A 121896-nucleotide genomic window follows, 5' to 3' on the forward strand; every position below is an offset into this window, starting at 1 on the left:
GATGTTGTGAAGCCTAGTGGTGGTTGTGGCCACCGAAGGAGGAGTCTTGGCTGATTTGCAGTGGATATAGGGTTGTGTACTGAATTGAAATGAATTTGCAGGAGTTGATTGTGGGGGTGTGATTGTAACAAATGAAATAGTAACAGGTACCCATGGGTCCACCCTTACCCACGTAGAGTAGGGTACAAGTCCAATATTTTTTACCCATACCCATATAGAATCAATCCTTTTGAGCACGTTCCCATTGGACCCGTATCCACCCAGCCCATCTGTTTTGTCAGGTATACTCACATGACATGCCAGACTCAACAAGAAGATTTTTATTACGAACAAGAAAATTGAAAATTTTGATAAAAGGGTACCCAAGACGAAGATGCCAATTATTAAGAGATTTCTTTACACTATCACAAGCTTGCTTTGACACTTATGCATTCACTTTTATGGCGTTATGGAAAGACCATTTGTACACATTATTCTTTCTCTGTCCGCGATGAAGTGTGTCGCCGTGGTTAGATCCTTCACAACAAAAGAACCAAGAAAAAATTCAATAAGTGTATTATTTGACTTACAAAATTGTGAAACTAAAATGAGGTTTTTGTTCATTGAAGGAAAAAAACCACGTTAGATAAAGAAAATGACTTCAAAAGTGTGGGTAACTTAGAAGAACCTTTATGTGTAATTTCAAGGCCAGTGTCGTCACCAAGAGTTTGTCATATGGACTCTCATAAGGTTGGTGCCAGGACAGGTTTTTTGTTGAAAGTTATGATTTCCTAAATTTCAGGTGCTATTCACTGTGACTGAAGGAGAGCCAGAGCGAAATTCCACTCGTTTGAGAAAGAGTTCATGTTCCTTAAGCTTATCAAGAAGCTATTCAAATGAAATTGGACTCTCTATAGTCCAAATTCCAGCTGATATCTCCTGGAATCCATTCCCAAGTCCATTAAAAGCAAAAATAGTTAGATCTTCGTCATTCAACTGAGCACCAATGAAGGGCAATTCATTAGCAATGCTTTTGTGGCTTGGAGATTTTCAGTTTCTAGTTTAGTTCCACAAGAGATAATTGTGAGTCTCTCCTTTGTAATCATAACTCTTGATCTTGAGTTGTTAGCATAAAGTTTATGAAGCTTACTCCATGCGTTACAAGAGGTTTTTATAGATGCTACAAGTCAACTATTGGCTTAGAGAGTGAGGCCAAAATTGCATGAAGAACAAGTTTTTTCTTGTCGATTCCAGAAAGCAAACTTCGGGTTTCGAATTGATTGCCCTTCTTTGTCAACCTCTTGTGGTGGAGATGGTACAAAGCCATCAAGAAATCCCATGAGATCATAGCCCTATAACAAGGCATCGAATTGAGCTTTCTAAGAAAGAAAGTTGTTTTGTACCAACTTTAAAAGAAGTTGAACAACAAACATTGATTGGGAGGAAACTATCTAATGCAAGCGTTGTTGACGTTGTAACTTGTGCTCTGGTGGGGATTTAACGTATCTGGTTTATCCTTGATCTCGATATTTCTAAGTGAATCCGCTTTTTAACATAGTGCATTATGCAACAAGCATCTGAAGGAATGGATAGGCCCTTTTATTTATTTATTTATTAACTCATTTGCTTTGTTTCTTCCTAATTCCATATATGAACTATGTTTGAATTTCTAGCATTTGTTCAAATAACGAATACTATTTAATTCAAAACCCTCTTTAAAAAGATAATAAAATCTCTACAAGTTTCTCTCTCTCTCTCTCTCTCTCTTTTTTTTTTTTTTTTTTTTTTAATAATAATTCAGAACTCAAGTTCAGGCTTTTGTAGCTTGTAATTTTTATTTTTATTTTTGTCATTTGTCATATTATTTGTAGTAATGTTCTGGAACTCGGACCGGACAGCCTCCTTGGTTCACAGTAAAGATAAATCTGGATTTATCAATTGACCCGTTTTGGACCGCTATTAGACCGGTTTAATAGTGTTAAACTGGCGGTCCAACCTTTTTCCCATAGCCTTTTGCTGTGGGTTGAGAATCTTGTAAGTCTGTTGTAGAAACTGTTCAATCTCTAGCACCCTGGTTTTACTTTTATAAACAAAAGGAGTTTGAAGTCTAAAAGCCCCACCACTTGTAATTCTCATTACAAACCAATTGGCTGATGTAATTAACATTTTCTCACTCAAACCATTTTACATGCCTTTGTTACAAGCAGCCCCATAGCTTCATGTCTCTCTCTTTTAATTTCTTTCTTCTTCATTTCTAATTAAGATAGCTACCTTAAATTATTACAGGAATTTGTTTCATGACAGTAGCTTAAATCATAACTTCATTGAAAAAAGCCCTTGTTTGTGTGTGATAAATAAATTACAAATTAACCTCACATATATTTAAGCTTTTATAAATTAAAGATTATGATAGAATCTAACATCAACTCAACAAATTAAAGATCAAGAGACACATAATTCATAGCATTGATGGCATTCTTTGAATAATATAAATTGCATGCATGGGACCATATTGGCTTATTTTGATGGTTGATTGAAAGCAATATAGCTAGCCCTTAAATAAATTTAACGTAGATACAACAAATAAAACTAACCATTAAAAAATATTAATAATTAAGATTTTTTTCTTCTTTCCTTTTCAAAAATTTTATATATGCTTATCTTGTTTTATAAGTTTTAAAATCTACATTCTTGTTGGGTTAATGCTATACATCCCCTAAAACTTAGAAAACATACAGCCAGCCACCACTTTTTTTAGAAACTACAATGTACACTGCCTACTGTTAGTTCAAGGTGATAACTTTAACACCAGTCAGGGTAAATTAGAACTTCAGCTGCAAAATATTTTTAGAATGAATTTTCTGAAAAAAAAAAAGTAAAATTCTAAAATTACGTAATTAAAAATAAAAATAATATACAAAGAATTAAAAAAATATATAGACAATTTAGAAAAAGTTAACAATGATAATATATATATAAACTTTAGAAATTTAAGAAATTTTTAAATTTTTTAAAATATTTAAAAATTATAATAATAAGGAAAAATAAAACTTAAAATTTAAAAAGCTCAAAAAAAACATTTTTTTATTAAGAAAAAGAAGACTTCCAACATCCAAGATGCCGGTGAGGCCAATCGTTGCTAGTGGCGGACCCAAGATTTTTGTTGAAGGGGAGCCTCCGCAGTCTAGTCATTGTTTGTCAATCAATTAGTGAAAACTTTTAAAAAACCATCAAACATTAAGTAAAGGAAAAAAATACAATATCAAGAAGTTGAAAGGAAATGATGCAATAACACAATACTTTTTAACTTGAATAAATCTGTGAAAAGCAAAACTTTGAGCAAATCAACATCCAATTCACAAGGAAACACAAGAAATTTTTGACGTAGAAAAACCTCTTTAATGTGAAGAGGACAAAAAACCACAAGAATCTAACGATCAACTTAAATCCAATATAATCAAAAGAGTTTACAGCAACCATATTCTATCAAAAATATTTCACACAAATTTAGATCTCAATCACAATTCTAACACAAGTAAAATACATAAAGGTTTACAAAGAGAATGATTAAAATCATCAGAGAAGCAGTCAAATTTCAAGCTGTATAACTCCAAATCCAACCTTTAAAATCAAAACTCAACCGTCTAGATTAAAAATTTAACAAAACTTTGTCTCATTTACCCATCAGCCAAACAAACTACAAATAATATACTTTGAAAAAAATAGAATTTAGAGCAATATTACTAAACAAAAAGGAGGTAAAAGACTACAAAAGTTTGTCTCATTTTCTCATTAATCTAACAGACTAAAAACACCTTAATAAATTAAAATAAAAAAATCGTAGTATTCAAAGCAAAATACGAAACAAAAAGACTATAAAAAAAATGAACAAAACTTAGCCTCATTTTCTCATCAACCTAACAGACTAAAAACAGCTTAATAAAATAAAATAAAAACTTTAGAATTCAGAGCAAATTACAAAACATAAAGACAGTAAAAAAAATAATGAACAAAACTTTACCATATTTTCTCATCAACGAAACATAAAACAAAAGTTAAACAAAAAAAAACTAAGAATTCAGAGCACAAAAATAAAATAAAAAAACCTAACACATCAAAAAAAATAGTTGAAAAATTAAGCTCATTTTCACGAACCAAATAGGCAAGAAATAATTGAAAAGAGCAAATATCTTAGAATTTAGAGGTTGAAGTTGAAGAGAAGAGCGAGTGTGAGTTTGTTTTCAGAGGTTAGGTTTTTTCTACACTAGTTTGGCTTTTTCCAATTTTTTTTTTTTAAAAAACTTGAGAAGTCTACCCTCAAAGAGGCTGGGTTCGCCCCTGATCGTTGCACGTTGCTGGCTTGGCGATTCTTGATCTGGTCACGCATGGCCAGATTGGTCTTGTGAGTGGCTTGGCAGGACATCGACATGGCTAGGCATGGCCAGATCAATGCCATGTTGTGGCCTGGCCTGGCTCCATGCCAGGCTAGATCAGTGTCGCACCAGACACGATCAGCATGATTATTCCTGGATCTAGCCTTGCCAGGCTAGGATCAAGCTGACATTGACTAATGCTTGGCCATTGGTGGCACTTTCAATTTTTTTATTTGTTTTTAAAAAAATTAAAATGAGTTTAAAGATTTTGTATTTTGTATTTTTTTTTTTAGTTTTTTAAAGATTTTTTGTTACTTTTTTAACTTTTGTTTGTCTTTTTTAAAGTTATGTATAAATTATGTACAATAATTTCAATATTTATTTTTGAAATAAAGTTAAGTGTAAAAGAATTCATTTAAGATAAATTTATGGGCAAAATTCGTAATTATAGTAGTCAAATAGAGTCTTACATCCATTTTAACTATTTAAACTAACAGCAGGGGGTTTACATGTTAGTTTCTAAAAAAAAGTGGTGACTAGTGTAGTTTTTGAAGTTTCGAGGGGTGTATATGGTATCAACCCTATTCTTGATTGTATATATGGTTATCTTGCTTCATATTGGTATTAATTTTTGGTTTAATTAATTTTGTTAATTAAATTTAAAAGGGGTTAATGATGTGGAAATGTTTGATTGAATTATTATATTATTGAATCTTTTTGTGTTATTTATTTATTATTGATGTTTCAATAATTTATGTAAAATTATTAAATGTTTGTTGATGTGTGGGCTGTCTTTATTTTAAGTATATCTATGTAAAATATTTTTTTACACCAATTCTAAATGTTTGTTAACCTTATAGGTCACTACTATCTTGTGGATGTTGAATATGCCAATTGTCCATGATTTCTTGCTCCTTACTATGGCCAATGGTATCACTTAAATGATTGGAGGGAATGATATCAACCAAATATTCCACAAAAGTTTTTTAACATGAAGCATTCATACACTAGGAATGTAACTGAGAGATGATTTGGTATCATTAAGAATAGATAAGGGGTTCTTTGAAGTCTTTTATTCTATCCTATTACGACTCAAAATAGAATTATCATGGCATGCTATTTGCTTCACAATTTCATTAGGAAGGATAATAGGGATTGGGATATGATCTATTTATATGAGGAACAGAGGCCTCCAAGAACAAGAGATAGAGAGATTAATTGACAAAAAATTTCATTGATAACTACAATTTAGATTTAGGCTATTATATGGCCGTACACTTGACTCCAAATGACTCCCAAAATGACTCTAAAATTCAAATCTAATAAGAATTTCTATCATAATTATAAAAGGATAATAAGATAATTCTAATTCTATCCTAATAAGATAATAGCATAATCATAAAAGATAATTATGAAAAACTTAACATATTTATAAAAGATAATAATAAAATACTTAACATAATTATCCTAATTCTAAAATAATCCTAACATTGCCTTCCGCTTCGACTCAACCTTGTCCTCAAGGTCGCAAGGTACGACACCATCAACATCAGTTATCCCAGTACATCCTCGTGCTCATCATCATTCTCCTCCGTCAACAAGAGGAAGAACTTGGCCTTGCAGCAATGCCTGGGTTGAAAGTGTTCATCGCAATTATAGCACAAACCTTTGTTGCGCCTTTCTTGCATCTATGCCGCCATGAGTCACTTAATAAGCAAGGAACTTGATTGGCTTGGAGTCAACAAAAGGGCCTGCTGCGTTGAAGGAACATTAGGAGTTGATTTACTAGGATTGCAAGATAGGGGGCCGATAGATTGCAAGTATAGGTGTAAATCCTGCAACTTGTCCTCTTGCAAGTGGGCAAGACTCATGGCGTGGTTGAGGGTGTGAGGCCAGAAGGACTGCACCTCCCTTTGTATTTCTAGTATGAGCCTTGATACAAAGCAGCTTAGAAAGAACGTACCTAGAAGGCTATAAACTTGATTAGAGAGTTCCTCAAATTTTGTTTGATAAGCGACTATAGAACCTGTTTGAGTAAGTTTCGCCAATTGCCCTTGGTAATCCACAAATTCCGAAGGCCCAAAACGAACATCTAAATCATGTAGGAAAGAATGCCAGGAATGGATCTGCCCATTAGAATGCATCCAGTGATACCAGGATAGAGCTAGACCATCCATGTGGAAGGAAGAGATAGTCAACCGTTGCTCGGTAGGCATATTATGATAATCAAAGCATTGCTCGACTTTAAATCTCCAACCACGCAGATCTGTGCCATCAAAACGAGGGAGTTCTAAACGGAAAGACATGGGAAAAATACTTTTGGAAGTTGATCCACATCGCCCAATCAAATCTGAAGATGATTCACCGAAATGTTGGTTTTGCTGGCAGGTTTGATCGAACTTGTTGTTTAGAGTCGAAATCTGTAAAGTAATAGCTTGAAAACCACTTGTCAAAACTTCCAATTTCTCTGTTAAAGAAGTGAGAGTCTCTACCTGGGCAGATTGTAGGGCTGTAATTTTAGCAAACTGCTCATCCAAAAGATGCAAGCGAATGCCTTCAACCATAACTAGGGAACGAGAGCACCAATGATAGGGTTTGGAATATGATCTGTTTATACGAGGAACATAGACCTCCAAGAATAAGAGATAGAGAGATTAATTGACAAAATTCTTCATTGATAACCACAATTTAGATTTGGGCTATTATATATCCTTACACTTGACTCTAAATGACTCCCAAAAGGACTCTAATTGCCTAATTCAAATCTAATAAGATATTTTATCATAATTATAAAAGGATAATAAAATAATCCTAGTTCTGTCCTAATAAGATAATAGCATAATTATAAAAGATAATTATAAAAGACTTAACATATTTATAAAAATAATAATAAAATACTTAACATAATTGTCCTAATTCTAAAATAATCCTAACAAAGGAGATGTCATACGAGCTTGAGACATCATTACTTAAGTCATTCAAATAGGGTTGAATCACTTGGTCATTTATATATTAGTATAGAATCGTCAAATGAATAGACTACATGTAGAGCAAATTTAGCACAACAGATGTTTAATGAATGGAGGGCAAGTTGACAAAAAATGTGAAGATAGTTTAGAAAGCATTAGGATTTTGGTTTCTATCTCATGTTTTACTAGTTATTGTATTGTATTTCTTTGTTGGTGGATGTTATATATTGATGTTAGTTAATCTATTGTTTGGAACATTTGTTGGATGTTATTCTTTTTTTTTTTTTTTTTTTTTTTCCTTTTAAGTTAAAGAATGCAATAAAATTTTGATGTCATATATTTTTCTTATGGATATACATGCTAACCTTCGGTAATCATATTCGTTATGAAATATTATGTTTTGTATTGATTATTTCTTTTAAACTTTATGATAGAATCACAAGGACAAGGATATAGAATAAAAGGTTCTGGGGTTTGGAGGAAGATACAAAGCTAATAAAGATCCTTTTGGACATGTGTAATAAAGGGAAATACCATATGCATGTTGATGGCAATTTCAAACCTTACTACTTGAAATATGTTGAAAGAACAATAGAAGTGAAACTATCTGGATGTGACTTAAAGGCTAGACCACATATTGAGTCAAGAATGAAAACTTTGAAGACACTTTTAAATTGCTCATGAAATGTTAATTTGGCCAAATTGTATTGGTTTTAGTTGGGACTCAAGAAGGAAAATGGTGAGCGCTAAGAGAGCAGGAAGGCGTGTTTACTTCCAAGTATATTATGTTTATATAATGTTTATATCAACTATTAACCCTCAGTCGTATTGACCACAAAGAGTCAAAGCAAGTAAGGATGCAGTGCAGCTTCTTTAGAATATGTTGTCGTTTCTGTTTTCTAACTAACTATAGTTAAGTCAGTTTAGTAGTAGCGTAAGAGTAAAGCAGCATATTCATATATATACTTTGTACTATGTTTTCTCTTCAGTTAATGAAAAACAGATTCAATCTTAGTTCACTAAACTCCTCTGTTACTCGATCCTCTCTTTTCTTGTTTTTATTTTTCCTCACTTGGTATCAGAGCTACTGACTTGCGTCAATGGCGAATTCCTCCAGCTCACTCAACAACTATGATGAGATGATGAAGTAATCTTCCAATCGCACTACGTCAGCTTCAGCCATTAGCTTATAAGTAATAAATCCAAAGCTCACTCAGAACAGTTATCGCTTTTGGAGCTCCCAAGTTCTGTCTACCGTAGGTTCACATGAACTCGAAGATCATCTTCTCGGTAGAGTTTCTTGCCCTTCACCTTTATTAATTTCTGATTCTTCTATTGAACAAGAGTTAGGTCAAATTGGTAATACCATAAGAGCTAGTAGTGTTTCAATTGATGAAAAATTGAATACTGCCTACATAATGTGGAAAAGAACTAACAAGTTCTTAGTTAATTGGCTTTTAGCATCAATCTCATAAAGTATGTTTGGATTTGTGTCGAAATGTAGAACCTCTATTGAGATATGGTTTGCCTTAGAAAATGAATTCATTACTAATTCTAAAGCTAGAGCTTTGCACCTCAAAAACCTGCTTCAGACAACACAAAAAGGCAACCTAAGTGTAGGCGATTATATTAAGAAGGTGAAGGAGATAGCAAAAAGTTTATCAGACAGTGGTTTAATAATAGTTGATGAGGATCTTTTACAATATGTCCTGGGTGGACTTGGTCTTGAATTTGATGCAGTAGTAGTAAACCTAACTTCCAGGATTGAGTCAAAATTTGACTCTGTTACATTTTAGGAAGCCCAATTTTTACTTCAAAAGTATGAAATTCGACTAGAGAAATTCAATTCAATTCAGTTGACTTGTATAACTGTTAAGCTCACCTTGCCTCAGCTGGTAATCCTAACAACAACACCAGTATCCCTCTCAAAACTGATACTATAAGTCACCAACCTGATAAAGTTTCTGTGTACAATGGTATGCCTTCCCTAATATCTCTAAGTAATCCCAACTATCCCCAACTTCCTGTTATACCTACATCTCATCCTCAAACCTGCAATCCACATGTGTATAACAATCGGCCTTCTGGAGTTGGAGGAACCTTTTATGGCCGAGAAAGGGGTAGAGGTACTGGAAGAGGAAGACTCATCTGTCAATTGTGTAACAAAGTAGGACACTCAGCAGGCCAATGCTATCACAGATATAATTCTGCTTACACTAGCATGGTGCAACCCTTTGTTGGAAATTTGTCACAGCAACCTGTCTCTTACTATGAGGAATCATCTTATCAACCACACAATGCACATTCTTATAGTGGTTCCTCCTTTAACATTGTTGGCTCTCAATTTGGTACTACTGGTTCACATTTTCCATAGTTTGGCCCTGTTGGTTCACAAATTGGTGCCCCTAGTTCACAACCTAGTTCTACAGGAACTACTTATCACCAACTAGATGGTTCTTCATAGTCACAAACCTCACAGTTTGGTATGCAAGGTTCTTGCACTATGAATAATGCTGCTTTTGGAGTTCCTAGTCAACAGTTTCATAGTCAGAATCAAGCTCACTTTGCAGCTATTGGTTCTCATGGTTTTGTTGGTACAGCTCCTGTTGTATCTGCCCGTAATCATCACTGCAACACCTCTACACAACACTCTCCACCATCAAATCCACAGCTTGCTCTTGCTACATCATTAACCCCAACTGATCAATTGTGGTATATGGACTCCAGAGCTATGGATCATGTCACTGCAGACCTGCATCATTTGAATATCAGTAAGAACTATAGTGGAGGTGATCAACTTCAGGTTGGCAATGGTGAGTATCTAAAAATATCCCATACTAGTCATACTTTTCTGCCTAGCAACTTACATACTAAATGTTTGCATCTTAAAAACATCTTATGTGTTCCTAAAATCACAAAGAATTTGCCTAGCATCTCTAAATTCACCAAAGATAACAATGTTATAGTGGAATTTGATGCTCACTGTTGTGTTGTCAAGGACAAATCCACCGGAGCAATACTACTGCAAGGGGACCTTAAGGATGGCTTGTGTCAACTAAATTATTTCTCTATTCTGCCCTCATTCATACGTCACATGCCTCTCACTAGTCAACAATCCTTTCAACTTGCTTGTGTTAACTCTGTTAATCACTATGAACCTCTCTTGTCTGATGTGAATACTAGGTTCAATTCTTGTAATAAGACAAATTGCTCAAGTAATATTTTGTCTGATGTTAACCCTGTTGTGTCTGATGTTAATCCTGATGTTCTTCTTAGTCCAGATGTCTTTGTTAGTTCTAATGTCAGTCAATGCACTTCCCTTGCTGATAATAAATTAATTGTTGATAACACCTCAAAATGTATTTCTTCTTGTATTGATAATAAAAATGATTTCTTTTCTGATTTTAGTAACATTAATGCTTACACCGAAACTATTTTTTCTGCTCCTGCTGATGACTACTTACATACATCTAATCACTCACATACCACTGATTTGCATTGTTTAACTACTAATTTACATGCCACTAATATTATGATTTGGCACAAACGATTGGGGCATCCACACTCCAAAATGCAACATCAAATTTTAACAGCTTTGCAAAACAAATTTCCCTCAGAACTAAACACTTCTCTGAACTCCAAATTCACCTTTTGTGATGTTTGCCAATTAGGCAAGTTACATCAAAACAATTTTCCAATCTCTCATTCACATGCCACTTCTCCCTTAGAATTAATACACAGTGATGTTTGGGGTTTTGCCCCTTGTACTTCTACTGAAGGGTTTAAATACTATGTCCAATTCTTAGATGATTATAGTCGATTTACATGGTTGTTTCCTCTCAAAACCAAGGCTGAAGTAAGGTCTGTTTTTATGAAGTTTCATCACCTTGCTGAAAGGCAATTTGGATGCAAGATTAAGTGCTTGCAATTTGATCAAGGTGGTGAATACAAAGCTCTTCTCCCATACTTAGTTGAGCAAGGAATTTAGATTAGGTATTCTTGTTCTTATGTGCATCAACAAAATGGTAAGAGTGAGAGAAAACATAGGCACATTGTAGAATCAGGACTTACCTTACTTGCTCATGCCTCTATGCCTTTGTCATATTGGTGGCTTGCCTTTGAAATAGCCATTTATCTAATAAACAGAATGCCTACTGCTATACTTCAAAATATCTCTCCATATTAAACTTTATTTCATCAAGTTCCTGTCTATGAAAGCTTAAAAGTTTTTGGTTGTTCTTGTTTTCCTTATATTAGGAGTTTTAATAAACATGAATTTGATTTCCATACAACAAAGTGTACCTTTGTTGGATACAGCTTAATACATAAAGGATACAAGTGCTTAAAACCTGATGGACAACTTGTAATCACACCTAATATTTAGTTTAATGAGTCTGAGTTTCCCTTTGCCACCAGTGATTCAGTCTTTTCTTCTCAATCTCAGTCCTCTGCTATTTCACCTCAGCCATGTGTTCTTGACATTCCTTGGCCCTACTTCTATTTTGTCTTTTCCCTTTGTACCTGCTCAACCAACTGCCACTAAACCTTCAACTCAGCCAACTGCCACTAAACCTTCACCTCAACCTACTGCCACTAAACCTTCAGCTCAACCTACTGCCACTAAATCTTCAATTGTCCTAATTCCACTACAGTGTCTTGCTCCCTAGACAACTCCAATTCTGAAAATGCAACAGTTGGTAAGGATCCTTATAACTTTGTTTCTTCTCATACTACTTACTGTGATAATTATTCTACTGACTCTAATGATCAAAATACTTCTACCAATATGCTTAAACCTCTTTCTACAAACACATTTCCATCAGCTATTCCAAACACCTCTCCATCACCAGTGAGTAACTCACCAAATGGCACATCAAACACTTCTCAATCACTTACTATCTCACTACCTAGCTCCACTCACTACAAAGTCGTCTCCCTTAACCTATCCACTTGTTGTTGATCTTACCTCCTCACAATTCCCTGATGGTTCAGCTAATTCTAGTCTTAACAGAACATGTGTTCCCATGTATCTTACCCTATTTCAGCACCAGTTAATACTCATCCTATGGTCACCAGAGCTAAGTCTTCTGCTCAGTTACAATCTACCACTCATGTCCAGAATGCTATGCACATAGCATACTTAGTTAATGAGTCTAAAATTGTTGAACCATAACCAACTTCAGTGCCTGTAGCACTTAGCAGCAACAATTGGAAGGCAGCAACGCAATGTGAATATTATGCTCTTGTTCACAACAATACTTGGCCATCATCACCCGATATGAATGTAGTTGGGAATAAATGGGTTTTTCGAATCAAATATAATGCTGATAGTTCTTTTCAGAAGTATAAGGAAAGATTAGTTGCTAAGGGATTCCAACAAACCCCTGGACTTGATTACTTTGAGACTTTTAGTCCAGTAATTAAACCTTCCACCATTAGAATTTTCTTGACACTTGTAGTTACAAAAGGGTGGGATGTATAACAAATCGATGTCAACAATGCATTCTTGAATGGTGTGTTGACTGAAAATGTGTACATGAAACAACCTCTCGGATTTGAGGATCAGTCTTTTCAAATGTTGTTTACAAACTTAATAAGGCACTTTATGGCCTTAAGCAAACTCCAAGAGCCTGGTTTGACAAATTGAAAACAGCTCTTTAGCTCAAAGGATTTAGAAATTCAGTTTCAGATTCAAGCTTATTTACTTTCCAACAGAATTCAGGTTCTACTTATATTCTGTATACGTCGATGACATACTGATAAACTGGTTCGGATGGAGAGTTTATCACCAAACTGATGGGAGATCTTAATATGATTTTGCCTTAAAAACCCTTGGGTCACTTAAGTACTTCCTCGGGTTTGAAGCAACAAGAACAAAGGCTGGTCTTCATCTCAAGCAGTCCAAGTGTGTTTCAGATCTTCTTATCAAGACTAAAATGATGGAAGCACATCCTTGCCCTACACCCATGACTGTTGGAGTTAAATTAAGTTCTGATGACAGTGAATTTTTTCAAAATCCTAGCCTATATAGAAGTATTGTAAGAGCGCTTCAATATTTGACACTTACCAGGTCAGACATCAGCTTTACTGTGAACAAATTGAGTCAATTTTTACAGGCTCCCACTAAACTCCAATGGCAAAAGCTTGTTAAGTACATTAAAGGTACTATAAACTATGGTCTGTTGTTCAAACTAGCAAATGCATTACATATAGAATGTTGTGCGAATGCTGATTAGGGTGGAATTCTTGAGGATAGAAGGTCCACAAGTGGGTATTGTGTCTACCTAGGACCAAACTTGATACAATGGAGTTCCAGGAAACAAAAAGTTGTTGCACTTTCTTCTACCGAAACTGAGTATAGGGCCTTAGTTCATACTGCAACTAAAATAGCCTGGTTGGAGAGTATGTTTAATGAACTAGGACTGATTTTTCACACTGTTCCAGTTATTTGGTGTGACAATGTTAGTGTTGGAGCTCTTGCATCTAATCCTGTGTTTCATGTCAGAACTAGACACATTGAGATTGATGCTCACTACATTAGAGAGCAAGCATTAGCAAATAAGCTAGCAATTTAGTATGTCCCATCCAAGTTACAAATAGCTGATGTTCTTACCAAAGCATTATCAGCTGCTCAGTTTAATGAACTAAGAGCAAAACTGAATGTCACTCAATCTGATGAAAATTGCACCTGATGAAAGCTGCACCTAATCACTGTTGTCTGCTTGTTCCTCGGTTATGGCAAGAGTGTACTGAAGCTTGACTGATCACAAGAACTAAGATTTAATAATCTGTGAACTGTTGTGCATGGTGTGCTAAATTTTGTTTTGTTTTGTTTTGTTTTTTTTTCTTTTTTTTTTTTTTTTTTTTTTTTTTTTTTTTTTTTTTTNGCAACTTTTTGGATGTACAAGTTACTATAAGAAATCCTAAAGCAACAAAGTATCTTGAAAGTAAAAAGCTATAAACACTTTTTACAATTATAAAGTATGATGGAGATGAGATTAAATATATGTATGAATTATAAATCGAACAGCCTCGAAGAAATAGGGACAACACATGAAAGCCAGACGCAACCACAATCTTCAGTTTTTTTCTTTTATCTTTTTGGTGCTTCACTTTTCTAGTGATTTGCTTAATTTATATAATTAAAAAAAAAAAACTAACTTTTTTTTTTTATTTGATCATCGAGAGTGTTTAGATCAGTTTGCCAGCACCTCAACTATTTTTCTGGGGCCTTGGAACCAGTAACAGATCCAGAAATTTCTGTTAGGGTGGACCAAAATAAAAACTAATTGCATATAATATTCATATTTTGTTTTTTCTGGTCGAAATTGTCACAAAAAGAAAAAAAATTATATATTAATATTTTTTTTTTCAAAAAAAGCTTGGAATTATGTGACGGGTAAGAGTCCTAGTGGTCACCCTCATTAATGTCTGGGAGAACTCGAACTCAAGAGTTTGTTAAACTTATTTTGCTATTTTACCATCAAACCATCCAATGGTGGTTAGAGAAAAAAAAAAGTACCTATTAAAGAAAGGAATTAATAAGATACATATACTAATTATTAATTAAAAGTCTATTAAACCCCCCTGATATAATTTGAGGTAGGCCTGACTCCTCATCCAATAAGGTCTTGTTGAATGGGAGGATTACCCCCTCTTATAAACCAATAGGCTTGAGCGTGCCTAGTCGGTGTGGGACTCCAACACTCCCCCTCACGGTCAAGCCCATATGTTGGGTCATGCCTATTGATAGAGGTAGTTGCTAGCTCTAACTCCCCACCTGCTGGTCAAGCGCTCAGCTCAACTGAACTTGGGCTCTGATACCATATGAGAGTTAGGGATTTGAGAGCAAAAACAGAGAGAAAAGAGGGATTAGAACTTTTCTTAATATTTCGATAGAGTTAACAGTGTTACAAGTCAGCTTTAATAGCTGATTATTTCAACATAAAAACGACGACACTTTAACCTTTCTAAAACGTCACCGTTTGTCTAACATTAAAAAGAATAAATAATACAACCTATAACAGGGAAACCCCTCCTAAACCGGCCCTTGGACATGCCGAAGAACTATAGCAAGCAAAAGAAAACAAAACAACAAAGGATATACAATCCCTAATCATCAACTAGCACAGCTTAAAAAAGAAAGGACCTTGGGATCAGCACAAACAGACCCTGTACATGGGCGGCAATTGACAATAATGATTTCTTCTAAACCCAACCTTACAAATTTTTTCTTACAATCTCGACGTGACAGCTCGCAATTAGTCAACTCGTAATTGATTTTTTCTTACAATCTCGACGTGACAGCTCGCAATTAGTCAACTCGTAATTGAGTAGACAAGACCTATAACGAGCAGGTGAAACTTATTTGTTAGCTAACAATTATAGGCTGTCATGTCGGAGATTATGAAATAAAGTTTGTGAGATTATGTTGTAATATAGTATCGCCTGGCAATTAAAAACTCTTTTGGTATACATGGCGATAAAATTGGTCAAAAAGAAAGAAAATAACTGATCTCCAAATTCATGGTTAATATTCTATTTTTCCGTTTTAAGTTTTATCTCTTCTACATTTTAAGAACTCCAACTGAAATGGTAATTAAATAAGAGTATAACATATTTTATCACTCCCCGATCACCATCCACCCTAGGGTTTTCGCAATTTGAAGGTCGTTTGAGTTTTTTTGGAGTTGTTGGATGAAATTGAGTGTGCATGTGGAGTGTGTGATTGTTGTGGATTGATTGTAACCTCTTCCCAGCCATTTTCTTATCGTTGGTGACCAAATTTTATGGAGTTTGAAATACACCTACCACCTGTTTATTTTTTTGCCCTAACCAGTGCCCAGTCAGTCACCCCCTTGTGCACAAATTTTTGTTTGATTAGATCAGCAACTGTTTGAAGATTGCATGGGTTGTTTGGTTGATTATTGACCTTTGCCCACGATCAGTTCTCTGACCCGATGCTTCAAACAGCGATGCGACACTGTTCCGATAGTTGAATCGCAAGCTAATCCAGTCCAAATGGTATAACCGAGTTTGAGGGGTGCCCGGCCTAGAGAAGGCATCGATTCCCTATCTGATCGATCGAAACGGTTGGGTCAAGCTGGGTTTTAAACATTGGTCCAAACCCCTAGAAATATTATCTTATATTAAGTCATTACTTTAAAATGTTAACAATTTTTGTAAGCAAAAAATGATAATTACTACTTAAACTCGTGATCTAACTTAAAACAGATCATGGTGCTTGCAATACTTATTATTTCTTACTACCTATTTTAGAGATCCAATGTATAATTTGTGTAGTTGACACAGCCAAAGCTAGCAGAATTTATCAATTATTTAACTATTTTCTTTATTATTGAGAGAATAACATATACTATCTCTAAGGCTTGTGAATTTATTACGTGAATGACACTTTTCGCGCTTTTTATTGAGTGGACCTTTAAAATTGTATCACATATACACCATTTTCCTTTCTCCGTTATGTTGTCGTTGGTGTTAGTGGGATAAAATTGTAACTCTAGCCTTATAAGAAAGTGTTTTGAAATTTTTTAAAGAAACGTAGTTATGTAACATGTTTAAAGTGCATTTGCATTAATTTATTTAGAAAGAGTAGATTGATAAATTCATAAACATTTTTTTTCTCCTAAAAATTGAATAAGAGGGGTAATAGGATAATTGCTCTCATAAACCTAACGGCAATGTAACCGAGTTAGGGTAAAGGGGTATCAATGATAAAGTTTTCAAACTTTGGACATAAGCTATAAGCTAAAACACCTAAATTTCATAATTTAATATTCACTGTATATATTTTTGCCTAATAATTTTTATCTGTGATTGCAAAAACAATACGACCTTATTTTTTTTTAATTATTATTATGAGTACAAGGATTTTGGAAGGAAAAAAAGTGGAGTTCTACTATAATGTCCATAACACACATTAAATTTCTCCATGATAGTTTAACTAATGTAACATTATCCAATAACATAGCACTTCTTTAAGAAAGTAACAAAAAAACAAAGGTGTTAATAGGTTGTGTGTTAGGATCCCGCATCAGGATCTCGTACCCACAGAAGTGTGGTATTTAAAAGCCTAGAGACTCTCTCACCAGGCTAGTCTTTTGGATTAGACTCCCCCTTGGGCTTAAATTCTGACATTGTCAATGATAGGATAGTGTTTCTCTTTTATAGGAAGAATGAGAATTGAGAGGTTAAGGGAAGATAACTCTTATTGATTATTGCCGGTTAAATCCTAATTATTTTAGCCTTTATATAGGCTTACAAATAAGAGAACTTTTATTGATTATTTTCTGCCAAACTAATTGTTTTAGGCTTTATATAACCTTACATATTATATTCTAATTGTAGAAGGACTTTAATTGTTTAATTCTAAAGATATTCTAATTAGATAATAGCATAATTATAAAATGACTCAACATAATTATCCTAATTCTATCCAAATTAAAAAAAAAAAAAAATCCTACCAGTGTGGGATATTCTACATTACTTTCCTTGAGTGACGACTTTACAGCTAGTTTTCTACTACACTTTCTTCTCATAAATAGATCCGGGTGAACCAAGCTCAGTAGCAGAGAATATGAGACTGAGTGAGCTGAAAAAGAAAAAGAAAATCATGAATAGAAGTTGTCTGATGCTTCTTACCAAGTCTGCTGATCCTTTCATTATTCTGTTTCTCCTTTGTCAAATTGCAGAGCCAGCAACGGACAGTTCTGCAGGGCCAGCAATACCGCCTTCTGCAGGGCCAGCAATACCGCCTTCTGCAGGGCCAGCAATACTGCCTTCTGCTGAATGTATTATCTAATCTCTCTTCCTTAATAAATATTTTCAGTAAATTAACATTTATTAATTCAGTTTATGTCAAAATATTTGGCAGCTGAGGCTCTTTACACAATCATGTTCAACTTAGCTTTAAGTACGCCAACACTTGTTTCAGAATCCTATTGTGACGAGGAGCACGATCTTGGTTATGGCAAAGTCATCAATTGCACCAATATCAGCAATACTTGGCACATCACTCAAATGTAAGTTCTAAAGAGCATATCATTGCAATGTAAGCTCTATGATACAATACAGTCAAATTGATCCAGGATCCTTATCATAACTAAGGTTTTCATGTTTAATTCATTCATACTTGTGGAACAGAATTTTGAGGAGTGTACCTTTAGATGGATATATTAGTGCTGTTGTGAAAAATCTTAACTACCTGGAGATGCTGTAAGTATAATTGCTTTTAATCATTTCTTTTCCCCTGACTGTACTCCCAAGTAGCTGGGCTCTCTCACATTTGCCACAGAAAGAGAGTAATTCCCTCTCTGGGCAATAAGAGGTGCCAGCCCGGAATCATAGAAATAACCTTTGGCTGAATCTTTGGTTATTTTTACGTCCAAACTCAACAGTGATCTATCCAACAACAATCTTTACGGTTCCATTCCTCCCGAACTGGGGAGTTTATCTCATCTTACTCACCTGTAAGTTCTTTGCTGTACTACAAGTTCAATGATAATTTTTTCATTTGAGTGAGATAGGGTGAACTCTATGTTACAAACATCGCTATAATAAGCCAGTGGGTTTGTATAATGATCAGAAACCTCGCAAACAATAAGTTGACTGGGTCAATACCTCGGAATTTGGGGAATTTGACGAACCTAGCCATTCTGTAAGTCTTGTTATAGAAATGGAAATTAAGGCTTTTAGATCCGATTAATTTTCTTCTAGTGAATTTATTATTATGGATTCTATATACTACAAACTTTGCTATGATGAATGGATTTGTGTAATGATCAGATACCTCTACGGCAATCAGTTGGCTGGACTTATACCTACGGATTTGGAGAATTTGAAGAAGCTAGAAACACTGTGAGTGTCGTTATAGAAATAAAAATTAAGGTTTACAGTTCCAATTAATTTTCTCCAAGTGGAATTATTATGAATTCTGTGTTACAAATTAACTTCACAATAATGAGCCTTTGAATTCGTATAATAATCAATAATCAGGGACCTCTCATATAATCAGTTGACTGGACCTATACCTGAGCGTCTGGGGAATTTAAAGATGCTAAAAACACTGTAAGTTTTGTCGCAAAATGATCGTACAATAAAGTTTTTAGTTCCAGTCATTCTCCCAGTGGGTTTATTATGAATTCTATGTTACATTACTATAATGAGCCTTAATTTGAATTCGTATGATAATCAGAGACTTCTCAAAAAATCAACTGACTGGAGCTATTCCTAGCCATTTGGGGAGATTGGAGAAGCTAGAAACACTGTAAGTCTTGACATTGAAATAAAAGTTTCCTAGTTCCATTTAGTTTTCTTATATAAAGATAGAGATATGGTTCTATCCATTCCTTTGTCTTCTAATAATTCTGCTTTGCCGTCACAGCTACCTGTTTAAGAACTTTCTCAATGACAGCATCCCACGATCTTTCGGTAGTCTTTCATCTCTGGAATACATGTAAGCATCTTCAGAACCAAAGTACTTTCCTTATTTACTTCATTGGATTTGCGTAATCTCATGTTTATGGGTTTATTATGCAGGGACTTATCGTTTAATAGGCTATCAGGCTCAATTCCTGGTGAACTTGGCAAACTTGGCAAACTCGAGACTTTGTATGAAATCTTCTTTCGGTCTCTCTCTACTGCACGTCATAAACAAATGATTCTCACAATCATTAACCCCATTATTTCTCCATTTTATTCATAGATATTTGAAGGAGAATGAACTAAACGGTGCACTTCCAAAAGAACTTCGAAATTTAAGCCGTCTTGGGACTCTGTAAGTATATCTAGGTGGACGTACAAGACCAAAAGGAAGGACAGGAATGATTTTTTAGTATAAGATTTTTTTTTCTTTTTCTTTTTTTTTTTTTTTTTTTTTTTTTTTTTTTTTTTATAAGATTTTTTTTTCTTTTTCTTTTTTTTTTTTTTTTTTTTTTGTGTTCCTGGAACAATGAATTTGGGTCTTGACCTTTTGGGAGTGATTATAATGTTGTTGCAGCTCTTTGTCATCCAACTATTTCACTGGGAATTTGCCCGACGATTATCAAAATATTACGACCATGAAATATTTGTAAGTGAGCCATCCTTTACATTGTCTTTGTTCTTTTCATCTTTGCAATAATTTTCTTCCTGGGCAACTTGTAGCTAATTAATTTCTTTTGCAGTTACGTCGCCGGGAACTATTTGACGGGTTCGTTTCCCAAATTCGTTATTAAATGGGTCAATCTCTCTTCCCTGTAAGCCTTTTTGACTGTATTATATATCTAAATGTTAATCAATATTTCAGTCATTCTAAATTTTGACCCTAATGATATAAATTGAGAAATTATAGCCATAATGAATCCGGATCTCGATCATTAAAACTTTTCAATTAGGATACAAAAATTTTACATAAGGATTTAAAAGTTGAAAAAAAACATAATTAAATTTAATTATCAATTAGGAAACCATCTTGCATAATGGATGCTGGTAGGCTGCATTGGTGCTCTTTGGCGACACAGTGCACCTCGTCAGGGCTGATCATCGATGTAGCCTGCACCGGTGTAAGCCTTCTGACATTCCAGCGCAGGCTTGCTGGTTGGCCCGATGCATTGTCGGCATTGAGAAAGGCCATGGGTTGGCCATATGACAATGGGTCAATGGCCAAACTCAATGCCATGCTATGAGTCGGAGTTATAACATGGTTCGATAGAACGGCGTGACTATATAGTTTTACAATAGTATGTCTTTTAGGACGATTAATTATAGAGGAACAGTCAGCTTATTGCATTATGGATATTCTCCGTTGCTCACAGAGATCTTGGAGGAAACAATTTTGAAGACAAACTGCCTCCAGAAATTTTTACAATGACTAATCTTCAAACTTTGTAAGAAAAATTCAATCTCGTGTTTTTTCTTGTTGCAGAAATGAACTCTTAGTTATTGTGATACTTTCTGGCATGTCTTTGTTGTACCAGGAGGGTTACTGATCTGAACCACATCGGTTTTCAGTTACCAATGTCAATTAATTTGACAAACATGGGTACTCTGTAAGTAGTCCAATTCAATTGTTACACACCATATATCTATTCCTGTAAATTGTATGAATTTTTTTTTTTTTTAGATCCTTAATTTGTATATATTAAGTTATCTGACAGATCCAATTGATTTGACCAATTTTCTAAGGGTACTGCGGAACTGCAATATTATCGGTCAAATCCCATCATTTATATTTGATGAGAATACATATATGAGCCGACTGTACGTCTCTTTCCCGATAAAATCCAAAGTTTTTGTTTAGATTTCTTCTATCGTTCTAATATAACTATGTTCCTTAAGTCACTGATAATTTATTCGAGTACCTTCAATGACTAATTATTCCAAGATATTATTTATGTGCATTGTAGTGACTTGAGCTTCAACAATTTTACTGGTGTGATCCCAAATTCTATTCTGAATCTGAAATCAAGTAGTAGCATGTATGTGATAACTTTTCTTTATCACCATCAATCTATCTCTCTGTTCTCCTTCATCACTAGATTCACTGACGTTAATTGGCATCTTTGGTTTCAGGTTTCTCTCCGGAGATGTGATCAATCAGGCAATTCTCCGCTGGATTAATAACACAGTAAAATCTAAGGGGTATATATATATATATATATTTATATATATAAGAGAAGTTAATAACACTTATTGCATCAGGTTGCATGAACTTTAATTTCACCGTAGATCATATTTCATATAGTACAGACAGCTGTATATGGTTACACAGTGTTGATGAATCCTCTTGTCACCCGTATATATAAGTTTTAAGCGTTTTAAATATCTTACTTGACTAAAAGTTTAAATTATTTAGTAAAAGTCTAGCATTAATATTTGGCAACTTAATACATTGAACTTGACCGCCAGAAACCTTTAGATTATAGGTAAATAAAAGCTGCAAGTCTCAATAATATTAATTAAGCTTCAAGACACCCTTTCTAGTTAAATTATCACTCCACCTAAAATCTTAAGCTAATAAGTGTTGGAAGCAAGATGCGCACAAAGCTCACAAGGAAAGAGGAAATAGAAGAGGAATCAACAAATCAAACTTCTTATTCCCCTTCTTCAAACATAGCTTGAGTACATGGCTATATAAACCACTCAAAAGAAAACTCAAGAGTCTAAATTTAAGAACATATAATGCCATTCACGTCCACTTTACATTTTACAAACCAAAAGATGAAAAAGAAAGAGAAAACTATTAAAGTATTGAAAGGAGAAGAAGACGAAAAATAAAAATAAAAACTAAAACTGGAGAAGCAGACCCAAGAAAAAGTGGAGGAGAAACAGACTGAAGACCCAATACCCAACAAAAAGTGGGGGAAAAGTAGGGATTTTTTTTTTTTTTTTAGTTTTTTTCAAAACTAATTTTAGTTAACCGGTTTGACATTGCCCATAAATCGTTATCCAAACCGGAAAATCGGTTTTGGTCATTTTTGAAAATCGAAACCTAACCAGTTAATCTGAAAACTGATTTTGAGTTCGGTTTTCCCGGATTGGTTCGGTATTTTTTTTTTTTTTAACCCTAATGGAAACCTTAGTAATACGATTCCCTTTTTTTGTCTCTAAGCCAAAGAAAACGATCTTCCATGGTTATTTTGCAACCATTCTCTATAAGTTGCCCAATACTCAAAATATTACTTTTCATTTCTAGAATGTAATAAACATTAGGAAGAATCTTATGGCTCCCATTCTTTGCCTCAAACAAAATTGTACCTTTACCTTTAATCTTCACCTTTGATTCATCACCAAAGCGCACATGTCCCATCATTTTGGTGTCAAGTTCCGCGAATTTGTTTCTATCGCCCATCATGTGGTTGCTAGCTCCATTGTCTAGGTGCCACAAACTCTTGCCATGACCGGATACTTCTTTAAGTGTAAGGAGTAATGCAGGCGCCGGCTCCTCCACATCTTCATTGTGCATAATGAGCTTTGTCTCCTCTTCTACTTCCTTGGTTGGACACTCCCAAAATAATGCCCATATTTTCACAAGAATAACATTCAATTTGACTTGTGTCATTCTTTACTTCATTGTATCTTTCATAGTTGCCTCTTCCTCTTCCACGTCCTCTTGAATAATTTTGATTTCTTCCCTCTTGAGAAGAATTTTGCTCATCTTTTCCTCTTCCATGACTACGTCCTCCCACGACCTCTTCTACCATTTTTATAAGCTTCTCCTTTGGCTTTCAATGAAAGCTTTGGTTGCAACGCATGCTCCACATGCTCTTGCTTGCCTTGGTTCATTCTTTCTTCATGGGCCCGTAAGGATCCATTTAATTCGTCGATGGACATGAACTCCAAATACTTAAGACTCTTCAATGGCTACCACCACATGGTTTGAATTTGGAATTAAGAGAGCGAAGAATCTTCTCAACAACACAAATCTTTCTCCAAGCCTCTTCTTTTGATTCACCACTGTCAAGACTCTTGTGAAGTAATCAAATGGATTCACTCTCTTTTATCAAAAGAGATTCAAACTCGGCCCTTCTTCACTTTTTCAATTCCCATGACGATTTCAAAGAGTATCCCATGCTTGCTTGGAATGGTTTCGTTGGCACATATTATCGTCTAGGCCTTGATGAACAACAGTAACACACATTAATCCTTCTTCCTTTCTTTCTCCAGGCATCATTTTGAGCTTGATTCAACTCCTCCTCATTTGAGGTTTTACATAACCTTTCTCAACAATCTCCCATACTCCTTGGAACCAAGGATAGCCTTCATTCAAATTGCATGCCCAATTCTCATAATTGTGCTTGACAGTTGTGGTATGGAAGAAAAGAGTGGGTGCTTTAGAAGACATTCTCTTGAATCAAGGCTTTGATGCCACTTTGTTGGAAGCAACATGGGCACAAAGCTCACAAGGAAAGAGGAAATAGAAGAGGAATTCACAAATCAAACTTCTTATTTCCCTTCTTCAAACATAGCTTCAGTACATGGCTATATATACTACTCAAAGAAAACTCAAGAGTCTAAATTTAAGAACATATAATGCTATTCACATCCATAGGACGTTAAAACCACAAAAGACATATTTTGGTTTTCTCAGATTCTCGATTTTCACCTAATAGTCAGTAGTAATTAGTCATAACTGTTCAAATAAAGATCCAATTGATGAGTGGTTTAAGCTTTGAAATTCGACTGATAAGACTTTAATTTGACATATTATACACTGAATTTGGATGTAGACTCTTAAAATTCTGGTTGAAATAATGTTCTGCAATAAAGTCAAGTTTAATTTTCAACAATAAGACGGTATTCAATAAATATTAATATTTAGTCTAATATTGTCATGTCTATGAGCAAACATAAAAGTACATTTCTGCTTATAGTGGAGTGCATGTCTGTGACCATATATACTTGTTACACTTATACAAAAGTAAAGAGAAATTTCCACTCTTTTGTGAATTATTGTTATTCTCTTGCAGGGGTATTTCATACAATAATTTTACAACTGAAGAAGCAGCAGTAAAGAAGTATGTGAAAGGAAATAGAAATACAGAATCAAATCTCTGCTATTCTTTTCTTCTACTTTTTACTTTTTTCTTCTTCTCCTTAAAATTATTTTGCTTTTCAATATAACTTAATTATAAAGATCACTCTTCTGTGAAATTCCTGATTATTCTGTCCAGGGGTATTTCACCAATAATTTGACTGTTGAAGCAGAAAAGAAGAATTGAAGGAAATAGAAACACAATCAATCTCCACTGTTTCTTTTTTTTTTTTTTTTTTTTATCTTTCTTTCTCCTTTCTTTCTTTTTATCCTGAAAATTCTTTTGTATATCAACTATCACTTATAAAATTTCACTTTATATTTCTGGACTTGTTTGCATGTTGCTGCTGCTCACGTTGAACCAATTATAGGTATACTATTCTTCGTTATTAAAGTAAAGATATACATGTGTATCTGCTAAACTATCTACCAAGTATTGTAATATTTTATTCTCATATCAATAGAGGAATATATCATAAAATCTGTAAATTGTTATCTTGCAGGAATCTTTCAAATTAATATTTAAGGAAATTCCATCGTTCTCCCATTCTTTTGAGCTTTAAATTTTACTTCTGGATGTCCTCTCTTTTTTATTTTGCATGGACCTGTCTTCAGTGTGCTGCTGCAACCATGAACCGAAAACAGGTAAGTCCATATCTTCAATTCTGCAATTAATATAACCCTGATTTCTCACCAATTGAATTGTGTTCTTAGGGAATCCTCAAGCCGATCATGGATATCGTTGTGGTACAAGAAATCCAAGTGTACGTTTATTCTTCAGCAAGCACACAATTTGACCTTGATATGACAACAATAATTTTAATTATACTTACATTCTGTTTCTTTCAGACCATTCATTGTTTATAAATGCTGGTGGAGAGCGAAAAAACTTTGAACAAATGTCTTTGATGAAATATTCAACACTGTAACTACTTTGTATGAAAATTCAGAAAAGCCCTGGGCTTATAGTTGTTTGGGAGAGTTCAAACGTCAAGCGATTCCACAAATTACATACAGAACGTTACATGTGGAACTTCTGTTCCTGATTATATGTTAAAGCTCGTCTTTGCCCTCAATCTCTAACATATTAGGTTTCTGCTTACACAATGGCCATTATAATGTGAAACTTCACTTCGCTGAAATTGTATTTGCAAAAGATGAAGTATAGCAGTTTAGGGAAGCGAGTTTTTGATATATATATTCAGTAATGCTTTAATTCATTAGGCCAATTTTCAGTTTTGCCATCTACTAAGGAATTCTCCTTACAGGGGAAGCAATTAGGAAGAAATTTCAACATAAAAAAAATACTGGGAATACTCCAAATATGGAGTGGATTGAAATTTCAAAGATATTTATGTTCATGATAATCTACTGGAGATCCTTTTATTCTGGGCCGGAAAGGGATCTAATTATGAATCGGCTTTATCTGAATGGACCTCTCATATCAGCTATTTCTGCCACTCGAAGTACAAATTTTCACACTTGCCCTTCTGCTTAATTTTGTTCAAATTCCCATTTTTATGACTATGCTGACAGTATGGTTCTTGTTGCAATCTACTATTGTATTCAGACATCAAACCATTACCGATAGCATGGATTGCGGTTGCTTCTGTATTAACTGGACTTCTTCTATTGGTTCTTGTATTGGCTTTTATGTGGAGAATGGGATATCTGGGAGACAGAGAGTTGCGTGGTAATGTGCAATAAATTCAAAAGACTAATTTAAATTCTTTTGTTAAGATAATTTTAGTTATGATTTTATTTTTTGAATCTGTGTAGTGACAAAGGTGGAACTCCGAGGCAAGTCTTACACTATTAAACAAGTGAAAGATGCAACTCGAAATTTCAGCCCTACGAATAAGATTGGCAATGGGCGTTTTGGGATGATATACAAGGTTATACTTTAATTATGTTGGGATGAATGTTTAGTATGTAAATAATTTATACATTTGGGCACTTTAGAGCATCTCCAAAAGATTCTTTCTAGAGAGTTTATTCATAAAAGCATGAGTACAATAGACTTTTTATCCTTTAAATATAAATTAAAGAGTGAATTTGACTTTTCACATCTAAAAAGTCAAATTTTATTCTCTATCCTTATTTTATTTAATAAACTACAAGTTTTTATGTATTTTATTATTAATTTTCTCTTATATTAAGTATCTCTCTTATTTATTAAGTCTAATTTAAAGAGCCTATTAGATTTGAATATAAATTTTGTTCTTTATATTTAGAAATTAATGAAGATGCTCTTTATTTATGTGAAATGTATTCTTTATTAGAGATGCTCTTATTTATTACTAGTCTTTGTTTTGTATAAGGCTCAACTGCCAAATCAGACGGTAGCTGTGAAGAAGCTTTCTTTTCAATCAGACATTGATCAAATAGGAACTGAAGTCTATGCCTTGAAACAGTTAAAGCATGACAATCTTGTCGAATTGTTGGATGTTTATTCCAAAAAGGATCTACACTTGCTGATTTATGAATATATGGAAAAAGGCTCACTTACAGAAGTATTGTTTGGTAAGTTTTCTTTTAGTCATAAGTTCAATTAATTTAGAAACTTTCTACTTTTGATTTCATTTTCTTTAATCATGTTGGCACATACAATTTTATTTTTGTCTTCCTGTCACTTTGAGGTTAAGAGTAGGTCAAAATAGTATATTATTATCCTTCTTTAAATTAACAACATTAATGTTGTTAATTTAAGCAGATGAGTCGAATTTTAAAGAGACACTTGATTGGCCAAAGAGAGTTAACATATGCCTTGGAATAGCAAGGGGTCTGAAGTATCTGCATCAAAGATCATGCAAGAGGTAAAGTTGTTCACAGAAATGTTAAAGCAAGTAATATTCTACTTGATGGAAATCTTAACCCTAAGGTTTCAGACTTTGGACTGGCAAAACTTTATGACGAGGAAAATCCATATCAGTTCATCAAAGAAATAGGAACAGTGTAAGAATCATCTGTCATTACTTTTGAATCAAACGAACAAGTTATTTTTGCTATTTGTATGATTCCTTGTTATTGTTTCAGAGTAAATATGGCACCTGAGTATGCAATGCGAAAAGCCATAACAGACAAAGCTGATATTTATAGTTATGAAGTACTTCTGCTTGAAATAGTTAGTGGAAAGAGTAATTCAAAGAGCGAAAAAAACCAAGGGAACGATTATCTTTTAAATAAGGTGAGGGAAATAGAACAAATTTTACACAAAGCCAAGCAGTTGAGTTTTCAGATTCCATTGTACATTTAAGGGCTTACACTGTTGCAATTATGCAGGCTTGCGTTTTACATTCAGAGAAAATGCTTTTGAACTTGGTGGATACAAATCTGTCTGGAGAATATGATAAAAAGCAAGCTCTTAAAATGCTGGATTTGGCTATACAGTGCATTAATCTGTCACCTACTCTGAGGCCTACAATGCTCGAAATTGTGAGTGAGCTTGAGCAAATTTCTAATGTCAACGCTCTCCCTCAGCTTGATTTTTGAGCAGTTTGGTTTTATCAAAATCGTTTATGGAATAGGCTTCCTACCTTTGTCCTTGTCTCTTTTTTTGAGGTTCATGTCACCATTTCTTTTTATTTTCTTCTGGTTCCTCTGTTTTCTGATTGTTGTCATATTACTCTGTTAAAGAAGTTTCACAGAAGTCATACCATTATGTGGAACCTCAAATTAATGTGATAATAGTGAGTGTGATTGTCAATAATAGTTTTTCTGAAGGAAAAGACATATTTCTCGGAAGAAGGTCCACAAAGTTTCTGTTTTTAAGTTCCTTTGCATGCCATTCAAAGCTGAAGAGCAATTTGTCACATCCAATCACAAATGTTAATACAAGATCTAACAATTTGTCACCCTATGATTCATTTTTCAATCCCAGAAGAAATGCTGAAGGGCTAAAAACCCCTAGTTGCCTGTCGTAAGTGCGTATTAACTTAACTATCATCAAAACACACTGACAGCAATTTCACCCCATAATTTCTTGGCTCTTTCAAAGTAATTAGTCCATTTGATTGGACTGGAATTAAAAATTCTTCATGAAGTGATATCCAAAATTTCACGAATAAAATTGATGGAACCGATTTTTGGATGATCTGTCGTATTTTCTTCTCTTCTCTAAAAGAAAGCTTCAAACTTGATGCACAAGGAAAGTCATATTTTTATTCTTTATGTATCTTTTTCTCTGAACACAAATTCAATTTAAAAACCCAGTCAGTCCCGCCATTAAAGTTATAGAATCGTCAAACTTACTTCCTTTCTATTGTCAGTCAGGTTCTTTGCTTCCTATTAGAATCTGTCCCTTTTGTGCCTTTAAATTTTTAATTTTCGTTGTTAAGTCTTTACAACTTAGTGCAGGAAGAAAAGTAATGGTCTCACGTTAGCTAGAGAATCAGATTCAAACCTGTTTCTTGCAAACGTTTACAACCATACTCTGTTCTTCTCCGTGTTAACATTTCTATCTTCTCTTTGCAAGAAACAAGACCGTAAACTTTTTTCTGTTTTGGGAGCTCTTCCGTTCTTTCTATCACGTACGTTCTTGAAAACTTAAGGTATGTGCTATTTTGAAATCCCTTTCAAATTTATAGCTAAGTTCTTTGTTTGTTTGTCCATTAAATGTTACCCAAAAAACAGTTCAAAAGTTTATTTAAGCCATTAATCCATACACCTCAAATAAATTAGACTTCTATTGATGAATACTAAAAATTAAAACAGCAAAACTTAATGATTCAGATTTGAACATGAATTCACAAATAAGATTCGAACGGAAGTTATGGCGACAGATGCTATGATTAAGACGCTGACAGATAAGGTGTTCAGGCCTTTAATTAATCGAGCTCAGTTTGCACTTGATTTTAAAGATCAGTTTGAAATAATGAAGACAAAGCTTGAGCTTATGACAGCCTTCCTCTCCTCCACTGACAACCTCAACAGTCAACTCTCATCAGCAGGAAGTTGTTCAAAGAATATTGCCTAATATAACTACGCCACGTTATACATAAATTGAACATCAAATGGTCTTATAACAAAGTCTCATATATGAAAATAAATCTATGGCCTAATTAGTTTTTTCTTTGAACTTGTCTGGACCAAATTGATAGAAAGAAAACTGTTAGATTTCTAGGGTTTACTTAATCCTAAATTAGCAGTGAATCGTTTATCAACTCAGCAATCAGAGATATAACAAATGAAGATAAAGAATCAATCAAGCATAATCAAGACACATAAATTATAGTGGTTCGGCTTTGCAGCCTACATCCACTCTCCAAGGCTCACAATAGGGCATTCCATTATCAATCAACATAGTACAGAGAAAAGATTAGATCAGAACATGAAAGATTACAATAAGGAAAGAACACACCCAAATCCGAAAACCCTAGGTTTTCTTCAATCTGAAATTTGCCTCTTCCTTCAGCATCAGCATGTGTTAAATACACATGCTCCCTTCCTAGATCGCCATCTATTTGTCTTTGATTCCTCCATAACCGTAAGATGAAATCGATTTTGGAACTTTCCCTTAGGTTAAGAGCTATCGAACCGAAACAAAAAGGAGAGATGAAGTCTGCGTAAAAGTGTGATAGTCTAACAAATAACTCATTAGGTTTGGCCAAAAACGACGTCGCTCTATGTGTTTGACTTTTAACAAAGAAAGCTAACTTCCACCGTGGCTAATGAGAAGCCACATCATCACAATTCTCCACCTTGGCTTCTTGATTTGTTACCCCATGTGGCCTTGGAATTCATAAGTTCACTCTAGAACTTGAAGAAGGCTCATACAGAGCCTGTGTTTTTCAAATGAAACAGGTTTTGTGAACATATCAGCAGGGTTTCGTGAACCATCAATTTTTTCAATCTCGATTTCCCCTCTTTCGATCATTTCCCTAATGAAATGAAGGCAAACATCTATGTGTTTAGTTCTTTCATGGTATACTTGGTTTTTGCAAAGGTGAATTGCACTCTGGCTGTCACTATTAATCTTCACTGTCTGTTGCTCAATACCCAGCTCATTAATCAATCCTTTCAACCAGGTAGCTTCCTTTGCTGCCTCGATTAATGCTACATATTCTGACTCTGTTGAAGACAAAGTAACTATATGTTGCAACTTGGATTTCCAACTGACAATATTTCCCTATAGTGTGAACACAAATCTAGATGTAGACTTCCTTCTGTCTATATCTCCTACATAATCTGCATCACCAAAACCCTCAACACAATCATCATAACTCCATTTTTTTCTCAAAAACAATGCCTACTGTTAGACCAGTCGTCATGGTCACAAAATTAAACCTAAATACCGTAGTTAGTGGTAAGCAGGATCGAATCCACAGGGAGCAAGACTAACAACCTAATGTATTTTAAGTAGCAGAAATGAAATTGGCAATTGATTAAAGAAACTAAATAGACTAAATGCAAATAATGAAATAGTGCAATTAAAACTAATAAAAACTTTATAATAAAAATGTTGCCGTTACGGTTTTGGTTCGACACAAGACCGACTCACACAATTCTTCTCCACCCTCTACGATCCCCTAAACCTACAAGGCAAGGTAAATCAATGAAATGGTTTCCCGACACTCTAGGTATAATCTATCCTGTCTCACCCGATCACTCAAGTTCGATTGGTTAAAGACTATCATTGAACGTCGATAAACGCTACAAGGCAATACCACTAGTTGGTACGCGATTAACAAATACAATTTGTCAACACGTAATATCCAATCAACCAACTTCACAATAAACGCAACAATAGTAGAAATTAAATTAAATCCGAACACAACTCAATTACAATCGATGCGAAGTAATGAAAAGCAATATTCATCATTTAATTATTTCAAACCAACGTTTATCATTCAGCAAGTTCTATGAAAACATTAAATCATAATGGACAACAATATTCATCACAAGTTATGCTCAAATCATATTAAAGTATCGAAATCAAACATGAAACGAAAACAAATATAATCTAAAGCACAATACTACCAAATGTCCTATAATCGGGCTCATCCAACTAGTCGAGAGCTGATGAGGAGAGTCGTGGAGTTAATCTTGATCTCGCCTATGCCATAACAGACAACCAGGAACTTAGCCGCTCATGGTGGTGATGACGGAGGCTGAAACGGTGGAAACGAAGCTGACCATGGCGGAGAGGAGGTAACCGACAGTGATATGATATGAAGAAGCGGCGAAAATGACCAACGGATAGCCTGGAATACGAACAGCCGCACTTCGCCGGAAAACGTTAATTTTTCGACGGGCCTTCCGAAAAACGGTGGCGGAAATGGGATCCAAAGGTACCGATGGAAAGCTCTGGTGATGGGGAGTTCAGATCAGGTTCTGGGGAGGTGAGAAGTCGCCGAAAATGAGCAAGATCTGGCCTGGAAGATGAAGAGGCGCGGCGGCAAAATCACGGATTCCGGCGATTTTTGCGACGGCTGAAGCTAGGGAAGTGTAGATCCGGTCGTGGGGAAGGGAGATCGACCCTTGGGGAGCTGAGACGTCGCCGAAAAACGACCAAAACTGGCCGGGAAGACGAACAGTCGCGGTGGTGGAAGATGAAACGCCGCGGCTGGTTCCGTGATTCGTGGTGGTGGTCCGGGACGATGGGATGACGACGATCTGTGCACGAGGAAGCCGAAGAGTCGCCGGAGGTCGCTGGAAATGGAAGACGAAGGGTCGCCGAAAAAGATGATGAACAGCCCCCCTCGAAAACGCGAACTGCATTTTTCTTTTATAGAACAAATTGTAAAATATCAGTTTGGTCCCTACACAATTGAAAAGTAACAAAATCAGCCCCTTAAAACATGACATTTTACCCCCTAAACAACATAAATGAGACAAAATCACCCTTAATCCATAAACCACAACCTAATATCAACTCATATACTTTCCAAAATCATTCCAAACACGTTAAATTCATAAGAAAAATATTAGGAAGCGATTTTCGTGAATAAATTCATGAATTCTTTAATTATCTCAATATACTTCAATTTAATCATACATGGGGTATTTTTATCACCAAAATAGAGTCACTTTCATGACTCTAACACCTACTGATCTGGTTCCCTATAAATACCTCATAATCCATTTAAGAGCCATCCAGTGAGTCTTTCCTGGATTGCTCATAAATCTGCTTACCAGACTTACAGCGAAGCCTAATTCTGGTCTTAAACATACCATCTGGTACAGTAAACTTCCTGATGCACTTGCATAAGGAATTTCTGCCATTTCCAACTTCTCTTTTTTAGTCTGTGGACTCTGCTCATGTGAAAGTTTCAAGTGAGGACCAAAAGGAGTCTAAACAGATTTAACATCTTGCATATTGAATTTCTTCAGGATTTTCTCAGTATAGTCCTGCTGTACTAACTTCAAACTTCCAGAAGTTCTATTTCTCATAATAGAAACACCAAGAATTTTCTGAGCCTAACCCAACTCTTTCATTTCAAACTTGGTGTTCAGTAACCTCTTCAGTCAACACAGCTCAGATTTATCATGGCATGCCACAAGCATATCATCTACATACAATAGTAAAAAAATATGATTCAATTCAGAGATTCTTTTAAAATAAAAACACCTATCAAAATTACATCTGTTAAACCCTATTTCTATCATAAAAGAATCAAATTTCTTATACCACTATCGTGGTGACTGTTTCAAACCATATAATGATTTTTTTAATAAACAAACTTTACCTATAGCACTGTTGTATCCTTCAGGTTGCTCCATTAAGATGCTTTCTTCCAAATCCCCATGCAAGAAAGATGTCTTCACATCGAGCTGTTCTAATTCCAGGTTGAATTGAACTACAAGAGAGATCAGTACCTTGATGGATGTATGTTTGACCACTGGAGAAAAGATTTCATTATAGTCAACCCCCTCCACTTGTGTGAACCCCTTTGCAACTAACCTAGCCTTGTACCTAGGTGCATCCTGAGCTGTTAAACCTGGTTTTCTTTTGAAAATCCATTTGCATTTTACCACTCTACAATCTTCTGGTTTATCAACCAAGATCCATGTATTATTCTTCATTAGAGAATCAAATTCTTCTTCAATGGCTTTCTTCCATTCCAACTTTTCAGATCCTGAAACTGCTTCTTGGAATGTCTTAGGTTCATCATTCATCTCTCGCTCCACTTGAAGTGCATATGCAACCATGTCTGCATATCCTAGTCTGTTGGGAGGTCTGATTGTTCTCCTAATTCTATCTCTTGATAATTGATAGTCTGTCAAGTTTGATGTATCTACTCTTGGAGTATTCTGACCTACTTCATGATCAGCAATTGGTTCATCCTCATGAGTATTTAATTCCTCAACTCCACCTTAATTCAAACTTGAACTGAAACTGGAGTCCTTCACTTCTAGTTCTAAGTGTCCTACTCCTGGATAGAAATTCTCAGATTCATTAGGTTTACCTCCTAAACCAGGTAGGATATTTTCTCTGAAGATGACATCTCTACTCACAATACATTTCTTAGATTCTAAATTCCAAAACTTATAGCCTTTAACCCCATCTGGATATCCTAAGAAATTGCATTTAATGGCTCTTGGTTTTAATTTTTCATCCTTTATATGAACATAAGCTAGGCACCCAAACACTCTAAGGTTTTTCAGGTTTACAGGGTGACCAGTCCATCTTTCAAGTGGAACCCTAAAACCTATAGCTGAAGAGGGTGTTCTATTTATTAAGTAGACCACAGTGTGGGTTGCTTCTGCCCAGAACTTAACTGGAAGTTTAGAGCATGATAGAATGCTTCTTACCTTTTCTAGAATAGTCCTATTCATCCTTTCACAGAGACTATTCTATTGTGGAGTGTGTCTCACTGTCTTATGTCTAACTATCCCATTGACTCTACAGTAGTTATTGAACTCCTCATTGACGAATTCCAAACCATTATCAGTTCTCAACTTCTTCAGTTTCTTTCCACTTTGATTTTCAACCATGGTTTTCCATTCCCTAAATCTAGGAAAAGCCTCATCCTTGGTTTTAAGGAAATAAATCCAAACGTACCTAGAGTAGTCATCTACAAAACTCATAAAGTATCTATATCCTCCAAGTGAATAATGCCTAGATGGTCCCCATATATCAGAATGTACATACTCAAGTGGTGAGCTTGAGTAGTGTTGTCCAGTCCCAAATTTTACTCTGCTCATTTTTCCAAATACACAATGTTCACAAAAATTCAGGTTCCCTGTTTTATCCCCACATAGTAGGTTTTGTTTACTAAGTTCTCCTAAACCTTTTTCATTGACATGGGCAAGTCTTTGGTGTCACAAGGTAGTTTTATCTAGCTCCTCAGTGGACCCAATATTAGCCACTCCACTATCAGTCCTACCTTTCAACACATACAAACCATTCCTTTTTTCAGCCTTCATAACAACCAAAGACCCTTTCAAAACACTGAGACTCCCATTAGCAGCCTTATAACTTAGACCTATAGAGTCTAAAGTTCCAAGAGAGATTAGATTTCTCTTGAGGTCAGGGATATACCTAATATCAGTAAGGGTCTTAGTTAATCCACTATGGAGATTCAGCTTAACAGGTTCTATTCCCTTAATATGACTGATAGCATTATTTCCCATCATCACTTTCCCACCATCTAAGGGTTGAAATGAGCTAAACCACTCTCTATTAGGTGTCATATGATAGGTACAACCAGTGTCTAAAATCCACTCATCACTAGTCTTGCCTTCTGAAATAACTAGAACCTTTGAACTCTCATAACCCTCTGATACTACCCCTGCACTACCTCCATCATCCTCTTTCTCATATTTCTTTTTTCTTTCTCTCAGGGCAGTCTCTCCTAAGATGGCCCTCCTTATGGCAGAAGAAACACTTCCATTTCCCAGTTTTAGATTTGGACCTATGTCTATTCTGCCCTCCTTTTTTTCCAGTTCTTCTTCTCAGATCTTCCTCTAACTATAAGACCCTCACCATCACTCATATTTCTTTCCCTGATCCTATTTTCAATGTCCTTAGCTGAGATAGCTTCTACAACTTCTTCTAACTTCAGAGTCTGCCTACCATATTTCAAAGTCTCTACAAAGTTCGAGTAGGTTTTGGGTAATGAGTTCAACAGGATCACAGCTTGATCCTCATCACCAATTTCAATTGAAATACTCTCTAAATCTTGTATAATCTTAAGAAAATCATTCTTATTATCTTTTAGTGATTTTTGTTCATCCATCTTAAACCCAAATAAGCTCTGTTTTAGAAATAACCGATTAAGAACAGTCTTTGACTGATAAAGTGAGTCTAACCTATTTCATATCAATGCAACAGTCTTTTCATTCTTGACTTCTCGAAGCACTTTATCACCCAAGCCAAGGATCAGTGAGCTTTTGGCCTTGTTCAGCATGTCTTGCTTTTCTGTAGTGGTTAATGTATCATGTAACTCTTCTTCTCCCTTCAAAGCTAACGTCAAGCTCTCTTTAACCAATACAGCTTCCATCTTCATTTTCCATAATCCAAAATCGTTTTCACCTGTAAACTTTTCAAGCTCAAACTTAGTCGACATGTTTTTCTCACAGATCCGAAAAACACACAGCAATAGAAAAGTAATCAGTTTAAGAAAACCTAAAAAAACTGAATTTAGGCACGATTAAACCAGTGAAACCCTAACTGGACCTTCAATCAGGCTCTGATACAAATTTGTTAGATTTCTAGGGTTTACTTAATCCTAAATTAGCAGTGAATCGTTTATCAACTCAGCAATCAGAGATATAACAAATGAAGATAAAGAATCAATCAAGCATAATCAAGACACATAAATTATAGTGGTTCGGCTTTGCAGCCTACATCCACTCTCCAAGGCTCACAATAGGGCATTCCATTATCAATCAACATAGTAAAGAGAAAAGATTAGATCAGAACATGAAAGATTACAATAAGGAAAGAATACACCCAGATCTGAAAACCCTAGGTTTTCTTCAATCTAAAATCTGCCTCTTCCTTCAACATCAGCATGTGTTAAATACACATGCTCCCTTCCTAGATCGTCATCCACCTGTCTTTGATTCCTCTATAACCGTAAGATGAAATCGATTCTAGAACTTTCCCTTAGGTTAAGAGTTGTCGAACCGAAACAGAAAGGAGAGAGATGAAGTCTGCGTAAAAGTGTGATAGTCTGACAAATAACTCATTAGGTTTGGCCAAAAACAACATCGCTCCATGTGTTTGACTTTTAACAAAGAAAGTTGACTTCCACTGTGGCTAATAAGAAGCCACATCATCACAAAAACAAATGGAAAGACCAAGGAAATCCACTCTCTAATCCATTAAAATATCACCAAACATGCTCCAAATCATGTAGAGGGAGTGTTGACCTTAGGTGAAAGATTCCTAAGAGTATTGGACAGAATTTGATACTTGGAGTCTTAGGTGCATCTGCAATGTTCAAAAGTTCAGAAAGTGCTTTAATAAACTCTGTTTGGGTTTAAGTGTAAAATGTAAAAAGCTTAGCAAAGTGCACCATTTTGTATTATAATATTTGTATGTATATAAAACACATTGTTTTAGCTTGTATCCCAAACTATAAAAAGCTGTAACTGTTCTTACTCATTTCAGTTAATGAATTTACACACTTTTACTACATTTTTCTTTCTTCTACACATTCTAGAACTCTATTCTTTCTTGAACTCTCCCAAACTTTTTTCATGGTATCAGAGCTGAGACAAACGTCCATGGCTAATTTGAATCCTGAGACACTTAATTCTTCTAAATCTGAAATCCAACAAGCTCCGCAAACGATATCATCTCAAATGCTTACTCATCTTTACGTACCAACTCTTAATGTGAAATTGGTAGAGAAGAATTACACATACTGGCGCTCACAAGTTCTACCATCACTTGCTGCTTACGAGCTAGATGGCTTCATCACTAGTGAGTCCACTTGCCCTCCCACATTTTAATTTGAGAAATCGACAGATTCTAAGCAATTAATGAAGAAGCCAAACCCTAGATATTTTAGCTGGAAAAGAATTGACCAATTCCTTGTGAGCTGATTAAATTCATTAATTTCAGAGTCCATGTTTAGGCAAGTAGCAAAATGTACAAGTGCTTATGAAATATGTGTTGGTTGTAAAAATATAAAATGCCAGAAACGATATCGTTTTAATATGTGCTAAAGCACTACCGTTTTGTGATGAACAATTGTATAAAAATGGAAGTATCTTCCCTAACTGTATTTAATTTCTGTTAAGAAGACAATTTCATTTTTGCTCCTTTTAATTACTCTCTCATTTTCTCACATGGTATCAGAGTCCTGACTCACGTCAATGGAAAACACATTCAATTCTTCATCAATGTTTAATGGCGTTGAAGAATTGCTTCGAAACTCAGCTAATCGCACATCTTTAGCTCTAGTTTCCAGTCTACAGGTTATAAACCCAAAATTAACCAGTAACAATTATCGTTTCTGGAGTTCACAAGCACTCTTTGGCGTTGGTTCCCATGAACTTGAAGACTACTTGCTCGGTAAGGTTCCTTGTCCTTCACCAGTTATTAGTTGCAACACTATATTAGATGACAACTTAGGTGAAATGTCTGAAGGAGTTAAGGCAAGTAAAGATTCATTCGATGAAAAGATTAATCCTGCTTACATTTTGTGGAAGAAAACATACAAATTTCTTGTAAAGTAGCTCTTAGCATCGATCTCTGAGAGCATGTTTAGCTATGTTTCTAAATTTCGATTTGCGAATGAAATCTGGGTAGCTTTAGAAAATGAATTCATTACAGACTCAAAAGCTAGAGCCCTTCATCTTAAAAACTTACTACAGACCACACAAAAAGGTAATCTTAGTATCGGAGAATATATCAAGAAGATGAAAGAAATTGCTGAAAGTTTGTCCACAAGTGGCTCCATTGTGTCAGATGAAGACCTTTTGCAATTTGTTTTGGATGGGTTAGGACTATAGTTTGACGCAGTTGTTGTGAATCTCACCGCTCGGCTTAAATCTAAGATAGACAAAGTCATATTACAAAAGGCGCAATTTCTTCTACAGAAAGATGAGATTCGGTTAGATAGATTTAACTCTACAGACCTATGCAACAGTTTTGCACTTATAGCCTCAATCGGTAACTCTACTGGTTCTTATGATGAATTTCACAGTGTTAATGTCTTGGCAAATCAACCTATTGGAAGTCAACACATGACCAAATCTATTGAGCCTTCTGTTCACAATAGTGTACCTTCGTTGATATCTCTTAGGAGCCCTCATTATCCTCAAACCTACACTATTCCAACTTCATCCTCATATATACCATATGACAACAATGCAATTAACACTTGATCTCCTAGTTCTGTGGTGTATGGTCATGGCAGAGGAAGAGGCAATAGAAGAAACAGACTGATCTATCAAGTCTGCAATAAAACAGGTCATTCTGTCGTTTAGTGTTATCATAGGTTCAATGCAACCTATACTAGTTCCTTTTCACCTTCAAGCAATGCTCTATCACATTATAATGGCTCTCCTCATACTGGTGGATAGAACAGATCTTTCTTTACAAGCGCTTCATATTCAATTGGTGCTAGTCCTTAGAACTTTTCAGTTTATTAGTCACACTTCCATTCTCCAAATGGAAGCAATGTCCCTTCTTTCTCAAATTTTGGTATATCTGGTCCGCAGATGCCTGGCACTACTAATCCAGCTTAATTTACTGGTTTTAGTGTTCCCAGTCAACAAACAGCAAGATCAGATGCTCAAGCTCATTTTGCAGCTACTGGCTCAACTTTTATTCATCATTTTTCCTCCCTATTTCATCATAGTCAACACACTCAACATGCTTCTCCTACTGCTCTTACTACAACAGTGACTCTAATTGATCCAGCTTGGTACATGGACTCAAGGGCCACTGATCATGTCACATCTCACTTGGGAAATCTAAATGCCAACAAGCAATATTAAGGTACCAATCATCTCCAAGTTGGCAATGGTGAGTGTCTCAATATTTCTCATATAGTTTACTCATTTTTACCAAGTCAATTACATACAAAGTGTTTACATTTGAAAAATATACTATTTGTGCCCCAAATTACAAAGAATTTGCTTAGCGTATCAGGTTTACCAAAGATAATGATGTAATTGTAGAGTTTGATGCCAATTCTTATGTTGTTAAGGACAAGCTAACCAAGGGAGTTCTGCTGCAAGGGGGACTTAAAGGAGGGTTGTATCAACTACACATCCCATCCACACTCACTTCGAATCCCCGTAGACCCTTATTTGCTTTTTTGTTTCAGTCTCCTGGTCTCACCAATCTTTTGTCTCAACCTAATAATTTTGTGATGAATATTTAGAGTGTGTCCAATTTTGTTCAAGAAGCAAACTGTCCTGCTATTTGTCAGCCTCTGGTTTCTAGTGTCCAGTTTAATGCCTCTACAATGAATGATAAGAATGAGTCTAGCTCTGTTTCAAAAGCTAAGTGTTCAATTGCTTGTAAGCCTTTGGCTTCTAATGTCTCAAACAATAAATTTCAATCTTTTACTGTAAACTCTGGTGACAGCACAGTTCCATCAATTGTCTCTTCATGTAATGAGCTTAACACTAAGAAAATTTCCAATAACTTGCTTATTGAAAATTCTAATGTGATACTTGCTCCTCACTGCCAAAATGTTGTTATAGACAGCTCCACTACTACTAATTTTAATGCTTCCAGTTTTAATATAGCTGCTACTTGTTCCACTTCTCAATCTCATATTGATGTTGTTAATAATTCGTTGATTCTACCATTGCAATCTTTGCTCGCAATTTTGATAACACTACTACTACTTCTGGAGATAATGCTATGTGCCTAACTACTAGTAAAGAATATCATGATTACATATTATGGCATAAGCGGCTAGGTCATCTTCATCCTAGATACAAAAAATAATTTCTGGATTTTCAAAACAGCAAACGTCTTCAGAATTTAAGCTGAGTACTCCACTTTTTTGTGACTCTTGCAAGCTAGTAAAATTACGTCATACCAGTTTTCCTTTGTATTTTGGGTTGTCCGTTGGTCATTTTCGCTCCTTCTTCACATCATCGCGCTGTCGGTTACCCCCTCTCCGCCATGACCAGTTTTGTTTCTACCGCTCCAGGCTCCGTCGACACCACCATTAGCGGCTGAGTTCCCGGTTGTCTGTTATGGCATAGGCGAGATCGAGATTGACTCCACTGCTCTCCTCATCAGCTCTCGACTAGTTGGATGAGCCCGATTGTAGGACATTTGGTAGTATTGTGTTTCGAATTATAATTGTTTTCGTTTCATGTTTGATTTCGATACTTTAATATAGTTTGAGGATAATTTGTGATGAATATAGTTGTCCATGGTGATTTAATGTTTTTATAGAACTCACTGAATGATAGACGTTGGTTTGAGATAATTAAATGATGAATATTGCTTTTCATTGCTTCGCATTGATTGTAATTGAGTTGTGTTCGGATTTAATGTCATTTCTACTGTTGTTGCATTTATTGTGAAATGGGTTGATTGGATGATACGTGTTGACAAATTGTGTTTGTTAATCACGTACCAACTAGTGGTATTGTCTTGTAGTGTTTGTGGCCATCAATGAAGTCTTTAACCAATCGAACTTGAGTGATCAGGTGAGACAGGATAGATTATACCTAGAGTGTCGGCAAGCCATTTCATTGATTTACCTTGCCTTGCAGGTTTGGGGGATCGTAGAGGGTGGAAGAGAATTGTGTGAGTTGGTCTCGTGTCGAACCAAAACCGTAGCGGCAACATTTTTATTATAAAGTCTTCATTAGTTTTAAGTTCAAGCTTTTATTATTTGCATTTAGTTTGTTTAGTTTAATTAATCAAATTGCCAATTTCATTTCCGCCACTCAAATATACATTAGGCTGTTAGTCTTTCTCTCTATGGATTTGACCCTGCTTACCGCTAACTACGGTATTTAGGTTTAATTTTGTGGCTGTGACGACTGGCTCGACAGTAGAAATATATTATTCCTATTCATATTATAAATTGGCTTTACTACTCTACGTTGGAATTTCTGCCTCTGTAGGTTACTTACAGGAAATAAGCTCAATGGAAAGATCCCTGACTGGATTAATGTCACGATAACACGTATGGGGTACGTTTCTATACTATTTAGGACATATGATGACATACTATTTATTTACTTCAACTTAGATAATCTTTCCCATTTTTGGGACGTTAATTATCAATTGGGTTAATTGTAACATTCATCCCTTCATAAATTGATAATTAGATGCTAAGTTTGAGGTATTGTATATACTAGCCCAAGTCTTTGACGCCATGAAAATAAATTAAATGGGTGAAAGTGAAAATATATCCAACATATGCTCAACGTCCCAAAAATGGGAAAGATTATCTAAAGACCAAAGTATAAATTTTAGGGCCAAAAAAGTTATTTCATGTTAGTATATTACAAAAGGTTTAACAATGTTAGCTTCAGGGTGGTTTAGTATAATACTTTTAAATTGAATATCTAACACACTTTCCGAAACTTCATTGGTGGTTATTACGACTAACCCATTATTAATTACAGCTTTGTTACTTAAATAATTGTGGTTACAAATGGTTGCTTAATATTCATAATTCATATAGATGCATGCATTGAATGATGTTATGTTTCCTAAGTATATATCAAAGTTTGCAATACTAATTGTAATAGTTAAGTGCATTTATATTCAGGAAAACAAGTAGGATTTGATTTGATTTTTTTATTTTTTAATGTGGAGAGTAAACTAACAGTCTAAGAAAAGTAAAAGCCAAGTCAAGGAGGTAAATATACCTTCTGATAGACAACATGCCAATGAGGTTTTGTTATGTTTCGAGAGAACTTCCCTGGAAAGTGCTTAGCTTCTTTGAAAACCTTCATAGTAACGGGTAGGACAGCTCATGAAGATGATAAAAGATAAGGGCTGGTTGATGTAAATCCTTTGACCCCTAAGTTAGTGGAATTGAGATCGTCTATGATATCGTTGTAGTATTCTTGATGTGGTAACTATAAATCATATCTAATATAAAGATAAATGAGATAAAGAAAATTCTAAAGCCACATAAATTTATTGGTTTGTGATACGGGTGATGTGATACATAAATTTATAGTATTTTAAAATTTCTCCTTGTAAAAAAAAAATAGATAGGTGTTAGAGTCATGAAAGTGACTCTATTTTGGTGATAAAAATACCCCATTTGTGATTAAATTGAAGTATATTGAGACAATTAAAGAATTTATGATTTATTCACGAAAATCTACATGCTTCAAGCTACAAGTTATGCTAAAGTGTGCAAGAAAAATACTAGTAAGCTAACACTTTCATAGAACACAAATAAGAACATTGGCTTTCTCCCATTGTTTAAAAATAACATATAACAAAAACAACTCAAGGCCCAAAATCAGGTGAAGGAAACCTGAAGATATTAAAGGTTTTGCTGCATTGCCATAGAACTTCAGAAGGCAAAACTGTATTTTCAACCCACACCTTAATTCAAGAGGTTTCAGAAATTTGGGAAAACTTTTATACATTCAGAAGACCTTGGTATGGAGTTCCATCTTTTCTTTTGCTACTATTTATGTTTTTACTCTCACCTTAATTTCTTATCTTTTATTACCAAATAATTTCCATTGTTGTTAGAAAACTCCGAGTTGAGCAACTCCAAGTGCCATTAAGAATCTTGCTTGTAAATGTTACAGCAGGAGACAATGAAACACTGTGCAAATCAGAGTCATCAGACAACTTCATCAGCAGACAGAATGCCTCAAAGGCAGCCACACAAAAAATTTAAACCTTATTTAGCAACAAAATCACAACAGTCTTTCCCTTCTTGTGAAAATTAATGTATTAATCATTTTCATTTATTATGCAACATTCATGTTATAGCACTAATATAGCAAATGATCCAGGAAGGCAAAATGGAAAACGTAACGAAATATCATTCTCAATTAAAACAAACAGAATTGCATGATAGTAAACTGTAAAGAAACTTATTTACTCTTAAACTCAGATTTGTACAAAAAGATTTTATTCAATTTTGGGATTCCCCATTTCTTCATTTTTATTTACAGGGCACCCTTCTGTGTAAAGACTATGTTATCCTTATGAAACATATGCTTAATTGACTACATTTTACAAGGATAAAAAATGGGAATTCAATCTCAAGTGTCCCATTTCATCTTTCATAGAAAGAAACTATTTACAAGGTTGCATATGCAAATGCAGAAGGAAAAAAGAGCTTCATTGGGAAGAGGGAGAAGAGGAAGTAGTACTACTTGTTAGAAACAGCAAACATATCACTTCGCTAGTCCTTTAGGGACATCTGGAAATGGTGAGAAGCAAGATATTATTGATGCTGAGGTGGGGTCAGGCAATTCCTCCAATGAACTTGCTCTTTATCTGGAGGATTCTGTGTGCATCTACTGTTCTGCTCTCAGTTTTCACCGCATTGACATTAATGTGCCAACTCTTTTCTCCCTCTCAGCTTTCCTAGCACTTGGGGTCCTCTTCAGTTTTCCTAATTCCTCCATTATGACTTTCTCAACTTTGACAATTGAGTTCAAAAGTTTCTTCTGAGGTGTGAGAGACTCTAACTCTCCACCAGCCTGATTTGCGATGATTTGAAGCAAAATCTTAGGAGGAGTGGGGGACAATGCTTCTTATTGAAAGTTGGATTTGGTGACAGCACTGAAGTATTGTGCTCTAGCTGAGCACCTGACAGTGGCTCAGGGGAATCAACTACTCTTTGGTCCTGAGACATTGGACTTTCCATCTGTAGACCTTCAGCTGCTCCAAAGCGAGCTCCTCTCCTTTCAATCGCCTGATGAAAGCCAGAGTTAGAAATCTCTATATACGTCCAATGTCTCAGCACTGAAGTATTGTGCTCTAGCTGAGCACCTAGCAGTGGCTCAGGGGAATCAGCTACTCTTTGGTCCTGAGACATTGGACTTTCCATCTGTAGACCTTCCGCTGCTCCCAAGCGAGCTCATCTCCTTTCAATCGCCTGATGAAAGCCAGAGTTAGAAATCTCTATATATGGCCTTAGAAAGCCCCAAATGGAAAGGGGAATTATAACAATGGACTGCCAAAAGGATTTTACTTTGACTCAAGTTAAGGCCAATGATATCTTTGACTCGAGCATTTCTGAATAAACACAATGGCTCTATGGCACTTCAAGTAGGTTGTCAGCAGGGTGTCATTTGTTGAATGCTTAAATTAAACAATGCAGAACACCAAACAGGAATGCATTAATGCACAGGACACCGTGAAGATTCTCATGGCCAAAAAACAATACAGAAACAATATAAAAACGTTTACTAGAAGGGAACGCTCTGACACTGTTGATACAAAAATCTGCACTAACCAGCAAGATTCGATCGACCTTGTCAAGGTCGGAACTAATATGTGCATGATTACGGGTAATCAGCGATGAGTGAATGATAATGCCAGAAAGTAAATGACAGAGAACTTTTAAAGTGGTTCGGCAAAATTAACTGCCTACGTCCATTGTGTTTTGTGTATATGTTGTGAGAACTTACAATGTAATTTTAATCCAAAATTTGTATCCCCCTCCTCATCGTTTTAGGAAGTTTATATACAAGATTTACATAAAGGAAAGAGCGAAATTAAGGGGATTACAAAGGATTTGAATCCCAATTTTGATATCCTTATGATTGAGCGCTATGATCGTGCAACGATAACTATTGATCTAATCATTCCCGCAATAGCTGGGATCTGAAGTAATTTAAGGATTGATTGATTAATTCCTAGGATTTTCTGTGACTAGCTTGTGTTGGGTCGAGCTATCAACGAGCTTATGCTGGGTCGATCAATCATAGTTGCCGAGATCATTCTAGGCCAAGCTATATCCTCGCATTAACCCGAGCTTGACGGAACACACACAACATCTACCCCCTAGTGTTCGATGCTCGTTTCGAGCTTCAAAGACTATCGCTCGATCTGACGCCAAGCTCGGCTTCAACAGTGAGTCTTTGAGTGCATGCTCGATCGAGCTTCCACGATCGACCTTACGTCTGGTCGACATTCTTCACACTTGGACATTATTGAAAGAAAACCATGAAGAGGTGATAGAAAATGTAGATTGAAAGCATGAAAGGTTTGGATTAATAGGATTTAAAATTTTTTCAAACAAAGCTTGAAAACATTATACCTTCTCCTTTGCTTAAGGTTGATGAAGCCAAGATTCAAAAGGATGAATCCTCCACACTTTAACACCAACTTGAGAGAGTGGCCAAACCCTAAGAGAGAGAGAGAGAGAGAGAGATTGTTTTTCTTTTGAGTGAACCAAATGAAAAACTTAACCTAAAATGCAACCATTTGCATTTATATATAAATGGGCCATTTTGTAATTAGTTGTTTTTCACTTCTATGCCCCAATAAAATCTTATTTTAAAAGGAGACCAAGTATTTATTATTTTACCCTTTGAATAATCAATATTATTTAAGGGCCCATGTAAACTAAACTAGTTTACATTAACAACCCCCAAGTTTACTCTTTTGCCCTTTAACTATTAAAATGTTATTTTAGTTCATCTCATTTATCTTAACACTTTAAGATATAATAATTAAATACAATTAATTATTGCTTAACCATTTTAATCCTTAAAATGTCACAAATAATTTTCTATGTAACTATTATCATAGAAATCATGTCATTACCCTCGAAAGGTGCTAGCCCTCTTCGGATAATCATCTCTCTCTGTCTCTGTCTCTGTCTCTGTCTCTGTCTCTGTCTCTGTCTCTGTCTCTTATTCTTCTCTAACTTCTCAGGGCTATCGGTGTGACCATGTAGGTCTACCGTGGATTAGTCGTGAGCTGTTCTGGATGAATTCGAAAACCTATTCGGAGGCCCAACGACTATGGTAAACATCTAGCAATGTGCCATAGTCCCTAAACCACGATGAATAAATACTTCATTGAACCCATTTCAAATCATATGTACCATGCAGGTAAAGTCCCTCCATTGATATATCTTGATCGAGTACAGATTCATGGAACATCAAAATCCTAAACTCGATCTTCTATCGAATCGTCGATCAATATGTCCAGAACTCGTCATCACGAACTTGCTTTCGTATGACTAATAATAGACTCTGGCCAGAGATTCTGATTTTTGACATCTATTGATGTTCGTCTAGGAACTCGAATTCGAATAGAGTCAGCGATACTCATGATCCTATATTTCCGAGTCAATGGATCCCTTCTTGACCATTGTTCGTTTCCACATATGAACAACGCATGATCAAATAGGCTTTATCGTATGAAACATGACTAGTCTCATACTTATACACCGTATGAACTATACACATCCGTATCGGATCTGACCATAATGTCTCAAGTCAAAGGACTACATCGTGCACTAATATAACCAAACGATAAATCATTAACTACATGCTTTTCTAAGTGATTTGTCATTATTCGGTCACGTTTGAAAAATAATTCACCAACCGCTAATCCATACCAATGCCCCAGTGACATGACAATCATCGTCATCCGTACTTATATCAATTCATGATATATTTCGGAAGCATCCAGTATGCCTACTATGCAATATAGTTGCCCAAATTATATTGCTTCTGTAGGGAACCCTTTTGATAATTCATTTACCGATTAAATGCATCATCTGGACAATTCATATACATACTTTACTTTAAATGATGACTGAATAAAGAAAGCAATTTATATATATGAATTGAAGAACTTTTTCTTCTATTATTTATCATATATTGATACAAGACAAAATGCTCTAAAACCGACAACACAAATGGTTTCTAGGGCATACACTAATATATACTAACAAACTCCCACTTACACAAAAGCCATTCGATGTTGTATTTCATACCCATCTTCTCAAGATGATGGTCCAATTGCTTTAGTGTCATTGCTTTAGTCAGTGGATCAGTTACATTTTCTGCTGAAGGTGTCTTCAGAATTATAATCTCTCCAGCTCCAACGAATTCTCTCAAAATGTGATACTTGCGCTGAATGTGTTTGGATTTTTGGTGTGCCCTTGGTTCCTTTGCCTGTGCAATAGCTCTAGTATTGTCACAGAACATGCTTATCGGGTAAGCCATGTTTTGAAACCATACCAAGTTCAATTACAAACTTTTGCATCCAAACAGCCTCTTTTGCTACTTCTGAAGCAGCAATGTATTTAGCTTTTGTAGTGGAGTCTGCTGTGGTTGTCTGTTTAGAACTTTTCCAACTAACAATACCTCCATTACATATAAAAATGTACTATGATGTAGACTTTCTATCATCAATATCTGACTAGAAATCAAAATCTGAGTATCCTTGAATGTTTAACTTAGAACTAGATCCTTAGTTCTTCTCAAGTACTTAAGGATCGATTTTACAACCGACCAATGTTTCTCTCCTAGATTTGACTGATATCTGCTCGTAACACTTACAACATAAGTTATATCAGGTCTTATACATAGCATTGCATACATTAAGCTGCATACAACAGATGCGTAAGGTACATTAACCACCCGCTGCAGCTCTTCATCGATCTTTGGACCCATCTCTTTGGAAAGATGAAGACAGTGAGTGAAGGGTAAGAGACCTCTCTTAGAGTTCTCCATGCTAAATCTTTTTAGCATTTTCTCTATGTACAATTTCTAAGATAATCCAATTACCTTTTTCGTTATATCTCTATAGACACGAGTGCCAAGGACATAAGTCGATTCTCCTAAGTCTTTCATCGAGAAGGTTTTAGACAACCAAACTTTAACCTTTGTCATCATGCCTATGTCATTTCCTATCAAAAGTATGTCATCTACATATAATATGAGAAACGTGATGGCATGATCTTTAACCCTTTTGTATACATAGGGTTCATCCGGATTCTTGACAAAACCAAATGATTTGATTATGTCATCAAATCGAATGATCCAGCTTCTTAAAGCTTGGTTCAATCTATAAATAGATCGATGCAATTTGTATACCTTATGATTTTCAATAGAGGATAGAAAACCTATCGGTTGTTCCATATAGATGTTTTCCTCAATAAACCCATTAAGGAAAACTGTTTTGACATCCATCTGCCAAATTTCATAATCATGGTATGTTGCGATGACTAGCATTATATGGATGGATTTAATCATAGTTACAGGTGAGAAGGTTTCCTCATAATCCAATCCTTGTTTCTGAGTATAACCTTTCGCCACCAATCGAGATTTAAAGATCTCTACCTCTTCATCCTTGCCAACATTTCTCTTGTAGACCCATTTGCAACCTATAGAAACTATTCCCTCTGATGGATCCACAAATGACCATACTTGATTGGCATGCATTGATTCTATCTCAGAATCCATTGCTTCTAGCCATTTTCCTGAATCTCTATTCAGTATTGCTTTTTCGTAGCTTCTAGGATTATCACCATGATCATTTACTCCCACTAAGTAAGATTCAGAATCTTGCTCATGTAGGAACTTATATCTGCTTTGGAGGTTTGATATTCTAGAAGACTTTCGCACTAGAACAATAGTATCTGATACTGAAGTTCGCTGAATAGACGTTCCAACTTTAGAATATTTCTTCCAACACCGCCTTCCTCCAAGAACTTGTTCTCGAGAAAGCGCGTATTGCTACTGATCCAAACTCTTTGATCACTTGAGAAGTAAAAGTAATATCCTAAACTATATTTAGGATATCTAATGAACCGATCCTTCTCGGATTTAACATTTAGCTTATCAGATTTAACTAATTTAACATAAACTGGACAACCTCAAATTTTCATATAATTCAAACTTGGACGTTTTCCATACCATATCTCATACGGTGTTTTCTGGACAGTTTTAGACGAGATCCTATTAAGGATGTGCACAGCGGTCTGGAGAGCGTACCCCCGTAGAGACATTGGCAAGTCTGTAAAACTTACCATCGATCGTACCATATCCAATAGGGTACGATTTCTCCTTCCAGACACTCCATTAAGCTGGGGTGTATGTGGAAGAGTCAATTGTGAGATGATCCCATTTTCTTTTAAGAGCTCCTGAAATTATGTACTCAAGTATTCACTTCCACGACCTGATCGTAGTATTTTAATACTCTTTCCAGTTTGATTTTCTACTTCATTCTTGAATTCTCTGAATTTTTCAAAAGGATTCAGATTTGTATTTTATTAAATACAAATACCCATATCGTGATATATCATCTGTAAAGGTAATGAAGCATTCAAATCCTCTCTTAACTAATGGTCCACACACATCTGTATGTATGAGTCATAATAATTCTTTAGCTCGCTCTCCTTTACTCTTAAAGGGAGACTTGGTCATCTTTCCTTGGAGACATGATTCACAAGCTGGATATGGTCTCGGCTCCAACTCGTGCCCCATTTGCCATCCTCAAAATGATCTCACCCTTTGTCACCTCAGAACTATTCTGAAGTACCTAAAAAGACATATAAACATGAGATGTTGCTACTGAATTTAATATCTAGGACTGACTATATTAATTCATATTCAATCATAAGATATTGGTTCGTACCTGCTTTTCCTTTTCTTAAACTATTCAGTTATTGAGGACAGTTCCTTTTCCAATGTCCATCTTCTCCACAGTGGAAACATTTTCCCTTTGCATTAGCCTTCGCCCCTGGCTTCTTGAAGCTTTTATTCTTGGGTCCAACTTTTGGACTTTTCTTTTGTTGATTTTTGGGTCTTTTCTCATGTCCTTTCCCTTTCACATTCTGCCTCTGAGAAATTCTTGAAGCTCATTTAGCAATTTAAAGAGGTTTTGCTATATCCTATTAAGATTATAGTTAGTTATAAACAATTTATAACTTGAAGGAATGGATTGTAAAATCAAATTCACTTTGAAGCGGTCTGGCATGACTACCCTATATCCATCCAGTCAACCTAATCCATTGATCATCTTGATAGTATGATCATCTGATACCCCTTCCCTCAACTTCATGCTAAAGAGGGATGCACAAAACTCATACTCAACCACTCTTGGATTTTCGTTGTACAACTCTTGTAGTACAACGAAAATCCAAGAGTTCTCTATTCATTGAGGCTAGCATGTAATTTCTAGCCCTCCTACTATCCTCTCTCCATCCAATATCAAGTGGAAGAGATGCTTCCAGGACATAAGCAATCCTTTCGAAATCTAGAACGATTCTGAGATTTTTTAAACAATCCTTAAGGTTGGGTCTAGTAAACATGTTATTATCCACTATCTTTAGGAGAACATTGTTGGCCATTTTTTATTATATACCACAAAGATGAAACTGCGAAGAAAAATAATTTTATTAGTGTCTTGTAATCTTTTAACCTTTTATTGCATAATCAAATTAGCTCTTACTATTTTATTCGAGTCCTACACTCCCTTAAATAGGATGCAAAAATTTTCGTTGGATTAAATTTCTTAGTGGGGAATCAATTCTATTATGTGAGGTTAATTGAATTTAATTAACCAAAAAATTTTCTTATTAATAGGATTCGAAAATTTTCGTTGGATTAAATTTCTTAGTGGGGAATCAATTCTATTATGTGAGGTTAATTGAATTTTATTAACCAAGAAATTTAATCCAACGAAAATTTTCAGATCCTATTTAAGGGAGTGTAGGACTCGAATAAAATAGTGGAAGCTAATTTGATTATGCAATAAAAGGTTTAAAATATTACAAGACACTAATAAAATTATTTGTCTTTGCAGTTTCATCTTTGTGATAAATAATAAAAAATGACCAACAATGTTCTCCTAAAGATACTGGATAATAACATGTTAACCGGACCCAACCTCAAGGATTGGTTAAGAAATCTCAAAATCGTTCTAGATTTCGAAAGGATTGCTTATGTCCTAGAAGCACCTCTTCCACTTAATATTGGACCGGATGCTTCACAAGCTGAGCTTGATGCTTTTGAAAAGTGGAGAGAGGATAGTAGGAGGGCTAGAAACTACATGCTAGCCTTAATGAATAGAGAACTTCAAACAAAGCATGAAAAGGTTTTGAATGCTTATGATATCCTTACAGCTTTACAAGAGTTGTACAGCGAAAATCCAAGAGTGGTTGAGTATGAGTTATGTGCATCCCTCTTTAGCATGAAGTTGAGGGAAAGGAGAACCTTCATATGATCATACTATCAAGATGGTCAATGGATTCGGTTGACTGGATGGATAATGGGGTGGTCATGCCAGACCGCCTCAAAGTGAATTTGATTCTACAATCCTTTCCTTCAAGTTATAAACCGTTTGTAACTAACTATAATCTCAATAGGATTGAGCGAAACCAATTTGAATTGCTAAATGAGCTTCAAGAATTTCATAGGCAGAATGTGAAAGGAAAAAGACATGAGGATGTCTTTGCCGCCTCCACCAACAGGGCCAATAAAAGACCCAAAAATCAACAAAAGAAAGATCCAAAAGTTTGACCCAAGAATAAAAGCTTCAAGAAGCCAGCAGTGAAGGCAAAGAAGGCCAATGCAAAGGGAAAATGTTTCCACTGTAGAGAAGATGAACACTGGAAGAGGAACTATCCTCAATACCTGAACAGTCTAAGGAAAGGAAAAGCAGGTACGAACCAATGTCTTATGATTGAATATGAATAAAGTGTTAATTCAGATAGTCAGTCCTAGATATTAGATTCAGCAACAACATCTCATGTTTGTATGTCTTTGCAGGTACTTCAGAATAGTTCTGAGGTGACAAAGGGTAAGATCATTTTGAGGATGGCAAATGGGGCACGAGTTGAAACCGAGGCCATGTGGACTTGCCCAATAAGACTACCTTCAGGGCATGTTTTGAATTTATTTAAAGTATTGTATTTTGAAAAAGCCACTATAAACATCATTTCTATTTCTGCTTTGTGTAAAGCAAGTTACTATGTATTGTTTAATAAAAATAAATGTTCGACACATTTTGGAAATGTTTTAGTTGGTAAACCTGTGAATACAAATGGTTTGTATGTCTTAAAACTAAATGACTATGCTTCAATTAATACCATTTCTAATAAAAGAACTCGATCTGAATCAAATCCTAAAATTCTATAGCATCATATAATAGAGAGAAGATTAGTACAGCTTGGAGAAAGTGAGATCATAAACTCATTAGGTTCTGAACCATATCCAACTTGTGAATCATGTCTCCAAAGAAAGATGACCAAGTCTCCCTTTAAGAGTAAAGGAGAGCGAGCTAAAGAACTATTAGGACTCATACATACAGATGTGTGTGGACCATTTAGTACTTTAGCCAGGGAAGGATTTAAATATTTCATTACCTTTACATATGATATGTCACAATATGGATATTTGTATTTAATGAAATACAAATCTGAATCCTTTGAAAAATTCAAAGAATTCAAGAATGAAGTAGAAAATCAAACTGGAAAGAGTATTAAAATATTACGATCAGATCGTGGGGGTGACTACTTGAGTATAGAATTTCAGGAGTTCTTAAAAGAAAATGGGATCATCTCACAATTGACTCCTCCCTATACACCCCAACTTAATGGAGTGTCTGAAAGGAGAAATCGTACCCTATTGAATATGGTACGATCGATGGTAAGTTTTTCAGACTTGTCAATGTCTCTATAGGGGTACGCTCTCCAGACCGCTATGCATATCCTTAATAGGGTCTCGTCTAAAACTGTCCATAAAACACTGTATGAGATATGATATGGAAAACATTCAAGTCTGAATTATATGAAGATTTGAGGTTGTCCAGCTTATGTTAAATTAGTTAAATCTGATAAGCTGAATGTTAAATCCGAGAAGGGTCGGTTCGTTGGATATCCTAAAAATAGTTTAGGATATTACTTTTACTTCTCAAGTGATCAAAGAGTTTGGATCAGTAGAAATACGCACTTCCTCGAGAATAAGTTCTTGGAGGAAGGCGATGTGGGAAGAAATATTGAACTCAAGAAAGAGTTCAAAGAGCCAAAAACCGAGATTACTAAAGCTAGAACGTCCACTCAGTGAACCTCAGTATCAGATATTATGGTTCCAGTGCAAAAGTCTTCTAGAAAATCAAAACCTCCAAAAAGATATGGGTACCTACATAGACCTGGCAAAACGGGTGGGTGGGCCGGGTACAGTCCGGGTCTAAACGAGTACGGGTCTTAAACGGGTCGATTTAAACGGGTTCAATACTTTAGACCCGCACCCTACCCTACATGGGTACGGGTGGACCTGCGGGTGCCCGTTTCTAGTGAAGTTCCTCTTGACCCTTCTTCTCAAAGTACTTTAAGACCCTTCCAACGAATCTCAACAGCAAATCTTTGTTCTTTTTTCTTCTTTCTTCTCTGCAATCTCATGCGCCAGATCCCACCCCTCCATCCTCTATACCACCATTTTCACCTCGTACATCTTCGTCACAACTCACAAGAGGCGGCCATGGCTGCCACCTCATCATCTTTATCACCATTTTTCAAACCAAACCCAAACCCAAAAGCAAATACCCAAAAAAGAACAATCTCAAAATCTTCAAATCCTTGAAAAAACAAAAAGGAAAGAAAACTTGTTTCCAAAATTACACAATGTTTTTCATTCTTTCCCATAACTCAACCACACAAAACAAACCCAAAAAAGAAAAATTCTTAAAAGCTCTGAAATCTTGAGAAACACAAAGAGAAAACAATTTGAAGAAATGGAAATGTGCTACTCTACAACGTATCTTGATGAACCAGAAGTGAGAAAGGCTGGGTGAATGGAGATTGTGAATGATTTTGAAAGGAAAGAGGCGGACTACGAATGAACAAGAATGAACAAGAGAAGAGAAGTTTGTGAATAGATTTAGCCAACTCTACCTGCCAAAAAGTTTGATGGGATATGCCAAAAAGTTTGATGGGATAGAAGAGAAGTTAAGTTTGGAGAGAGAGAGAGAAGGCAAACAAAAGGTGTTGTAACTGGTAGGCGTCTGCTCACATGCTACCAAAAGAGAAAAACTTTTTATCTTTAAATTAAAAACGGGCACCCGCGGGTGTACCCAGCCTACCTGTTTATAAAACGGGTAAGGCCGGGTACGGGTCTTAAAAAACGAAATTAATAATACAGACCCATACCTTATATAATTTACCCGGGTATAGGGTCGACCCGCGGGTCCCAACCTGTTTTGCCAGGTCTATACCTACATGAGCAAGATTTTGAATCTTCTAAAATATCAAAACCTCCAAAAAGTATTTTGTTACGTTTATTGACGATTATTCTTGTTGCACTTAGTTATTTTTAATGAAAAGTCGTTCCAAATTATTTTCTATCTTTGAATCTTTTTGTACCAAAATTATAGCACAATTTAATACTGTTATTCGTGTGTTTCAGAGTGATAATGCTCGTGAATATTTTTCTGCTCCTTTTACCAAACTCATGTCATCTCAGGGAATTCTCCATCAATCCTCTTGTGTTTATACTCCACAGCAAAATAGAGTTGCTGAGCGTAAGAATAGACATTTGATTTAAACTGCCCGAATCCTACTTTTACACAATCAGGTTCCTTTTCGGTTTTGGGCAGACGCTATGTTAACTACTTGTTTCTTGATTAATAGGATGCATTCTACTATCCTGCAAAACCAAGTCCCTCATTCTGTTTTGTTCCCTGATCAACCGTTACACTCTCTTCCTCCACGTATCTTTGGTTGCACATGTTTTGTCCATATCCTTTCCTCAAGTACCAACAAACTGTCTACCAAATCTACCAAGTGTATTTTCCTAGGATATTCAAGACTTCAAAAAGGTTATAAGTGTTATTCTCTTTCCACTTGCCAATACTTTATATCCGATGATGTTTAACTTTTTTTAGTCTTCTTCTTTCTTTTCTACATCAGACAGTGATTCTATCTCCACTGTCCTTCCTATACCTTACATTGAGTCTACTTATGATCATCCTGCATAGTATGTTACTATTCCTCCAAGTCCTACCCCTATGGGCAAGTCTCCTCCTCTAGGTGATGCTATTGTTTCGGGTACGACTACCGACACTATTCTTGATGATGTTCCTAAAGCTCCTGTTCCTGATCCTCCTGCGTTAGATTCCTTTCCCTACCCCTTGAAGACTAATTTCCCATTGCAATTCATAAAGGTATACGGTCCACTCGCAACCCTCATCTGATTTATAATTTTCTTAGTTATCATTGCTTATCTCCATCATATTATGCTTTTGTGTCAACCATTTCTTTTATCTTTGTTCCTTCTAATGTTCGTGAGGCACTAACTAATCTCTATTCCTTCTAATGTTCGTGAGGCACTAACTAATCCCATTTGGCGTCAAGCTATGGTTGAAGAGATGACGACTTTACATCATAATAATACTTGGGGAATAGTTCCTTTCCTCCTGTGGCTAGGATGTCTTATGTCCGCTTGTTTTTATCAATGGCTGCTCTCCGCCACTAGCCTCTGTACCAATTAGACATTAAGAATGCATTTCTTCATAGTGAGCTTAAGAAAGAAATCTATATGGAGCAACTGCCTGGCTTTTTTGCTCATGGGGAGTCTGCCTTGGTATGTAAACTTTGTTGCTCTTTGTATGGTTTAAAACAGTCCCCTTATGCCTGGTTTGAAAGATTTAGTAATGTCATTCAAAAGTTTGGGATGATTCGATGTGAGTCTGATCACTCTGTTTTCTATAAACATAATTTATCAGGGCAATGCATATATCTGATTGTCAATGTCGATGATATTGTTATTATAGGAAGTGATCAAGATGTCATAAACAGTTGAAGACACTTGATCCACCACTTTCAAACCAAAGATTTGGGATTACTTAGATACTTCCTTGGTATCGAAGTGGCTTAATCTAGCTTAGATATTGTTATTTCTCAAAGGAAATATGCACTGGATATTCTAGAAGAAACAGGGATGTCAGACTATAGACCGATAGATTCTCCTATGGATCCTAATTCAAAGCTCTCACCTGGAAACAAGGAGCCTCTTGTAGATACTGGGAAATATCAAAGACTGCTTGGTAAACTTAACTATCTCACTATTACACAACCTGATATTTCCTTATCCGTCAGTGTTGTTAGTTAGTTTCTAGAGTCTCTTTGTGACAGTCATTGGGATGTAATATTCAGATTTTAAGATATATCAATGGCACACCAAGTAAAGGACTATTATATGAAAATAGGAGCCATACATAGATTGTCGGATATTCTAATGCTGACTCGGCAGGTTCTCTATCTGATAGACGTTCCACTTTAAGTTTTTATATTCTTGTGGGACGAAACCTTGTATCTTGGAAAAGTAAGAAGCAAGATGTCGTTGCCAAATCGAGTGCAGAAGCTGAATACTGTGCTGCAGCTCTAGCAACTTCTGAGCTCATTTGGTTAAAGTAATTAATCCAAGAATTGAAGTTTACAGAAGTAGTAAAGATGAAGTTACTTTGTGAAAATCAAGCTGCTCTCCATATTGCCTTCAACCTTGTGTTTCACGAGAAGACTAAGGATATAGAAATTGACTGTCATTTTATCAAAGAGAAAATTTTATCTGATTATATCACCATTAGTCATGTCAGCTTAAATGATCAGCTAGCAAATATCCTTACTAAATCACTTAGAGGTCCTTGTATTGACTTTATTTGTAACAACTTTGGTGCATATAATTTATATGCCCCAACTTGAAGGGGAGTGTTGAGTTGTACAAATCAAATGTTTTAGGAATAGGATCATACGTTTTAGGAATAGGATCTTCAGAATAGGAATTTAGATTATTTCATTTCCTTATATGGACTGTTGAATGTGTATATATTGTTGTATTTTGTTCACAATCTACATGAAGAAAATTCTTCTGATTTTCACAATTCTCAACTTATCATTCGGGAGACCGAGTTTGTTCTAGCCTCCTAAGTGTATTGCTCGCGAGCTCGTCTCGAGCTTTCTGTTATATCCGGTCCTCTGTAGATCATAGTCACGAAGACCTCGTTGGGTTTTGGCGAAGCCTGTTGAGTCGGGGTCTGTATCTGGCCTGAGACCTAGTTACTTTGCTCGTTAGGATTCTCTCGAGCTGATTCTGCCTTAACAAATTCTTTCAAATGACCTTTTCCTATCAGGTCCTCGATGACATCTTTCAAAGCTTAGCAGTCATTTGTATTGTGCCCGACATCCCTGTAATACTGGTAATATTTTTTGTTGATCTCTTCTTCTTGGAGCCCCCCTCATTCTTTCCGGAGCGGGCAGCCTCTTCACCTCTCGAGAAACCTCATAGATGTGGGCGATATCTTGAGTAAAGGGGGTATACTCTATATACCATGGGAAAGGTTGCCCATCTCCACAGTTATCTACTCTTTGTTTCTTTGGGAATCTGTTGCGATCCCTATCGTTGTGATCTTGGCCTCTACGCTTATCCGAGGGGCGATCTTCTCTCCTATCCAGAGCCCCCCGCGTCAAGCTCCTGGCTAGTGCAACTAACAAGCTTTCTACTTGTTGGTATTTTGCAACCATCTAGTATAATTTGGCTACGCTCACATAGTCTTCGCTCTGAAGCTCTTTCCATAGCTCCATGTTAGGCCTAATCCTTGCGATCAGGAGAGTCTAAATGGATTCTTCGAGAGCCTTAACTAACTTTGTCTACTTGTTTTGGAACCTCATTAAATACGAGGTTAGCGATTCATCTCGCTCTTGGCGAATATTGCTCAAATAGTTGAACAGCATTGCGAACTGTCTCCTTGCCTAAAACTGCTGTAGATATGGTGTGAAGAACTATTGCCAGGAATTGATGGAGTTCGCTTTGAGCCGTTTGTACCACCCTTGGCATCTCCGACTAATGTGACTGCGAAACACCAACATTTCACTAAGTCACTGACCTGGTGGAGCTCCATCAGGTTAATAAAGTTATCAAGGTGACCTCTGGGGTCCCCCCTCCCGTTGAACTTGCTTTCTGATGCTTTGAATCCTTGTAGGAGCGTGGCCTGGTGAGCTTCTTCCATAAAGGGGAACTTACTATTTCTTCCGCTAGGTTGTTCTAGCGAGCTTTTAGATCATTGAGCATCATTTGCATGCGATCCAAGTCTTCATTTTGGTTCCCTTGATTGGCTCTATTAAGTTGTACCTCGAGCAAATGGGTTCGCAAGTCTATCACTTGCAAAACTACTCCGATACGCGCATTGATACATGAGGTTGAGTCATGATGGTTGGGTTGATAGGTGCTATCATGCTCGTATGTGCATTGCTCGTAACATCGGTCATAACTGGGATGTCAGTCATTGGCAGATTGACGCACATGGCTCACTTTGCAAGCCTGCGAAGATCGATCCTATCTTGGGCTTGGGTTAAAACCGGCACGCTAACGCTGGAGATACCGCCGAGCTTCTCAGTGGTGTCCGTCGCCTTTGCTTTCCCTCAACAACTGCTTCCTTAGTCACCTCTTGGGATTTGTTTACCCGCGGGACTCTCGCTCATGCATGAAAAGCTGTCTGCAAGGTTAGTGGTGTTGGTCGCCACCTGGCAGCGACGAAACAGACAGTCAACCTACAGAATTCATACCTCCTAGGGTAACGTTGGTGAAACACAACTTGTCGGGATTATGGGTGATTGGTTGTTGGTTCTTCAGCTCAACCACGTTCACCTGTGCAACCATTGTTCTGATCATCTCCATCAACTGGCCGTTCTCGGGATTTGATGTCTCTGCCCCTAATTGTTTGCGGCATGTTGAGCTAGCGGCACAGGTGGTCAACGTCTAGCATTCTCCTGTTGCACCTCCTGGTAGGCGGTTTCCACGTTCTTGTGATTTTCGGTGGTAGTTCTTGATCTGATGAACACCATTTTGATCTGGGATAGGTAAATCGTGGTGAACGTTTGCCAAGATCTTTGAAATAGTGGCAGAGGTTCATGCCCTCCTTTTAGCGCCAAAATGTTGATACAAAAATATGGATCAACTAGTGAGATTCGATCGATCTTGTTGGGATCGAAATTGATGTGTGCGTGATTATAGGTAATCAGCGATGAGTGAATGATAATGCCAAGTTAACTGCCTACGTCCACTGTGTTTTGTGTAAATGTTGTGAGAGCTTACAATGTAGTTTTAATCCAGAATTCGTATCCCCCTCCTCATTGTTTTAAGAGGTTTATATACAAGATTTACATAAAAGAAAGAGCAAAATTAAGAGGATTACAAAAGATTTAAATCACAATTCCGATATCCTTGCGATTGAGCGCTATGATCGCGTAACAATAATTGTTGATCCAATCATTTCCACAATATCCAGGACCTAAAGTAATCTGGGGATTTATTGATTAATTCTTGGGATTGTCCGCAACTAGCTTATGCTAGGTCGAGCTACGGCTCGACAAGCTTATGTTGGGTTGATCAATCATAGTTGTCAAAATCATTCTAGGCCAAGCTATATCCTCACGTTGGCCCGAGCTTGAAGGAAAAACCACACACAATAGACGCCATCCAAAGAATTAACCGAGCAACATCCATGCAACTCAAATTTAGAAATGAAAATATAAAAGCAAAGTTCGCATTATTGTCCTGCTAGTGATAATAATGAATAAGCACAAGCAATCAACTACACTGTGAGAAGAAATGAATCGACAATCATCAATTTTGCCCAGACCTGGCAAATGGGTGGGTACGGGTAAAAAATTTTCACGGGTTTGAAAATGCATAACTCGTACCTGTCGTGCAGGTACAAGTCAACCCGCAAAAAACAAAATCATATGAAAGAGGACAATCTCTAGGTTTTATATTTGCGTGAAAGGTCTATCATTAAGTCAAAGAGCCTATAATAATTAAGTACTTGTTCAGGGGAAAGGTGGCATGATATTTTTTAGTCTTCTGAAGCGATTTTTATGGCATGGAATTTAGGGAAGAAGATGGCAGAGATTAGTGCTATTGCTAAAGCTGCTGCTGTGAGAGGGATGAAGTAGGAGGAAAACTCATTTATGACCACGAAAGCCTTGCATTAAAATAGTAATATTATTAACCCCTCTCCAAGAAATAATTATTACTAAAATTTATGACCTCGTGCCAAGAGTTGATGAAGCCTCTTGAATATTTATCATTTATTTATTTTTTAATAAATGATAAACATTCAAGTTAAACTGAGAGCTGAAGAAAGAGAGAGAGAGATTGAAAGTTACACCGTGACCGCGAGAGAGCAGACGAGTTGAGCGTGAGAGAGATGAAGAGCTACATGAGAGAGATTAAGAGCTGAGCATGAGGGAGATGGAGAGCTGCGAGAGAGAGATTGAGAGTTGAGCTTGAGAGAGTTGGAGAGCTGCAGGAGAGAGATGGAGAGCTGCAGGAGAGAGAGATGGAGAGCTGTGTGAGAGTCTTAAAGAGATTGAGGGCTGGTGGTGCTGGGCGCCGCTGGCTGCGGGTGTGAGAAATGGTTTTGGGTTTAAGTTCAAGTACGAGTCCCCGTGGGTATTACTCGACCCACCCGTAATTTTCACGAACGAGTTGGGTACCGGTAATTTTGAAACGGGTAATATTTAGAGATACCCATACCTGCTCGTTAGATGCGGGTACTGTTTACCCGCGAGCACGGGCCCTCTTTGTCTAGTTGTGCCTAATGAATTTTAATATCTACGGAATTTATGACACAAGGGCTCCGTTTGGTTCAAGATTGGGAATACTACTCTTGATATTCCCAAAAAAGTTAAACAGTAAAATATCCAAAATCTCTCATTTTTGGGAATACTATTTTCAATATTATTTAATTTTTTTTAAACCCTCTAAATTTGTTAATTTAATTAAATACCCCTAAATATTTTTTTTAAAATTACAAAAACACCCCAACAATCCACATTTACCAGATTCTGGCCACCACTACCAGAAAATGGCCGGAATCTGGTAGGATGGCGCACTACCGGTTGAATCTGGCCGGTAGTGCGCCGATCTAGCCTTTTCCGACCAGATCTAAGGCCAAAGATCTGGCCGTTGACGGCCAGATCTTTGGCCGTAACACTCGGTCACGACGGCCAACAAACGGTCGTCGTTGACCATCAACGACGACCGTTTGTTGGTCGTCGTTGAGAGCAAATACGGCCAGATCTGGTAGGAGACGGCCAGATCTGGCCTTTTCCAACCAGATCCACGGTGGATCTGGCCGGAAAAGGCCATAGCGACGCATGACCGGCAAGATCCAACCGGTCATGCGCCCATACTGCGACTCCGGCCACCTCTGGTGGTGGTCGCCGGCTGGGGGTGTTTGAGGGTGGGTTAGGGGTATTTTTGTTAACTTTTAATGTTTTATTATAGGGGGTATTTTATAAAAAAATAAACGTAAAGGGTATTTTATTAATTTATAAATTCTACATCGTCATACCTGCTAAATTCAACTTTTTTTTAACTTTTTTCAAAAAAAAATTCCCAAAACCCCCAAATTTTGAACCAAACGAAGCCAAGAACTCAACATGTCATTTAATTCACTACCAAAAACACATGATTTAGAGAATGAATCTCTTTCAAACAAGTATAACACGTGATTAAAAAGATAAATATCTTTAACACAAAGAAAACACATGTTGAAAATAATACAAAACTGTCTAAATAGCAATTATTTAAGAATAATACTTTGGGTACTAACGAATAGATACTAATCTGTGTACTAACTAAAGCATAGTACGGGTACTATACGCATAGTACGGATACTATGCTTTAGTTAGTACACAGATTAGTACCCATCCGTTAGTACCCATAGCATCACTCATTATTTAATCAACAACTCTGCGACAAATCAAGGGTAGATAAGCGATAAAAATCTTCCCCTAGATTTACCAGCATCATAAACCCAAATAATTATTGAATGAAAACGAAAAGATTAACGTATCCCATTAATACCCAAAACACACAAATCGAATCAGATGCAAACAAAAGCGAATGGAAAAAGAAAAACCGTAATTTATGGAATATTACCAAAATACGTCATAAGAAAAGTTATCAAATGTCAAAAAACTTGAACACTAAAAGTCAAGATTCAGTTCAAATCACAGCAACATAACCACCAAGATTAACAAACATACCAACTAAGACTCTAGGAAATGAAATTAAACGAGAAGAAAGATAACAAGAAAGTTACCCTCACAACAGCAGTAACGTCCCTTAGAGGCCTCCTCGGGTACCAAGCAGGTAAACACAGAAGATCCTCTCCGAGCACTTCCTATCGGCGTATTCTCTCTTCCCATTGGTCCACCTGTCGCCGACGTACATCCGTACAAATTTCTTCTTCCACGGCCGAACTCGCTTCTCGGGGTCCCCAACCCACCACCTCTTCCTCCACCTATCGATTGTCCACGCGCCGCCGCCGTATTAGCCTCTCGAGTGACTGAAGATTCCAAAAGATTTGAACTCTGTTCTGGTTCATCTCTTAGGATTCCGAGAGTTCCAGACCTTCTCTGACTCTGAGTGTAGAGGGTCGCAAAATCAACTACCGTCACTAGTCTTCCATGTGACTCCGCCATTTTTTTGCTTGTTGATTTCTTTTGAAAAGATTTATTTATTTATTTATTTTTAAAAATCAAATTAGGATTCCAAACATTATTCTTGCAACAGAAATTACCTTGAAGGGGACAAATGAAAGAGATAGAAGGGAGAACAAAATAAAGAAGAGAATTTGCGTGTGATGAAGATTGAGGAGAAGTGAGCGGTATTTAAAAATTTTAAAACTTTCAGCACGTGCGAGCGAGGATGTTTTGAATTTCAAATTTTGTGCTCGGTAATGACTTTGTTACCCCTTTATTTGTTTTTCATTGTTTATACGTTTATGTGTTGGTTTAAAATTTTAATACAAGATTATTATTCAATTAGGAAAACAATCTAATGCTTCGGGGACTTGAGTAATTAAATTTCTGGACAGAATCGATGCAGTAGAAGCAATACCTATGATATAACTTTCTGAGAAAATGCCAGATTTTACTTCAGTAATAAATTATAGTCAACTTGGCTTTTGAGGCCCGAAAAAGATGTCAAAAATGTTAAAAACAACTGGGAATGGTTTTCTGTTGGGTCAAATTCAATTTGCGTTATAAAGAACCCAACCTCATTCCAGACTCCACACCTGATGTAATTGACCATTTCAGTTCTTTGAATTTGTGCAGCTCATTCAACAGAAATAACTATCCATAAGTTGTCGATTAAAGACTTGCACATCTAGCTTAATACTGACAAGTACAAGTAGTGAAATGGATCATGAGTTACTACTGCATGTCCATTGACCATATCGATAGGTGACATATGGCCGTCCCTGCCGATTGTGTTCACAAGACAAGAATCTCATCGCCATCCAGACCATATTTGGCCAACATCAACTCCTGCTTTCAAACAGTGAAAGGCCATTATAATACTCATACCTTTCTGACAGTTGAATCACTTCCCAAATCTTTTATTACCGAATAATACACAACTTTAGGACGCAAACATCCAAAAGACAATTGTACACAACTTCATCCAGTTTTAGATACTGTACCTGTTGTTCCTCTCCCTTTTTTTTTTTTTTTTTCCCTCTCGCATTGAATACTTGTCCAATTTCTGAAAACTCAGGGTCAACAGCTCCATATTCAGTGCCACGAAGAATTCTGCTTGCAAGTGTTTCAGCAATAGACAATGAAACACTAAGAGCTAATCAGAGTATAAGACAACATTATAAGAAGATTCCTCAAGGACAACATTTTTAGGAGATTCCTCAAAGACAGCAACAAGTATAATTTAACACCGGAGATGGAATCACATACCAAGTCACAGAATCATTAATGGTATTTCTCTTCACCTTAAGGATTCAGGAAGCTAAAATGGAAAACATAAAGAAATAGCATTCCCAATGAAAACAAACTAAAGGTGAATGATTGTAAACTGTAGAGTGAACTATTAAACTCTAAACTCAAATTCGTTATTCGTATAGAGGTAAGCAGCAAATCTGTGACAGTACCTACAAGTGTAACAGTACACAATTATTAACATCCTTCAAGCTACAAGTTATGCTAAAGTGTGCAAGAAAATTACTTGTAAGCCAACACTTTCATAGGACACAAATAAGAACATTGACTTTCTCCCACTGTTTTATGATAACATATAACAAAAGCAACTCAGGACCCAAAATCAGGTGCAGGAAACCTGAAGATGTTAAAGGTTTTGCTGCATTGCCATAGAACTTCAGAAGGCAAAACTGTATTTTCAACCCACACCTTAATTCAAGAGGTTTCAGCGATTTGGGAAAACTTTTATACATTCAGAAGACCTTGGTATGGAGTTTCATCTTTTCTTTTGCTACTATTTATGTGTTTACTCTCACCTTATTTCTTATCTTTTACTACTGAATAATTTACATTGTCGTTAGAAAACTCTGAGTTGAGCAACTCCAAGTGCCATGAAGAATTTTGCTTGTAAATGTTCCAGCAGGAGACAATGAAACATTATGAGCAAATCAGATTACTTCATCAGTAAGACAGAATGCCTCAAAGGCAGCTACACAAAAAATTTAAACTCCCAAAGATGCAACACCTTATTTAGAAACAAAATCACAACAGTCTTTCCCTTCTTGTGGGAATTAATGTATTTATCATTTTCATTTATTATGCAACATTCATATTATAGCAAATGATCCAGGATGGCAAAATGGAAAACGTAAAGAAATATCATTCTCAATTAAAACAAACAGAATTGCATGACTGTAAGCTGTACAAGGAATTAATTTATTCTAAACTCAGATTTGTAGCTTCTCTTTGCTAGGAAGCAAAGGAAACACATTTGTGACCGAATCAACAGTTATTGACAAGAATACATTATTTGAGCTATCATACAACAAGAGCATCTAATAACATTAAAAAAAAAAAAAAAAATTCTAATCTCACAAATTCAATGAGCTTTATCAGTAATTATAAATGTGAAGGAGTTGGAATGGAATTACGCTCTACATGAATTCAGAAGGGGAATTGGCATCCGGCTTTCCATTATCGCCCAATCCTCCAGGGTGCTGCAAATTCTGCAAAACCTGAGGCGGCAATGCCCCCAACCCACCACCCAATCCATCATTTGCTGACCCGTAAAACTGACAAACTAGCCTAGCCATTATCCCCAAAATCTGCAACTGATTCTGGCAGGCGTCGGCGTGCATTTGCATCATGGACTTTTCATGTTCAATCTGCAAACTCAACATTCTCTCCCTCCATTCCATCTCCTCCTCCTCCCTCTTCTCCTCCATTCTCATTCTCCTCCTCCTCTCTTCATCCAATTCCATCTCTATCCTCACTCTTCTCTCATATTCCCTCCTTGCCCACTTCAACTCCCTCTCCTCCAACTCTGTTTCTCTACTTTCCACTTCCTCTTCTCTCTCATTCTGCCACGTGTCCTTCTTCCACTCCATTTCTCTTCTCTTTTCCTCCCTCTCTATCACACCCTTGTCTCTCACAAACTCTCTTTCTCTTCTCTTCTCTTCCCTTCTCACCACAACATCCCTCAAGTCCAAACCTTGTGCCCCAAGCAAACCGAAACCCTTACTTCCTCCAAAACCCTTCTTCCTTTTCCTGTTCTTGACCATACCCACTTCACAAATTTCTCTTTCCATCCCATATTCACTCTCACTCTCAATTCTCTCCTCACCCGCACCACTTTCTTCATCTTCATCCTCCTCCTCCAAATCCTCACTATCAATCTCAACAAACCCCAAATCACAACAATCCTCAAACAAATCACCACCATTAGATTCACTCACCCTCTTCCCCTTAACTTCAAGCTCCACATCACCAAAAACCTCCTTATACTTCATGAAATTCTCCCAGTGATTCTCACCATCTTTCCAATTAAACTCATCATCAGAAATTCTGATCTTTTGTTTGACACCCAGGTACTGATGCCGCATATTCTGGACTTTGATGGAGACGTCTCGCCAGGACCACTTGAAGGGGAAGGTGATTGGGTCTTGAATATGGTGAGTAGAATTAACGTGGTCCGCAATGGGGCGAAACTTCTTCTCTCGGGTCTTGAGTTTGGAAAGTGTACCGGTGTTGAGGAGATCGGAGTACTTTGACAAAAGGGTCTGTTCTTCTAGCTCCGACCATTTCTTTCGCTTCATTTTTGGGGTTATGGGATGGGTTTTAGTTGCAGAAGAGAGAGGATTGAAGAAAAGTGAAGAGAGTGAAAAAGTGAAGCGATTTTGGTGGTGGGTTTGTCTGAATTGTTTCAAGTAGAAGACGGTGTTGAAGACTTTTTTACTAGTTCACTGTTGTCAAATTATTATTATTAAAATTTTAAAAAATAAATAAATTGATTTAATGATATTTTAGATATTTGTTTCTTGGTAAATTTCTCATAGGTTAATGAATAATTAATAACTTAGTTTAGGACTAGTTTGCTTACAACTGAGTTATACAACCAGATAAAAAATAAAGGATAAAGTAGTTATTTTATATGAATTTTATACAAATTTTATTTGGTTGTATGACTTATTTGCATAACTTAATTGTAAGCAAAATATTATTGTTGAAAATAATCTTGAACATAATTTTGGAATGTGTTTAATAAAAGTTATTTTCATAATTGCCCTGATTTTTAAAATCTATGATTGTGTGTTTGGTAAATTAGATTTTAAAATTATTGTGTACGTATAATAACCAAAATGGACATTTTATTTCTTAAAATATTTTTATAATTCTAATTTGTATTTTGTTAAGTATATAATAAAAAATTAAAAATATAATTAAAGTTTATGTTAAATAAGTTATTAATTAATTAATAATTAAAAACAAATAAAAAAAATTGGGATCTAGTTGACGGTGATCAATCGTTGGTCAAAGCCGATCAGCCACCATTGACTGGTGGTTAACATCCGTCAACGGTGAAGCATTAATGTCACAACCAGTCCTATTGGGACCAATAAGAGCCGATCTATTCGAATGTGGCGGAATCACTGGATTCTAACAAATCGACATGCGTCATCAGAATTCACTGGAATATGCCCGCCGTCGTCCATTACAGCAGCCACCGCCAACCAACTCTTTTGTCGCTTCAATTTTATTTATATCATAAGAGATTAAATTTTTATTTAAATTCTTTATAAATAAAACTATAATATAAGAGTATATATGTCATTTAAACATACAAAATCAACTTTGAAATAATCAGATTTTGAAAAACTACCTTTTAAAATCCTTTTATAAATCTGATTATTTTATAATCAGCTTTAAACTTAATCAGTTTTAAAAGTTGTTTATCAAATAATTTTATTGTTGTAACTTAAAATATAATTAATTATTTCTTTAGCTCAATAATCTCAAACACACAATTAATACGTGGAAAATGATAATAAAAGTAAGTAATAAATAAGAATTAAATGTATGGTTCTTGTTCATCATTTATACACAGTAATTTTAGCATATAAGATTGTATTCCTAATTTAGAATATGAGATAAAAATTAGTTTATTAATTTATGAAAAAATTCCACAAAACCCAACTAAGAAATTTATGTATTCCCAATCTTAATGAATATATTAGTAATAAATAATGAATGTAGTGTTACTAAAGTTCTTAACAATTAATTAAATTACCAACCATAAAAGTATTTTTGAGCTAATACATTATTTTGCACATAAACATAGAGCTAATGTGATAATAACAAATTTCAAAGACAATTACATGAGTTGGTTGATGTAAATTAACAAATTATTTTTAGAAACCACGTTAATATATTGGATAATGTAATATGTTATGTTATTTTTTCTATAATCCATATAATTAACATTTAACAACTAGATTTAAAGTTGAGACCTAACTTTATATATGTTGATGCCAAATTTTGCACCAAATTGGAAGTTACAACCTTGCCCTTAGATCATATCGATCTTCCACGTTTTGCCCTCGAATTAGTGTCTTTGAGATCGTCCTTGGCTGGATCGCCCTTCCTTGTCCCAGTAGAAAACAACAGAGTTCTTGCAAGCCTGCAGGGTTAGAAAAGGAATGGGAAGCTAATTTAGTCTCTAGTCAAGTTTCACTTGGAATGGTCTAGTATGAGGCTTTTCTGTATGAATAGTTATGTATCGTTTAATACTATTAGCCTCCCTTTACTTATTGAAGTAGATAATGTTTCAAGAAAGTACCTTCCTTATTTTAGTAGGATTATGAATAGGTAGGGTGCGTTTGGTTTATTATTTTGGATAAAATTTTTGAAATAATTTTGGGTAGTTGGATAGGAGAATATTACGAAGTAAAATTTAAAAATTTATAAAAAAAACCCCAAGGTTTACTAATTTAATTAAACACCCCAATATGTAAAATGACAAAAATACCCCCACTACCCGTAGTGCTAGATTCCGGCCACCATCGCTGGAATTTGGCCAGAAAATTTTGTTACGACACAGACCGGTCGGATCTGTGTCGTAACGCGTCGCTATGGCATTTTTCGGCCAGATCCACCACGGATTTGGCCGGAAAATGTCAAATCTACGCCCAAATGTGGTCGTCGAGGGTCGCAAAGGTCCATCTTTGGCCGTCAGTGATGGCCAAAGATATGGCCGTCATTTTCGGTCAATGATGGCCAAGTTTTGGCCGTCTTTGGTCGTCGTTGAATGCCAGATCGGTGAATAACCGATCAGTTCTGGGCTTGGTTTAAACCGTTGTGACAGATTCCGGCTACCACCGACGGTGGTTGCCGGAATCTGGCAAGTATGGGTGGGTGGGAATGTTTTTGCTAATTTTTAAACTTTTTTCTGGGGGGTATTTAGTGAAATTAATAAACTTAAGGGGTCTAAAAGAATATAAAAAATTCACTAATATTTCTGGAATAATGTGTCAAACAATATTTGGAGAATAGGATTGAGAATATGGGTATAAATACTGAACCAATCGCACCCAAATAGAGATTGTGAGAGTTTTAGGAGAATGTAAGATCTATTTCCTTCTTAGATCTTATCTTGTCTATATTCACTTCCTAATTTGAACAAACTTCCTTATTCCCTTAGATTCCCCATTTAATAATAATTATACTTTCAATATTAGAAAATATCTCTTGAATTATTTACTTGGAGTGCAAGTAATATGTTATAAAGAAATTATATTTTTGCCATTGGGGAAATTCAGGCACTATAGAGACTGTGAAACCCTATATGACAAATACTCCTAGAGGGGGTAAATAGGAATCTATAAACATAATTGCGCAATAAAAACTTTCAACAACACCAGTAACTAACCGTGAGTTTAACTAATCAATGACCAATAAATAAACTCTACAAGCAATGAATGACAATGTTAATGATCAATAACGATAATCAATGTTTAGCAATAAATGAGAGAGAGTAATAATATGCAAGGAATAATAAATGAGTTGAGAGAGAAGAATTGCTTAGAGATTTATAGTGATTCGGAGATATATTCACAAGTCTCATACATCCATTTCTTCAAGACAATTAGAGGTGGGTAAGGCCTGAGCCCAATTGGAAAAAACGGTACTAGGACAATGAAAATTCTTAGGGCCCAGACCGGTCTTAGGATTGGCCATGGGCTTGGAAAATTTCTTTTACCTGCTTAATTTTTTTATATATTTGGGTTAAATTGAAAATTATGTAAGGGGGTTTATGTAATTTTTCAAGGGTGATTCATAAATTTTGTAATTAATTAGTAAATAAATATAAATTAATGGTTATAATGGTTTTGATTTAAAGAGATAATTTAATTTTAGCTTTGAAAATTTAATTTGAACTTAAACAATTAAATAAAGATAAATAGATGTTTAATTGGTTATAAATTTATATGGTTTTAATTTAAAGAGATAATTTAATTTTAACATAAATAGAATATTCACACTCTAAAATGTGCAAATTTAATTTAAACTTAAATAAATTTATTTTTATTAAATTATTAATTTACATCGTCCAAATCTGTGTTTTTGAAGAGGTCGAGTAGTTCGGGATCTTCAAGGTATTGCTATAGTCTTCTGTCTGCATGAGTCTAATCCCGTAAACATGTTATGACTTCAACCATCTCATTGGTTAAAAAGTATCTTCTGTCTTCAACAATGCAACCACTAATTGAGAATATTGATTCGGATGCAATTATCAAAACTGGCACAGATAAAATGTCACATGCCATTTGGGCTACAATGGGGAATTGTCTTGCATTTTGGTTCCACCATTGAAGTAAATCCATCACGTGTTTCTCATTCTTGGTCATTTAGGACATGTCCATTGTAGATACCGTTGCAACTCATTTGTTCTATGTCTATATGAGCTGGAGCTACTACTTTCACCACCACCACTACTAAGTTCCATATACGTCTACATGTTCGATCCCTCTTGATAAATGTCTTCATTAGGTTCCTGCTGGTCATCTCTGCTAGTCATTCCACTGTACCTATTCTGATATAAAGAAAAAATGTTTTCCATTTTTTTGTTAAATTCTATAATATAAAAACTATAGTCATGTCCTAAATGTTGGCCTATCTTAGTGACCATACAATTAAATATGTTTAATTTAAACCTAGGATCTACAATAAGACCTAATCCATATAAAAACGGAATATCTAACCAATATTTTCGGTATTTTGTTTCCATGTCTGAAACAATATCCATTAAGCCTGAATTATATCTATGTTTAACAAAAGTTTTAGAAATTTGAAGTAAAATATCTAATGTTAAATTAATAGTAGGATAATAAACACCACTTAATATATTAGTGGAATCGTAAAAAACTTTAAGAAATGAATGAAAAATACTGCAAACCGTCCAATCATCATCATTGATGACTTCATCCGGATAGTTCTTCTGATTGACGAACTCTATAATTTGTGTTAGGGTTGGCATAACTCTTTGCAACATCAAGTACATGGAGTTCCGATGGACAGACATGTCGCAACATAACTTCTTTAGTCGAACTGGTGGATCCTCTTGAGGACAATTTTTTAAGCACTCATTCCATCTTGTATTGCTACCAGTGATAAATTCAGATAGTCGTGTGTACCCTTTCAATCCTCTCACGTATAACTTCTAAACTCGCTTTAACAATCAAATTGATGATGTGTCAAGCATATCTCTGGTGAAAAAAATTTGTCTTTCACTAAGCGGATCCAATCTCTTTTCAAATAAAGAAATTGTCGCAGTGTTAACAGCTGCATTATCAAGCGTTAGAGTCACAACTCTCTTAGTTAATAAATAATCTTGTAAAACTTCAATAATTGTAAAATAAATAGTCTTAACACTATGTTTAGCATATAATGATTTAGAATCTATCATTTTTTGTTGTAAATGCCAACTATGATATAGGTAATGCATTGTGACACTAAAAAAATTTGTTTTTGATCTAGTAACCCATGTGTTTGAAGTAAGTGTAATAGATATATTCCAAAAATTTTGAAATTCTTTTTTAAGTTGATATCTTATTTTAGTATAAGGTTTTTGTATGCCCTTTCTACTTGTATCTTTGCTAATTGGGCTATATTGTGGACAAAAAACAGTTTTAATCATAAAATTAAATTTTATAGAAAAAAATGTTAATTGACCGTTGAGGCAACGGTCCAATTTTTTTCTATAAAATTTTATTTAAATCCCTATATTTATTGTCAATTTCATATAAAATAGGGGGTTATGAATATTTGCCAATGGTTTAAATGAAATTGGGGAGGGGGGTTTGGGCCTGGGCCTAGGATCGGTCCCTCCTCATTGGGCCAGTCTGGGTTTTGGCTTGGGCCTTATAGGACCGGTCTTGGGTTCGAGCCAAAATTCCCATCTCTAAAGGCAACCTTCTTGAAGTTTCACTAGAATTAGATTTCACCTAATACACTAGTTTGACAGGATTTTGCGTCTAGATTTATAGGATTTCACCCACAATATATTTGAATAAAAGTTTGTGAAGGATTGCCTCTTAAACGAGGCTTAAACACACAAGAAGAACAATACTCTCAAATGTTCTCAATATGTGTACAAGAGAGTGATAATTGATTTGGATTTTTAGCTTAAGGGATTATGTGAGAATGTTTTCAATAAGACTTTTGTTTCTCTGATATTATCTCTATCTTTCCTTGCAATAAAATGCTCTATTTATTGCTTGTCTCTTCCCTTTGAAGTAACGAGTCATTGCTACATTTAATGCAACTCTGAAAATATGCAGAACCCAGGAGAACGGTTGTTCCACCATCGCGAACGATCGTTCCTTTCATAACGGTTACTTTCGTACAATTTTAGGGTTTCTGGAATAATCGTTCCACCATCACGAACGTGTGTGCTACCATCACAAACAGTCGTTCCATTAGCTCCTTAAAAATCCACAAAAATTTCAGAAGTATGCACGACTTCCTAGAACGATGATGTATTGCCAAGAATGATCTTTGAGTGGGAATGATTGTATGACATGCTTGTTTCGCTTGAAATACTTAAATTTCAACTTGATCTTCATGGCTTGTCCTTCGAGATTTATCAAAGGCCCGAAATCATTTGAATTTGAATATTTTGACTTTTGACTTGAATGGAACGGGCGTGCAGCTTGGTCGTGTCGTTGTGAGTGAATTGACATGATTTTGGACAAAAACATGCATGATCATATGAAACGTGGTTGTGCTAAGAAGAACGTGCTTTTGGGCAATTTTATGAAGCTAGGAATGGTCGTTCCTTTGTCCTGCACAGTCGTACCAACTGGGAAAACTGCTTTTTGATTTTGGTTATGACTTCTTGTTGTTGACATTTGGAATATGAATGCACGCCATATTTAGAGGATTTGATGGATTTGATATAGTTTGATGTGCTAGAATTATACTGTTGCCTTCTATACAATGATTTGTATTTATTTCTAATTTGCTTTCCTTACATTTACAATACAGAATTCTTCTTCCCATTGTCTTGTTCTTTTTCTTTTCTTTCGACATACTCGGCAACTAAGTTGCTTCTTTTGCCTCTCCATATTTTCCCTTCGCATACTTCGGTCTTACTGCCTCTTCTTGCCACTCCAATTCTAGGTTCTTACACTTGTCATACTATTGCATGTTTGTTAAAAACTAATCAACTCTTCAATTAGTTTTGACACATCAAAACATATGAGGGCTCAACAAAATCCCCTGGTTTTCAAAGTCACAGAGTTGTCTCTGTAAACAAACACTGCTGCTCAAATTCTTTGTCTTACAAGGTTACACATGTTCTAGCGCTACTGCCTTACTTGAGGACCTGGTCTCTCTGCACTTTACTTTTATTGCAAAGTTGAACGATGGCTCTAGAGAGCCTGTTATATTTTCTATCTTTGATGGCCACTTCTAAGGCTAGCTTAAACTATTGCTTTGGTGCGTTGGATTTGTAATTTTGCTTCCATGATCATGCTCTTTAGTTATTATAACCAAGGTTTGGGTTAGACAAAACTTCAAAATGACAGTGTTAATGACACTAACTTGCAAGGTTTATCGATCCTCGAGCCTCAGGCTACTACCTATTGGCTCTGGCGCTCTGCCACTTGGCTGTGTCGTATTTTCAACGCTGGTGGATGATACCTTGGTGTTATTGTTCAATAGATGACGTTTGTATTTAGCAAAGGGGTGCACAGTAACGACACATGCTTCACTTTTACTGGCCATGTTTAAGTTAAAATTGGGTGAGAATGTGCAATTTACGAAACTACTGGTGGGAAAAGTGTCGTTTTGAAATTTGATAGGTGGGAAAGTGTTGTTTTGTAAAACCTTCGGTTAGAAAATGTCGTTCTCCCTGTTATAAATATGTCATGTTGTAATGTCTATATAATTATTTAGATGTACTTAAGATAATATAAAGTTTAATAAAAACTTGAAAAAAAATTCTCAGATTCGATGATGTAATTGCAATGAAAAACAAGTAACTTGTAGAATAATTGAAAATAACTTTTATATTAGGATTAATTTCGTTTATTAAATACTGATATGAAATTATTAAAATCTCTTCCAAAATAAATAAAAAATCGATTAAAGTATTAAAATTCATAATAATTATTAGATTTTTTTTGGATGGTTGATACTTCAAAATTTTCCACTGACAAACGAAATTAATTCTTGCGTTGGAGAAGGTTTTTTTTTTTTTTTTTTTTAACTATTTATAAAGCCACATTAACTAACAAATCAATATGAAATTCCAAATATTCTTTTTATCACTGCCAAAGAGTTGTCGAGTAACAGGTTGTATCTATTCTATTATTATGTGGAATATTTTAAAAATTTATTATTATTAATATTTCTAATTTTTTTAATTTACATGTGGCCTTAGTCCTTACTTGAATTTTAAGTTTATGTAATGGCCAATTCATAATTTTCATATCACAGTTGCAAACAACGTGAAATCGCACAGAATTATAACTGGTCAAGACTCCAACTCAGAATCGACATCCACGTAAATCAAAACCCCAAATTACCCTCACTGCCTCCGCAAATGACGGCAAATCCTGTTGCGGCATTATGGTCATTCCATGAAAACTCACCGTCACGCTAATGTGCAACTATAAATACCATTCACCAAACACAAAGCGTTGAAATGCTGTCTACGCAACAGTTTTTAATCAGTAGCCGTCCTCGTTTGGGCATTTTCCCAGAAAATCACGCTTTCTGGTAAATTTTAAATATTTTCCCGAGAATCTTTCTTCATTATTGTCGATTTTTTTTTGCTTTAATTTGATGAAGTCTGATTGGATTTGAAGGAGGCGAAGCTTGAGAAAGTTAGGAATGGCGCCTCCGATTCTCTCACTGGCTTTGCCTTCTGAGACTGGTCGAGTTTTGAGCATTCAGTCGCACACTGTTCAGGTAGCTCATTTTGTCTTCTGTTTCTTTCTTTTTTTCTTTTTTTTTTTAATTTTTTTAATTGCGTGAAAGAACTTGATTATAATAATAATTGTGCTGGAGTTCATTGCATGCCGTGTGAAATTACTGTATTATCGTGTACTCTGCAAGATGTATACATATCAGATTGAGAAAAGCTGTGACTCATGTTTCTGGTCCTTGGGTGATAATGTGAAGCAAAAATAATTAATAATTAATTTCTATTATGAAAGGAGGTGGTTTAAAGAAGATAAGAGCTACCTATTCTTGGATCTTTTAATAAGTTAAAAGTTGATTTCTATTATGAAACTGCTAGATATGTCCTTTGATGCTTTGTGCTATGTACAACTCAGATTACTACATTTGCCATCAGTCATGACAGAGGGTTATAAAAAAGTGAGAGTATGAGGGAATATGAAAAAATGTTGCCTCCTTGTTTTGATTGTAAATTTTTTTCCCGGTACTTAATTTTAGGTAAGGTAAGCCATCGGCTTTTTTTTTTTTCTCTATGACGGGAAAGGAGCTGAGTATGCTAGCTGTATTTCATGTTTGGAGGAGTTGGAGTTATGCCATTAGGAGTAATACATAATTGATAGCTAAATGAGTGTTAATAATTGTATCTTCTCTTTGTCGTGGTTATATGTTTCTTTAAATCTGCCATTTTGGGTGACAAAAGCTGTCCCCTGTTTTGCTTACATGTTGAAGTAATAAACATGTCTGCGTGTATATAGAGTGAAAATTGTTGATAGGTGTCTATCTCTATCATTCTACTGTATGCTGCTAACACTTGGCAGAGTTCTTGGTTTCATCTGTGTTGCTTATTACCATCTTAACGTTGCTGCTATTCTTTTTTGTTCCCCAGGGATATGTTGGAAATAAATCAGCTGTATTTCCTCTCCAACTATTAGGCTACGATGTGGATCCTATCAATTCTGTACAATTTTCAAACCACACAGGCAAGCTGCTTACACTTCTACTCAAAAATCTCAGAACTATGAGGCTTGACATATGGTGCGATGTCATCTGTCAAACTATATAAGTTTAGGGAAAAAGCCATTGCCTACTTTAGTCTAAGTTATGGTTTAATCAATGTTATCCAGGATATCCAACCTTCAAAGGCCAAGTTTTAAATGGACAGCAACTATGGGAATTAATAGAAGGCCTCGAGGCAAATGATTTATTATACTACACTCATTTATTAACAGGTATGTCAAATTTAGTTGCCTAATTTCATACATAAGTTGATCTTTTGACCTAGCGGAATTACCTTTTAGTGCTATTATGGCTACTTGTGTTTCGGGAATGTTTATATACCATATTGGAAATCTTATGTTTCTTTTCAACTGGTTTACTTGCAGGTTATATTGGTTCGGTATCCTTTTTAAACACTGTATTGAAAGTTGTTGAGAAGCTTCGTTCTGTAAATCCAAAAGTTACTTATGGTAGGTTTTGAATGTCATGAATTTATTACACTTCTTTTCAAACATTATTTAAATGTCTAGATCTCTTTGATGATATTACACCTTACCTTTTTTTTTTTTTTTTCTCTGTCTGTGAGTCTGTGGTTACTGAATTTAAGGTTTGTTATTGTCCAATTTGTGTTTTGGTTTTTTCTCAATTCACTTACTAGTTGTATAGATCAAAGTGAGCATATTTCCTTTGCAAAGTTATTAAAATTATGTGCAACTTGAATCTCTCATGGGTACTGGAAATATGATGAAACTATATCTTTTATTTTGGCAATAGATAGAGTGAGAGGCCATTCCCATTCTTCTGGAAATAAATGAAATTGACACCCTTTTCTAATTTTAACTACGAGTGTTGTGATATTTTCGTTTGCTGTTGTATTTGTATCAGATTTTAAAAAAAATCAGTTCACTAGTTTACTGTCACAATTTCAAGTTGGTGTAGCTAAGCTCCTAAGGCTGCCTCTTAGCGTTCATGCTTCATTCTTTGTTCACAGGATTTGTCTATCTAGTTGTCTCTAGGTCATAATAGACTTGCTGCTCGCCTCTTATGTCATGTTCTAGCTAGGTGCAGTGGAATACACATATTGCAGTTTTGTATAATTTTGCCGATGTACCTTGTTTATCCAAAGAGAAATTAAATAAATGCATGTTTGCTAAAATATTGTATTTCTTGTCTAGTTTGTGATCCAGTGATGGGTGATGAAGGGAAGCTTTATGTACCTCCTGAGCTGGTATTAGTATACCGTGAGAAGGTAAGCAATCCAATTATTGCAGACATTGTGTTTATGTGCATTTCATTATTTTTCTTCTGTGAATTACTTAGTTGTAATAGTTGTTTGATTCTCATTAATGCTCGAGTTTATGATAATAAATATGCAGAACTTTTTGTATTTGAGTGCGATCATTTAGATTGGAGAGCTTGTTTAAGCAATAATTGTTGCATGGTCTTGAATGTTTTCCAAATTCTACATGCCTTGTGCAGTGATTAGATTTGGTTAAAAATACTGATAGTATTATCACATTGTGGTGGCATTCCATGTGGTTAGGTTGTTCCAGTGGCTTCAATGTTGACTCCTAACCAGTTTGAAGCAGAACAGTTGACTGGGTTGAGGTACTTGCTGGTACTTGTGAGTGATATTTGTGAAGCTTACCATGTTCATTTTTTGTTCCAATGTTGGATTATTCTGGCTATATTTAATTCAGCATCATCTTTGAATTATTTATGAAATGGAGACTACAAAATATAGAAGGAATTTGTCTATAACAAAATACTGGACACAAATTAGAACATTGAAATTCACATACTGACACCTGAGAAGCTATCAGAGTTGCTACCTTAGCCCTGACGGAGCTTTTGCCCCAAAAAAAAAAAAAAAAAAAAATGATTAAGAAGAATAAAGTGATAAACCCAAGAGGATACCTTCTCTGTTCATGTTGGTTTATATAATTCACTTAACTTAAATATTTGACTTGATATCAAGAGTGGATCTTTCTCTACTTGGTTACTAATGTGCCTCGATTTACAAATGAGCGATAATGATGACACATTTTTGGCTAAATGTGAAGCTAGTTGCTGCACTGTTATTTCTTCTGTCCCTCTGTTTCTCTCTTTTTCTTCCCCCACCCCACTACCATAGGATTTCTTTCCTTTTGTTGCTTGTGTGCATATGGATGTGTGACTCATGTATTTCAAGCACTTTCCAACTTTACTTATCCTCCAATTCTATATCATTTTGGAGTTTATTAGTACCATCAAAATAGGACTTTTACTAGTTACAATTTCTCATAAAGAATAGTGGAATCAGTTATGGTATATTGAATCTTCATTGAAATCTGATTTCTGTCAATTGATAAGTTTTACTTGAGTCTGTAACTACCACAATTTCATGTATAATTCTTCTTATGCTTATTCTATTTTACTGTATATTGGATGCTCACTTCATTCTTTCACATTCTGAGAAGATTTGCTTTCCACAGAATTGTTTCCGAAGCAGATGGCAGGGAAGCCTGTAAGATTCTTCATGCTGCTGGACCTCCAAAGGTTTTTTTTTTTTTTTTAATAGTTTTTCCCTAATACTTACTTTGATTCTACAACCTTTTCTCTCTCTTGATTTTTTAGCTTCTTTAGTTCCTGTTTTATTTTGCCTGTTTAATTTGTTTTTATTATCCTCGGGAGGTGGAATATGAAGTTAATAATGTCTTTCATTAATAAACTAATCTTTTGGTTCTTTTACCTTGATAGAAGGGGAAAATTATTCATCTAGGGAAATTTCAACTATATGATGTAAGTCTGAGTTCACAAAAATCTTAATAGATGAACCGAACTAATGCTGCTAAAGGGTTGGTGGTAGGATCTGCTCTTATTAGAAAGAAGGAAACTCTGTTTTTGCGCTCAAGCAATGATATGTACAGACTAATCCTCATGAAAGTGATTGACCAATCAACAATCATGATCTCAGGCATGAATGAAAAGTGTAGCTGAAGTTTACAGATAAGATATTACAATTTGTTGGAAATGTAATGGGAAAAAATGGTGTGACAGTTGATCAGTCTACTTGTGCTAAAAATTCATTCTTGATCCTATTGGTTCAAGTTTGACGACTCATTGGCTACAGCTTTTATGTTCGTGGGCAATTTATTTATGTAATCATGAACAATCAACTTCCTCAATTTCCAAAATTCATGAAAGTTATACAATATGATATGAGTTGGATATAATGGATTGTTTCACTGGATAGCTCCGATCTGTAATTACCCGGGTTCTTGTTTGTTGGAACCTTGGTAGGAGCTCCCCTTTTTTAAAGTCTCTTTTCCTCTGCTTCTCTTTCCAGGCAATAAGAAATTTGTTTGTTGTCTTACACACTTGATTGACACCGAGCATTTGTTTGTTTCCTATCCGGGAAAAAAGAGCATCTTGCTCAAAAATTCAATCAGTCATCTGTTTTCCAGCTCATGTACACTCGTGTTTTACTTTTTCCAAAAAGTTGTCTGTGAACTGCCTGTCGGTGTAAATTTAAGTCTCTTACTTTTTTCCTTCTTGTAACATAGTGTCTTTTAAATTTATCAGGTTGTGATTACAAGCATTAATATAGATGGCAATCTTCTTCTCATTGGCAGCCATCAGAAGGAAAAGGTAGGCTGTCTTTATGTTTTGCTGCTTAAAATTTTGATTTTACTTTTGGGTTCAGTGGGGTTCCTCATAATACCATGAGTTTTGTGAACAGGTCCTTATTACCACATTTGGTGTGATCATATGTTATATGGATATACACTAAAATTTAAGCTTTTCTGAAAGTGTGTAAAATTTCAACCCATGGCATTTGGAAATGCACATAACTTATATACTCATACTTATCTTTGACAGGGCCAGTCTTCTGAGCAATTCAAGATTCTGATACCCAAAATTGCTGCTTATTTCACAGTATGTAAATTTTTGTTATGAATAACTTTCGAAGGTATATACAGCTTATTGATTTGCTGCTGTAGAAAAATATCCACCTGGAATTCTTGAATGATATCATGAATGAGTAGGGTTGCATTACATGCTTTTGAATCTTTGTCACTGGTGTTAGTATGTTATTTTGTAAACTTAATCAGATGCAATAGCTGTTATCGAGCTCTGATTGGTCTAACCTGGAGTTATGTACAACCTTAATGCAACTAATCCAAATTTCTGTTATCTTTCCTTTCCCTCAACTACATAGATGTGTGCAACAATTGTCCTCAACAATGTGGTTAACAAGCGGCAAGTGGATGTCTAGGTCCTCAAGAAATGAAGGATATGGTTTAAAAACTTGTTAAAAATACAATGGTAAACATATATATAATGGGAAAGGTCAATTGAATTGGAAGACTACTGGGAGCTATCCAAAAAAATTTGTGCAACCAAGCAGGCATTTGATTTGAATGGGTTAACTTGCTTAAAAAGAGATTTTGAACCTGTAATAAATAAGATGTATTGATTGCAGATAATGCTGTTGGTCCTTTAGAAACAGCTTCAGGTGCTTTGTTGTTGTATTAAACATGTTCAAGACTTCTTTATTAATGTCAAATTCTCTGTGAAACTGATTGTATGAGAAAATGGGATGCACTTTTCTGTATCAATCAGTAAAAATGAAAAGGAAGAATGATAGGATTGTTTTCTTGATTTTATAGATGACTTAAGTTTTGTATCAGTAATTGGAAATAGAGGTTTTTCTTTAGGTACAGTAATAATTGACCATAAACCCTTGTTCTTCATTTTATTTGATATTTTTCAATTTTGTTGTCATTGCTTTGCCTTCTGTATAATGCTTACATTGCTTTATATTTGCTTATGCTTGTAGGGGACAGGAGATCTAGTGACTGCACTCCTACTTGGATGGAGTAATGTAATGCCTCTTTAATGTTTGAAGTTTAGTTCAGTCTCTGGCAAGCCAATCAATGATGTCTATTTTTTTTATTATATATTCACTTTGTGCTCTCCAGAAATATCCTGATAACCTCGACAAGGCAGCAGAGCTTGCAGTATCAACTTTGCAGGTATTACTTTTGCTTATGCTGCAATAGTATCTTTTAGACTTGGACTATATGGATCTTTGACATCGTTATCTGAAATATCAGACTCATTTATGGAATTATATGAGAAGAGTATATACAATGGTAGCTAGAAATATACTTGATATTCTATTTGCAGCCTCAGGGGTTTGAGTTAAGTGGCTATCATGAAAAGCATGCTGCAGAGCGCTAAGCTACTATTAACCCAAAGTTTAGAGGTTTGGTGGTGAAAGCTTACTTCTGAACCAAGAGGTCAAGGTTTGAAATCCCCTTGGGGTGTATTGGGAATATTATATTCCATAAGCTTCTTTGTTACTTAGCCGTAGGATCTGAAGTGGTTCCCAGTTTAGAATCCAATGAGCATGTAGGGAAAGTCGAAGGGATTTTGGGTATCAAAGAAAGAAAAAATTTGCATGTTAATTTTAATGAATCCTGAAGTGTAGCTGTGTTTTGGAATATTTAAGCTACACTATCCCTTTCAAGGAAGTCTACACCCTGGACTGGCCATTGGAAAAAATTGGAAGGTGAGAATGATTGAAACGATGGTACTGGTAGAAGATCAACTTCAAGCAGAGAAGGTTTGAGGAGACAAGAATGAGTACTGCTCTGATTGAAACGATGGTACTGGTAGAAGACAACTTCAAGCAGAGAAGGTTTGAGGAGACAAGAATGAGTACTGCTCATCTTTTAAATTAGTGAAAATATAGAGGTCAACCCATTGTCTATATTTGAATGAGTACTGCTCATCTTTTAAATTGGTGAAAATCACTGGAAGAATAATTTTCAAACCCCACAGTGCTTCAGGGCTGAGATAACGTCATGTCTGCCAACTTAAGGATATGAAGGTTGTTGAGGAAAGTTGTAAATAGTGGTTATGTTTACAGTATAATTTTTTGGTTGTTTGGTGATGAATATGGGACAAAGTCCTTTTCATCTTTCCCTCGCGGTACTTATTTGCTATCGGTCTTTTATTCGTATTTAGCCTCGGACTAAATTTACCGTCCGATTTGTGCTGCATTCCCAAACAACCCTACTTGCAGACAGTGCATCGTGGTGCAACAGGGTCCAGGCGCAACGGGGCTCTCACCCTATTCGGCGCCCCTTTCTAGGGGACTTAGGCCTGGTCCATCGCTGAGGACGTGTCCAAACTACAATTCGGACGTGTCCAAACTACAATTCGGACGCAGAGTAATTCTAGCTTGGGATGGATCTATTGTTTTTTCTTAATGAAGACAATGTAGAGAATTCATGCATTTCATTCATAATGGGCTTATAGAATCATTGCATAATATATAAGTCCGACTCTGTTATCATACTGTCTCAGGGCTGATTGCATTTGCATATTCGGCTCTTTTACTCTTTTAACTGATTGTAAAACCTTTTCCAATACCTACAGGCACTTCTGCAAAGGACAGTGAATGACTATTTGAGCACGGGATTTGATCCCCAAACAAGTAGTTTGGAGATCCGATTAATTCAAAGCCAGGACGACATTCGCAATCCACAAGTGAAATTCAAAGCTGAAAAATACAACTGAAGGGTGATATTTATTTAAAAAACAGTGATAATAACTATAGATGTCCTTCTATAATTTAATCTTAACACGGTTAATCAAACATAAATGCTGTTATATTTTGTTGTTTTCACATAAATTATTGATATTTTATGAATAATTATGATAATGTAGCACCAAAGTGAAGTAACACATTGGCTTCACTGGGACCACAGGATAAAATGAATTTCCGTTTTGAAACTAGTCAGTAGTTGTACGTAAGACCATTCTTTTTTCCTCAATTGTCATTCTGAATAGGGTTGCCAGATATAACTATGCTTCTCAGTTCTCCCTCGCTTTAGTGAGGTTTTTAATTCAAGGATTATTAAGATCAGCTCTAATCAGGAAAAATATGTGCTCGATTTTGTAACGTTTTCTGAAACTATTTGTTAAAAAAAAAAAAAAAGACTACTTTGAACTGTCTTTGAACTTTGAAGATCTGTAGCGTTGTCGAGAATTTATCAAGTAAAAGACTAAATTATTTATTGTTGAAATGATAAGGGCCGGTTTAATATGGAATTCAAATACAATTAGTTTGTTTTTGAAGACAAGGGATACAACAAACTTTATAAAAATGTGTTTGGTATTAATAAGTCAAGTTATTTTCAAAAACAGTTTCTAAATACAATTTCAAGAAGTAGTGTAAAATTAAAAAAACAATTAAAGTTGTTTTTTAAATTTTATATCAGACATATTTTCAAATATTAAAAGTATTGAGATATAACTTAAAAATTTGAATTATACTTTAGTTTTGACAATTAATTATTATTATCATTTTCTTCGCCACATTTAAGGAGTATGTAACATGTGTGTAAATATTTATTCAAATGAAACATGTTTAATGATGTTAAACCTAGAGCTGGGCATTTGGGACCGGGCCCAAAAGCCCAGCTCCAAAAACCGATCCTAGGAACGGTCCTTAGGAGGAGGGCCCGGGCCCTCCACTGGGCCCTCCTCTAAGCCCGGGCCCAAAAAAATTTGTATATTTTCAATGTGGTCCCCTGCCAAATTACATAAAGCCCTCTGTTAATTTTAAATAGATATAAATTACGAGGGTTCAAATGAAAATTTACAAAATTTATTAAAAAAAAAATCTTCCAGGTCTAAAAAATTTATAAATTTTACCCCTAAAAAATATAAAAACCCCCTATAAAATTTTGTTTTACCCCCAAAATATAAAAAAAAAATTAAAGGGGGAAAATGAAATTATCTAAGGCCCATGGGACTGGTCCTAGGACCGGTCCTGGGCCCATGGGACCAGTCCCGACCAGGCCTAAGGCCTGGTCCGGGTCTTGGTTTTTCTCATGGGCCTGGCACCGGTCCTAGGCCCATGAGTGACTGGTCCCATTTGGGACCAGTCCCAAATGGGCCCAGGCCTGGGCCCGCAAGGGACCGATCCCTTGCCCAGCTCTAGTTAAACCTTCTTAACATATCATCTTTTTTTTTTTTTTTTGGTGAGTAAATATTTATTAGAAAAGAGAGAATTTATAAAATGCTATATAAAAATTGGTCAACCTACCATAGGACAAGCCTTAAGATGGGCACAAAAAGAATCAAGTAGTCACTAAGTCTACTAACTAATTGCTAATTTAAGCAACTAATCACAAAAGCTAAACAAAACAACTCAAAACAAAAACAAGGAATGCACACCTCAGCCGAGGCTGTCCAACAACTTTCACTCCTCGTTTTGCAATTTTTATAAGCAAAAGATGAAGAATAAGAGGAGACCGACTAACTCTAAATCAAACACAACTCAATACCAAAAGAAAGGCAACCACCCAACCTCAAGACGGTTCCACGGGGGAACACAAAGCATCGAAAAGGAGCAAGCTACACAAAGCCAAGGGTCAAAACAATCCTACCTCAGGACATACCCTGGATTAGAAACAATGCTAGCAAAAAATATATAAAGGAAAAGACATGAAAATACAAAGAACTCAACCCAAAACTTCTCATCTTCATTCATTCAAGGATTATGGCTGAACCGGGGAAGCGTCACTCAACAAGAGCGGGATCAAAGGAAGAGGACTTGAAAACAGTCCTAGGAAGACCCCAAGAGTCCGCCAATCTTCTGTTACTAAAGGAAGCCTTGAAGTTTTTAAGATCCATAGATCACAATCACATTGACTTCTTATTACAACTTTAAATTAAAATATATTATTATTTGTATTCCACATGATAAAATTATTTTTTTTCAAGTGTTTGTGTTTGTGTTTGAGTTTTTTTTTTTTTTTTTGTTTTTTAATTTTTATAAAATAGTGAAGGCAAGTTTCAAATGTGGTTAAATTTCATTTGTCACATAACACATAATTTAAAAGCCATGGGGAGTAGATTAAGTATCCAAAATTTAGGGAGGTCTTGTAAATCAGATAAATACCTTAAACAGTAGTGGACTAAAGAGGGCTCTGGATTCAACCTCCACATAATCAACTTCCAGCGAACTCTAAAAAGAAAACAAAACAGAACGAAGCTCTTTATCTCCCAAGTGCAAGGCCATGGACCCGGAAGCCGCATTAGAGCTGGTAAAAAACGGAGTAACGCTTCTCCTTCTTGATGTTCCTCAGTACACGCTTGTCGGCATTGATACCCAGGTTTTTTTCTTTTTACTTCCCACTTCCCACTTTCAACTATTTCTCTTTCTCTTTTCTTTCCTAGTTAAGTAAACCCAAATATCACCTTAAATTATTTTGCAGGTGTTCTCTGTGGGGCCTGCTTTCAAGGGCATCAAAATGATTCCTCCTGGAGTTCATTTCGTCTTCTATAGTTCATCCACCAGGTTATTTATTATTTGTATTGCTATTAAGAATCTTGAAAATCTGGATAGTAAGGATAGAATGAGGTTACACTGTTCTCTCTCTCTCTTTTTTTTTTTTTTTTTTTGTTTTACAAATCATGTTATGTATTTTACTTCAACTTTTCATAGTTCATTTATAAGTTATTAACAAATAGAATTTGGAAGAATAATAAAAGTACAAACTAGGTGGTAATAAATGAATGGAAGATTGAACATAAAAATCAACGCAATAAATACTTGATCAATGAGGATGAATGTCATTGCCATAGAAGATCAATGCAATATTAATTTTTTTGCGTAGCATTACTCATTGTGAAATGATATAATGTATTTTGGCTAATCTTGGCATGACCGATTAAACGGTAAATTGATATTTTTTTGGCATGAGTTTGGCAACATGCTGCGAGAGGCCTTTTGTAATGTTTGAGTTGCTTTGGCCAGAATTCATGTAATGTGCTTATCTAGGGAATTTGATAACTGAGCTTAAATGGTTGCTGTTTGCTTATACTGTTTGGAGATTAAAACTCGTCTTTTATGTAGTTCGTGTACGGCTTTATGGCAGTTTTATCTGAATGTTGGTATCATATGTTTTATTTTCATGCAGAGATGGGAAGGAGTTCTCACCAATTATTGGTTTCTTTGTTGATGCTGGCCCCTCAGAGGTGTGGTTTCAAAATGGTTTCTTCAACTGATTCTTCAGATGAAAATATTCTTAACTCACATATACATAAAAATTCATTATAGTCTGATGATATTATCCATTTGTTATCTTTGGGTGGAGTTCACGCCAGAATGAACTTTTTTATTTCCTCCATATTGTTGCTTATTTAAGAGCTTAAAGAGATGCGACTTGATTTAATATTCCATTAAATGATTACAACAGGTGATTGTTCGTAAGTGGGAACAACAAGAGGAACGCTTGGTCAAAGTTTTGGAAGACGAGGTTCGTACCTCAAATTGTTCAGATGATGCATGCTTATTATATTTGAAATGAGTTGAGCCAAGTATTTTCCACAAGAAAAAACTTATATAAGAGATGCTGTAATCTTGGGATCTAAAGTTTGAGTCCTTTTTAGCTCTCTTCTGCTTGTGGTAACTCCCTATAGATATTTGGTTGACCATTCCTATCGCTAGAGACCACTGTGGATTGAATTTCTTAACTTCAAGCCCTGGAAAACTGTATACGCTTTTGTCTTTCTTGATGCGGTGGCACAGAGCTTTACTGTGCTGTGGCCAAGGGGCGAACCTTCAATTGTTAAAAAATCCCTAATGTATTCTATTTTCGAATCAGTAACTTTTGCAACAGCTTTTCAAGAAATTTCATTATTTTTCCCCGTTTATTTTTGTTTATTTTTGCTTTTTCTAAGTGCCTTTTTCAGTTTTGTTTACCAAAGGTTTGGAGTTTATAAGGAAGAAAGAGGTGTAGGGGTCTCAGAAAATATTCTAGTTTAGTAGAGTGACTACAAATAGTTAATTTTTTCGTGGGAGAAATTGCTAAGCTAAGTTGAAATAGGTTTATTCATTGACCCAATGTTTTATAGGTATGCAAGTCTTGAGAGCTACATCCAAGAGTAGGGAAGCATTTCATGCTTACTTCTTTGGATTTGACTGCAGACCTGGGTCAGTCTGTTGATGGACCTGAACCAACCTGGATTAGACTATTAATTCCAAATGTATTTCTCACTCTAGGCTCTGTAATTATTTATCTTGGAATTTTCTGCTCTTGTAGTAGTCCTGTATTTACTTGCATCTTTAGAGTTAGAGATTGAAATCTTAATTTTTTTAATATGTAAATTTAATTTCCTTCTGATTATTGAAACCCTTTTGTAGGAGAAATTTATTCGACCTAAGACTAGCTTGTCAGTTTATATGTCTATTCAAGATATTCTTATCAAAATTTGAAGCCCTAAACTCTAGAGGAATATTTTTGTTTATTAAATACTTATTTGATTTTCTTGATTTGTGTTATAATGTGATATGTTTCTCTCTCTCTCTCTCTCTCTCTTCATATTTTTATCTGTTAACTTTTAGGAAGAGAGATATGTCCAAGCAGTTCGAAGTTTGGAGTTCGACAGGCAGCTTGGTCCTTACAATCTCAGTCAGTATGGAGATTGGAAACGATTATCTAACTACATTACAAAGAGCACTATTGAGCGGCTTGGTATGTTCTATTTAGCTACTTTCATATTCACAATTTAGTTGACAAAGCTATCAGGATTTTCCAGTATTGTTATGTCTGAAGACTTTATGCTTGAACAGTTAGATTTATTCAGTGTCTACTTCATGGTTTTTTTCTATATCAGCTTCTGAACATGCTTCCAACTTCTTTTTTCTGTTGATTCTGGTTTCAGATATTTTATGGGATGCAAATTGTCTTGTGAAACTTTAACAAACTCTAAAAGTTGACATATGTAAACTAAAAAATCTTTGATGCTACATCTGTCAACCTTTCCGGTTAAGTTTTTCTCCATATAGTAAGTAGAATTTAATCTGGAAGGTAACTCTTAATCTCACATGGATCCTTGATAGATGAATGGATGCTGTATCTTATTTTAGCCTGTTTTGGTGGGAAATAAAGATAATGAAAGTATACGAGTTGTCTACTTTGTTTTGGTGATTTTACTTTTCTTTTTTCCTTGTTCTTCTTCTTGGTACTGCTTGATGCTAAATTAAATACTCTATTTTGACTCATTTCCTGGTCCTGTATATAGTAATTACAGAACCGTTTCTTCTTCATTGATCAAGAAGAAAGAACACTCTTTTTGCAGATGGTACTTCTTATGGCTATTTAATCTGAGACACATTAATGGCCTTTAATACTTTCATTGGTTTTTGTTAGGTTCCCTAAAGTTCTACCTATGTTTATCAATATTTCATTGTGTCTATTGAAGTGCCTTATGTAGGGGTTGCATATCACTCACTTCAGCACTTTGAATGTTTGAGATTGCATCTAGTATATATAACAAATGCTCTTTGAAAATGACATATGCTAGGCAACACCAACCATCCAAAGTGCTTTATTGTAATGATCTTAGATGTAAGAAATTATATAAAAAATGCAGTGTCATTGATCTTAACCCGTATATATGTATGTATAATTCAAATAATAATTTTTTGTACATGTTTGAATGCCAATCATGTTTTTGCACCTTTAGTTATGATCTTTTTGTGGTGGTAAGGATCCATATCATCTAATGCCTATTGGTAGCTATAAAGCATTGATTAAACAAGCTCCTCTAGAACTAAGACTTAATTAGTTTGTGTTTCTTCATAGAATAAATGCAGAAATGCCTCTGCTGATAGTTTTATTATGCTTAAAGTTTACTCTTTTTGGTTCATGTAATTTACAGAACCCATTGGAGGAGAAATAACAGTCACATCTGAGTCTGGAATGGTGAAAAACACTCCAAAAACATCAATGGAGAAAGCTCTGGATGAGCAGTTAAGGGCAAGTAAGTTCTCGACTACTGATGACAATTCTCAGAAGAAAGGATGTTACTACACATCAATTCCTCGAGTGATTAAGCTCAGAGGAATGCAAGGGGAAGAACTTACATCTTTGAATCTTGACAAGGCAAGTATCTACATATATATGAATTTTGAAGCATACCGTACGTTGAGAATACTTTTTAATTTTATCTTATTGTTGATTGTTGGATATATATCTATCCAGACACAATTATTAGAGAGCTTACTTATAAAAGAATATGGAGGTTCAGAGGACTCACTTCTTGGGGAGCTGCAGTTTGCTTTTATATCATTTCTGGTATGCACAGGAATAAAATGACATCTTCCCATGTTTAATTTTGTCAGATATTTATTACACCTATTAATCATGCAGATGGGGCAGTCACTTGAAGCCTTTCTGCAGTGGAAGTCTTTGGTTAGCCTTTTATTTGGTTGCACTGAAGCTGTAAGTAGTGTTTGTGCCTTTGGATGTTTGTGTCTTTCTTTCTTTCTTCAAGAAGCTAGTAAGGTTTTGCATGAAAAAATTGTTCATTTCATATGCTTATATATTTATTTGGAATTTCATTGTTGACACTACTTAAAAAATTCTAATTTCTCCTTTTTCTAACTTTATATGGCCATTTTGGAGCTTGATTTAGTTGTTTACAATTTTTTAAAGATATGTTTGCCTCTAAACATTTCTTCTTCTTCTTTTTTTAATATTTATTTATTTATTTATTTTTTTTTTGCAGCCTTTTCATACCAGGAGCCAGCTATTTATAAAGGTAATGTACTGAGTTGTATTAATTACTTGAATGTTTCTTGCAACTTGAATAAGTATGCAAATTGTGGTCATTTGGGTGAAATATTTGTGGAAACTTTAAAGGCAACTAGATCAATCTTTGTTATCTTGACTTCTTCAATCTGAAGGTCTTTTTTAAGTCACAGGCTCAAGTGTTCTTTGATGAGAAGTTGTTCCACTTGTTCAGTAAACAAATGACATCATTGTTGTACCAATTTATTGTTCCTTTTGCTTTTTTATTTCTCGTTTTTTACCCTTTCCTCCAAGTCCAAGAGCAAGCTTCAGTATTTACTCTTTCTACATGTTTAAACTGGCTATATTTTATTCCATTGATAAATTTGGTATATAAACCTCCAGACTTTAATTAATTGAGCTGTTTTTCCTTATGTATTTAACTGTAATTTGGTGTTCATGATTGTTCTTATGGTTATTTAACATGTGATGTACTTATCATAGTTCATTAAAGTCGTATACTATCAACTGAAATATGGACTTCAGAAAGACCGTAGTGGTACAGAGACAGGAACATCAGCACTATTAGATGATTCATGGTTATCTGCTGATAGTTTTCTGCACCATCTTTGCAAGGTAACGATCTTGGATTTTATATTCTGCTGTTTGTTCACCAGTAACCTTTACCATTGATTTAGTAGTTATTCATTGGGTCACTTAGCTTCTTATTCTTCCATTCAGTGAACTTGTTATTTTAATATGTTTTGTTTTCTTAAGCTTGCAAATGAATCTTTTGTATATGGATGTCATATTGATTTTTATTTGAATGAAACTGCAGGATTTCTTCTCGTTGGTACTAGAAGCTTCTGTTGTTGATGGAGATCTTCTATCATGGGTAAGTGCTCTTAGCTTGGCATCCCTGTCAAGATTTATTCTGCCGAAGAAGAAAATAGAGCCTCAGGTGTCCTCTCATACTGCTGTAGCATATTTTCTGAGATCTTGAGAACTCAGATTAATGTGCCTTTCAACATAACTATGGGTGACTGAAAATAAGAAGATTTTATTTTATTTTTTAATGTTGGGTCTTTTATATTTCGTATGTGAAGTTTATGAATTTATAATTTACTTGTCAAATATTTGAGTTGATTACTTGCAGTTTACTGACCTCCGATTATATTGAGGGGAAATCTAAATTCAGTCTTTCCGCCTGTGTAGACGAGGAAATTCAAAGAGCTGCTTGAGAACAGTCTAGGGTGGGAGTTTCAGCAGAGCAGTGCAGTTGATGGAATATACTTTGAGGAAAATGATGAGGTCAATGTCTCATTTTGTAAAATTTTGGCAGATTTCTTATCTTTCTCTGACTCTTATCACACACGCACACATAAACATACAGAGAGAGCCTTACTCATTTTTTGAACATGTGCAGTATGCTCCTGTTGTTGAGATGTTGGATGACTCAAGTTATAATGAAGCTGCTTCAGTTTAGACATCAGCGACAGCATACACTCTTTCCTTATTGCGATGAGAGAAACAGTTGTCGGTGGAAGCGCTTCCAGCTTCTCATTCTCCCTACTCTTAACATCTCATAGGTGATAGCTAGACAGTTGACATGACTTGATGTTGATGATATTTCCTCCTGTAAGTCGGCATGTTAATTTGCCAATGGTAGAGGGAATAGTCCCAAAATGTGAATGTAAATTAATCAGGCTAGCTGAATGTGTCAGTGGTGGATAGGGATAGTCTCAGAGCTTTCACGTTTAAGTAACAAGATAAGCTAAAATCTCTCTCTTGCTGAGGGAGATTGTTGTACAATTTGTTTGTAAATCAATCTTGTGATAATCTTGTTAATGCCACCCTTTCTATGTATATTTTTGTTCCTTTATAAGTTAAGCCACACAATTCTATATGATTTTGACAATAATATTCCCAGCTTTAGTTTTTTTTCCTTGTGAACAGTGCTTTAAAAGCCTGACATATTGAATTGGGTTACAAATTCTGTTATTAATTGAAAAGCTTAGAAATTAAGACATCAATTTGTGAACAATTGAAGGGTGAAATGTTAGGTTTTTTTAAGAGAAATGGTCAGTGAGTACAATTGTGGCAACGACATCGATTTCCGATGAGTGAATCACTCAGAAATCGTAAAACAATGTCAGTGGAAAAAGTCCATTGTTGTCAGTAACTGGGGAGGTGAACGGGAGAGAGGTGAGACGGATTTTGGTTAGGGGGAGCATTTTCATGGTGATGGGAAGTGTTGTTGTTGGAAACAGGTCTTATTTGTTGATGCCGATAGTAACGTTTGGGGTGTTTTTGCAATACTTTAAACCTATAGGGATTTACAAAACTTTTAGGAGTATTTTTCGTTAAATTTCAAATATTTAGACACGGATTTAGGCATGGCAATGTTCCCCAAGATTTCGGGGACCCATCCTGCCTCGCCCCATATGGGGTGGGGAAGCCCCGGTTTTTTTGGGGATAGGGGCGGAGGTGAGGGGTGTTTTAATCCCCGTCCTCGAGGATGGGGCGGGGATGGGTGATGCTTTTCCCCGCCCCGCCCCGCCCCGTATATAATATATAAAATTAAAAAAATATATATATATATATATTTACTTTTCACTAATACCCCTATATTTCACCTAATTACACAATTATCGTACCTATATAAACCTATATTTTCTTAATTTCTCTCACCCTAAACAATTGAACAAGAACAAACCCTGACCTATATTTATGTATAATTAATTATGTTTAAACAATTAATTTAAGTGTTTGTTATATAGACGAGAATTAACTATTATATTTGGTAATGTTCAAATTAATTTATGTTTATATAAAATTAACGGGGCGGGAACGGGCCTCCAACATTCCCCTTTGGGACGGGGAAGGGGAATTCCTGTCATCCCCGTAACGGGGATGGGACGGGAGTGGAGAATGATTTTGAGGGTAAGGATAGGTACGGTAAATGAGATCCCTATCCCGCCCCGGCCCATTGCCTTGCCTACACGGATTTAACCCGTCGGTTGAACCAGTCCACTTGGACGTGGCATTTTACTGGGTTTCACTTCGGATTGAGTTTTAGAACATTGCTGGTGAACAATGATACATTTCTATATGTTAACGTTGAAAGGGAACTGAGATGAGGATTCAGTTTCCTCGTATATCCATGTCTGAAAATAAAGAGGAATAGCGTCATACTGTCACTTGCAATATTCGACATACATTTCAAATGATAATGAGTCAAAGTGTTAAAAATTCTAAATCTTAAAAGAAACTTATTAATTTGGAATTTCTCTGAGTGCCTACGATATTATACTCTCACCAAATGAAAAACGGTGATTCGGTGAAATAAATTAAATTAAAACTAAAAAAGACCCGGGTGTTGGCCTGTTGGGTATGAAATAATGGCGTGGGGGCTCTGTTCCCGCCTTTCTAACTTTCCTTCTCTCTTTGGAAACCATTTCCTCCCAAAACACCCTTTTCATCTCTCATTCAGAATACATACTCTCTCTCATTCAGTTGTTAGCAGGTCCAGGAATCATACCCTTCGCGGTTTTTGCTTTAGTTTTCAAGGTTAGCTTCCACCTTTTTGATATTTCAATTTTTATTCTAGTTACATATTTGCTTCGCTAATCCCAGTTTAATGTTGTTATTTACTTGTCTACTATTGCATATGTAAATGATCCATCGACGGCTATTTGGGTTTCTTAGTAAATGGAAGTGTTAAATAATTGTAGTCCATGTACTTGTAGAAAGTCCTTACTGAATGAATAAACAAGCTCATGTATTTATATTTGTTTAGTCATTTTGAGATTATTATTATAATTAGCTTTCAGCACCGTTTTTCAGTTAGTTTTTATAAGAAGAAAACGGGATTTTGGTGGTTTTCTGATTGTTTATTTATGGTTGGGACGAGACTTTGGAGCAATATCTGCACCTGGTTGTTCTATTCAACCTTATATGATGCCTATGTTAATGTTTTGATCGTTTTGTAGTGTCGCGGTCATATGCTAGTGGTGGACGCAGACGTTATGATCTCTTTGGTGGTGGGAAACCGGGTGATGAGGATTTTAGGAAAGCCTGGAAGAAAGAGATGGATGAAGACGAGTGTCTGTGGACAGGAAGTGAAGATGAAAGTGATTCTGAGAAGGGTAAAGGTCGTCTTGAAAAAGAAATCAGGAAAGTAAGACAGAAGGCGAAGGAGCACTCTGACTTAATCGACGCGGATGACAGTGATGAGTTATATGGTGTTTGGTCTGGAAGTGATGAGGAGAAGAGTCTGTGGACTGGTAGTGAAGGTGATGATGACGACGATATACCAACTGAACCCTATCCCAATGAAGCTAGTGATAAGCATATTGACAAATTGTTTGAGTTCGAGGAGAAACCTAAATACCGAACCATCTCAGAACTTTTGAAAGCTGAAAATGAACCAGAAGAGCTGTCCCCTGGAAAGCAAGCTAGGAAGCTTGCAGTTGAGAATGCCTTGAAAAAATTGAAGAAAGGGCCTGATGGGCGTTATATAAATGTGTGGGAAGTCATGAGTGATATAGATATCCTTATAGGGGCATTTGAAAACGTTGTCTCAGGACCAGAATATGAGGAGCTAAGACAGGGAGGGCCTAAGAAATTGAATATGGAGTTTTTCAAGGATATACAAGCACGTATGAGAGATCCAAATTATAAGTTCTCACCTGAGATAAAATTGAAACCAAAGAGCAAACTGGTTTCAAGAAAGAAATGGCAGAAGGCACAATCAAGACGAAGGAAAGCACAAAAGCGCTAAGTTTTTGTCCTTCATATCAAAAAACAAGTTAGCTTTTCTCTTTCTTCGTTTCTACATAATAAACTAAAACAAGTTACCTGCGTGTGAAGTTTTATACTTCATAGGGTTTTATGTAGGTCTAAGTTCTTATACATTGTCTGTTCCAGTAATATAATCATTTAGGGCAGCTTTATGAGGTAGAGTTTTGTATGTAAATTATTTTAAAGCTTAGAGCTTCATGTTCCAGAAGTGATTACTTTTGGAGTTTCTTCACTCTGTACCATTATCTTTTCATAAAAAAGCGAAGATCCAAGTCTTAAAATAAAAAGTTAAACAAAGGAGGATACAGTATGCACTGTTCATAGAAATGAGACAGTACACAATACTGTTAATGTAGGTTTGAACTTGGCAGGATTTTGCTGGTAATTCTTGGGTGTAGTGTAGAACTATGAGAAATGATTTTTAGAAAAAGGAAAGAAATTGCACTATTAAAAGGTTGCCAAAGTTAAAGCTGTGGACAGAAGGCTGCTTATATCAAGTTAACTCTTGAATATCTTTGAGTGGAATAACTTTTTTTTTGTTGTTGAATTTTCATGTTCTAGACTCATGCTTTTTGCCTACCTTCCATTGTTGTTAGCAATTAAGTTTCCTAGAAAGGAAAATTTATAGAAAACAAATTAACAGGAAGCAGAATTTAGAATCTACACTTTGATTTAATCTAAACAAGATGTCAAGATCTAGTGGAAGACATGTTCTTTCTTTTCATAACGCCAAATTTCTTTTCGACAAAACTACACTTTCCTGCTCAATAGTAAGAGAATGGTGATGAACTGAAGCCAAAATCATTGTAGGGAGGAGCTAAGGAAGATTGATAGTTGATCATTTGGGGTTGAGACGTGTAGTTGGGATTGCCCATCATACTGTTGTCTACATCTATTATCTGTGGAGATGGATGGTTAAAGTAGTAAAGAGTCTGCATATTGTTCATTGGCATGGATGGGGGATGTTCATATTCATAAACTGGCCTTCTTGTTGAAAACTCTTGAAAACCACCAAAGTTATGGTCTCCCAAACCGACAAAGTTTACACCATTGCCACTAAAAGGTGAAGGAGCCATCATGGATCTCATTTGATTTTCCATGGCAAGTCTGTCTTCATAGTTTCTCATATATGTATCATCCACCTTGGCTACTGCCATCTGATTGTGATCAATCCCATCATTCATAGTTTTCATTCCAATATTTTGGTTAAGATAGTTGTCAAGACTCCAGTGATCCTGTGCATCATTGCCTAAGAAAGAGGGATATATTTGTCTAGTTTTGAAGGCATCAAGGCCATTGATAAGGCCCTTTTCATCTCTGCCGAAATTCGGTTGTCCTTGGTTAAGTTTCTGATGGGACTTCGGAGGCCAAAGCTCTGCATGTTTACCAGATCTTACCAACTTCCTGATTAAAGTAGCAGAGTCTACCCTGCCTGAAACTATCACCACATGGTGTTCTGCATCTATGTTGACTGAGTAAACACCTGAACACAAGTCGAAGCAAAAAAGAAAAAGGCATGTATTATGTTGATTCTTATTAAGAAAATCCAAAATAAGTTATTAAGAGCAGAGAGTTTTTCAGTTCAAAGGCAAGCAAATGGTTAAGCTTATCCCTTGCGAAGCTTAGCATTGAATTGTTGATAATAATGACAGCATATTGATAAAACATTAGCGAAAAGCTAAAACAAAAAGAACTACGAACAGAATGGAAAAATGTGACAGTGCCTTCAATTTTCCGGAGAAGTTTCTTCACTTTCTGCTGGCACCCTTGGCAATGCATATGTACTTTAATAACATAAGTCTGTAAAACCAAACCCATCACAGAATAAGCAAATTTGATAACTTCAAATATTTGTATGGAGTAACAAAAGAAACCAAAGCCATTAATGAAAAAAAAAAAAAAAAATGACAGAAGGCATAGACCTGAATCTTAAGGAGATCAATTCCATTTCTTGACATTGTTGTTATATATGTATGTGTAAAAGAAGCTGGCAGAGTTTTGTTCTAAGAGATGTTTGACACAAATTCTATGAGGGCAGAAACCAAATGTATATAAAGATTAAAGAGAGGAGAAGATGAAAAGAGGAGCAGGTAAAATTTGTGATTTGACTTGGTTAATAGAATTGGCAATATTTTTGACAGGTTGAAACCATGTGCCTGCTGTTTTTAGGCAGGGAGTACATCGATTTTTCATGATCTGGTCATGGCAAGGACGACCGTTGGTGTATGCTGTTGCCAGAGACATTGTATCTTTAATTCTGACATTACTATTCTTAGTCAAAATGTTCAGCAAAATATTAAATTATCTGATTGTTTCCTTATATTTGGTTAAATTTAGCTTCGATTTTGTACATGATCTAATTGTGGAGAATATTTTTACAAGTTATTAGCATATATGATGTTGAAGGTTACAGACAAACTCTGAAGATTCTTAATTTGTAGTTTATGCAGTTATGAGTGGAAGAGTATTCATGAGAAGAAGCTCAGATTTTACTGATTTCATAATCTCTGCATACATTGTTATCTAACTATGGTTTGGTGTTTTTTTTTTTTTTTTAATCACGGGAGTGTCTGGGTCAGTTTATATGCACCTCAACTAATTCTCTAAAATCCTAAAATTGTCGGTTGGATAAGAGTCCTAACGGTCACTCCAATTAGTGTCTGGGGGACTCGAACACAGAGACTCATGAAACATTCTTTTACTATGTAACTATGTCTTTTACATTTTGAAATCCACTGAGTTTGTGACATTTTATTTTTGAAGTCCAGAATGATATTAGAAACTCGGGGTGATTGTGTTCAATGTCTCTAGTTGAAATCTGATTACATGGTTTTGTTTGAATTTCAAATAGATGCCACACATATAAAATTGAAAATCGACGTGGAAAGTCAGTCCTTGCATATCACAAATAAAATATCAACATTAATATCATGTTTTATGCACATTTTGATTGTATTTTTACACTGTATTCATATAATACAAATTTATTTTGAGAAAAGTCCAATTTAATTCACTCAAAACTCAAATGCAAATGGTTAAAGTAACTAAGTTAGTTGTTTAAATGGGAACTGTTAAAGTAATTAATTTGGCTATGTAATTGATATTAATTCATAATTTTCAAGTAAGATGAAGAAATAAACAAATTGAGAGAAAATTGAAAATTTTTAATTAACCAAAGCCTAAAAATGACTTGCACACTAAGTTTTTTTTTTTTTTTTTTTTTTTAAATGACTGGGAGTGTTCGGATCAATTTAAGCGCACCTAAACTAATCTCTCAGGATCTTGGAACTATCGATTGGATAAGAGCTCCAGTAGACACTCCTATTAGCAATTGAGGAAAGACTCGAATTCAGGATTTCTTGAATAATACAAACAATAGACGTGTGTAACTTACTAAACTAGACACATTAAACAGTAGCGGTAATAGCCTTCCTGAATACAAGCAAGTACGAGATTTTGGAAGCTGAAAATATATAAAAATGCTTTTTATTCAAAGTTTTATAGCCTTCCTGAATATAAGCAAAATATATAATAAATAGCAGTATGGTTTATTAAGAATAAATCGTTAATTATAATTAGATTTTTGAAAACTTTTTTTTAACTAATGTAAGGCGAAGATTTTCAATTACTTATTTTTATTAAGATTTTTAATTAAACTATTTCTTAATTTTCATTTATATTAATTTTTTTAATCAATCATTTCATTTAATTGCAAATACTCTTGGTTGTCTAATTACTAAATCTTCAAATTTCACATTTCTTTTTATTTCATTTAAGGTGATTTTCGATGATCATCTCTGTGGCCACAAATCATCTGCTCTTGTTGATTTGGTAAAAGTTAAGGGTAAAGCTGGTGGAAATGTTATTAGCTCTCATTGTATTTGGTGCCAAATGGGTGTATAAGTCCTTGTGTTCTATGGATAGTCTAAAGCTGCAATGTAAAGCCTCCATCTTTGTTACCTTTGAATTGAGATGGCTATTGCCTCGTATGTGACTTGGGCAAATTTACGGATTTTTTCATAATCTGAGGTGGATTGAATGACTTCTTATTTTGGGTTTTAAGCTGATTTTCCGCAAAACCAAATTCATGTTGATTAATCCAATTGTTGTTCTAGTAAAGACTGAAAGCTACCTAATTGGATTACGATGAGAAAATCTATTTATTGTCTTCGAAAACAGTACAATCTCTGAAAACATAAATAGAATTCCAAAGTTAACAACAGTAAACAACATCTCATAAGTAGAATTCTACCTAGTTTTGAAATCAAGAATGAGCTTCCGTTTAGATAAATGTAACGATTAGTCGATTATTAATATAGAGACTACGTATCACAACTCAAGAAGGCTATTGACGATGGAGCAAATGTGAAAGGCTACTTCGCATGGTCATTGCTGGATAATTTTGAATGGTTATTGGGATATACTGCTAGATTTGGTATAGTATATGTTGACTTCGATACCCTGTAGAGGACCCCAAAGATGTCTGCCTACTGGTTTAAGCAGCTTCCTAAACGAGAAGAATAAGGGGTGCTGTGATTATTAGGAAGGGCAAATAAATCTTCTTATGTTTAGATGTTATCTCACCATTAGGTTCTAGGCTTTAAAAGTTTTTCTTTAGGTTCATGGTTCTTGTAAATAAGCATTGAAAGTTTTCGGAGAAAAATAAAAAGAAAAACAGAAGCGAATTTTTTCTTATGTAGGAATTTTCATATACAGCTTAGTTATATGTGTGATAGCATATTAGTACATTACATGTCAGCTCATCAATTTAAGTGAAACCCGCATCCTAACTCACTCAAACTAACACAGTTGGTCATTTTTCTACACAGCTTCGTTTGAAGTAATGATAAGTTGTAAAAGCTGGATAAGCTATTTACATACCATACTAAGTGTTCGCTGTTAGGGTCATGAAAGTGACTCTATTTTGGTGATAAAAAGACCCTATGTGTGATTAAATTGAAATATATTGAGACAATTAAAGAGTTTATGAATTTATTCAAGAAAATCACTTCCTAATATTTTTCTTATGAATTTAACATGTTTGGAATGATTTTGGAAAGGGTATGAGTTGATATTAGGTTGTGGTTTATGAATTAGGGGTGATTTTGTCTCATTTATGCGGTTTAGGGGGTAAACTGTCATATTTATAAGGGCTGATTTTGTCACTTTTCAATCATGTAGGGACCAAAGTGATATTTTTCACTTTGTGTATAAAAAGAACGCGAAGGGTCGTGAACGCGGATGCTGTTCATCCATCTTTTCCAGCGATGCTTCATCTTCCCCGTCCATCGATCATCATCATCTCGTCAACACCACCACGATCACGCACACAGCCGCGACGTTTAGCATTCCGCCGCCATGACGTTTCGCATTCCAGCAAGGATTTTGCCATTTTCTGGCGACGGTTGGGCTCCCTAGTGGTTGATCTTCCTTCCCCATGGCCAGATCTATCACTTCCAGGCTTCAGCTGCTGCCAAAACCGCTGGAATCTGCCATCTCGCCGTCGCGCCTCTTCATCTTCCAGCCGCGATCTTGCTCATTTTCGGCAACCTTTCATCTCCCCATGACTTGATCTGAACTCCCCATCACCAGAACTTTCCATCAGTACCTTCAGATCCCATTTCTGCCACCATTTTTCGAAAGATCCGCCAGAAAATTAACGTTTCCACTTCCTGTTCGTTGGTCGTTTTCGCCCCTTCTTCGCATCATATCGCTTTCGGTTACTTCCTCTCTGCCATGATCAACTTTGTTTCCACTGTTTCAGCCTCCATTGACACCACCATGTGCGGCTGAGTTCCCGATTGTCTGTTACAACGTAGGCGAGATCAAGATTGACTCCACGACTCTGCTCATTAACTCTCGACTAGTTGGATGAGCCCGATTATAGGAAATTTGGTAGTATTGTGTTTCAAATTATATTTGTTTTCGTTTCATGTTTGATTTCGATACTTTAATATGGTTTGAGCATAATTTGTGATGAATATTGTTGTCCATTGTGATTTAATGTTTTCATAGAACTCGCTGAATGATAAACGTTGGTTTGAAATAATTAAATGATGAATATTACTTTTCATTACTTCGCATCGATTGTAATTGAGTTGTGTTCGGATTTAATTTAATTTCTACTGTTATTGTGTTTATTGTGAAGTTGGTTGATTGGAAGATATGTGTTGACAAATTGTATTTGTTAATCGCATACCAACTAGTGGTATTGCCTTGTAGCATTTATCGATGTTCAATGATAGTCTTTAACCAATCGAACTTGAGTGATCGGGTGAGACATGATAGATTATACCTAGAGTGCTGAAAAGCCATTTCGATGATTTACCTTGCCTTGTAGGTTTAGGGGATCATAGAGGGTGGAGGAGAATTGTGTGAGTTGGTCTCGTGTCGAACCAAAACCGTAACGGCAACGTTTTTATTATAAAGTCTTTATTAGTTTTAATTTCATGTTTTTATTATTTGCATAAATCAAATTGCTAATTTCACTTTCACTACTTAAAGTACATTAGGTTGTTAGTCTTGCTCCCTGTGGATTTGACCCTGCTTACCGCTAACTACGATATTTAGGTTTAATTTTGTGACTGTGACGACCGGTTCGACAAAATTTTGGCGCCGTTGTCGGGGAGCAACATGCTTTTGACTTTGTGTGTTTGGGTAGTCATTTGTTTTTATTCTAGGTTTATTTTAGTTGTTGTTTTTGTTTTTGTTATTTTCTTTGTAGTGATTATTTGTTTGGGTGAATTGTTTAGTTTTTGTGTTCCATTTAGTTTGTCTCTTTGCGTTTTTTGGTTAATTATTTTCTTTTTAGGTTGTTTGCATAATTTCATTTTTACTTCGTTTATTTCATTTTCATTTTATTTTCATTGGAATAGTTTCATTTGTATTTGTTTTTGTTTTGCAGGAAAATTGCAATTGGGAAAACGTTGCAGCGTGTCGTGAGCATTGAAGATCTAGCACGACCCGATTGTGAAATTCTCTTAACCTTAGTTTTTTTTAGTCATTTTGATTAATTAGTAATAGCTTTTGCCTTATTTTGCATAATTTGTTTTTATTCTTAGGATTTAATTTTTGTTCTTAGTATTAAATTCTTTTAGGTTGCATTGATAACTTTAGTTTTGATTAAGCATATTTGTTGTGTGAAATTTTGTTGGGTATAGTTTTGTTAGATTTTAGATTTGTTTTAGTTTTGTTTCGTGTGCTTATTAAAATTTGTTTCTTAGGATTTGCATTTAGTTAATTTTCTTTGAGATTGTTGTTGCGTTGCTTGTTGAGCCTTTTGTATGTTTGATTGATGAATGCAAACTAGAAGGTCTTGTAACGAAGAGTTATTACATTTGAATCTTGAAATTGAATGCACTTGTAAGAGGAATAAAAAACAAGCACGTAGGATGGCTGACCAGGCTGAACTCGCACATGTGCCCCTTAGCCAACATTTTGCACCCACCACCTACACTTCAGCCTCATGTATCCGTATCCCCAATGTCCAGACACAACACTATAAGATCAAAACTAGTGTCATCCAATTGTTGCCAATTTATTATGGGAATTTAAATGAGGAGCCATGCAAACACTTAGATAAATTTTTAGAGGTTTGCTCCACAGCTAGACTTCAACATGTGAATGAAGATGTCGTGCGCTTAATTTTATTCCCATTTTCAAGTAAGGATCGAGTCAAACAGTGGCTCAATTCTTTGGCAGTAAGGTCCATTATCTCTTGGACCCAAATGCAACAAGGATTCCTAAAAAAGTATTATCCCATTGGTAAAACTAACAGCATAAGATGAGCCATTACTAGTTTCGCTCAACTTGATGGCGAGGAATTCTATGAGAGTTGGGAACGTTTGAAGGAAATGCTTAGGAAGTGTCCCCATCACGCAGTCCCTAGGTGGCAATTAGTTCGTAGTTTTTATGACGGACTGACCGAGAGGCATAGAAATATGGTAGACGCCTCTTGTGGAGGAACATCTATGCAGAAGGACAAGAATGAGTTATGGCAACTCTTCGAGACCTTAAGTGAAAATTCAATGCACCACATTTCTGCCTCTAGAATGTCCATCTCAGGGCAGCCATCCAAGAAAGGTGGCATCTATGAGGTGTCACAGTTAGATGACATTATTTCCAAGTTAGAGGTGTTGGCCCACCGATTTGACCAGTTTGTATCTATACAAGGGCAACCCTTTACACAATCATCTCAGAAGGCGAACCAGGATGTTTTTGCCATGCACTCCACTCTTGACCATCCAATTGAGGAAACTGCCCCTAACCCTTTTGAGGAGCAAGTGCAGGTTGCACAAGGCTACCAGAGATGGAACGATCCGTACTCGAACACGTCTGGGTGGCGTAACCACCCTAATTTTTCATGGAAGCCACATCCACCCCAGAATGCCCTTAATAATATGTCATACAGGAACAATCTTTCTAATCAACAAGGCAATTATAGGGAGCAGCCTTCAATCCAACCACCCATCCAACCTAGGATCCCACCTCCCGTTCAGCAGCCCACTCTAATGCCTAGTTCACTAGAATCAATGATGACTTAAATGCTCCAAACCATGCAGGAACAAAAAGCCGACATGAATGCTAGGTTCCAAGATTTAGAGCAGAATACCTAACTTCTACATTCTCATTCCCAATCCATTAGTAAGCTAGAGACCTAGATTGGTCAAATAGCCGAAGCAGTCAATAGAAGGGAACAAGGCCAATTGCCTAGTCAAGTCATAGGTAACCCTAGTGGTTCTTCTCAGAAGAGAGGGTTTTCCGAACAAGCTAAGGTTGTGATGACTCTTCGGATCGGCCGAGAGCTAATTAGGCCTGAGAGGGAAGTAAAAGTTTAGGGTAGAGAAAAGGAAAGTAAAAGTCTAGTGTAGAGAAGAGGAAAGTCTAGGTAGGGACTAAGCCAAAGAGAGTGAGAGTGAGCCACTTGTAGAGTCAAGTGTTCAGAGACCGGGTAACGAGAAAGTTGGGGAGAATGAACCATCCCCTGCATCGTACGTACCAAGAGCACCCTTTCCTTAGTGCTTAGAGCCCCTAAATGTTCCCATTACTAGGAAAAATGCTAGGATGGAGGAAATGATTGAGTTGTTTAAGCAGATACAGATTAACATTCCACTCTTAGATGCCATCAAACAAGTACCTGCTTATGCCAAATTCCTCAAAGACTTGTGCACACAAAAGAGGCGAATGAAATCTCACACATCCAAGACTTTACATTTATCGGAAAATGTAATTGCGGTTGTCTCAAACCACCCCCCCTCTGCAACAACTACTTTCTTTCTACCAGATTCGTAATATCGATTAATAAGAAGATAGCATATTTATCAAAACAAGTTGGGCCCAAAAATTTCCTTTACTTAGTAATCACATTCGTTACAAAACAAAACATCATATGTACAAGGACTTTCGAAACAAAACGAAACAAGGGACAGTGCAGCCAAATCTCCACGCTTGCCGACGTCCATCCGACCAAGTCCTCACCTATTTCCTGTACAACAAAGAAAACAACGGAGTGAGCACAAAGATGCTCAGTAAGTAAAACAGGCTCTTACGCTATCGTCCCCGTGCATTACTCATCAATTCTCTTTGTATTTTTATCAAATTTCTAATTCAAATTCTAGTTTTTCTTTCTTTTCTTTTCTTTCTATTCTTTCCTTTTTCTCAATCTCATACCGCCTTTCTCATGGCGGAAACCGCTCTCTCTCTCTCATAGCGGTTTACGTGTATTCCGCTCTCTCATGGCGGAGTCCGTCTTTCTCATAACGGATCACATGCATTCCGCTCTCTCATGGCAGAGATCGCTCCTTATCATAGCGATTTACACGCATTCCGCTCTCTCATGGCGGAGACCGTTCTTTCTCATAACGGTTTACATGAGGGTAACTCTATACTCACGAGTTCCCCATCGCACAACCTAGTTTCTTTTCTTTTCTATAGCACTTAAGAATCATTTTATCTTCTAGTGCTAGTTCTTTCTTTCTCTTTACTCTAAGAGAATTTGTTCTTTTCTTTATCTCTATTCATAGAGTGTTTCTTTCTCATTTCTCATATTTCTTTCTTATGTAATTACTCAATTAAACATATGCATATGGATGACTCATGCCTAAAATCTTCCTTATATGCATTCATGACATGCAAATATGCTACGTTGCATAAGGTAAGGTTCTCTAATTCTACTTATGCTTCTTTTAGGCATTTCATCAAACAATATGTGTGCATACATAAACTCTATTCTAACTTTAATCATATTTCTTTCTTAACCATCCAAAATTGGAGTTCAACTCCTTTAAATCATCACACATCCTGCAAAGAGAAACACACTTCAAAAATTCCTCTCAATTACTTCTAATTCTACCCATACTTCTACTACAATTTCACAACACAATCCACCCTCCTCATGGTGGAAAATCCTTCATATAACAACATTGAACCCATTCATGAATTCATCAACTCATTTCAACATAAACAATTCAAGCATTAATCATAGATCTAAAACTCTCTACACATCATTCAATCAAGTAAATCACAACTTAGATGAATTTACTTACCTTGGACACAAGTAGAACCCACTTAAACTCTCCACTCTTGATGGCTTAACACTTTCTCTTAACCTTCAATACAAAACTTAATAAGGATCCCATTCTTTCAACAAATGAAAATTTGCTTCTAGAGTAAGGAATCTTACCTTTTAGTACTTAGGATCAATTTGTAACAAATTCTAGTCAAAAGCTCTTCAAGAATCCTTGGAATCTTGGATGAAAAATTGAGAGAAATAGGGGATGAAAGAGGCGGTGGTGAGAAAACAAAATGAAGGGGTTTCTAAAGCTAACCCTTAATATCACATATTTTTCTCCACTCTTTCCCAAAATACCCTTACTCACTCTTTGAAATTCCATTTAAGACCTTTCATTCTTTACAAACACAACCCCACTCAAACTATTCTCCATGAATTTTCCTTACAATTCACTCCCCACTTTTCCTGCTAAAAAGGGGTAGAATGGTCATTGAGTCTCAAAAGAAAGAAATCTCAAAAACTCAAGGGAAACATTCAGCTGAGTCTTCGCCGCGGCGAAGCTATTTTCTTCGCCTCGGCGAAAACTCATAGAGGCCACCCGGGTTGAAGCACTCCCTCTTCGCCGCGGCGACAAGACTTCTTCGCCCCGACGAAGACTATAACCCTAAAATTTTGCTAAATCATACCAACCTTCAAGAAAAACACTCAACCAAACCAATACACCTTTTCATCCAAGGATAAACCAAACAATAATAACAACATACAGACTCAACTAAGGATAAATCGATAAACATTCGAACTATTCATCAAATCTTAACTACGTACCTCAAGTGGGGTGTTACACCCTCCCCCCGGAAGTTAAAGGATCCTAGAGCTCCTATTATTTCTTGTGTGATAGGTAATGTCACGATTGATAGAGCACTCTTAGACTTAGGGGCGAGCGTGAACTTATTACCCACTTTCGTGTATGAACAGTTTAACTTAGGTGAGCTCAAGTCTACTGAAGTCATCCTGCAGTTAGCTGACCGATCGGTCAAAATGCCTAGGGGCCTAATTGAGGACGTGTTAGTTAAGGCCGAGGAACTATATTTTTCGGTGGATTTTCTTGTCTTAGACATGGAGTATACGAGTAGTGGAAGTATGCCACCAATTATTTTAGGGAGACCTTTTCTAACAACGGCAAATATGTGCATTAACTGTAGATCATGAGAGATGGAAGTGTCTTTTGGGAATATGAAACTGAGACTTAATGTGTTTAATGCTGGTTTAGGACTGATGCGTGAGGACGATAATGAGTGTTTCATGGTTGATGCTATTAATGGTCTAACGGAGGCTCACGCCCCATAGATTTTATGTGATGATGCAATTTACACTCTTATGAATCCATTTGTTGAGGAGATATGTAGCTTGAGTGTCGTGTTTGAGATTCGGGAGGTTAGTGTGTATATGGCTTGGTCACCCACTTTAGAGCGTCGACTTTGGAATATCAAGTATGAACCCTTACCACCTTTGTCTAAAACGACACAACTGAGGTCCATTGAGTCTCCACCAGTCTTAGAGTTGAAGGCCTTGCCTAATACTCTAAAGTATGTTTTCCTAGGACCTAACAAGACCTTACCCCTGATCATTGCTGCCAACTTAGATAGTGAGCAAGAGGAGAGATTAGTGGCGATCTTGACAGCACATAAGGAAGCAATCGGTTGGTCGATAGCCGATTTGCCAGGGATTAGCCCTTCTTTGTACATGCATCATATATTTTGTGAAGAGAATGCTAAACTGGTGTATGAAGCTCAAGGAAGGTTAAACCCGAACATGAAGAAGGTGGTGAAGAAAGAGGTGATCAAATGGCTTGATATGGGTATCATCAACCCTATATCCGACAGCCAATGGGTGAGTCCGACCCATCTTATACCTAAGAAGAGTGGTCTCACCGTTGTTGAAAATGAAAAAGGTAAGTGAATTCCTACCCGTACTCCTACAGGATGGAGAGTTCGCATTGACTTTAGGAAGCTCAACCTTGCCACTAGGAAAGATCATTTCTTGCTCCCATTTATTGACCAAATCCTAGAAAAACTTGCAAGGCAAGCTTTCTATTGTTTTTTTGATGGCTATTCCGGATATAACCAAGTACCAGTTGCCCCCGAAGACCAGGAAAAGACCACGTTCACATGTTCTTTTGGTATGTTTGCCTTTCATCGCATGCCCTTCGGGTTATGCAATGCATTGACAACGTTTTAAAGGTGCATGTTATCGATATTTTCTGACTAGTGGGTCAATTCCTGAAGTCTTCATGGATGATTTTTCTGTGTTTGGTGCATCTTTTGATGATTGGCTCGAAAACTGGAGTTGGTGTTGAAACGTTGTAAAGAGACAAATCTTGTTCTTAGTTGGGAAAAGAGTCATTTCATGGTTCAAGAGGGAATTGTCTTAGGTCATGTAGTTTCCAAGAAGGGGATAGTAGTGGATAAGGCAAAGGTAGAGTTGATCTCTCAACTACCACCGCCTTCGTTGGTCAAACAAATTAGATCTTTCCTAGGCCATACGGGATTTTGTAGGCGTTTCATCCAGAATTTTAGCAAGATCTCTAAGCCTTTGTGTGATTTGCTTGCTAAAGATGTGTCATTTGTTTTTGATGACTCTTGTATGATTGCCTTTACCATTTTGAAGGAAACGTTGACCATAGCACCTATCATGCAACCTCCTGATTGGAACCTACCTTTTGAAGTGATGTGTGACGCGTCGAACTATGCAATTGGTGCAGTCCTTGGCCAACGGGGGAATAAAAAGCCCGTTGTGATCTACTACGCAAGCAAGACTCTCTCCGATGCTCAATGTAATTACACCACTACTGAGAAAGAGTTGATTGCAGTAGTGTTCTCCCTTGATAAGTTCCGATCTTATCTTCTTGGGTCTAGGATAGTTGTCTTTACAAACCACGTTGCAGTTAGGTATTTGTTAGCCAAGAAAGACACTAAGCCTAAGACTAATTAGATGGATTTTGTTGTTGTAAGAGTTTGATCTAGAAATCAAAGATAAAAAGGGTAGTAATAATGTGGTCGTTGACCACTTGTCTAAACTCTTTACAGAGTATGTCCCTAGTCAATGTTTGAATGACTCTTTCCCGGATGAGCAACTATTTGCAATATCTCAATCCAAAGTACCTTGGTATGCCCATATAGTCAATTACTTGGCCGTAGGACAATTACCATTAGGGTGGACCAAAACTCAGAGAGATTATTTATTTGCAATCATCAAGCATTATTTTTGGGAAGACCCAGACCTTTTCAGGGTGTGTGCATACCAGATTGTTAGGAGATGTGTTCCCGACCACAAGTTTAGTAGTATACTTGCATTTTGTCATTCTTATGCTTGTGGTGGTCATTATAGTGGTAAGAGGACCGCTTTAAAGGTCCTCCAATGTAGTTTTTATTAGCCCGCTTTTTTTCGTGATGCATTCTTTTATTGTCGTGCTTGTACTTCATGTCAAAAAGTAGGGAATATTGGTAGAAGAGATTTGATGCCCCTGAATCCTATTTTGATTGGGGAAGTATTAAATGTGTGGGGTATTGATTTTATGGGTCCATTTTCCTCATCTTTTGGCTTTGAATATATCTTGCTTTTAGTGGATTATATGTCTAAATGAGTAGAAGCCATTGCCACTAAGACCAATGATCACAGGGTGGTCGTCAACTTTGTTCAATCGCACATCTTTAGCCGTTTCGGTCATCTGCGTGCCATCATCAGTGATGGTGGTTCGCATTTCACCAATAGGCACTTTGGCTCACTATTGAAAAAGTACTCAATCACCCATTGAGTTGTCATACCTTATCACCATCAAACTAGTGGACAAATGGAACGTGCTAATAGGAAAATTAAGACTATCTTAGAGAAAATGGTACGACCCGATTGTAAGGATTGGTCAGTGCGTCTGGAAGATGCACTTTGGGCCTATCGAACTGCATATCGTACCCCTATTGGCATGTCCCTTTATCGGTTAGTTTTTGGGAAAGCATGTCATTTACCTATAGAACTTGAACATAGAGCATATTGCGCCACAAGGAAATTCAATTTTTATATGACCACGACCGGTGACCATAGGAAACTCTAACTTTCGGAGTTAGATGAGCTAAGACACGAAGCTTATGAGAACTCTCGCATCTCTAAAGAGAAGACTAAAGCTTTTCACGATAAACACATTGTTAGGAAGTCATTCTGTCATAATCAAAAAGTGAGGCTCTTTAACTCTAAGTTTCACCTCTTTCCGAAGAAGCTTCGGTCACGATGGGATGACCTTTTTATTGTTCTTAATGTTTTCCCTCACGGAGCTGTTGAAATCCAAAACCCAAAAAGGGGACAAGTTTTTAAGGTTAATGGCTAAAGACTTAAATCTTATGTCGATGACATTAGTGATGGAGAGGTGATTGAGGAGTGTTCTTTCTTAGAACCACATTAGCCATTTTAGTGCACCGAGTCTGGCTAAAGATTTAAACTTAGTGCTTGTGGGAGGCAACCCACCTTTGTAAATATGTTTTTACTGCTTTTACGTTTTTGTTGTTTTTGTCTTTGCAGGGATTGCTATGTTTGGAAACTCATTAACTAGTCCAAGGCTACGTTTACGCATGCTCCACAAACTCCGTTGGTGACAGCCCCACCATTGTTCTTCAGGTTGTATCTTTCCACCTTATATGTTGTTATTGTTAGATTTCTTGTTCTCAAATATGTTGGACAATTTTAATATTATTGATCATATTGCCATTTGAGATCATTTGATGCTAAGTTGGGGAGGATGTTTGTAGTTGTGGGTCATTGAGGACAATGATATTTTAAGTTGGGGAGTGTTGATTGATTTTTACTTTTGTGAAGTGTTGTTGATGATGCTTTTGTGGAGATTGAGATATTTTTGTGAAGTGTTGTTAATGATGCTTTTGTGGAGATTGTGTGTTGAATGGATTGTGCTTAAATTTTTGTGGGATGATGATGTTTTTTGTTGAAAATATGTTGAATCTTACTCTTGTAAGTCCAAAAGTGGTAAAAGTGAACTAAAGTGAGTTATTTTCAAAAAATTTCATGAATTCATGCATAATCACCATTTTAGAAGCAATTGAGGTGCTAGTTGAAATGTTTTGTGAGGTTTTTGAAATTTTTTTATTGCAACATGGTTTTAAACATTGAACTATTAGTTTTGTTTTGTGCTAGGTTTGTCCATAATTGTGGTTAGATACCGTTTTGTGTAAATGTCATTTGTTTTAGTGTTTATGCAAGTCTCCCACATACTTTACATGCCCATGGAGCAAATTTTCATTTATTATCTTGCGTGTGTTAAAAGTGCTTAAATGTTGCTTGATGATTTGGTTTTGATTTGTAGCCTAGTTGACTCGAGTGAGTACGCCCGAGGGGTGTTCTACACCTAATCCCCTAAAGCTATCTAGCTTGGGAGCGGTTGGTCTAAAGCTCGTTACATGGGTCCTCTAGAAAGCTTAAGAAGTCATTACATAGATCATGAGCTTTATAAAAAAGAAATAAAGAAATAAATAGTATAAGTCTTGACTTGTAGCCTAGTTGGTTCGGGTGAGTAAGTTCGAGGAGTGTTCTACACTTAGTGCCCTATAGCCATTTGGTTTGGGAGTCATTGACCTAAAGCCCGTTACACAGACCTTCCAGAAAGCTTAAGAAGTTAAGACAAGGAAAAAAAAAAAAAAGAAAAAGAAAAAAAAAAAGTGATGAATGAAAAAGAAATTATATGTTAAAATCTTGTGTGGAAAATGAGCAATATGTTGCATGTACATAAGTTGGGGAGTTTTGCATGACATTTTAACATTGTGATATGAATATGAAATGTGTGTTTGAGAAGCTTGAATGGAGATAGGCAAATCTTGACAGAAACTTTAGTTCTTTATTTAGATTGTGTTGTTTGCTTGTTATGTTCAAATTCTTCACTTTACCTTTTGATGAATGTCTTTGTTATTGATGAATATGATTGTGTATGGTTTTGTGAAAATGTTGAAATAGTTCTTTTAACTTTACTTGAGGACGAGCAAAAAGTAAGTTGGGGAGTGTGTTAGAGTCATGAAAGTGACTCTATTTTGGTGATAAAAAGACCCTATGTGTGATTAAATTGAAGTATATTGAGACAATTAAAAAATTTATGAATTTGTTCACAAAAATCGCTTCCTAATATTTTTCTTATGAATTTAACATGTTTGGAATGATTTTGGAAAGGGTATGAGTTGATATTAGTTGTGGTTTATGGATTAGGGTTAATTTTGTCTCATTCATGCTGTTTAGGGGGTAAACTGTCATATTTATAAGGGCTGATTTTATCACTTTTCAATCGTGTAGTGACCAAAGTAATATTTTTCACTTTATGTATAAAAAGAACGCGAAGGGTCGTGAACGCGGGTGCTATTCATCCATCTTTTCCGACGGCCTTCGGTGACGCTTCATCTTCCCCGTCCATCGATCATCATCATCTCGTCAACACCACCACGATCACGCACACAGCCGCGACGTTTCGCATTCCGTCGCCGTGACGTTTCACATTCCAGCAGGGATTTTGCCATTTTCTGGCGACGGTTGGGCTCCCTGGTGGTTGATCTTCCTTCCCCACGGTCAGATCTATCACTTCCAAGCTTCAGCTGCCGCCAAAACCGCCGGAATCTGCCATCTCGCCGCCGCGCCTCTTCATCTTCCAGTCGCGATCTTGCTCATTTCCGGTGACCTTTCATCTCCCTAGGACCTGATCTGAACTCCCCATCACCAGAGCTTTCCATCGGTACCTTCGGATCCCATTTCCACCACTATTTTCTGGAAGACTCGCTGGAAAATTAACGTTTTCCGGCGAGTGCGACTGTTCGTATTCCGAGCTGTTTGTTGGTCATTTTAGCCCCTTCTTCACTTCATATCGCTGTTGGTTACTTCTTCTCCGCCATGATCAGCTTCGTTTCCACCGTTTCAGCCTCCATCAACACCACCATGAGCGGCTGAGTTCTCGGTTGTCTGTTACGGCGTAGGCGAGATCGATATTGACTCCATGACTCTGCTCATCAACTCTCGACTAGTTAGATGAGCCCGATTATAGGACATTTGGTAGTATTGTGTTTTGAATTATATTTGTTTTCGTTTCATGTTTGATTTCGATACTTTAATATGGTTTGAGTATAATTTGTGATGAATATTTTTGTCCATTGTGATTTAATGTTTTCATAGAACTCGCTGAATGATAAACGTTAGTCTGAAATAATTAAATGATGAATATTTCTTTTCATTACTTCGCATCGATTGTAATTGAGTTGTGTTCGGATTTAATATAATTTCTACTATTGTTGCGTTTATTGTGAAGTTGGTTGATTGGAAGATACGTGTTGACAAATTGTATTTGTTAATCGCGTACCAACTAGTGGTATTGCCTTGTAGCGTTTATCGGCGTTCAATGATAGTCTTTAACCAATCAAACTTAAGTGATCGGGTGAGACAGGATAGATTATACCTAGAGTGCCGAAAAGCCATTTCGTTTATTTACCTTGCCTTGTAGGTTTAGGGGATCGTAGAGAGTGAAGGAGAATTGTGTGAGTTGGTCTCGTGTCGAACCAAAACCATAACGGCAATGCTTTTATTATAAATTATAAAGTCTTTATTAGTTTTAATTTCATGCTTTTATTATTTGCATTTAGTTTGTTTAGTTTCATTAATCAAATTGTCAATTTCATTTCGGCTACTCAAAATACATTAGGTTGTTAGTCTTACTCCTTGTGGATTCGACCCTACTTATCGCTAACTACGGTATTTAGGTTTAATTTTGTGAGTGACGACCGGTTCGACATTGCTAAGTGAACTTAAGCTACAAATACAATAACCTTAACAATAATGTTTTGCTTACAACTGAGTCATAACAAAAATTACACAAAATTTATGTAAAATGATTACTCTATCGTTTGTTTTTTGCCTAATTGTATAATTCAGTAATAAATATAGTATTACTCTAAATATTAGCAGTTAAAAAGAAATATTTAAGGCAATTATTTGAACTTTCATTTTAATATGAAAACATATCACACATCATGAACAAACACTTATCCAATTAATTTGCAGAATTTCATATGAATATGTTATATATCTAATTCTTGTGAAATTCTCGTGTGAAAGATTTTTTTCAACTTCCTTGACCCAGGTCCATCTTCGAAATAATACCTGATTCCAAGTATCTATATCTAGTAAAATCCTCATGTAAATGATTTTCTACAACCTCCTTGATAATACCTAATTCCCAGTATAATTCATTCTACAAACTACCTGATAACATATCTCAAATATGACTCATTCAAAAGAAAAAAAATCAACAGTGATCGATTTTCCATTTTCTTATCTAAATTAGAGCTATATAAAGCCAGCAATGTATTCTCCACCAGTACTTTCTTCTGCAAACCAAAATGAGGGACAACATGAAGAAACCTGCTCTACTACACAGTCTTGCAAATGCTTTCTTTGTGCTGATTCTGTGCGGCTTTGCACATGCCGCTGACCACCGTGAGAATTTTGGGACGGATTGTCTCGACTTCTTCGGCCCAGCATGCAATGATGGATTTGACACTGGTGGCATGACCAGAAAAAGCTTTCCAGACGGATTTATTTTTGGGACGGCAACATCTGCATACCAAGTTGAAGGAATGGCTAGTAAAGATGGAAGAGGACCTAGCATTTGGGATGTTTATGTTCACCAACCAGGTAAATTAATATCTTCCCATTTCCATTTTTTTTTTTTCATTGCTCATAATTTTTTCATTGTTCTTATATATATATATATATTTTCTTTTTTGGGTGCAAAAGGAAATATTGCCAAAAATGCCACCGGAGAAGTTGCTGTTGATCAGTATCACCGTTACAATGTATGAACGTAGCTTCAGATTATAGTATTCACTGTAATTTTAAAAGTAATGCTTCATTATTAATTGTTACTTCTTTCATTATTAATTGTTATTTCTTTTTCTTTCTTTCAGGAAGACATTGATCTTATGAAAAAGTTGAACTTCGAAGCATACCGGTTTTCGATTTCGTGGTCCAGGATCTTTCCAAGTAAATTACTTTTATAACTTTTAGCTATCCCTCTGTGAAATCATCGTTTTCTTTTCCATATCTAAGACTTATGAAAAATTTCTTTTCTTGTAAATTCTTGCAGAAGGAACAGGAAAAGTGAACTGGAAAGGAGTTGCTTATTATAATAGATTGATAAATGCCATGCTGGACAAAGGTATTCATGAAGAAAATACAAATTAACGAATAATTGATGTAATTTCAGAAATCTATATTTTTCACAGTAATGTTTATTTTACTTTGGAAATGGTAGGAATCACTCCGTACGCAAATCTATATCATTATGATATCCCATTGGCTCTTCAAGAAAAATATAATGGGTTGCTGGACTGCCAAGTTGTGTAAGTTCTTTTCTTAAACTCTTTGTTGAAAAGATGCAATCAACCTAGCCTTTGATTTCATGAATAATGTAAATATTTCAGGAAGGATTTTGCTGATTATGCTGACTTCTGCTTCAAGACATTTGGTGATAGAGTTAAAAACTGGTTCACATTCAACGAACCAAGAGTTATAGCTGCACTTGGATTTGACACTGGCGTAAATCCTCCTTCAAGGTGTTCACCAGGAATGGGAAATTGCACAGCTGGAGACTCCGGAACCGAGCCGTATATTGCCGCACACCACTTGATTCTATCTCATGCAGCAGCAGTTCAAAGATATAGAGAAAAATATCAAGTAAGGTCTTGTCCTTCAATCTTTTTACTAACTATACAAAACAATGATCGATGTTATTTAGAGGGAATTGTATGTGTATTTCAGAAAACACAGCAGGGAAAGATTGGAATTCTATTGGATTTTGTTTGGTACGAGCCTCTTACTAGATCAAAGAAAGACAATAATGCAGCTCAAAGAGCAAGAGATTTCCACATTGGATGGTAATTAACTGGGGCTTTCACATTCAAAGTCTACTGGGTACTCATATATATGAAACATGATAACATGATCTATCTGTTAAATTTTAAACTCTTAATTATTTGTAGGTTTTTACATCCTTTTACATATGGTGAATATCCAAAAACGATGCAAGAAATTGTTGGAGAAAGGCTTCCAAAATTTACACCGGAAGAAGTATTGATGGTGAAAGGCTCGATTGATTATGTGGGTGTAAATCAATACACAACTTACTACACGTATGAACCCGATACCAAGCCTCAACCCACAGCCTATTCAAATGACTGGAATGCGATTTTCGCTTGTAAGCCTCTTGTTTTCTACTAAACATGTTTTGCTTTTGTTCAATAATTATTTGTTTTCAATAGTCTAATTTTGTACTTTCAATAAATAATTGCAGATGATCGAAGAGGGGAGCCAGTTGGTCCACGGGTAAAATAAATATATCTTTGCCATGTTTAAGAAACGAAAAAAACTCAACATTGATTATGATACTTTTTATGCTTCTAATTTGCAGGCAAACTCTCCCTGGCTTTACATGGTACCTTGGGGTTTATACAATGCCGTGACATATGTGAAAGAGCGTTATGGAAATCCTATCATGTTTCTTTCAGAAAATGGTAAGACCTCGGACTCACTTTGTTCTGGACATGTATGAGTTCTTTTCCAATTATATCAATTGATGGTTTTTTCATTTTCCTGAATGACAATAGGAATGGATGATCCGGGCAATCTCACGTTTGCTGAATCGTTACATGACACCACAAGAATCAATTATTATAGAGATTACATATCACAACTGAAGAAGGCTATTGACGATGGAGCAAATGTCCAAGGCTACTTCGCTTGGTCACTGTTGGATAATTTTGAATGGTTATTGGGATATACTGCTAGATTTGGCATAGTATATGTTGACTTCAATACCCTGAAGAGGACCCCAAAGATGTCTGCCTACTGGTTTAAGCAGCTGGCTAAACGAGAAGAATAAGCACTAATAAATTTGTTCTTATGTTTAGATGTTATCTCTCCTTTAGGTTCTAGGCTTTTTATGAGTTTTTCTTTAGGTTCGAGGTTCTTGTAAATAAGCACTAATAAATTTAGAAATGAATAAACTCATTTTCTTAGTTTCTATGTTGTCTTTACCTTCATTTTTGAGCGTTTGGAGTGATTGCAGTTAATTTATTTGCTCAAAAATCTAAATATATATAGTCTTCATATGAGTGTGGCAAAGTATTGAACGATAACATATATATATTGCTTGCACAGTAAAATTAATATAATTGTAATGCCCAACATGGGTATACTAGTAAAAAAACAGTTATTACAATAATTACCTTAGAATTTTGCACTAGATAAATGTTTGTAAAAACATTTTGGTTTGTTCGATATTATACCATATAAATAGTTAATTTCATCGTAAAATAGTACCAAAAACTTATCAATACTATTTGAGTGTTTGTCGATATCTTCATGTTCTTTTCCATAATCCATGTGTATTTATTCTTCCTGTATGGTTTAATCTCATGAATAGATATCGATGATCTTCTCTAAACATCTTAAAAGCTTAACAAAATTAAGAAATATGCATATATGTAGCTGGCTAGCTGAATATCTAATGAGTTCAAAAACTAAGCTGATTTTTTTTCTTCTTTTTTAATGTTTAAATTAATTTAGAGAAATTTGATGTTGAATCTAATCATAATCATAATAAATGAAATATTTTTTGAGTAAAAAAAATTATCTTTTAATAAACAAGGAAGATTGTTTAAAGAAATCTAAGTTTGCCACATGATAATAAAAAATTGTGAAACGCCAGGCGCTGGCTAGAAATGTTGAGCTTCAACTTCATTACATTCATACATAAATTATGATTTGTTAGAAGAAAAAGCAAAGATTATTTTAATTTCTTTCAAATATTGGGACCTGTACCAAACTCAACCTAATCCAACTCTTTCTCGTCTTCTCAATCTCTCTTCTTATTATATTGATTAACTACTTTATAATCTCTTTGATGAAAATTACATTCTAATTTAACTTTAATCAAATATTTACAATTACAATTGTTTCATATTTCTCTCTATTATATATAAGGTTATTTTTTTAATTATAACATAATTAACTTACACGTTATTCATTTAATTTAATGAAATCTGGAAATATTTATTCTTGGTGTGTTTCAATAAAAACACGACACAGCATAGGTTTTTATTAATTGACAAGGTCGTGAAATGTTATTGACTTTTGGTCAACGAAATTCTCCATTTGAACAAAGAAGAGAGGACTGTGATGCTTTGCTTGGCCTACTTAAATTAAATATCTTTCTTTATCCCTTTTGGAATTCCAATGACATATAACATTTTTTTAATTATTATGATAATCCCTACAAAATTTAAATATTCGATATTTAATTAGTGGATACATTTTTAATAAGGTAAACATTATCGAAAGGCATTAAAAAAGCTACTCTTTGAGCAGAAGCTTCTTTTTTTTTTTTATTTTTTTTTATCACAAAAGTTTATTCCAAACCATGGTTGGTGCTCCCCATAATCATTCTCCTTTTAGCCATTATGTTAATTAACTATTTATCTGTCATCAATTATGATTAAATTATAACACTTAGCGGCGACATGCGGTAAAGTTTGGCCAAATTGTAGACAAAACATGTATGATTACTTCAATTATTTATACGATTAGATTATAATTAATAAGATTACATCAATTTAAATGTTCTCTTTATGTAGTAACTACAAGTAACAGGAAGTTGCTTGTGATAAGATAAGATCAAATTGGAGATATATATATTATTATAGTTAAGATTAATCATATTATATGATCACGGGATCACCATCTTCATTTAATATAAAGGAGAGTACGTCACTCCATTCAAATTAAAGCCAGAAGTTGAGGAAGTGCTGTTGAAAATCTGAGACTGCGTGCTCCATTAGACCCGGCAATTAAAGATTAGTTTAGGTATATATGTTTGAAATGCAATTTAATCTATTGCACTCAATTCAAGAAATTTGTTTCAACACCTTCTGTTTATCTTTATTCTACCCATATATAAAAATGCAACTGTTAGAAAATAGTTTTGCTGAATTTATGCATAGAAATTTCGAATTCGGCTGCATGAACGAGAAACTATAATATTGTGTTATGGGAGGCGCCAAAAAGCTCAAAATTCCAAGCTACCAGTTTATATATATGATCTATTATATATAATTTAAGGTATAATTGCTGTCGTGAAGCTTAAAATATTGTGCTATTAGAGGCGCCACAAAAAATGAAAAAGAAGATATAGCTATAGCATTTTTTTTTTTTTTTTTGGTATCCGAGCCAACCTGCACATATCTCAACTAGTCTTTCGAGACTCTAAAGTTAAAGATCAGGTAAGCTTCTAGTGACTACCTCTTATTAGTAATCGCGGGGATTCAAACTCGAAACCTCTTAAGTAATACACCCAAGAGTCCCAAACAAATCATCAAATTACCTAGAGGTAATTAGTGAACGAAATAGAGGCAGCAACAGAAACAAAATATAATAGTAAAACAAATCAAACAGTAAACAAAGAAAATAACACGCGTGATTTACCCTGGTTCACCCAATGTAGGCTACGTCCAGCTGAGTCAATATTATTGCAATATACCTCACCTCTCTCGTTTACAATGAATGAATTGCCCTATGATTTGCTATCACTTCCATAACAAGAGAAAAGTATGTTTATATACTAGGTTTAAGAGACTAAACCTAGTTTTACAAGGATTCCTATTCCTAAGCCCAACCCAATAAGGAATTAGTAACTTAAAAGAAATCCTACAGCGGTTATATATGGAAAAGCCCAAAACTACCTACGGGCTCGGGGACGTTGCCCCCGCGACCCCCGCCCGCTCATCAGGGAGTGGGGCACTCATCCGCTGATTGGGCAGCGAGACCCCCAAATGCGTCTGCGTTACCCATTAATACTAAAGTAGTCGACAACTCCAACAATTAGCTATAGCATTTTCGTTCCCTAATTAACTTGTGTAATTAACACAGTAATTACTTGAATTTTGAAGCAGAATTAACTTGTTTTAGTAATGGTAATTAATACATAAATTGGTACAGGGAAATGTTTATGATGGTATTAATCATAATTTCTTAATTCCATTACCATTAATTTTATCTTTTATTCCTTTTATTTGCGGTGGGCAAATGAGAATCTAATTCTTATCTTCAAGTTTAAGATCTTAACATCTTTTCTTGTCTCCCCTTTGAACATTTCTTTACCATAAGTCACCAATCATTTATCTTTCACTCTTCATTACAAGTTATATATATTTCACTTAATTTTTTTTCCTCATCTTAAGTCTCAAAGTCAACAGAAGAAGAAATTAAAAGTATGTATTAATCATTCTTTACAATTAAAATAGTAATTGAAGACACCTCTTTATTTTATAAATTAAGCTTCACATATGAAGTGGTGTCGATAATTTTCCTGGAAAGCAAACAGCAAAAATTGATTATACAGGTTCCAAAATTTTCTGGATTTCTCTTACCGTTTAGAACATTATTTGGGTTACAATTCAATTATGATAAGATAAACACCACTTTTACAGCACTAAACTTTTGATGTTAAAAGAAATTGTAAAAGGCTAAGATGGAAGAATCAAACTTTTTCCATTCGGCTCAAAAGGAGGAGAGGAGAGGGACCTGAGACAAATCATTGTTCTAAGCTAGTAAGTACAATATTAATTAGTGTCTTAATTAACTCTTTAATTAAACAAACTTTAAATCTCATCATTATTTACCTTGGCTTCAATTATTTCATTACCAAAAGACGAGTACTATGGATAATTCCTTATAGTTTCTCTGTTAACAAGCCAAAAACATGAAGTCTTTTTGATACATCTTGGCAAAGAGATATTGCCTTGAAAAACAACTTCAAATATTATTGTTTTTCTCAGAAAACCATGAAAATTCTTCCTTACATGATGGAACATGCATTCACATTATCGTCACTGAAGATGGAAACAAGATTATCTTCGGGTGCGTTGGTGGCCGGAAAAGCTTGAACAACGTTACGAACGAAGCCGGAAGGTGCCCTTTTGTCGTAGGCACCAGAAACGTAAGGATAGTAAACCAGATGTTGAGGGATATAGGGCCAGAATTCAGCTCTTTTGCCTGTACTTTTCACTCTCTTTAACACCTTATTTGGTTCAACATACCCACTCACCGTCACCCGGCTTTGTTTCCGATTCACCTCGACAGTCTTTGCACCTGAAGAATGAAATCATAAATTAATAAAGCTTATAATTCCAGGGCAATAATTAAATACGAAATCTTATATATGTCTTAAATTTAACATTTTAATCACCTCAAGGTGAATTCCTCATATCATTAAAGAAGAAACTCATTTGATGTAAGGTCTCAAGATTTTTTTTTAACAGTAAGGAAATCTAATTAGGAAATAACTTCATGATAATTGGTTTTCTTTTTATAGGGAAAAAAAAAAAGAGCATGTCATTGCAACATGAATTAATTAATTAAGGTATACCATTAAAACCAGTTCAAGCCTTGATAATTTTTTTTTTTAAAGTATATATTATATATAAATTAAGACAAGTATTCTTCATTTGGTAGTAATTTTAAAACCTGTTTGCATATCCTCCATTTAGTTGTTAGCTACATAGTTATTAAATATATATATGTTCTTAAGGTCAAAAGAAAATGGATTCTCAAGGTTCACAAAAGATTCAGTAAATCCATATTTTTATATGTATACAGATTTCAACTTAAAAGATTCTTTTGTTTTTTCTTGTATATAGATATATGTGAAGTTAATTAATATTTACAGGCTAATAATTCAGAAGGATAGAATGAAAGAGAGAAAGAGGGCTAGCAATTTATTTATTTTACTGCAGAGAACTTCCGGATGATATGAACCTTTCATAGAGGTTACAGCATTTTTGACTCTTCGTTCACAGCCATCACAGTCCATTTTGACTTTGATTTCAACCGTCTGAGAAACAAAAACACAGTTGATCCATTTTAGTATGAAGAAAACAATAAAAAGAAGAACAGGTGAACAAATTGAAGATATCTTTACATATAACTCACTGAATTTAAAGAGGGAGGAAGTTAAAGAAAGTAAGAAGTGTTAGTCGGAATACCTGCATTGCTTTGCGTTTTTTTCTGGTGTTGGTGACAGTGCAAAAGTTGGAGAGGTAATCAAGAGCTCCCATTTTGCTTCTCTTTACCAGAAAGCAAACAACAAGAAAGAGAAAGATGATATTTGATATTATGTTCAGAGGCCTGGTTCTTATATAGGAGTGTGCTTATTTATTGTATTAAGCAAAAGATGTGTAAAAAACAATTTAAAAAGCTGTATTCAAGACCACTTTCGTGTGTATTACGTCCACTTTAATATAATCTAAAATTATTGGTGGTTAATAATTTTTCAAATATAATAAAAATTTTATTAGATGAACAGAGAAAAAAAAAATCTAAATTACCATGATAATATCACATCAACAGTATCATAGATTAGTACATTTTTGTCATATAAGTATTAAATTTAATTAATAACTATTAATGCAAAAGTAATAAAAAAATTACTTGGAGTATAA

General features: G+C 35.6%; 10 protein-coding genes and 2 long non-coding RNA genes across 13 annotated transcripts; 7 read left to right on the forward strand and 5 right to left on the reverse strand.

Annotated features, from left to right (window-relative positions):
* The first annotated feature begins 17918 nt into the window (after positions 1-17918).
* On the forward strand, positions 17919-20415 carry LOC116117539 (probable leucine-rich repeat receptor-like protein kinase At1g35710). The gene is made up of 12 exons (XM_031403550.1): positions 17919-18132; positions 18216-18363; positions 18485-18556; positions 18739-18810; positions 18927-18998; positions 19127-19198; positions 19337-19408; positions 19536-19607; positions 19725-19796; positions 19880-19951; positions 20046-20117; positions 20340-20415. Exons 1-12 carry the CDS (start codon positions 17919-17921, stop codon positions 20413-20415), a joined length of 1086 nt encoding a protein of 361 aa, XP_031259410.1.
* A 1090-nt stretch (positions 20416-21505) lies between these two features.
* LOC116117554 lies at positions 21506-25004 on the forward strand. Its single transcript, XR_004125980.1, has 5 exons — positions 21506-21580; positions 21727-21798; positions 21893-21961; positions 24790-24837; positions 24994-25004. It is a non-coding gene; the product is annotated as an uncharacterized LOC116117554 (long non-coding RNA).
* Positions 25005-26265: 1261 nt separating this feature from the next.
* On the forward strand, positions 26266-28346 carry LOC116117540 (probable LRR receptor-like serine/threonine-protein kinase At1g53430). The gene is made up of 7 exons (XM_031403551.1): positions 26266-26320; positions 26425-26547; positions 26634-26749; positions 27176-27377; positions 27568-27670; positions 27891-28041; positions 28137-28346. Exons 1-7 carry the CDS (start codon positions 26266-26268, stop codon positions 28344-28346), a joined length of 960 nt encoding a protein of 319 aa, XP_031259411.1.
* A 15643-nt stretch (positions 28347-43989) lies between these two features.
* On the reverse strand, positions 43990-63175 carry LOC116117542. The gene is made up of 2 exons (XM_031403553.1): positions 62794-63175; positions 43990-44818 (listed from the first exon to the last, which is right to left on the reverse strand). Exons 1-2 carry the CDS (start codon positions 63173-63175, stop codon positions 44811-44813), a joined length of 390 nt encoding a protein of 129 aa, XP_031259413.1. The 3' UTR covers positions 43990-44810.
* LOC116117541 (protein POLYCHOME-like) lies at positions 44256-44770 on the reverse strand. Its single transcript, XM_031403552.1, has 2 exons — positions 44530-44770; positions 44256-44470 (listed from the first exon to the last, which is right to left on the reverse strand). Exons 1-2 carry the CDS (start codon positions 44768-44770, stop codon positions 44256-44258), a joined length of 456 nt encoding a protein of 151 aa, XP_031259412.1.
* Positions 63176-75087: 11912 nt separating the features above from the next.
* Positions 75088-83216, forward strand: LOC116117583 (pyridoxal kinase). Its single transcript, XM_031403601.1, has 13 exons — positions 75088-75244; positions 75334-75436; positions 76314-76407; positions 76552-76656; positions 76810-76893; positions 77599-77672; positions 77967-78031; positions 78898-78961; positions 79988-80053; positions 80285-80341; positions 81246-81290; positions 81388-81441; positions 82853-83216. Exons 1-13 carry the CDS (start codon positions 75171-75173, stop codon positions 82991-82993), a joined length of 1026 nt encoding a protein of 341 aa, XP_031259461.1. The 5' UTR covers positions 75088-75170; the 3' UTR covers positions 82994-83216.
* A 2197-nt stretch (positions 83217-85413) lies between these two features.
* LOC116117568 (protein AAR2 homolog) lies at positions 85414-91928 on the forward strand. The gene is made up of 13 exons (XM_031403579.1): positions 85414-85599; positions 85702-85784; positions 86407-86464; positions 86686-86745; positions 87834-87963; positions 89153-89376; positions 89476-89568; positions 89644-89715; positions 90002-90034; positions 90508-90639; positions 90842-90898; positions 91219-91314; positions 91430-91928. The coding sequence occupies exons 1-13, from the start codon at positions 85504-85506 to the stop codon at positions 91487-91489; spliced, it is 1194 nt and encodes a 397-aa protein (XP_031259439.1). The 5' UTR covers positions 85414-85503; the 3' UTR covers positions 91490-91928.
* A 1175-nt stretch (positions 91929-93103) lies between these two features.
* On the forward strand, positions 93104-95116 carry LOC116117574. Its single transcript, XM_031403585.1, has 2 exons — positions 93104-93573; positions 93996-95116. The coding sequence occupies exons 1-2, from the start codon at positions 93405-93407 to the stop codon at positions 94784-94786; spliced, it is 960 nt and encodes a 319-aa protein (XP_031259445.1). The 5' UTR covers positions 93104-93404; the 3' UTR covers positions 94787-95116.
* A 454-nt stretch (positions 95117-95570) lies between these two features.
* LOC116117543 (heavy metal-associated isoprenylated plant protein 37-like) lies at positions 95571-100439 on the reverse strand. Its single transcript, XM_031403554.1, has 2 exons — positions 100415-100439; positions 95571-96289 (listed from the first exon to the last, which is right to left on the reverse strand). The coding sequence occupies exons 1-2, from the start codon at positions 100437-100439 to the stop codon at positions 95571-95573; spliced, it is 744 nt and encodes a 247-aa protein (XP_031259414.1).
* A 3716-nt stretch (positions 100440-104155) lies between these two features.
* On the reverse strand, positions 104156-105590 carry LOC116117555. Its single transcript, XR_004125981.1, has 3 exons — positions 105488-105590; positions 105351-105413; positions 104156-104290 (listed from the first exon to the last, which is right to left on the reverse strand). It is a non-coding gene; the product is annotated as an uncharacterized LOC116117555 (long non-coding RNA).
* Positions 105591-113742: 8152 nt separating this feature from the next.
* On the forward strand, positions 113743-116376 carry LOC116117544 (beta-glucosidase 44-like). The gene is made up of 11 exons (XM_031403555.1): positions 113743-114037; positions 114140-114198; positions 114310-114385; positions 114489-114560; positions 114657-114744; positions 114826-115078; positions 115163-115278; positions 115384-115598; positions 115695-115726; positions 115812-115914; positions 116008-116376. Exons 1-11 carry the CDS (start codon positions 113743-113745, stop codon positions 116280-116282), a joined length of 1584 nt encoding a protein of 527 aa, XP_031259415.1. The 3' UTR covers positions 116283-116376.
* A 3766-nt stretch (positions 116377-120142) lies between these two features.
* Positions 120143-121549, reverse strand: LOC116117581 (heavy metal-associated isoprenylated plant protein 21). 2 transcript variants are annotated; one of them, XM_031403598.1, is made up of 3 exons: positions 121441-121549; positions 121214-121289; positions 120143-120547 (listed from the first exon to the last, which is right to left on the reverse strand). In XM_031403598.1, exons 1-3 carry the CDS (start codon positions 121510-121512, stop codon positions 120255-120257), a joined length of 441 nt encoding a protein of 146 aa, XP_031259458.1. In that variant the 5' UTR covers positions 121513-121549; the 3' UTR covers positions 120143-120254. The 2 variants fall into 2 exon arrangements, with proteins under 2 accessions (XP_031259458.1, XP_031259457.1); XM_031403597.1 differs by having other exon boundaries at positions 121187-121289.
* Positions 121550-121896: the final 347 nt, after the last annotated feature.

The sequence above is a fragment of the Pistacia vera genome, unplaced genomic scaffold (genome assembly GCF_008641045.1).
Source record: "Pistacia vera cultivar Batoury unplaced genomic scaffold, PisVer_v2 Contig818, whole genome shotgun sequence".
In the NCBI taxonomy this organism is placed as follows: Eukaryota; Viridiplantae; Streptophyta; class Magnoliopsida; order Sapindales; family Anacardiaceae; genus Pistacia; species Pistacia vera.

Coding starts and splice junctions, on each gene's coding strand:
- LOC116117583 (XM_031403601.1), top strand. CDS start 75,171: ATGCTGTCTACGCAACAGTTTTTAATCAGTAGCCGTCCTCGTTTGGGC. Junction 76,894..77,598: donor AAATCCAAAAGTTACTTATG/GTAGGTTTTGAA, acceptor TTTCTTGTCTAG/TTTGTGATCCAGTGATGGGT. Junction 78,962..79,987: donor ATGCTGCTGGACCTCCAAAG/GTTTTTTTTTTT, acceptor TAAATTTATCAG/GTTGTGATTACAAGCATTAA.
- LOC116117568 (XM_031403579.1), top strand. CDS start 85,504: ATGGACCCGGAAGCCGCATTAGAGCTGGTAAAAAACGGAGTAACGCTT. Junction 90,640..90,841: donor TTCTGCACCATCTTTGCAAG/GTAACGATCTTG, acceptor ATGAAACTGCAG/GATTTCTTCTCGTTGGTACT. Junction 91,315..91,429: donor ACTTTGAGGAAAATGATGAG/GTCAATGTCTCA, acceptor GAACATGTGCAG/TATGCTCCTGTTGTTGAGAT.
- LOC116117543 (XM_031403554.1), bottom strand. CDS start 100,439: ATGGTGGCAGAAATGGGATCTGAAG. Junction 96,290..100,414: donor GGCAGAAATGGGATCTGAAG/GTACTGATGGAA, acceptor ACTTGTGTTCAG/GTGTTTACTCAGTCAACATA.
- LOC116117540 (XM_031403551.1), top strand. CDS start 26,266: ATGAATCGGCTTTATCTGAATGGACCTCTCATATCAGCTATTTCTGCC. Junction 26,750..27,175: donor GTTTTGGGATGATATACAAG/GTTATACTTTAA, acceptor GTTTTGTATAAG/GCTCAACTGCCAAATCAGAC. Junction 27,671..27,890: donor CATCAAAGATCATGCAAGAG/GTAAAGTTGTTC, acceptor TTATTGTTTCAG/AGTAAATATGGCACCTGAGT.
- LOC116117574 (XM_031403585.1), top strand. CDS start 93,405: ATGGCGTGGGGGCTCTGTTCCCGCCTTTCTAACTTTCCTTCTCTCTTT. Junction 93,574..93,995: donor TTTTTGCTTTAGTTTTCAAG/GTTAGCTTCCAC, acceptor ATCGTTTTGTAG/TGTCGCGGTCATATGCTAGT.
- LOC116117541 (XM_031403552.1), bottom strand. CDS start 44,770: ATGGAAAGTCCAATGTCTCAGGACCAAAGAGTAGCTGATTCCCCTGAG. Junction 44,471..44,529: donor TTCCCCTGAGCCACTGTCAG/GTGCTCAGCTAG, acceptor TTCAATAAGAAG/CATTGTCCCCCACTCCTCCT.
- LOC116117542 (XM_031403553.1), bottom strand. CDS start 63,175: ATGGCGGAGTCACATGGAAGACTAGTGACGGTAGTTGATTTTGCGACC.
- LOC116117544 (XM_031403555.1), top strand. CDS start 113,743: ATGAGGGACAACATGAAGAAACCTGCTCTACTACACAGTCTTGCAAAT. Junction 114,199..114,309: donor ATCAGTATCACCGTTACAAT/GTATGAACGTAG, acceptor TCTTTCTTTCAG/GAAGACATTGATCTTATGAA. Junction 114,386..114,488: donor GTGGTCCAGGATCTTTCCAA/GTAAATTACTTT, acceptor AAATTCTTGCAG/AAGGAACAGGAAAAGTGAAC.
- LOC116117581 (XM_031403597.1), bottom strand. CDS start 121,512: ATGGGAGCTCTTGATTACCTCTCCAACTTTTGCACTGTCACCAACACC. Junction 121,290..121,440: donor AAAAACGCAAAGCAATGCAG/GTATTCCGACTA, acceptor TTTGTTTCTCAG/ACGGTTGAAATCAAAGTCAA. Junction 120,548..121,186: donor TCATCCGGAAGTTCTCTGCA/GTAAAATAAATA, acceptor TTCATTCTTCAG/GTGCAAAGACTGTCGAGGTG.
- LOC116117539 (XM_031403550.1), top strand. CDS start 17,919: ATGAGACTGAGTGAGCTGAAAAAGAAAAAGAAAATCATGAATAGAAGT. Junction 18,999..19,126: donor TTGACGAACCTAGCCATTCT/GTAAGTCTTGTT, acceptor TGTAATGATCAG/ATACCTCTACGGCAATCAGT. Junction 19,409..19,535: donor TTAAAGATGCTAAAAACACT/GTAAGTTTTGTC, acceptor TATGATAATCAG/AGACTTCTCAAAAAATCAAC.